The sequence below is a fragment of the Salvelinus alpinus genome, chromosome 15 (assembly GCF_045679555.1).
Source record: "Salvelinus alpinus chromosome 15, SLU_Salpinus.1, whole genome shotgun sequence".
Classification (NCBI taxonomy): domain Eukaryota; kingdom Metazoa; phylum Chordata; class Actinopteri; order Salmoniformes; family Salmonidae; genus Salvelinus; species Salvelinus alpinus.
This window is the reverse complement of record NC_092100.1, coordinates 18,764,496-18,908,674: the sequence shown is the minus strand read 5'-3', so window position 1 is coordinate 18,908,674 and position 144,179 is coordinate 18,764,496. Positions and strand designations below refer to the sequence as shown.

General features: G+C 42.3%; 5 protein-coding genes across 12 annotated transcripts in view; 2 read left to right on the top strand and 3 right to left on the bottom strand.

Annotated features, from left to right (window-relative positions):
- Positions 1-106, bottom strand: part of LOC139539627 (protein FAM43A-like) — a 1,974-nt gene extending 1,868 nt beyond the window's left edge. The window contains exon 1 of the mRNA XM_071342738.1: positions 1-106. This exon is cut by the window's left edge and continues 1,868 nt beyond it. The gene's annotated coding sequence lies outside the window, so the exon portion shown is untranslated.
- Positions 107-8,961: 8,855 nt separating this feature from the next.
- Positions 8,962-16,904, top strand: LOC139539626 (large subunit GTPase 1 homolog). Its single transcript, XM_071342737.1, has 14 exons — positions 8,962-9,193; positions 9,459-9,585; positions 10,004-10,124; positions 10,434-10,520; positions 10,668-10,754; positions 10,852-10,912; positions 11,128-11,304; positions 11,493-11,882; positions 12,274-12,375; positions 12,491-12,634; positions 12,921-13,044; positions 13,166-13,245; positions 14,070-14,240; positions 14,390-16,904. The coding sequence occupies exons 1-14, from the start codon at positions 9,101-9,103 to the stop codon at positions 14,555-14,557; spliced, it is 1,932 nt and encodes a 643-aa protein (XP_071198838.1). The 5' UTR covers positions 8,962-9,100; the 3' UTR covers positions 14,558-16,904.
- A 19,146-nt stretch (positions 16,905-36,050) lies between these two features.
- On the top strand, positions 36,051-106,632 carry LOC139539623 (polyamine-transporting ATPase 13A3-like). Of its 7 annotated transcripts, none has more exons than XR_011667971.1 (31): positions 36,051-36,279; positions 71,348-71,432; positions 71,701-71,874; positions 72,487-72,666; positions 72,862-72,932; positions 73,111-73,194; positions 73,800-73,869; positions 74,572-74,706; positions 75,233-75,305; positions 75,663-75,794; positions 75,944-76,120; positions 76,271-76,428; positions 76,621-76,809; positions 76,963-77,175; positions 77,481-77,600; positions 77,869-77,886; positions 77,989-78,142; positions 86,892-87,137; positions 89,863-90,035; positions 90,472-90,594; positions 90,688-90,767; positions 90,895-90,937; positions 91,049-91,158; positions 91,334-91,430; positions 91,574-91,646; positions 91,797-91,974; positions 92,285-92,469; positions 92,651-92,739; positions 92,908-92,988; positions 95,734-96,148; positions 96,678-96,770. XR_011667971.1 is itself a non-coding variant. In XM_071342733.1 (31 exons), exons 2-31 carry the CDS (start codon positions 71,382-71,384, stop codon positions 96,888-96,890), a joined length of 3,783 nt encoding a protein of 1,260 aa, XP_071198834.1. In that variant the 5' UTR covers positions 36,051-36,279; positions 71,348-71,381; the 3' UTR covers positions 96,891-103,135. The 7 variants fall into 7 exon arrangements, 6 of the variants coding, with proteins under 6 accessions (XP_071198834.1, XP_071198836.1, XP_071198831.1 ...); XM_071342733.1 differs by having other exon boundaries at positions 95,734-95,826; positions 96,678-103,135; XM_071342731.1 differs by lacking the exon at positions 96,678-96,770 and having other exon boundaries at positions 36,057-36,141; positions 36,224-36,279; positions 95,734-96,477.
- On the bottom strand, positions 106,399-116,091 carry kcnn1b (potassium intermediate/small conductance calcium-activated channel, subfamily N, member 1b). Its single transcript, XM_071342736.1, has 8 exons — positions 112,092-116,091; positions 111,890-111,985; positions 111,359-111,777; positions 110,717-110,858; positions 109,472-109,582; positions 108,232-108,359; positions 108,033-108,102; positions 106,399-107,946 (listed from the first exon to the last, which is right to left on the bottom strand). Exons 1-8 carry the CDS (start codon positions 113,733-113,735, stop codon positions 107,665-107,667), a joined length of 2,892 nt encoding a protein of 963 aa, XP_071198837.1. The 5' UTR covers positions 113,736-116,091; the 3' UTR covers positions 106,399-107,664.
- A 5,405-nt stretch (positions 116,092-121,496) lies between these two features.
- ccdc124 (coiled-coil domain containing 124) lies at positions 121,497-136,254 on the bottom strand. 2 transcript variants are annotated; one of them, XM_071342729.1, is made up of 5 exons: positions 136,151-136,254; positions 123,583-123,766; positions 123,194-123,395; positions 122,986-123,091; positions 121,748-122,710 (listed from the first exon to the last, which is right to left on the bottom strand). In XM_071342729.1, the coding sequence occupies exons 2-5, from the start codon at positions 123,739-123,741 to the stop codon at positions 122,509-122,511; spliced, it is 669 nt and encodes a 222-aa protein (XP_071198830.1). In that variant the 5' UTR covers positions 123,742-123,766; positions 136,151-136,254; the 3' UTR covers positions 121,748-122,508. The 2 variants fall into 2 exon arrangements, with proteins under 2 accessions (XP_071198828.1, XP_071198830.1); XM_071342727.1 differs by having other exon boundaries at positions 121,497-122,710; positions 122,986-123,395.
- Positions 136,255-144,179: the final 7,925 nt, after the last annotated feature.

Sequence of the window (144,179 nt, the reverse complement as noted above, 5' to 3'; positions counted from 1 at the left end):
CCTGTACTTAATTTGTTTATCCTCTCAAGACTTCTCCATAACCACAATTGCGCTCTCCCATTCTATGATCGCTGTCTGTCTGACAGAGGTTGGGTCTGCTGAGAATTGGATGGTCTACATTGGCTATATACTGGGTTGAACCATTACAGTGTCTCTGTAGGGGAACATAGAGGGAGAGATGGATGGAACCATTATGAGAGAGACCAAAGTTAAACAGCTCTACCTTGAGGATGCAATTGGCACTCAGGGTGCTCTTGCCGAGGTTCATTAACTGAACTGAAATAAGAAGAATTTGGAAATAATAGGCTAATATACAAACTGATATAACCGCTTATATACATCGACCTGTAAATTCCAACAATACTTCCATTGTACATATACTCACTCAGAGCAGAACTGATAGATTTTTTAAATCATTGGCAACTTTAATAAATAAATCACTAGTCACTTCAATAATGCCACTTTAATAATTCCAACAATACTTCCATTGTACATATACTCACTCAGAGCAGAACTGATAGATTTTTAAAATCATTGGCAACTTTAATAAATAAATCACTAGTCACTTCAATAATGCCACTTTAATAATGTTTACATATCTCGCATTACTCATCCCATATGTATATACTGTATTTTTATACCATCTATTGCATCTTGTCTATGCCGCTCAGTCATCGCTCATCCATATATTTATATGTATATATTCTTATTCCATCCCTTTACTTAGATTTGTGTGTATTAGGCAGTTGTTGTGGAATTGTTAGATTACTTGTTAGCTATTACTGCACTGTTGGAACTAGAAGCACAAGCATTTCGCTACACTCGCAATAACATCTGCTAACCATGTGTATGTGACCAATAACATTTGATTTGATTTGATATAACGAGTCTGCATATAGTTAGTATGAAAACAAAATGAAATACAAAATGGATAACAGTAGAACCTATAAATACCTATAGTTTCCGTATATCAAGCGAATAATACAAAGAAAAGCTGGTTTGCTGTCAATCTTTCTATGCATGGCAATGCACCAAAAATAAATGTCTTGCAGACCATCCTTCGGTTTATGCTGCCATCTATTGGTAAGAAAGAGTTGCCTCCTTTACTAATAACATGCTCCAAGCCTCTTAGTCTGTAGCCCAACCCACCATCAGATGGTAGTATTATTCCTTTTACAAACGACTTAAAAGCAATAATAGTGCCATCTGGCGGCTGGTTGGGCTACTTAGTCTGTAACAAGCTTAAAATCCAATAATAACATTAATAATATTCATATTGTTAATAATAACAATAAGTAGGCTATGCATATAATTAGGCTATAGTATAATTTTCTCTTCATGAAACACCCCAAACATTAGTAAAAATGGATAACGGGTTGTTTCGATTTCGGTTTCTGAATTTGAAAAACGAACATTTGAAATCGACTTGTTTTGTCATTTATTGTGTCAAAATTGGACATGGAATAACGGAAAACAAATAACAACAAACTGTATTACATTTTCCGACTTGAATGTTAGTCTGTGTGAGTGTAACAGAAGAGAAAAAAACGTCCATGTGCCGGTCGCATCAAATCCATTGTACTGAAACACTGTTTTCGCCGTGCGAGAAAATTTGCCGTTCCGTTACGCACAGCATGCAGCTGCTCAAGAAGCGTGACACTTGGCCCCCAGGAGCACCCAATGGCAATTACAAGTGTGGCCACAGTGTACATTGTGACAGTACGACCAATACTAAAGTTTTTTACCACCCGAGAACAGATAAAGAATACAAAATCCAAAGCTTCATTAATTGTAGCACCACAAATGTCATACACAGTACCAGTCAAAAGTTTGGGCACACCTACTCATTCCAGGGTTTTTCTTTATTAGTACTATTTTCTACATTGTAGAATAATAGTGAAGACATCAAAACTATGAAATAAGACATGTGGAATCATGTACAGTGGTTGCTCCACTAAAAGTTTTGCAATTATGCTGCAGGATTTAGAGGTAATTTGTGGTTTAGTACAGTACCCTGCGTCACTACTTCATTGCTCCAGACCAGCGCAAGGGGGAGTTAGAGCACTGATTATGCTTTTGGGTCCCAAGGCACTACTGTGTCTCTGTAGTACTGTAGCCTACTCCCAACCAGTCATGTTGTATAGTGCCTGAGTGGTGCAGTGGTCTAAGACACTGAATCGCAGTGCAAGCAGTATTGCTACAGATGCTGGTTCAATACCCATGCCGGCCTTGACTGGGAGACTCATGAGATGACTGTAGGTTTCTTATTTAGAAATAAATCATTCTAAATAACAAACTAGCTTTATTTACAAATTAGGAACAATGTCTCACCCCATGTTCAATAATGGCCTTTTTCCTCACTCATTTTGTTATTTGAAAACGAAATAATCTCCAAAATGTTGTTATTTTTAAAAAAAAGCGATTATTATTATTAATTTAGAAATATATAAAAGCCCCATGGATATTCTCACAGATATGTTATTAACCCAGTTATTAGCAGTTATTAACCCTGTTATTAGTAGGACCTGCCTTGTTGATAGTGTTGTTAAGAAGGCAGAGCAGCGCTTTATTGTGGACAGACTTCTCCCCATCTTAGCTACTGTTGTATCAATATGTTTTGACCATGACAGTTTGCAATCCAGGATTACTCCAAGCAGTTTAGTCTCCTCAACCTGCTCAATTTCCACATTATTCATTACGAGACGTAGTTGAGGTTTAGGGTTTAGTGAACGATTTGTCCCAAATACAATGCTTTTAGTTTTGGAAATATTTAGGACTAGGTTATTCTTTGCTACCCATTCCGAAACTAACTGCAGCTCTTTGTTAAGTGTTGCAGTCATGAATGATACGGAGCCAGTGAGACATTACTTGATTACTGAGCTGGACCAATGCAAGAAATACCCAAGTATCGCCCCTTTCTTGCATGATATCTATGCAAGAAATAGATATCATCAAAATATGTTACAGTAAAATATTTGCATAAAATACTCAAATCCATGGAAATCAATGACATTCATGTTGTCTTGTATGAGAAATTGAGAAGTGATAGGAGAGTGGGCTGACAGCTGCTGTCAGTTGTAGAAAGTGATGTATGTATGAAAGTGAGGAGAAGGAGGAGGGGGGGGGGGGGGGTTCCTAAGAGAAGGAGGAGGGGGGGGGGGAGTTCCTAAGAGCCAGAGGACCTGATCTGTACAATGGGCAAATGTGTTGGAGGGAGACAGAGCGTGAGTAAAAATTGGAGAGAAAGGAAAGACGTGGGTCAACCTGTTCTTTCCCAGCAGTAATGGATGGTTGAACCAAGGGCCCAGCAGGATGGCTAGGTGGTAGGCAGAGTGGAATTGGATCATATACCCCCCCCCCCCCCCTCTCCCCAGGATACATTTAGAGAAGGTGCTTTGCTGTTGGCACACCCTCATCCAAAATGTAACTCACTCTTGTTCAACTTTTTTAAAAATTAAATTGGTTTACTTCAATGTTTAAATGTGCTTCAAGTGTGGTTTTTACTCAAATCTAACAGAGGGATGTCGGCTTGGGGGAGTGTGGGTTTGGGGAGGGAGATGGGATGGGATAGATGGGTTTGGTTAAAGAAACTCACTCTCACTCTACCTCCCCACCTAGTCTTGATGAGTCAAAAAAGTGAATGCAATTGCAGCATTTTACCTGTGATCCTAAATAAAATAAAATAAAAAGTAATATTTTATGAGTTAAAAGCTAAGACAAAATATGATTTCATGACATTTACTTTGTCTTTACACATCTACTGGCCAACTGCATTTGCCATCCACTTCAGCTAGCATTACCTGCTTTTAGTAAGTGTCAAAATGTGATACAAGCTGTATTATTATGCTTATGTACAGTGCCTTCAGAAAGTATACCACTTGACTTACTACACAATTTGTTGTGTTACAACCTGAATAAAAAAAATCTCACCCATTTACACACAATACCCCATAATGATAAAGTGATAAAAATAAAAAAATGTGCTAGTTTATTGAGAATTAAATACATAAATATCGAATTTACATAAGTATTAACAACCCTTAGTCAATACATTTTATAATCACCTTTGAAAGCGATTACAGCTGAGTCTTTCTGGTTAAGTCTCTAAGAGCTTTGTACCTGGATTGTACAATATCTGCACATTATTATTTTAAAAATTCTTCAGGTTCTGTCAAGTTGGTTGTTGATCATTGCTAGACAGCCATTTTCAAGTCTTGCCATTGATTTTCCAGCCAGTTTAAGTCAAAACTGTAACTAGGCCATTCAGGAACATTCAATGTCGGACTGGTAAACAACTTCAGTGTATATTTGGCCTTGTGTTTTAGGTTATTGTCCTGCTGAAAGGAGAATTTGTCTCTCAGTGTCTGTTGGCAAGCAGACTGAACCAGGTTTTCCTCTAGGATTTTGCCTGTGCTTAGTTGACCTCATGGTATCTATCTTTGTAGTGGCTGGGTGAATTGATACACCATCCAAAGTGTAATTAATAACTTCATCATGCTCCTTTTTTTTACCCATCTACCAATAGGTGCCCTTCTTTGCGAGGCATTGGAAAACCTCCATGGACTTAGTGGTTGAATCTATGTTTGAAATTCATTGTTTGACTGAGGGACCCTACAGATAATTGTATGCGTGGGATGCAGAGGTAGTCATTCAAAAATCATTTTAAACACTATTATTGCATACAGAGTGAGTCCATGAAACTTATTATTTGACTGGTTAAGCAAAAGTGTACTTCTGAACTTTTCTAGGCTTGCCATAAACAAGGGGTTGAACACTTATTGACTCAAGACATTTCAGCTTTTAATTTTTAATTAATTTGTTAAAAATAAAAAATAAAATAACAGCATTCCACTTTGACATTATGTGGTATTGTGTGTAGGCCTGTGACACAACATCTCCATTTAATCAATTTTAAATTCAGGCTGTAACACAACAAAAATATTACACTGAGTAGGTATAGGTAGGGGCAGAGCCATAGTGAGACAAACTATTCTCCAACTTGCCATGACATTGTCATTCATAATGTAATGACCTGACTAGATCATAAAGGAACAATTGTCCAGACAGAGAATTGAGTTTACGAATTTACGGTTTAATTAACCCAACTTCACACAGGCTACTGTTTGGCCGTAGCCCACGCCAAATAAATGAAGGATACTGTCACGTTCCTGACCTGTTTTCTCTTGTTTTGTATGTCTTTATTGGTCAGGGCGTGAGTGTTGGGTGGGTAGTCTATGTTTTGTATTTCTATGTTGGGTTTTGTGTTCGGCCTGGTATGATTCTCAATTAGAGACAGGTGTGTATCGTTTGTCTCTGATTGAGAGTCATACTAAGGCAGCCAGGGTTTCACTGGGGTTTTGTGGGTGTTTGTTCCTGTGTCAGTGTTTGGGCCACACAGGACGGTTGAAGGTTAGTCACGTTTGTTGTTTTGTAGTTTTGTAGTGTCTTGTTTGCTGTTTTCATTAAAAGTATGATTAATCACCAATCCGCATCTTGGTCCGATCCATGCTCCTCCTCGTCTGAGGAGGAGAACAACAATGACTGCCTTTACAGAACCACCCACCAAACCCGGACCAAGCAGCGTGGCAACAGGCAACGGCGGCAGCAGCAGCAGCAGCGGGAACTAGCAAGGCAGAGTGGCTGGAAGCCCGAGAGGCTCCCCCAAAAATTTCTTGGGGGGGGCACACGGGGAATATGGCTGGGTCAAGTGGGAGATTTGAGCCAGTTCCCCGTGCTTACCAGAAGGAGCAGTGGGCTAAATTGAGGTACGAGTCGGAGAATGTGGAGGAGTTATTGGACAGATTGGAGGAAAGTGAAAGGATGGGAGATTATGAGACATTTGATGAGTTGTTGGTGATATTGGGGGAGAGCGAAGAGAGAGAGATGTTGGTTTGGCGTAGCATACACGGTACTCGCCCTGAGGTGTGTGATTACCGTGGAGAGCGGGAGTACGGGCAGACACCGTGTTATGCGGTAAAGCGCACGGTGTCCCCAGTACGCGTGCTTAGCCCAGTGCGGGCTATTCCACCTTGCCGCACTGGGAGGGCTAGGTTGGGCATCGAGCCGAGTGCCATGAAGCCGGCCCAACGTATCTGGTCTCCAGTACGTCTCCTCGGGCCGGCGTACATGGCACCAGCCTTACAGGTGGTGTCCCCGGTTCGCCTGCATAGCCCAGTGCGGGCTATTCCACCTCGCCGCACTGGCAGGGCTACGGGGACCATTCAACCTGGTAAGGTTGGGGAGGCTCGGTGCTCAAGAGCACGTGTCCTCCTTCACGGTCCGGTATATCCGGCGCCACCTTCCCACCCCAGCTCAGTACCACCAGTGCCTACACCACGCACCAGGCTTCCAGTGCATCTCCAGAGCCCTGTTCCTCCTCCACGCACTCTCCCTATGGTGCGTGTCTCCAGCCCAGTGTCTCCAGTTCCGGTACCACGCACCAGGCCTACAGTGCGTCTCAGCCGGCCAGAGTCTGCCGTCTGCCCAGGGGCGCCTGAACTGCCCGTCTGCCCAGCGGCGCCTGAACTGCCCGTCTGCCCAGCGGCGCCTGAACTGCCCGTCTGCCCAGCGGCGCCTGAACTGCCCGTCTGCCCAGCGGCGTCTGAACTGCCCGTCTGCCCTACGCCGTCTGAACTGTCCGTCTGCCATGAGCCTGCAAAGCCGCCCGTCTGCCATGAGCCTGCAAAGCCGCCCGTCTGCCATGAGCCTACAGAGCCGTCCGCCTGACCAACCCCCCCCTCCGCCAACCACCAGGATGCCCGGCATCAGAACATTCCAGGCATTCCTGTGATTAGCAGATAGCAGGTTGATTGGCATGGGGGACCCCACGAACACTGGGTACTGGTAAGTACAACACAACCAACTAACAGCCTAACACGTAACACACAGCTGTCTGTGCGGGTTGCTACAATAATTTAGTTTTATTGTGGCCATGGAACCTTTCGGCCAGCATAACCCAACAAAATCATGTCAAACACCACACCGAAGTGTTCAATTGTTGTCAGGTTTGTTCAATTGGCATGCTTACTTAATGATAAGTTCTGCATCTTAGCTAACATAAGTATTGTTATCTTCATTATCACAGACAGAGTATAATTAAAGACCGTACAGTAGGAAGATAGGCAGAAACTGCTTCTAAATCAGGTCAAATCAAAGGCACGCCTTCGATATAAAGTTGTTTTTGACAAAAAATGTAAACGTGTCAGTTTGTCACTTTCACAAGGTTGGAGTAATAACATGTTCAACTAGTTAATTGGCTCGAATCTGGGTTGGGCCTTTAGATTTTGAAAAAATTAACAGCTAAGGAAGAACGTTTCACTTCTGTCATTAACTTCTCTAACCTCAAACACAGTCTTGGTCTGCTTCGTAAGCAGTGTTGCCAACTCCTCAGTAAGGAAAGTAGCTATTGGCTGTCCTAAAAGTCGCTAGAAGTCGCTAAATGACATCATCACCTAATATGCATAATTGGCCATGTGCATGTAATTGTGATGAACGCTGTAGGAGAGGGGAATAATGTCGTGGGAGACAAAAAGTGAGTAAAAAACACCCTAAATATGTTTAGAACTACAAATGAACTTTCTTCTGTTGATTCTTGTTTTTTTAATGTGACAATTCCAACCCTCCTCCTTTATCCGGGCTTGGGACCGGCAAAAGTGACCCAAAAGAGACACTCTGGCGGAGTTACTTAGTTTTTATTTTAAATTTTATTCACTTTTTGTTTTTTTTGTTTAGTTTTCTTAATTTGGTTTGATTTTTAACCTTATGGCCCACTTAGGAGCCTACAACAGTAAAACATGAACATTTTTAACCATAATATTTTTAACTTTTTTTTGTATACAATCTACATTAACAATCTAAATGGACCAAAAAGAGACAATAGAAAAAACTGTCAATGGCAATGTGAGAAAATTATGATAACTAGTCTGGCCCTAATTCATTTTTTTTTAATGTAAGCAAGGACGGGATCACCCAGCGGCGGCTTCCCGCATGCGCGATTCATTTTCAGTCTGGATGCGGAGGGGTGAACATCTCCTGCTCTGACTGCAGCTGGGAGGGACTGCTGCGCGAGGCCTGTAAATGCTTTGAGACGGGGGTGGGGCCCGGGTGGGGCCCACGGCAGCACCCGCTGCCCGTTGAGAAGAGTAAGAACGATACGTGCTTACAAGTCAGTCTCCAAAAGTCTCCAATAACATCAGAAAAAGTCACTAGATTTGTCGCTAGTCGCTTTTTTGAAAATGCGTCGCTAGAGGGGTATGAATACTTGCTAAATATAGCGGCTAAGTTGGCAACACTGTGTAAGCGTTCCCAAAAGTCTCGCGATGTTGCGCCTCTGGGTTTAGAAACTCTTTGGTAAAATTATTTATTTGTGCTGACAAACTAAGCTCTGGTCTAAACACACACCTAAGTATTATGAATATTCTATGAGGCGGCGTGTACTGCCGTATGAAAAGAAAAGCGAAAATCAAAAATGTTTATAACTTTTGTTGTTATTGTTTTCCGTTATTCCATGTCCAATTTTGACCAAATAAAAAGTACATTAACGATTTTCACCATCTTTTGAATCAAATAACCAATGAAGGGACGAGTTTATTGTTTTGCGCATTGCATTTCAGAAATATAATTATAAATATATTAAGTATTTAGAAATGTGTACAATTGAGTATCGACATTTAGATGATAACACCTGTCACAAAAAGTTTATATTTTCGAACGTGTTCTTGGTGGAAATGTTATTTGACGGAGTGTTTCTCCTTTAATGCGTATTTGAGTGTTGGACACATCTTTTGGAATGTACCACAAAACCAAGTCAATGCACAAATCATTACAGTAATTCATAATAAAATTACACTTTAAGCAGCAAACAAACATACTGAATCTGGTTCAGTTACTTCCAGCGATTTATACACTTGAGATCAATCTCGATAGTTAATATTATTAGTAATTATTCAGCTAAGTTGGTATGTTCCGTTTCACTTCCTCCTCATGCGACAACAATTCACTTCACATGGGGTCCTGTTTGCTGGGCTGTTCTACTCGATATACCAACGTAATCTAATGAAATTGACAAAAAGTAGTTTGTGGTAACAAGACTAAACCTAAAATGGGTAAGAAGAAGTCTGCCATGGTGCTCGGGAGATCGTTGATAAAGGAGAGACTCAACGCAGGCCGAGGCAACAAGAGGGGCGATACTTGGGTAACGTTCATTAACGCTACGTTATTTAACTATAGTTATTTAGCTAGCTAGCTTAACCTATAGCTAGACCTACCTCCAAGGGTCCTAGCCTGTTCTAACTTCTAGCTAGTTAGTTAGCAGAGTAAAGTAAAACATTTGGGAAAACCAGGATTTGGTGAATACTGCTCTCCTGAAAATAAATAAAGTAACACATCTTGTTTTAATGGTCGTCTGGCTTGTTAGCTAGCTACCTTGCTGATGATTTAACGTGATATCACATTGCCAGCTCCACACCAGTGAACTGAATGATGGCTACGATTGGGGTCGTCTCAACCTGCAGTCAGTGACTGAGCAGAGTTCTATGGATGACTTCCTTGCAACTGCAAAAATGGCAGGAACTGAGTTTGTTGCAGGTAAATACTCCATTGCATTGACCTGACAAGTGATCTTTTAAACTGTCCTCTACCAGGGGTGTGTTCATTCTGCCAATTCGTTTGCAAAACGTTTCTTAAACGGACGCTAAGGTAACGGGGAGGGTCCTACCATAATTTGTCCCCAGTGGTGTATTCATTAGTTGGATTCAGTTGCAAAGCGTTTGCAACGGAAAACCGTTTACTCTAAACGGAAAACATTTTGCAACGAAAACGAGTTTATTGGACAAATTCAGGTAGGTCCTTCCCTGTTTCGTTCCGTTTACTTCTGTTTGGTTCTTAGAGTTTTTGTAACATACCAAATGTTTTGCAATGGAATCAGACTAATGAATACACCCCAGTACCTGCCTCTTTGTACTGGATTGCCAGGATGCAACTGATGGATGAAATGTTTCCCCAGAAAAGCTCAACATCAAGTTTGTGCCAGCTGAAGCTCGGGCAGGATTACTGACAGCCGAGGAGATGGCAAAGTTGAAAAAGCTGCACGAAGAGAACAAACAACTCCTCAGAATTCCACGAAGGTGCAGTAAGGGTCCTTGATATCGGGGATCCTTGGAAGTCCCAATTCTGGGGGATCCTTGGGAAGTCCCAATTCCGACGTTATCCTATTGAGGTTGACATTTTAAATGATTAGGGTCAGGTCAGGGTAGGGACGTCCCAAGGATTACGGATAGCGCTAACCGTGCAGTAAGCACAGTGACTCCAAAGATATTACTTCCAAATGTTATTTCATGTCCTCTTTCTAGCTGTCTTAGTAGTAGGGATTGTGCTGATATTGCATTGCCTCTGATGTTCCATTACTGTCTCTTCTTTGTCTTGTCATGTTGCAGGCCTCACTGGGATGAGAGCACCAGTCCAGAGGTCCTCCAGCAGACCGAGAGAGACAGCTTCTTGGAGTGGAGACGAGAACTGGCACTGTATGAAACCCACTACAATCAAAACACTTACCCCCCCCCACATCAATTGAATAGGATCTCATTGTTTTGATGTTTATAGATTGTGCGCCTTTAGTAACATGGTTTTCTTTTAGCAGTGCCCTAAAGTTGATCTATTTTGTTTCATAGACTAGAAGAGGAGCAGAAAATGATTCTCACCCCTTTTGAAAGGAATTTGGATTTCTGGAGACAGCTCTGGCGAGTGATTGAGAGGAGGTAGGAATCAGAGCTGCTGTGTCTCATGACTAATTGTGTCCTGTTTCAGCCTTTCAGTGCCTTGTATGATGATGGAAATGTGAATTTTCCTACGCAGTGACATCGTTGTTCAGATCGTTGATGCCAGAAACCCGTTGCTGTTTCGTTGCCCTGACCTGGTAAGTACAGTGCCGAAGGGCGCAGCCAAACTAGCCCATTGATTTAATCCACCGTTCTAATGTAGTGTCCGTTCTCTAAGTATGTCATCAAATAATTGAGGCAAATTTTTCTTGGATGGGGGATGGCATTTCCAGGTGGGGGAATCCGCCAAACCAAACTGATAGGTGGGGAAACACTGTGGCATTTCACCCATTGACCTTCATGGTTCCTGTAGGAGTGCTATGTCAAGGAAGTGTCCCGGGACAAGGTGAACTTGCTGCTGGTGAACAAGGCTGACCTGCTTACCCGGGAGCAGCGGAGGATCTGGGCCAGATATTTCCAGAGAGAGGGCCTCCATGCTGTTTTCTGGTCTGCACTGGTGGAGAATGAGAGGCTGGAGGCAGAGGAGAAGGTGAGGAGTCATCATCCACATTTTAATTGCAAGGGCTGGTCTTAGATGGCCTGGTTAAACCAGACTGAATGCTATGCTCACCATTGTTTAACTTAGGTCTGGTATACTTTTTTGACTGATGAAAGATGAGTTGTTAGGTCTGAAGAGAAGAAGCCTCAGTGATACCTTCCCTTGTTCATTATCCAAAGGGAATGGAAGTGGAGGAGCAGGAAGATGAACAGAGTGACACAGAAAATGAAGACGAGGGAATGCCAGACAACGACAATGTGAGCCGAAGACAGGAGGTAGAGGATAACAAGGAGAAGAGTGAGGAGGAAGATGAGGAGAGTGATATGGACGAGGAGCAGCAGAGAGGGGAGCAGTTTGAAGACTGTGTAGCAGAGGGAGACTGGCAGACCTGCTCAGAGGCATCAGAGGGTGAGGAAGTAGATGACGAAGAGAGTATAGATGGCTCCACCCACAACTCCTCCTCCTTCCACAACTCCAGTCGCCTGCTGTCCAAAGACGAGCTGCTGGACATATTTAAGGCTGCTCACGATGGGCCAGCGTTGAAAGAGGGTGAGCTCACAGTGGGGCTGGTGAGTACAGATACACACACTGGATATCAGTCGGCTTAAATACTAGGTCATGTTTAAGCAATAAGGCACAAGGGGTTGTAGTATATGGCCAATATACCACGGCTAAGAGCTGTTCTTATGCACAACGCAACGTGGAGTGCATGGATACAGCCCTTACCCAAGGTGCCTTATTGCTATTATAAACTGGTTGCCAACGTAATTAGAACATTAATAAATGTTTTGTCATACCTGTGGTATGCTGTCTGATATACCACGGTTTTCAGCCAATCAGCATTCAGTGCTTGAACCACCCAGTTTATAATACACTTTATATTACTATAGGAAGTAATTTACGAAGTAGGAGAACAGGTCTTGTTTGGAGTGATCTCAATTCTCAATCTGCTCTAAACAGGTGGGGTATCCCAATGTGGGAAAAAGTTCCACCATCAACACTATTCTGAGAAATAAGAAGGTGTCCGTCTCAGTCACGCCTGGGCACACCAAGCACTTTCAGGTAAAGCACTGCTCTCTGATGTAGCCTACTTGACCTCTAAAACTGTGTGCCTTAGTTACAATAACTTTTTCTTGTAGAGTCAAATAAAGAATTCAAGTGTGTATGTGTGTTCCAGACGCTGTACGTGGAGCCAGGTCTGTGTCTGTGTGACTGCCCCGGCCTGGTCATGCCCTCCTTTGTGGCCACTAAAGCTGAGATGATCTGCTGTGGGATCCTGCCCATCGACCAGATAAGAGACCACGTGCCTGCCATCTCCCTCATATCCTTCACTTACCAACCCTACAAACTGCTTTTGTTAACTTATGGGTGTAGAAGTCATATTTATTGTCCCTATCAGTAGATACTGGAGTTTTTTTCTTTCTTCTAAAATCCATTTAAATTCTGTTTTTTTCAGTAGGACCAAAGTGGAGCTGCATACTATGTTATCATTTCACATTACAAACATACAGCTAAATTCAGAGGCCTAATCGTTTGACTCGAGTAAAGGATTTTTCAGATGTTTGATTGGGTGTTTAGTATGGTTAAGGCCTTAACAGACTGCCCACGTGTGTCAGACTATTCCTCGGGATGTGCTAGAGGGCACCTATGGCATAAACATCATCCGCCCGCGAGAGGACGAGGACCCCGACCGCATACCCAACTATGAGGAGCTACTGATGGCCTACGGATGTGAGACCATAAACCCTGTCCTTATATAGTACAGTGTAGAACAATAGACACAGCACAACATAAGCCATATGATAGTGATGGAGTCGGAGCAAGCCGTTGACACTGTCCTGTCCTCTGTCAGACATGAGGGGCTTCATGACAACACACGGACAGCCTGACCAGTCGAGATCAGCCCGCTACGTCCTCAAGGACTACGTTGTTGTAAGTTAACCCTCCTCTTTCCGCCACCATCCTCTTGATGTAAAAGTATGATTTATTAGGCAGAATAGTCTAAATATTGTTTAGTCTGTATACCTGCACTGAACAAAAATATAATTTCTCAAAACTGTTGTGCACAAATTTGTTTACATCCCTGTTAGTGAGCATTGTATCCTTTGTAAAGAATCCATCCACCTGACAGGTACAGCATATCAAGAAGCTGATTAAACGGCATGATCATTACACAGGTGTACCATGTCCTGGGGACAATAAAAGGCCACTCTAAAATGTGCAGTTTTGTCACACAACACAATGCCACAGATGTCAAGTTTTGAGCGAGTGTGCAATTTGCATGCTGACTGAAAGAATGTCCACCAGAGCTGTTGCTAGAGAATAGAAAGTTCATTTCTCTGCCAGATAATAGAAAGTTCATTGCTCTACCATAAGCTGCCTCCAATGTCATTTTAGAGAATTTGGTAGTACGTCCACCTCACAACCGCAGGCCACATGTAACCATGCCAGCCCAGGATCTCCACATCCAGCTTCTTCACATTTGGGATCGTTGGGGGTGGGGGGCTGACGCCCAAGTGGATGGGCCTATAGCCTCCCAGGCCCACCCCTGGCTGCACCCCTGCCCAGTCATGTGAAATCAGTAGATTAGGGCCTAATAAATGTATTTAAATTGACTGATTTCCTTATATGAACTGTAACTCAGCAAAGTCTTTGAAATTGTTGCATGTTGCGTTTTATATTTTTGCTCAGTAGAAATTCAGTAGTAGTAATGGCAGAGGAAGCACCACTAACAGGTTCTTTCTGACCGTCCCCAGGGGAAACTGCTTTACTGCCATCCTCCTCCCCACATCAGTGCAGCAGACTTCCAGCCCCAGCACAGCAAGTTCCAGTCTGGAGATGCAGACGGTAAAGGCTCCAAGACAGGCCACAAACAGATCAAAGTCAAGAGACATGAGAATCTGGTGGACAAGAACTTCTTCCATCAGGTACAATAGAAGGCAACTCCACAGAAATTACATTAAAATGACACTGGCAGAGATTTATGCCAGTTTAGGCACATTACCTCACAGCCATTGGTTGTAATGAAATGGGAGAATTACTATGCTAACCACATTGTTGTGCATTTCGTTTCCAGGAGAATGTTCGAGCACTCACCAAGGGGGTCCAGTCTTACATGGGCTACAAGCTAGGCAGCATAGGCCAGTGTGAACAGATAGGTCAAGGGCAACCTGGCACGGAACAGCCTGTGGTCAAACCCTGGAAGAAGCATGGCAATAGAAACAAGAAAGAGAAAGTGCGCTGACTCACCAAGCACCTGGATGCCTGAAGAACATCTATAAACTGTTAGAAATCGCTGATATTTTAGAGTGGAATGGAGTGTTAACCCACAAGGGACTTTTCAATGCAATTCCACAGGAATTGGTGCTTTGTTGTACGTAGATACTGGTCAACAACAGTAACCTCCATTGCATTTTGCAATATGGAGAACCAGGGATAGGTTGCCTTTTGATATAAAAACATTCTGAATATTGTGAATTATCACATGCATTGCAGTGACGATACATTCCACCATTTGATTATGATTGAGTTGTGCAACAAATCTCACAGAAGTTATGAGTGTAGCAACAAGAGCAGAGTAGGGGGTCAACTAAATTCCAGGATTTTCAGAAATTGAATGGAATTGAGCCTTACTCTGAACCAGAGAGAAGTAATTGCTAAGGAGATCAATCAATATTTATTTGGTTATATGCGTTTGTTACATATACAGAAAGGTCAGACTTGTACTTTACAGAGATAATGAACTACAGGTAACTGCCGAAATAAAGGAAACAACAAAGTGTCTTAATAGGGAGTGGGGCCACCACGAGCAAGAACAGCTTCAATGCATTTTGGCATAGATTTTACACGTGTCTGAAACTATTGGAAGGATGCGATACCATTCTTCCACGAGAAATTACATTATGTGGTGTTTGTTGATGGTGGTAGAAAACAGTGTCTCAGGTGCTGCTTCAGAATCTCCCATAACTGTTCAATTGGGTTGAGACCTGGTTATCAAACCATTCAGTGACCACTCGAGTCCTCTCTCATGTGTATGGTGGCATTGTCATCCTATGGGGCCATGGTAGCCAAAATAATAAATAGCCTGCCCAGCATTTCTATACTTTACCTTAAGCATGATGGGATGTTAATTGCTTAATTAACTCAGGAACCACACCTGTGTGGAAGCACCTGCTTTCAATATACTTTGTGTCCATTTACTCAAGTGTTTCCATTATTTTGGCAGTAGTTGGATTCCCTAAGATTTAGAACCAACTGCTAACTGCGATAAATGTCTGAAGCAATAACAATTGAGTAATATCCCTGATCAAATAATTATATATTTCAGATAGTTTTCAAATGTTACTTTGGTGTTTTTGGCTCTCTCATGAGTGTTTCTAATATTTGCCCTGATTATGTGCCCAATGTACCCTCAAACTGCCACCAGAGGCTTTAATGAGCTAGGCCTACTTGAAGCTGAACTACATTTTCTCTTAAAAATTCCCTTGATCCTTCAGTGTAGGGCTACAGCAGAAATTAGGAAAGGTGTTCTTTGGTTTGTTGCACATGACTGGTGCACTAAATCAGGGCATTATGTCCAAAGAAAAGTACATAAAATGGGACTATTATTAATACAAATTCAATTGGCCCAGCTCGAGTGTCTTTATAACTCAAATTTGGTCAAATAAATTAAGAATTGAGTAAGGGCATCACCATGGCCTGGCAAAATCATGTCAATCTCATTGTCATTCTCTAATCTACAGGGAAATGTGTTTACGTTTGAATAACCAGGCAGCGCTTTTGTGAACTAAATTTGCATACTATTGGGGCACAATTTCCCACACCTTTTTCATAGGTCCGTGCTATCCGCTACCTTTATCGGGATGACTCGATCCCCCATTTAAGGTCAAATTTGAAATGGTTAGGTAAGGATTTAGGGCAACAACAAAAAAAATAGAGTAGGGACGTCCCAAGTATCCCGAATAACACTGACCAGATGACATACCTGTGCTGTGCACTACTGACGCAGCTCCATCCCAATGGGCGTATTTGCCCATGCTATTCCAAATATTTTCTTTAGGACAATGTTGGCAGAGTTTAGCGACATGGGAGAGGACGCACAGTGTCACAAATGAACAGAGTAGAAAGCCTTTGGTTTGATGTCTTGGTAGTGCCCGACATATAAACCTGTTTTTCAAACCGACAAAGTCTGCATCCCGACCTGACTCATCTGTTTGGCGGTGCTTTTGATAATAGCATGTTTTATGTGAGTAGGCCTGTGGGTAATTACGCATTTAAACATGGAGGAATTGCATGTCTAGTGATTTACTTGGACTGAGATAGTAACTGCCGGTACTCATTTCGTGTGCCGGTAATGTTTATATTTAAGTGTTGCCAGAAGATTACGACCGTACCATTACGATTGTTTACACTGAGCTGCACTGGGATCGGAATGCAATCGTGGTTACAGATTACAGGCTACACATTCTTTCTTTTTTTTACACGCACACCTCTTTCAATAGTAACATTTTTTTTAAACATTTTTACAACACACATACCTGTCATGTTCTTTCCTGTACTTGAATACTTATTAAATTATGTTTTCATAGTCAGTTGTTTATTAATAATATCTCATTTAGACTTAATCTGCTTATTTCTTCCCTACATCTTTGCAGATCTAAGACAAGATGAAAGTAAAAAACACTCTTCCTAATTTGTTTTTTTTCCCACCTGTATTTTGTCAGGCCAGTGAACATGGTGGTAAACTGTACTATTTGTATGGACCCTGGGTTACCCTTTCCCATCATACTAACTATGTCATATAACCTTAATTAGTGCTCCCGCTCGCTCACCTGGTGTACCATGCCAGGTGTGCATAATACTGACGTTAATGGGAGAGGGAAGGGGTTTTAAGGTGTGGTCTTTACTCCCAAATGTCACTTAAATATAGCTTCCAAATGAAGAGAGACAATGATACATAAAGTAATCTGAGAAAAAAATGCAACTTTATGGACAACGGTGGATGGTTCTTAAAATAACCTTTGTGGTAGGGGGCTCTTAAAAGAGCAGTTTCACTCCACGGCATACTGCCATGGGACTTCACCTGCTGGCGATGAGAAGTAGGTGGTCAGCTTCTCCCTCACCTGGAGTGCCTGTCTGGGGGCGTTGTTGGCACCTGCCCTGGTGACATCAGGTAGGTGACCATTTGGCGTGCCCATCTCCATCCGGAGCGGCTCCTGGAATGACCTCCGCAGGTAGTTATAGAGAACACATGTGGCCTTCACGCAGGCATCAACATTTGAGGGGCTGAGACCAAGCACTCTCCAATACATTCTCCACCGGGCTGCCAGAATCCCAAAGGCGCATTCAACAACTAACCTTGCCCTGGACAATCGTTTGTTAAAGATCCTTACAGGCTTTGGCAATGGCAGCTGGCGTCCAGCATAGGGCCTCATGAGGTTGGGTCTTAAAGGGAAGGCCTCGTCGCCGACGAAGATGTGGGGAACAGGTCCCAGGTTTTCAGCTCCAGGGAGTGATGAAGGTGGTGGAATCTCCAGGGTGCCGTCCTGAAGTTCCTGGCCGAAGGCAGAGTCCTGGAGGGTCCCGCAATCACTTCCCTTGCCGTAAGCACCAACATCGACAACACGGAAACAGTAGATAGCATCTACTACAGCCAAGAGTACATCTGAATATGTACCCTTGTAGTTGTAGAATTGCGAACCTGAACACGGTGGAGCCTGGATTACTACATGTTTCCCGTCAATGGAGCCAAGACAGTTGGGGAAATTCCACCTCTCCAGGAACTCGGCAGCGATGGCCCTCCAGTCTTCCTCCTTGGGGACAGGCATGTATTCACCAACCAGACAGTCCCAAATGGCTTGTGCCTCAGAGGGGACAATGCCTGCCACCGTGGACCGTCCAACTCGGAAGCTGAATCCAAGGGTCCTGTAGGAGTCCCCTGTCGCCAAGAATCTAAAATATAATTCAAAATATTTATCAATATTGCGTATAACTTGAATTCCACCCACATATTATATCTACTCATATATCTACCTTATTACAGTTTATTATGCTCTACTAATTATATTGTAATACTCATCAACCATCATTAACAATGCCCTGAAACACTACAATTCAGTCTATGACTATATCAATAAACTGTAGCCCAGGCCAACTCTACTCTTAGAAAGAATGGTACTATCTACTTAAAAGGATTCTCCGGCTGTCCCCATAGGAGATCCTTTTTGGTTCCAGGTAGTACCCCGTTTGGTTCCATGTAGAACCCTATTGGGCTCCATGTATAACATTTTCCCCAAAGGGTTATACCTGGAACCAAAAAAGGTTATCCTATGGGGAAAGCAGAAGGACACTTTGGAACCTTTTTCTCTAAGAGTGTATGTGAGTCCAATAAGAATGTAATGAATGACTGTAACTGTCTTGAACAAAAATGGGTCCTGGAGAAGACTAGCCTACCTTCATCAGGGCAGAAGGCACCTCAACTTTATTTTCATTTGGTAACATTGCATAATTAAAAAAGGATTATAAACCAACTTTGGGAAAAGTTATAGTCCTAATGAACATTCTGTAAAAGTACATCTGATATCAAATAGGGACTATTAACTAGACAGCCCTTTAGCTAGCTAGTTGTAGCCACTGCAGCAATTTTGGAATGGCAGTGTCAGCCAATCAGCTCCTTTGTTGTTCAATGCTATGTGCCATTCTATTATATTATTTAGCATGAGGTCGAAAAGGAGTTTTCCAGGAAAACTAGAAGTATTTAAATACTGATGGAGCAGTGTAGATAAAGGTACAATTTGGAGTACAGTGGCCAACCGAGTCTCTAACTATGTAGTCTATGTACAAATAAGTACAATGTTTTTATGTACTAATAGCACAAACTCAATAGCATCGAACTCAATAACACCCAGTGGCATATTCCATCCCTGCATTGAGACATGTTTTCTAACCCATTTCTCACGCTGGTGTAACAGGGTTGAAATAGACATCATTTGTTGTATGAATTTGGCCATAATTAAGCAGCCAGGTCATGTATATATATATGTATAGTTGTAGAGCCACCTGCTGTATTATTTGTGTAACTGTATCTGTGCATATATGTGCGCATGATCACGCAGGATCCAGCAAAAGAGTTGTTAAACTTTGGAGGTATGTATCGTGATCGATGCTGCATCCGGTGTTTTCACTTTAAAAATTATATCTAATGTATGTTAGGCTGAAAATTATATTGTTTTATAATCACTTTCGATGTTGACATGTTATGTGATAGAGTTACAGAGTTGTGTCCTGTATTTGCAATTTTATGGACATTTACAAAGTTAGCATGTTGCTGTACGCTATAGGCTAGCTAGCATCCGTCCTGTACTTTCCTTGCTAATGAGGTTAGTCACCTTGTGAAGTGTACATTTATTTTTATTTAATGTCACTCAGATTTGGACTGATTTTCAGTTGCTCTGAAGTTTACACATTTTGTGTGTGTGTGTGTGTGTGTCTGCCTGAAGGTATGTGCTCCCAAACTGTTATGGAACAATGTTATGTTGCTCTACACGTGCTGTGTTATGGCCACCATATAGAGCCATTATAAGTTGAGTGCCTATCTGTAGTCATGTTGTTATAGATGTAATGATGGATATTGTAAATATGCATTTAGCTGTTCTACAATTATTATAAAAATTTGTTAAACTTTTATGGATTTTTTCTTTGATGATTTCATGATGGATTTTCAGTTGCTCTAAAGTTTACACGTGTGTGTGTGTGTGTGTGTCTGCAGAATAAACCGTGAAGGAGAACAGCACTGTCCTTTGTCATCCAAGCAAATGAGAACCGTTACACTGGCTCCACAGTGTCTTAATGTAACCATGATTGCGTTCTGACCCCAGTGCAGCTCGTAGGGTCAGTATCTTCTTGCAAATGTAGGTGCAGGAGCTCCATAATATTTTTGAACTAATATTCAATAAGAGGTGCAGGAGCTTAAGCAGAACAACATTTGAGGTGCCGGTATTCAGCTCCAGTGATTCAACTCCCAAGTCAAGCACTGTCATGTTTAGGCTACTTATAGTTGTTTTACTTAACTTTTACTTAACTTTTATTGGCAACACTTATTCTCGGCTGGTATGTCAGAAATGCAGAGTGTTGGGCAGGAATTCAGGGGAGGAGGCAACCTGTACCCTCTGTTTCCTTGGCCATTTGTGCCGCACCGTTGGGGCCTTTCTCTCCAGTCAGCTGGCTCTTCTGGTGACAAGACAACAATCTATGATGTACACAAATATATGCAACAATTTCAAATATTTTACTGAGTTACAGTTCATATAAGGAAATCAGTCAATTGAAATAAATTCATTAGGTCCTAATCTATAGATTTCACATGACTGGGAATATAGATATGTATCTGTTGGTCACATATGCCTTAAAAAAAAGGCAATGGCGTGGATTAGAAAACCAGTCAGTTTCTGGTGTGACCACCGTTTGCCTCATGCAGCATGACACATCTCCTTCGCATAGAGTTGATCAAGCTGTTGATTGTGGCCTGTGGAATGTTGTCCCACTCCTCTTCAATGGCTGTGCGAAGTTGCTGGATATGGGCGGGAACTGGAACACTGTCGTACACGTCAGTCCAGAGAATCCCAAACATGCTCAATGTGTGACATGTCTGGTGAGTATGCAGGCCATGGAAGAACTGGGACATTTTCAGCTTCCAGGAATTGTGTACAGATCCTTTTGACATGGGGCCGTGCATTATCATGCTGAAACATGAGGTGATGGCGGCAGATGAATGGCCTCAAGATCAATGGGCCTCAAGATCTTGTCACAGTATCTCTGTGCATTCAAATTGCCATAGATAAGATGCAATTGTGTTCATTGACTGTAGCTTATGCCTGCCCATACCATAACCCCACCGCCACCATGGGGCACTCTGTTCGCAACGTTGACATCAGCAAACCGCTCGCCCACACTACGCCATACACGTGGTCTGCGGTTGTGAGGCCAGTTGGACATAGTGCCAAATTCTCTAAAATGACTTTGGAGGCGGCTTCTGGTAGAGAAATTAACATTAAATTCTCTGGCAACAGCTCTGTTGGACATTCTTGCAGTCAGCATGCCAATTGCACACTCCCTCAAAACTTGAGACATTTGTAGCATTGTGTGACAACTGCACATTTTAGAGTGGCCTTTTATTGTCCCCAGCATAAGATGCACCTGTGTAGCGATCATGCTTTTTAATCAGCTTCTTGATATGCCACACCTGTCAGGTGGAGGAATTATCTTGGCAAATGAGAAATGCTTACTTTCCTTCTACACATTTCTCAATTATCCCTTTTTTGGCAGAGCTGCTCAACAGTCACCCTTTAGGCAGAGCATGTTCGTTGTATCCGGTCCTACAACCTGTTATCAACACAAACAATACGCTTGCACTGTGTGTATAGGAAAAACAATAAAGAAAAGTTTGATCTATAAAGCCAATAAATGCAAAATAAATGAGGCTGAAGAGAGGTCCTTGTGAAATACTTTGTTTCAATGGATAACATTCAGTTAGCAGAACTGCAATTCTCAACCCTCACCCCTTTACCTTCTCCAGATAATAGACTGAGGATGATGAAGAGGAAAAGGAGGCAGAACCTCATGGCTGTTTCTCTGCTGTTGGTGGAGGGAGCTACCTGACATCCAGGACCAGCCCAGGGCCTGTAGACAGGCCTCTAACTGGGAGGATAATGGGAGAAGAACTTCTCACAGACCTCCTCCATTTAAGTGGGAGATTCTCTTGTGAAATCACCTCCACACACTAGTACCCTGTTTTCAGTGGCTAACTGACTGCTATGCTGTGTCCTTGGGCAGGACAGCACTGATGTCCTGGGTTATGTTATTGGTTTGCACTGGACCTCCCAAGTTCTGTGCTTTCTCTAGAGCAGTAAGTGACATCCCATTGTAGTTCACTTCCGTTCATGTCTGAGTTGCCGTACTTGGATGTATTGTCACAACAGTCCCTCAAAGTCAAGTGTTATGTAGTGAAAACCTGCAATAGAACATGACATAATAATGCTCTTAGCACTTGAACCTCTTCATCTTTTAACGTATACGCCTCGACCATATTGCTGTACGACACTCAGTATGAGTTTGTACTGAGAGCCATGCCATGGCTACTGGCATCAACGTTCTGTGCAACCCTGGATCTTGCTGTATCCTTCTCCAGCTTATGAATATTTAGCCTTGTCCCCAGCCTCGAGAGAGCTAGCTGGTGGGCGAGATTGAATGAATATGTGAATATAGCTTCTAATTGAATTGAACACTAACCGTGTTGTCATTACTGTCTTGACTCTGTGGTCAGATTGTGTTCCTGTCCTGGTGCAGGAAGAGTACCACTCAGCAGCAGCCTGGAAGGGGTTCTCCAGACACAGTCTCCTGTGGGCTTCTCTCCCCCACTCAGCACAACCCCAGAGGGAAGACTAAGAAAAACACACAGTAAGCCCAGAGTCCTGCCTGGGTTAAGGAGATGGACTCAATGCCTGGCAGTGTTGTTTATGTCATTTTATAGAAAGTATTGTAATGAAAGAGCAAATAAAGATCTTTAAGATAGAGAATGAAAGACTAAATGGTAGATGTTTGAGAACTCCTTTTTAAGTTGCTCTTTCATTTCTGTCCTGGCTTTGCCTTATACAGTATTTGATAATCATCTTTAAACACAGCTCTCTTTCCTCATGTGCATTGGGCTTGGATGGCACTCCTCTCTGTGTTCCCTCCAATAACACAAATCTCAACAATATGGCTGATATGGGATATTACATGGATGTCAACATTCAACCAGTGTGAAATGTGAGGGTAAAAACATCTTTAGAATGTTTCAGGTGTGTCTGAAGGAGGTGACTCTGTCCAGGGAAGCAGGTGTGTCAGAGAGATCCCCCTCAGGAGGACCGTGAGAATGGACGAACCCTGCACCTTAGAAACGTTCTCTGACTCCTCATCCCTCAACTCTGATGTGGAGGTCAGGTCCCAGCGGATCCTTACATCTGCCTCACATTCTTTATTAACAACCTTACTATTGTGTAAAATCATCTTCTACAGTAAGATTTGGCCCAATATGGTTCAGTTATTCTGAGTTTAGTATGTGATGGTAAAAAAATGTGAACTGTTAAAGCATTTTCTGCCACAAGATGGTGATAGTTTGTGAAGGATGGTTGAAAACTTGTTGCTTTGGATTCATCTACACATCAGGGAAACCTATTATTTTCAGTCTTAACACATTGTAGGCCCTGCCTATTACCAAGTAAGGAAGGTCAAATCAAGACCTTTACCCATAAGGTATTCTGAAGTGCTTTGCTTGCTAACTAAGTATGTTTATTTAACGTTACTTCTTTATGCTCAGGCCTTTCCATGTCGACTGATTATTATAGTGCAGTGAAAGTCCACTCAAGGGCCGTTTCATATGAATTCGATCACTTTCTGACTGCACCCCTTTTGATTTGAACGAAACCTTCCATACATGTTTGCCCATGGTAGGAGTGGTCAGAAAAGTGACCTTTTGGACCTGAATGCCAAAACATTCAGGAGATAGAGGTGCTCAAAGTTGACGCATTTTGCATACCTACCATTAGACGTCTGTGTCTTCATCACTGAAAAATATAATTCAAATCGAACTTTATTTGTCACATGCACCGAATACAACAAGTGTAGACCTTACCGTGAAATTCTTACTTACAAGCCCTTAACCAACAGTGCAGTTCAAGAAGAGTTAAGAAAATATTTACCAAATAAACTAAAGTAAAAAATAACACAGTAACATAACGATAACGAGGCTATATACAAGGGGTACCGGTACCGAGTCAGTGTGCGGGGTTACAGGTTAGAGGTAATTTGTACATGTAGGTGGGGATGAAGTGACTATGCATGGATAATAAACAGCGAGTAGGTGCAGTGTACAAAACAAATGGGGGGGGTCAATGTAATAGTTAACGTTAAAGGTATAAAAAAAAAATGCTGATTCTTTTAGATCAAACTCAACCGTCTATCTAAACGTGTAAAGTCAGATTTATCTCATTTTCGCATAGGTTGTAACTTAGACAATGATTTATCTGAAGTTCCAGGCATAAGCGACATAAGCAGGTAGCTTAGGGCACCCGGCCCCAAACTCAGTCGGGGTCTCAACTAACTATTGAGAGTAAGAATAGTAGGATACACCAGATGCAATTTCTGGAATTGGTTGTGCATCAGCAGTTTTTCTCTAATATCAGTCATTGATAGTCACTCTAACAATTGATAGATGGGTAGTTATTGTAGCCAGCTATCTAAACTTGTAGTAATCATGGCCGAATACCGACAGAGCACACTGGGGCCCTGACCTCCGGGGGGCCCCGATTGATTATATTAGTCATTTTCACTCAGATATTGTATTAACATGGCGTACAGTGCCTTCAGAAAGTATTCACATCCCTTGACTTTTTCCAAATTTAGTTGTGTTACAGCCTGAATTTAATTAAATTAATTTAGATGTTGTGTCACTGGCCTATACACAATACCCCATAATGTTGTTCAACATTTTTACAAATTAATACAAAATGAAAAGATGAAATGTCTTGAGTCAATAAGTAATCAACCCCTTTGTTATGGCAAGCCTAAATAAGTTCAGGGGTAAACATTTGCTTAACAAGTCACATAAGTTGCATGGACTCACTCTGTGTGCAATAATAGTGTTTAACACGATTTTTGAATGAATACCTCATCTCTGTACCCTTCACACACAATTATCTGTAAGGTCCCTCAGTCGAGCAGTGAAGTCCCTTGTCATCGGAAAGGACTAGGAAGTTCTTTAGGATGAAAATAAACTGAAAACAGCTAAGGACAGGCAAAATCCTAGAGCAAAACCTGGTTCAATCTGCTTTCCAACAGACACTGGGAGGAAAAATCACCTTCCAGCAGGACATTAACCTAAAACACAAGGTCAAATATACACTGGAATTGCTTACCAAGAGGACATTGAATGTTCTTGAGTGGCCTAGTTACAGTTTTGATTTAAATTGTGTCAGGACCCGGTGCGAGAAACAGTCACTAATAATCGTCAGAACCCGGAAGATGAGGCAGACACAGCAGTACTAGAGATGGTGGTTTAATTAAAGAACAAAATCTTCAGGCAAAGAAACTAAATCCACAATGTCCAAAAATAAAGCCAAGAGGCACAAAATGGAAATCCTCCAAAATACAAAAGAAACTCCACAAAGTGGTAAAAAACAAACCTCAAAAGACTACTCAAAATATACACAAGAACTAAACCAGAGAACCTCTGGAAAATCCAATAAAAGAAATATCTGTAAAGAACAAGGCTTGGGCTGAGGCTGGGTGCTAACTTACAAACACTGAGCAAGGAACTGAGGAACACACAGGGTTTAAATACTAACAAGGGAATGACCTACAGGTGCAAACAATAATTAGAGCAAGAAAAACAAAAGGTACAAAAAAGGTGCAATGGGGACATCTAGTGACCAAAACCCGAACAGTCTTGGCCAAAACCTGACAAATTGGCTTGAAAAGCTATAGCAAGACTTGAAAATGGCTGTCTGGCATTGATCAACAACCAACTTGACAGAGCTTGAAGAATTTTTAACGGAATAATGTGCAAATTTTGTACAATCCAGGTGTGCAACATACCCAGAAAGATTCACAGTTGTAATCGCTGCCGAAGGCGATACATCTCCTTCACATAGAGTTGATCAGGCTGTTGATTGTGGTCTGTGGAATGTTGTCCCACTCCTCTTCAATGGCTGTGCAAAGTTTCTGGATATTGGCGGGAACTGGAATACGCTGTCGTACAAGTTGATCCAGAGCATCCCAAAGCATGCTCAATGAGTGACATGTCTGGTGAGTATGCAGGCCGTGGAAGAACTGGGACATTTTCAACTTCCAGGAATTGTGTACAGATCCTTGCTACATGGGGCTGTGCATTTTCATGCTAAAACATGAGGTGATGGCGGCGGATGAATGGCACGACAATGGACCTCAGGATCTCGTCACGGTATCACTGTGCATTCAAATGGATTTCACATGACTGGGAATACAGATTGGTCACAGATACCTTAAAAAAAATGGGCCTCACAATGGGCCTCAGGATCTCATCACGGTATTTTTGTGCATTCAAATTGCTATAGATAAAATGCAATTGTGTTCGTTGTCCGTAGCTTATGCCTGCCCATACCATAACCCCACCGCCACCATGGGGCATTCTGTTCACAATGTTGACATCAGCAAAGATGTCATCAGCCCCATACACGTGGTCTGCGGTTAGACGTACTGCCAAATTCTCTAAAACAGTGTTGGAGGCTGCTTAGTTTCTCTACCATAAACTGCCTCCAATGTTGGTATAGAGAATTTGGCAGTGTGTCCAACCGGCCTCACAACCGCAGACCACGTGTAACCACGCCAGCCCAGGACCTCCACATCAGGCTTCTTCAGCTGCGGGATCATCTGAGAACAGCCACCCGAACAGCTGATGAAACTGGGTTTGCACAACCAAAGAAGTTCTGCACTGTCTCAGGGAAGCTCATGTGCTTATCATTCTCACCAGGGTCTTGACCTGACTGTAGTTTGGCGTTGTTACGTTCCCCAGTTTCTGTGTTGTGGGTTTGTATGAATGTGTATGTATTTCAGGAAATGGCTTCCAGGATTCCCCCAAGCAGCTGATTGGTCGGCCCCATTACAGATTGGAGCTGACCCCGTGAGAGAGAGAGAGAGCGTCTTTGATGTTCTGTGTTTGTTGTTGCTCAGACAGTTTTTGTAAAGTATTTTGTAGCCGGTCCTGCGGAGGTATGTTTATGTTAAAAGGACTGTTTTGATTATTGAAATTGTTTGTATTATTCTGTTTTTGTTCCCAGGGGGGAAGGGGAAGGCATCTTGGGAGTGCTTAGGCCTGCGGGCATACATATACCCGTAGTATGTGTCACGCCCTGACCTTAGTTCCTTGTTTATGTCTCTATTTTGGTTTGGTCAGGGCGTGAGTTGGGGTGGGCATTCTATGTTTTGTTCTATGTTTTGTATTTCTAGGTGTTTGGCCTGGTATGGTTCCCAATCAGAGGCAGCTGTCAATCGTTGTCTCTAATTGAGAACCATACTTAGGTAGCCTGTTCCCACCTGTGTTTGTGGGTAGTTGTTTCCTGTTGTGTGTCTGCACCAGCCAGAACTGTTTCGGTCGTTATTCTTTGTTATTTCAGTGTTCATTTAATAAATATGGACACGTACCACGCTGCACCTTGGTCCTCTCCTTCCAACAGCCGTTACAGTATGTACTCTGTCTATGCACACTAGGTAAGATCTGGGCGGATCATCCCCTGCATTTTGGTTAGTGCGCCAGGTGGTGCTAGTTAGGTAAGTTGTGGGTAGGTAGGTAAGGTAGGAGAGGGGGCTCTTTAACTTTAACTTTCTTTGCTTTGGTTCCGTCCAGACCCTTTTTCTCAAAATGACCGTGTGAAGGAATAAATTCCCTGTTAATGGTAAAATTCTCTGTCTCAGTCATCCTTACCCGCACCTACAGTCACATAACTCTTTCACTCCACAGGGAGTTGAGTGTAGCAGGGTGTTGTGTTCCCTCCAAGAGGTGTGCGTAACAGGCGTCATAACTGACTTCAGTGGGCAAATGATGGCCATTGACACACTGAGGAAGTGTGCTCTTCACGGCTGAATCCCGGTTTCAACTGTACCAGGCAGTTGTGTATGGCATTGTGTGGACGAGCAGTTTGCTGATGTCAATGTTGTTAACAGATTGCCCCATGTTGGCAGTGGGGTTATGGTATGGGCAGGCATAAGCTACGGACAATGAACACAATTGCATTTTATCTATGGCAATTTGAATGTACAGAGATACATGATATTGCACGACCCCATATTGCAAGGATCTGTACACAATTGCTGGGAGCTGAAAATGTCCCAGTTCTACCATGGCCTGCAAATAAATGCTCTGAATGACTATTTTTATTTGGAATTTAGGATAAATGTTGTCAGTAGTTCATAGAATAAAACTCAATTTTTAATTTTACCCAAGCACATACCTATAAACAGTAAAACCATAGAAACTGATAATTTTGCAGTGGTCTCTTAATTTTTCCCAGAGTTGTTTATATATATTTTAAACGTCAAGAGGAGGGCCTTTAAATGTTTTGCCGCAAGGTGGGAGGGTCCCACAACCATATATCGCTTAGGAACCACAAAATGCTGGAGCCGGCCCTGGGAGTTTGTTTTGTGCCAGACACAGCATACTCTTCAATACAGGGTGTCATTTCAATCATAGAAACATAATTCATAGAATGGACTTGCAATTTAGCTGGTACACCATTGACATTTTTAAAATTGAATTTACATTTTTACTTCCAATTAAACCAGAAATATGGCTGCTGGTCCACCCACAGTCGAATGTCAACTTTAATGGGAATGTCTATTCTAGTATCTATATTTCTAAGATTTCAATAGGTTTCCTATTAAACATTTTCTGATGTGTGAATCTTTAACCATCTTTATGGTACCATTTGAAAGTTGAAGTTGAATTGGATTCACATTTTAGTACATTTATCAGCCAAAACATGACGTCCACCCTGTATTCAAGAGCATGCGTAGTGTCAACCGATGGTGGGCACAACAAACATCTCTGTAAAATAGGTTCTAAGCTTCAACATACTGTATATGAACATGAAAAAAAGTGTATGCGTTTTTAGATATTGACATTAAAGGTAAAAATCTGTTTTTAAGAAATGTATGAAATAGTTTAATCAACCCTAGTTTGACAAAGCTTTCAAATTATATCAAACTCAACCGTTTCTCTTTTTCAGTGATGAAGACGGATGTCTAATGGTATGGTATGCAAAGTGGATCAATTTTGAGCACCTCTATCTTGTGAATGTTTTGGCATTCAGGTCAAAAAAGTCACTTTCTGATCACCTACCACATTCAAAAGTCACTTACCACATTCAAACATGTATGAAAGGGGTGCTGTCAGAAAGGGATTGAAATCATGTGGAACGACTCATAAGCAACCTGTCAACCTCATAATTAGGAGAAGAGTTTAGAATTGTTAGGGTGGTGATTGTGCGATGTCTTTAGTGCCTTGTGGGAAATACATTTTCTATTGGCACCCTTTTGTCCCTCACATCTTTAGAATAATGGAGCTCTCTGTGGCTCCGCTGAAAGCAGAGTCATGGAGGATGTAATTTAATCTGAAACAATTGCAAATGGTGTGAGTGAAAACAATTGGAACTTTATACTATTCACCAAACAGGAAAAAGCTAATGATGTGAACCTCCCCTGGCTAAGTGTGTCAAAGAGCAGTAGGGCCCAAACAGGGGTTCAGAACATATTGTAGTTAACATGGCTTTTAATTGAGTCATTGTCATTTTGTCAGCAGTGGCATGAAAGAATTTGAGTTTTTTTCATCCAATTACTTAACATTTCAAATGTTATTCTTTCCCTCTGGTTAGAATTTACCAAGGTCTGACAAAGGTCAGACGTCCAATTACTTAGTAATATGGCATAATCTTCAATCACTAACACTGACAAATCAACTATAAATGGGGATGGGCTGGCAGCCTGCCAAATGTGTTCCTATAGGTCTGAAGTGCTATTCTTATTGCAGTGCCTCTGCCTACACTACCGTTCAACAGTTTAGGGTCACTTAGAAATGTCCTTGTTTTCCTTGAAAACATACATGAAATGAGTTGCAAAATGAAGAGGAAATATAGTCAAGAAGTTGACAAGGTTATAAATAATGATTTTTAATTGAAATAATAATTGTCCTTCAAACTTTTCTTCTGTCAAAGAATCCTCCATTTGCAGCAATTACAGCCTTGCAGACTTTTGGCATTCTAGTTGTCAATTTGTTGAGGTAATCTGAAGATATTTCACCCCATGCTTCCTGAAGCACCTCCCACAAGTTGGATTGGCTTGATGGGCACTTCTTACGTACCATACGGTCAAGCTGCTCCCACAACAGCTCAATAGGGTTGAGATCCAGTGACTGTGCTGGCCACTCCATTATAGACAGAATACCAGTTGACTGCTTCTTCCCTAAATAGTTATTGCATAGTTTGGAGCTGTGCTGTGGGTCATTGTCCTGTTGTAGGAACGCCGTCCACAAGGTATGGCATGGTGTTGCAAAATGGAGTGATAGGCTTCCTTCTTCATTATCCCTTTTACCCTGTATAAATCTCCCACTTAACCGACACCAAAGCACCCCCAGACCATCACATTGTCTCCACAATGCTTGACAGATGGCGTCAAGCACTCCTCCAGCATCTTTAAATTTTTTCTGCATCTCATGAATGACGTTCTTTGTGATCTGAACACCTCAAACTTAGATTAGTCTGTCCATAACACTTTTCTCCAATCTTCCTCTGTCCAGTGTCTGTGTTCTTTTGCCCATCTTAATCTTTTATTTTTATTGGACAGTCTGAGATAGGGCTTTTTCTATGCAACTCTGCCTAGAAGGCCAGCATCCCGGAGTCGCCTCTTCACTGTTGACAAATAGTACCCGCAAAACTGATGTTTTGCGGGTACTATTTAATGAAGTTGCCAGTTGAGGACTTGTGAGACGTCTGTTTCTCAAACTAGACACTCTAATGCACTTGTCCTCTTGCTCAGTTGTGCACTGGGGCCTCCCACTCCTCTTTCTATTCAGGTTAGAGACAGTTTGCGCTGTTCTGTGAAGGGAGTGGTACACAGCGTTGTACGAGATCTTCAGTTTCTTGGCAATTTATCGCATGGAATAGCCTTCATTTCTCAGAACAAGAATAGACTGACAAGTTTCAGAAGAAACTTATTTGTTTCTGGACATTTTGAGCCTGTAATCGAACCCACAAATGCTGATGCTCCAGATACTCAACTAGTAAATAAGGCCAGTTTTATTGCTTCTTTAATCAGAACAACAGTGTTCAGCTGTGCTAACATAATTGCAAAAGGGTTTTCTAATCATCAATTAGCCTTTTAAAATTATGAATCTGGATTAGCTAACACAATGTGCCATTGGAACACAGGAGTGATGGTTCCTGATAATGGGCCTCTGTACGCCTATGTAGATATTCCATAAAAAATCTGCAGTCTCCAATAGTCTTTTACAACATTAACAATGTCTACACTGTATTTCTGATCAATTTTAATGGACAAAATTTTGGCTTTTCTTTCAAAAACAAGAAAATGTACAGTTTAATTTACAGATGTCGGAAGTTTACATACACCTTAGCCAAATACATTTAAACTCAGTTTTTCACAATTCCTGTAATTTAACACTAGTAAAAATTCCCTGTCTTAGGTCAGTTAGGATCACCACTTAATTTTAATAATGAGTAATGCCAGAATAATAGTAGAGTGAATTATTTATTTCAGCTCTTATTTCTTTCATCACATTCCCAGTGGGTCAGAAATGTACAAACACTCAATTAGTATTTGGTAGCATTGCCTTTAAATTGTTTAACTTGGGTCAAACATTTCGGGTAGCCTTCCACAAGCTTCCCACAATAAGTTGGGTGAATTTTGGCTCATTCCTCCTGACAGAGCTTGTGTAAATGAGTCAGGTTGTAGGCCTCCTTGCTCGCACACACTTTTTCAGTTCTGCCCACACATTTTCTATAGGATTGAGGTCAGGGCTTTGTGATGGCCACTCCAATACCTTGACTTTGTTGTCCTTAAGCCATTTTGCCACAATTCTGGAAGTATGCTTGGGGTCATTGTCCATTTGGAAGACCCATTTGCAACCAAGCTTTAACTTCCTGACTGATGTCTTGAGATGTTGATTCAATATAGCCACATCATTTTCTCCTCATGATGTCATCTATTTTGTGAAGTGCACCAGTCTCTCCTGCAGCAAAGCACCCCCACAACATGATGCTGCCACCCCCGTGCTTCACGGTTGGGATGGTGTTCTTCGGCTTGCAAGCCTCCCCCTTTTTCCTCCAAACATAACGATGGTCATTATGGCCAAACAGTTCTATTTTTGTTTCATCAGACCAGAGGACATTTCTCCAAAAAGTACGATCTTTGTCCCCATGTGCAGTTGCAAACCGTAGTCTGTTTTTTTTATGGTGGTTTTGGAGCATTGGCTTCTTCCTTGCTGAGCGGCCTTTCAGGTTAAGTCGATATAGGACTCGTTTTACTGTGGATATAGATACTTTTGTACCTGTTTCCTCCAGCATCTTCACAAGGTCCTTTGCTGTTGTTCTGGGATTGATTTGCTCTTTTCGCACCAAAGTATGTTCATCTCTAGGAGACAGAACGCGTATCCTTCCTGAGCAGTATGACGGCTGCATGGTCCCATGGTGTTTATACTTGCGTACTATTGTTTGTACAGATGAACATGGTACTTTCAGGCGTTTGGAAAATGCTCCCAAGGATGAACCATACTTGTGGAGGTATACCATTTATTTTCTGAGGTCTTGGCTGATTTCTTTAGATTATCCCATGATGTCAAGCAAAGAAACACTAAGTTTGAAGTTTGGCTTTGAAATACATCCACAGGTACACCTCCAATTGACTCAAATTATGTCAATTAGTCTAGCTTATAAAGCCATGACATAATTTTCTGGAATTTCCCAAGCTGTATAAAGGCACAGTCAACTTAGTGTATGTAAACTTCTGACCCACTGGAATTGTAATACAGTAAATTATAAGTGAAATAATCTGTCTGTAAACAATTGTTGGACAAATTACTTGTGTCATGCACAAAGTAGATGTCCTAACTGACTTGCCAAAACTGTAGTTTGTTAACAAGAAATTTGTGGAGTGGTTGAAAAACGAGTTTTAATGAGTCCAACCTAAATGTATGTAAACTTCCGACTTCAACTGTAAGTGACCCCAAACTTTGGAACGGTAGTGTACCTTTATATTTTATAATACTAAATTCTAGGCTAGGCCATAGAGCTGTAAAGTTGTTTGATCTTATTTGGAGAACAAATGGGCTAAGGATTTAAAGTATTTTGTTTTACAACTGAATGATATTGAAATAATTTGCATAAATCATGAAGTTAACTGAAATAATTTAGGTCGTTTTGCATTTCACTAATTGCTCTTGCATTGAAATCCCATGAGGAAATAAGGCCTTTTGCAATTTGCCGGCTGCATAATCTCACCACAGGACTCTGGCTCTGTTTCTTCGTACTCTAAAAACAACCCCAGCCACAAGAAAGCTGTTTGGAATTTGCTTTGTATTGTGTTTCTCGCTCATTTCTGCTGAGTGCTCGTTCTAGCGGGGTAGGGGTGAGGCGGAGGGGTTGAATTGTTCAAGATTTGCATTGTGGCCCGATTTGTTCTGCTGTTAAAGATCTTTGATTAAAGACTGAGGCAGGGCCAGTCTGCCTCGGAAGCAAGCAAAATGGTTGCCTAGTCTATAGGGGATTCGTCACTTGGCTCTGATATTTTGGGAGCTGTTTACAGTCTCCTGTGTGATGCCTGCTGGTCAGGGGCTTGGCTCAACATTTTGTACACTGCTCTCCAAGGGCTGAGGAGTTGATTGGTTGAACATGTGACATCATTGAGTATCACAGTTTGCAGGTTGAAGTGAAAAAATTAACATTGTTGTGTTTTTATTGCAGTGTAGAATATTTCCCTAGAGAACAAGAACACAATCATGTGATTAAGATGTAGACATAAACAACATGTCATTCATAGTGAATATGCATAATTGATAAACAGTATCTCTGCCCTATAACAAAACAACAGTCTTCTTTCCAGTGGGATTTTGAAAAAGCAAATGCAGTGGAAAAAACTGCCAAAAGAGCAAGAGAAAGTGTATCAGTTTCCCCTGCAAGAATGACCAAAGAACCGAAGCCCAAAACCCACTGGTGTCTTTTTCTGTGGCATCATTGGACAGACTATAAAGAGCATATCAAGCAGAGTGGTGACTGGAGTGGTATGATCATTTCAAACACTGGTGAATGACCTGGTAATAGTTCCTCATTATATCACAGTGTCAGATCTGTGTTTTGGATTGTGACTATATAAGGTAATAAAAGTGCAAAAAATGTATCTGTCATCAAACTTTGTGTTTTTATTGTCATGTCTCATGCTTTCATTGGGTGTCATTTAAGTTATTGGTTTGCCATCATAAGTGTCCTGTGGAGTTTACATAACAATTTAGACACTGATCCAGCAGTTTGTTGTTTAATGAAATATTGAATGACTTGGTTAAATGGCTCATAGACACATTATATGGCCGTGTATCTGTCTTGTTATTCTCTTTGTCAGTGTGTCGACTACAAATGTTGTTAACGCTCCTCAGATGCTCAGGTGGCCTTGCAGACAGCTTGCCTGTTATGGGTTTGCACCGCTCATTAAACGGATGACACCCAAACTCCTTATCAGCCTGGCTTTTGCATGGGCTGCACTAACTAACAAGACCCATTAGGGATGTGTCACCGTAGACCTCCCCTTATAAAACAGTGTCACTCCCTGGCCGCCTCGCAAGGTCAAGGGTTCACTTCCTGTATTTTACTAGTAAGGCCGGGTTATCAGGGCTGAACTGGAAAAGGCCCAGCAAACCTGATAAGGGCCAGACTAGACGGAATGGCCTCCTCCGTCCTTCCCAGTAGCTCCCACTCCCCTGCCTGTCTGGTCCGTTTCTCGAACTGGCGGCTGGGTAGTACAGTGCCAGAGTCACAGACTTGTTTTAACTGATGGGCATTCAAGTGACTTTCCTGGGTTCTGATAATAGGACAATACATAGATTAGAGCAAAGTTGTGAAGCACATTTTTCTCCACTCCATTACATTTCCTTTGGTGAAATGTCTGCTGAAGACATTGGTCTGTGATAAGAACGAGGGCTAGCCAAGCAATTGCTGATAAACAGTAGGCATTTGCCATTAATTTAAAACCTCTCGACTACATCAACATGAATTCTCGTGACAATGAATGGCAGTGTCCTCATGACATTTTCTTTTATATTGCACATCTATAAAGGCTTATTACCATATTTGTCTCAAGCTCCTTTGACATGCTGATAACAGAGACAGCACAGCACACATACAGAGTACATGCAGGTCCTGAAGCCCTGTCACTGCCAGTGCCTTGTGTTCTGATATGTGTGTGTTCTGATGTAGTCTGAATGCTGAGCTGGCATTGCCCAGCCTCTGGGCTGTGAGGTGCCAGGGCCTGAGGTTGATCATTTTCCCTTCTGAGACTAGGGAAAATTAAAACAAACTGTCCTTCCATATAAATAGTTGGAATTCTGTTTGCACAACTGACTGGGAGCAAGGATTAGAACATCTGAAGCAGCAGTCCTGAATGGGCTTTCTTGTTTTTCTTTAGGATTGGTGAGTACGTCATTGGTCGCTCGCTCTGAGGGAAGAGAGATATTATAGCCGGTCTAAACTGTATGAGTTTTTGCTCGTCATATGCTATGACAGACTGTTCTCGGTAGTTTCAATAGATCTCATAATGTTCTGCCATCCAAAGTAAAATACAAGAAATTGCCTTGTTCAAGCAATTAAGCTATATTGTCTGGTCTTGAATGTATCCATGTTATTTATACAATAATATTTCATGCAAGAGGAACACACCTAGTCAGATGGAATCATGAATGGAAAACACCCTTCCATGCTGTGGGTATGCATGCCGACGTACAAGCATGTATGACATGTAGATTGTAATGTTTAAATACAACAAATGTGACCCCAGCGAGGTGAATGAAGATATTGTGATGATAATATAAGGCAAAAATATGTGCGCTATTTGACCACGGAGTTTATAATCGCGTATGTTCTTTCGTGATCTCATATCCTGTGCCTCACGCCCTCACTTCCTCTTAGTAAGTGAGGAAGTTTCAGGCAGTTAATTCGACGCCTCATTCGTTGTTTCACTGAGCTGTCAACATTTAATTGTGAGGTGACTACATTCGATATAAAATATATATAGCCAGCTAGCTAGCTATACTTCTCTGCAACAACGTTTTTCTTTTTGAAAACAGCTGCTCTCGTCTTACTATGACTCTCAGGTGATCGTCAAAGAGTCCAGGTGGTTCTGGTAAGTGTCTTTATTTAATTTGAGCTCTCCACATTACCCCATCCATGTGTTGGAGATTGCTTGCTTGCTTGCTTGCTAGCGAGCTAAAAGGCTGCGTTTAAACAGGCAGTCCAATTCTGATATTTTTCCACTAATTGTTCTTTTGACCAATTACATTCACATCAGCTCTTTTTCAGAACTGATCTGTTTAGTCTAAAGACAAATTAGTGAGATAAAAATTCTGAATTGGGCTGCTTGTCTAAACGCAGCCTAAGAAAGCTAACGTTAGCAACTAGCCACAGTGTCAGTCATGCTCAGCCATACCATAGTAGTGTAGCCAGTTCTTGTGTATCACGAAATGGGGATTCCTCCAGTCCGTTTGGTGTGTCTCCTGTGTTTCACATTGACAGCTAAACTAGAACGAGCGTCTTAAGCTAGTTATTCATCGAGCTCATTTAATTTCTATGAGCGAGCTAGCTTTGTTACTCTGTCATGTTGGTCCCCCTCTCCCTATTATCTGAGAACATTAGCTAGTTAAGGTTACTTGGTTAGCTAGCGAAAAAATGTTTTAGCTGCTATTGTATGCAGTTCATCACTGCTTTGTCTGTCTAAAGTCACTAAGATGACTAACATTAAATAACACAAGCATTTGCTTTTGTTACTTACTAGGTAGGTAGTGCATGGGTGCCTAACTTTGTCTGAAAGTGGGGGTGCAAAAGCTTGGGAGAGTGTGTCCCCCCCAGAAAATTTGAGTGTAAACATTTCAACACAGTTTCTTAATAACAGGGGGAATCCATATTTATGAACGGAACACAACTATTTTTCTTAGGTTTAGCCACAAATTATACTGGAAAATAGCCTTTTTTGGTAAACATTATATACTGTATACAGAGATATTTGCAAAAAGCCACAGGATGTTTTTTCAATACAATTTTTTTTTTTTATACATTTGAATACTTATATGTACTTTAAGTAAATACCTGCAGTCAACTTGCACAATACGTTAGGAGATAAAGAACATTGCGTTCTAAATTTCACTTGTCACAATATTATGAAGCTTACGGTAGTCCCCAGTCTCATGTCACGTGGTGTTTGTCCGGAGCCTTGTGAGTCACTCACTGTTGTGCAGCATGCGCCAGGTGATCTAATTACTGTAAGGAATTCACAGCTACATTTTTGCCAGCTAGATATCTTATAACTATTAAGTTAACTGTCTAAAATGTGCTAAATGCTCTGCAGATGTGCATTTTGGTTTGCTAATTTAGTAGGTAGTTAGCTATCTAGTTATGTGGTTAGTTATGTCCTAAATCAAACATTTGCTTGGTAACAGCATAGAATCCCCTCGTAGATCAAGAGCCTTGCTGCCTATTATTTGTTTTGCGTGTGCAGCAAACTGTGAGTAGCATTTTTGAGTAACTTATTATAATTTTTTTAATTTAAATTTCGGCAAAACAGTTAAGAACATTATTATTTACATATACTTGTATAGTTTAGGTCAGAAGCTCTACAAAATGTTTGCAAAGTGCACATTAGCATTTAGTTAGCATTCTCTATGGAATTGTACATGTACACTGAACAAAAATATAAACGCAACATGGACAATGTGTGGGAGCACTGGTTGGTCGGGCCAATTGAGGTAGTATGTACATGAATGTATGAATGAAAGTGACTATGCATATAAGATCAACAGAGAATAGCAGCAGCGTAAAAGAGGGGTTGGGGGGGGGGAACACAATGCAAATAGTCCGGGTAACCTTCTGGTTACCTATTCAGGAGTCTTATGGCTTGGGGGTAAAAACTGTTGAGAAGCCTTTTTGTCCTAGACTTGGCACTCCGGTACCGCTTGCCATGCATTAGTAGAGAGAACAGTCTATGACTGGGGTGGCTGGGTTCTTTGACAATTTTCAGGGCCTTCCTCTGACACCGCCTGGTGTAGCGGTTCTGGATGGCAGGCAGCTTTGCCCCAGTGATGTACTGGGCCGTACGCACTACCCTCGGAAGTGCCTTGCGGTCGGAGGCCGAGCAGATGCCGTACCAGGCAGTGATGCAACCAGTCAGGATGCTCTCGATGTTGCAGCTGTAGAACCTTTTGAGGATCTCAGGACCCATGCCAAATCTTTTTAGTTTCCTGAGGGGGAATAGGCTTTGTCGTGCCCTCTTCACGACTGTCTTGGTGTGTTTGGACCATTCTAGTTTGTTGTTGATGTGGACACCAAGGAATTTGAAGCTCTCAACCTGCTCCACTACAGCCCCGTCAATGGGAATGGGGACGTGCTCGGTGCTCCTTTTCCTGTAGTCCATAATCATCTCCTTAGTCTTGGTTACGTTGAGGGATTGGTTGTTATTCTGGCAACACCCGGACAGGTCTCTGACCTCCTCCCTATAGGCTGTCTCGTCGTTGTCGGTGATCAGTCCTACCACTGTTGTGTCATCTGCAAACTTAATGATGGTGTTGGAGTCGTGCCTGGCCATGCAGTCGTGGGTGAACAGGGAGTACAGGAGGGGACTGAGCACGCACCCCTGGGGAGCTCCAGTGTTGAGGATCAGCGTGGCAGATGTGTTGCTACCTACCCTCACCACCTGGGGGCGGCCCGTCAGGAAGTCCAGGATCCAGTTGCAGAGGAAGGTGTTTAGTCCCAGGTTCCTTAGCTTAGTGATGAGCTTTGAGGGTACTATGGTGTTGAACGCTGAGCTGTAGTCAATGAATAGCATTCTCACATAGGTGTTCCTTTTGTCCAGGTGGGAAAGGGCAGTGTGGAGTGCAATTGAGATTGCATCATCTGTGGATCTGCATCCCTGTTAATGAGCATTACTCCTTTGCTAAGATAATCCATCTACCTGACAGGTGTGGCATATCAAGGAGCTGATTAAACAGCATGATCATTACACAGGTGCACCTAAAAGGCCACTCTAAAATGTGCAGTTTTGTCACACAACACAATGCCACAGGTGTCTCAAGTTTTGAGGGAGCGTGCAATTGGCATGCTGACTCCTGGAATGTCCAGCAGAGCTGTTGCCAGAGAATTCAATGTTTATTTCTCTACCATAAGCTGCCTCAAATGTTGTTTTAGAGAATTTGTCAGTACATCCAACTGGCCTCACAACCGCAGACCATGTGTATGGCGTTTTGTGGGCGAGAGGTTTGCTGATGTCAATGTTGTGAACAGAGTGCCCCATGGTGGCTGTGAGGTTATGGTATGGGCAGGCATGAGCTTCGGACAACAAACAAAATTGCATTTTATCGGTGGCAATTTGAATGCACAAAAATAGCGTGACGTGATCCTGAGGCCCATTTTGATCAGATCTGTATTCCCAATCATGTGAAATCCGTAGATTAGGGACTAATGAATTTATTTCAATTGACTGATTTCCTCATAGGAACTGTAACTCAGTAAAATCTTTTAAATTGTTTCGTGTTTGTTTTTGTTCAGTATACTTGTTAGCATTGCTAACCTTCGGATTACAGAATATTAGTGGGGTTTGATAACAGCGCCCCTTGTGTTCAGTGCCAATATTACCAAACATCCCGGTATGACAGTCTCGTTACCGCACAAGCCTATTGGGGAGAAAGTGTTTAAATGACTAGACTACTAACCTATTTCCCTTCCCCTGAAAATCCCACCCCCAATAATTAAATAACAGGTCTGAAACCCTAACAAACCTGTGACTCTCAAACATCCCGTCCCCTTCCCTGAAAATCCCACCCATAGTGATCGATTGATAGGTCTGAAATGGAGGTCGGCCGATTAATCGGGATGGCAGATTAATTAGGGCCGATTTCAAGTTTTCCTAACAATCGGTAATCAGCATTTTTGGACACCGATTGTGGACGATTACATTGCACTCCACGAGGAGACTGCGTGGCAGGCTGACTTCCTGTTACGCGAGTGCAGAAAGGAGCCAAGCTAAGTTGCTAGCTAGCATTAAACTTATCTTATAAAAAAACAATCAATCTTAACATAATCACTAGTTAACTACACATGGTTGATGATATTACTAGTTTATCTAGCTTGTCCTGCGTTGCATATTATTGATGCGGTGCCTGTTAATTTCTATTTGAATCATAGGCTACTTCCCCAAATTGGTGATGATTTAACAAGCGCATTCGTGAAAAAAGCACTGTTGTTGCACCAATGTGTACTTAACCATAAACATCAATGCCTTTCTTTTAAAATCAATACACAAGTATATATAAACCTGCCTATTTAGTTAATGACCTAAGGCTCGTATTTCTGTGTGTTATTATGTTATAATTAAGTCTATGATTTGATAGAGCAGTGTGACTGAGCGGTGGTAGGCAGCAGCAGGCTCGTAAACATTCATTCAAACAGCACTTTACTGTGTTTGCCAGCAGCTCTTCGCTGTGCTTCAAGCATTGAGCTGTTTATGACTTCAAGCCTATCAACTCCCGAGATTATTAGGCTGGTGTAACCGATGTAAAATGGCTAGCTAGTTATTCGGGGTGCGCGCTAATAGCGTTTCAATCGGTGACGTCACTCGCTCTGATACCTTGAAGTAGTTGTTCCCATTGCTCTGCAAGGGCCGCGACTTTTGTGGAGCGATGGGTAACGATGCTGGCTGTTGTCGATGTGTCCCTGGTTCAAGCCCAGGTAGGGGCGAGGAGAGGGACGGAAGCTATACTGTTACACTGGCAATACTATAGTGCCTATAAGAACATCCAATAGTCAAAGGTATATGAAATACAAATGGTATAGAGAAATAGTCCTATAATTCCTATAATAACTACAACCTGAAACTTCTTACCTGGGAATATTGAAGACTCATGTTAAAAGAAACCACCAGCTTTCATATGTTCTCATGTTCTGAGCAAGGAACTTAAACGTTAGCTTTTTTACATGGCACACTTTACTTTCTTCTCCAACACTTTGTTTTTGCATTACTTAATCCAAATTGAACATGTTTCATTATTTGAGGCTAAATTTATTTTATTTATGTATTATATTAAGTTAAAATAAGTGTTCCTTCAGTATTGTTGTAATTGTCATTATTACAAATAAAAATATATATAAATCGTCCGATTTAATCGGAATCGGCTTTTTTTGGTTCTCCAATAATCAGTATCGGCGTTTAGAAATCATAATCGGTCGACCTCTAGTCTGAAACCCTACCAACTCTGTGACTCTCTCAAATAGCCTGCTACACCCTGACAATCCAACCGACAGGGATGGATTGACAGGCCAAACTGTTAAGAATGTGTCCAGAATAAATCAAATAAAATGTTATTGGTCGCATACACATAAACTCAGCCAAAAAAGAAACGTCCTCTGTCAACTGTGTTTATTTTCAGCAAACTTAACATGTGTAAATATTTATATGAACATAAGATTTAACAACTGAGACATAAGCTGAACAAGTTCCACAGACATGTGACTAACAGAAATGGAATGATGTGTCCCTGAACAAAGGGGGGGTCAAAAGTAACAGTCAGTATCTGGTGTGGCCACCAGCTGCATTAAGTACTGCAGTGCATCTCCTCATGGACTGCACCAGATTTGCCAGTTCTTGCTGTGAGATGTTACCCCACTCTTCCACCAAGGCACCTGCAAGTTCCCGGACATTTCTGGGGGGAATGGCCCTTGCCTTCACCCTCCGATCCAACAGCTCCCAGACGTGCTCAATGAGGTCCGGGCTCTTCACTGGCCATGGCAGAACAAGGACATTCCTGTCTTGCAGGAAATCATGCACAGAACGAGCAGTATGGCTGGTGGGATTATCATGCTGGAGGGTCATGTCAGGATGAGCCTGCAGGAAGGGTACCACATGAGAGAGAAGGTTGTCTTCCTTGTAACGCACAGCGTTGAGATTGCCTGCAGTGACAACAAGCTCAGTCCGATGATGCTGTGACACACCGCCCCAGACCATGACGAACCCTCCACCTCCAAATCGATCCCGCTCCAGAGTACATGTGTAACGCTCATTTCTTTGACGATAAACGCGAATCAGACAATCGCCCCTGGTGAGACAACTGCATCTTGTCAGTGAAGAGCACTTTTTGCCAGTCCTGTCTCGTCCAGCGACGGTGGGTTTGTGCCCATAGGTGACTTTGTTGCCGGTGATGTCTGGTGAGTACCTGCCTTACAACATGCCTACAAGCTCTGTCCAGCCTCTCTCAGCCTATTGCGGACAGCCTGAGCACTGATTGAGGGATTGTACATTCCTGGTGTAACTCGGGCAGTTGTTGTTGCCATAATGTACCTGTCCCGCAGGTGTGATGTTCGGATGTACCGATCCTGTGCATGTGTTGTTACACGTGGTCTACCACTGCGAGGACGATCAGCTGTCCGTCCAGGGAGACAGTATCGCTGTCTTAGTTGTCTCACAGTACGAACATTGCAATTTATTGCCCTGGCCACATCTGCAGTCCTCATGCCTCCTTGCAGCATGCCAAAGGCATGTTCACGCAGGTTAGCAGGGACACTGGGCATCTTTCTTTTGGTGATTTTCAGAGTCAGTAGGAAAGGCCTCTTTAGTGTCCTAAGTTTTCATAACTGTGACCTTAATTGCCTACCGTCTGTAAGCCGTTAGTGTCTTAACGACTGTTTCACAGGTGCATGTTCATTGTTTATGGTTCATTGAACAAGCATGGGAAACAGTGTTTTAAACCCTTCACAATGAAGATCTGTGAAGTTATTTGGATTTTTACAAATTATCTTGGAAAGACAGGGTCCTGAATATGGGACATTTTCTTTTTTTGCTGAGTTTATTTGGTAGATTTTATTGCGGGTGTAGCGAAATACTTGTGTTCCTAGCTGCAACAGTGCAGTAATATCTAACAATACACACATCTAAAAGTAAAATAAGGGATTAAGAAATGTATAAATATTAGGACGAGCAGTGTGTGTGTTTGTAGATATACAGTGCATTTGGAAAGTGTTCAGAACCCCTTTTCCCGTCAATCTACACACTATCCCATAATGACAGAGGAAAAAACAGGTAAAACATTTTTTTTTATAATAAATGAAATTTTACATTTACATAATTATTTAGACCCTTTTGTAATGAGACTTGAATTTGAGCTCGGGTGTTTCCTGTTTCCATTGATCGTCCATGAGACGTTTCTACAACTTGGAGTCCACCTGTGGTAATTTCAATTGATTGGACATGATTTGGGAAGGCACACACCTGTCTACATAAGGTCCGACAGTTGACAGTATATGTCAAGAGTGAAAACCAAGCCACGAGGTTGAAGGAATTGTCCGTAGAGCTCTGTGACAGAATTGTGTTAAGGAACAGTTCCGAGGAAGGGTAGCAAAACATTTCAGCAGCATTGAAGGACTCTAAGAACACAGTGGCCTCCATCATTCTTAAATGGATGAAGTTTGGAACCACCAAGACTCTTCCTAAAGCTGGCCGCCAGGCCAAACTGAGCAATCGGGAGAAGGACCTTGGGAGGTGACCAAGAACCCGAGTTCCTCTGTGGAGATGGGAGAACCTTCCAGAAGGAAGAACAATCATCTCTGCAGGCCTTTTATTGTAGAGTGCCAGATGAAGCCACTCGGTAAAAGCTGCTTTGGAGTTTGCCAACAGGCACCGAAAGGACTCTGACCATGAGAAACAAGACTCTCTGATCTGATGAAACCAAGATTGAACTCTTTGGCCTGAATGCCAAGTGTCACATCTGGAGAAAACCAGGAACCGCTCATCATCTGGCCAATACCTTCCCTACGGTGAAGCGTGGTGGCAGCATCATGCTGTGGGGATGTTTATCTGCGGCAGGGACTGGGTGACTGGTCAGGATCGAGGGGAAAGCTGAACGGCGCAAAGTACAGAGAGATCCTTGATGAAAACCTGCTCCAGAGCGCTCAGGACCTCAGACTAGGGTGAAGGTTCACCTTCCAACAGGACAACGACCCTAAACACACAGCCAAGACAATGCAGGAGTGGCTTCGGGACAAGTCTCTGAAGTGTCCCAACCAGAGCCCGGACTTGAACCTGATCGAACATATCTAGAGAGACCGGAAAATAGCTGTGCAACAACGCTCCTCATCCAACCTGACAGAGCTTGAGGATCTCAAAATCAAATTTTATTTGTCACACTCGCCGAATACAACAGGTGTAGATCTTACAGTGAAATGCTTACTTACAAGCCCTTAACCAGCAATGCAGTTGTTAGAAATATAAGCAATAAAAGTAAGAAATACTTAGAGCAGCAGTAAAATAACACTAGCGAGGCTATATACAGGGGGTACCGGTACAGAGTCGATGTGCGGGGAAACCGGTTAATCAAGGTAATTGCGGTAATATGTACATGTAGGTGGAGTTATTCAAGTGACTATGCATTGATAATAACAGTAACAAGTAAAATGGGGTGCAAAGCAAATAGTCTGGAAGCCCTTTGGACCTAGACTTTGCGCTCCGGTACCGCTTGCCATGCGGTACCAGAGAGAACAGTCTGTGACTAGGGTGGGTGGAGTCTGACAATTATTAGAGCCTTCCTCTGACACCCCCTGGTATAGTGGTCCTGGATTGCAGGAAGCTTGGCCCCGGTGATGTGCTGGGCCGTACGCACTACCCTCTGTAGTGCCTTGCGGTCGGAGGCCGAGCAGTTGCCATACCAGGCACTCATGCAACCCGTCAGGATGCCCTCGATGGTGCAGCTGTAGAACCTTTTGTTCTGCAGAGAAGAATGGGATTATCTCCCCAAATACTGGTGTACCAAGCTTGTAGCTTCATACGCAAGAAGAATCGAGGCTGTAATTGCTGCCAAAGGTGCTTCAACCAATTACTGATTAATGGTTCTGTGTACTTATATAAATGTGATTTCATAAAATAAAAAATACATTTGCAAAACTTTCTAAACTTGTTTTTGCTTTGTCATTATGGGGTGTTGTGTGTAGATTGAGGGGGGAGAAAATACATTTTTAATCCATTTTAGAATAAGGCTGTAACGTGACAAAATATAAGGAGTCGGAATACTTTCCAAATGTATCGTCGCTGTCTGGCTCACTGGCCGGTCTACATGTGCATTCCATCATCGCAGAATGATTAGGATTTGCCACAAGATGGGTCATACACAGACAGCGCAACATCACACGGCCCAGGATGTGAATAAGCGATTTTAAATAATGATTATAAGTAAGTGTGACCAACGTTATTCTCTTTTCCATGTACTGACTGACTCAGTGGGAGCACTAGAAATCATTCAACAATGTAACTCGAGAGTTGTCAGCTGGAGAATGGGGAGGTAAACTTGATTGTTAGATGTCTTCTGGCAGTTTTCTCTCAGCTGTAAACAAGTGAACTTGCCAGCTCAGCTACCTGTCAAGTCAGTCAGCTAGCTATAGCTTTCACAACTGATGGCCAGCTTTTTGAATGACAGTTGACACTACCCAAACACTGAACCCCAATGTTCATTATAGTTTTTTGTTTTTGATTGGATGATAGTCAGTGCCAGTTAGTCATATCAATGTTTCTTCTGTAGTGTATACTATGCTTTCTCCGTTTTTGTTACAGCGATAGTTACTCTGTACTACACACTGGTTTGATGCAGGTTAGACATCATTGGTAAATCATTTCTTCCCATGATTTTAAGCTTGATGGTTGAATTGTATTTAGATTTTTAAGACTGATACAGCTTGGTTTGGAAATTATCTGCATTTTTCTGTCAAATACATTACTCTCTTTTAAATTAGTTCACATTTTGTGGGACATTCTTTCATTGTTGAATCTGGATTCTTATTCAAATTGAATGATAATGAAAAATCAATTAAAGCCAACAGTTGTTTCTAGTTAAGTAGGCTAGCTTATTGTTCCTGTTGGCTAAACCACATTCTACTTCTGTGGAAGTGACGTAGTGGTCATGTTTTGTGACATAGCATATTTTCTTTTGTCCATTGAAATGCTCTTCAGGGCTTGAGAATAAACATTATCCATGAGTGTATAGAAATTTGTGGGTGTTTTTCTAGTAGATATGATCAATGTAAAAGCAATGAATGAAGGTTGAATAGAAGGAATTGGAGAACTATATGGAACTCTGCAAAAATATAATATGCGCAACTTTCTTTCCGGTTCCTTACATTTTTTTTGCTCTTTGTATTAGTAGGCATACAGTATCAATATCCTTTGATACTGTATGCCTACATGGTATAATCTTATTTTGGAACCGGGCTGCCTCCCGGGCGTGAGCCAGGTGGCCTGTTTTAGCCGATTGTGATGTCTACTCAAAACAAATGCATTCAGAGTAATGAGTAGGATTCTGTGTTTTCAAATTCAAAAATGATTGCTTTTGATAGTTTTTATTGGGAAGGCAGATAAAGACTAATTTGACATTTCAAACATGTTTTATCGAAAAGATATGTTCTATGTTTCTGAAAATGTATCCTGCTCTGTTGTTGACAACATGACTGAGCAGCGCATATTTAATGTTAGCTTTAAGAAGGGTGCTCCTCCCTCACTGCTTTTGCCTGCCTAGTTTGTCATTTTAGAAATATGGTCAAGTCTAGCCTAACTAAGGCAGATATTGTTAATGGTATTTCTCCTCTAACTGTCCAGAGGTGCTGTCATACCAATGATTAACCCATTGTTTGTGTGGCTTTAAGTATGAGTCTGACCTTTCCTGTGGTGGTTCACCGGTCATGGCTAAGACTGGCCAAACTAAATATGATGCTGTAGGTTCTGTTGACCCATAGCGGGTTTTTACTACTGACTGATTCACTATTCCCTTTCAGGGATATGATACTATGATTATGAGGATTATATTGTCACAATCATCCTTCAATTGGGAAGGATGAGTCACTCTTTGAAATGACAAATCATCATGAGACCTCTCTCCCTGGAGCATTTACTCCTTGAGTCATTTCTGGCCTTCACTTGGTGCAGCCAACTGGCTGCAGGGGCAGTATTGAGTAGCTTGGATGAAAGGTGCCCAGAGTAAACGGCCTGCCCCTCAGTCCCAGTTACTAATATATGCATATTATTATTAGTATTGGATAGAAAACACTCTGAAGTTTCTAAAACTGTTTGAATTATGTCTGTGAGTATAACAGAACTCATATGGCTGGCAAAAACCTGAGAAAAAATCCAAACAGGAAGTGAGAATTCTGAGGCTGGTCGATGTTAAACTCATCGCCTATTCAATTCCCTGTAATATATGGATCTGTTTGCACTTCCTACGCCTTCCACTAGATGTCAACAGTCGGTAGAACGTTGAATGAAGTTTATACTGTGTTGTGGGGCCGGATGTGAGGGGAATGAGTCAGTGGTCTGGCAGATTGCCAGTTCCTGGTCACGCGCATTTCTCATGATATCGCCTTGCGTTCCATAACTTCTACAGACAGAAGGAATGCTCTGGTTGGAACGTTATTGGATATATATGATAACAACATCCTGAAGATTGATTCTCTACTTAGTTTGACCAGTTTATTCGACTTGTAATACAACTTTTTGAAGTTTTCGTTCGATGTTTGCCTGCATTTGCGCGAGCGTTTGGACATGTGTACTACACATGGTAGCTACTTGGACATAAGTAATGGACATTATCGAACAAAACAACGATTTATTGTGGAACTAGGATTCCTGGGAGTGCATTCTGATGAAGATGATCAAAGGTAAGGGAATATTTCGGATGTAATTTCGTATTTCTGTTGACTCCAACATGGCGGAGAAATGTTGTTAAATCTGAGCGCTGTCTCAGATTATTGCATGGTGTGCTTTTTACGTAAAGTTTTTTTTAAATCCGACAGCGGTTGCATTAAGAACAAGTGTATCTTTAATTCTGTGTAAAACATGTATCTTTCATCAAAGTTTATGATGAGTATTTCTGTTATTTGACATGGCTCTCTGCAATTTCTCCGGATATTTTGGAGGCATTTCTGAACATGGCGCCAATGTAAACCGAGATTTGTGGATATAAATATGCACATTATCGAACAAAACATAATATATTGTGTAACATGATGTCCTATGAGTGTCATCTGATGAAGATCATCAAAGGTTAGTGATTCATTTTATCTCTTTCTGCTTTTTGTGACTATCTTTCGCTGGAAAAATGGCTGTGCTTATTGTGGTTTGGTGTGACCTAACATAATCGTTTGTAGTGCTTTCGCTGAAAAGCATATTTGAAATCGGACACTTTGGTGGGATTAATAACAAGATTACCTTTAAAATGGTATAAGACACATGTATGTCTGAGGAATTTTAATTATGAGATTTCTGTTTTGAATTTGGCGCCCTGCACTTTCACTGGATGTTGTCAAATCATCCCGTTACCGGGATTGCAGCCATAAGAAGTTAAGGAAATTAGGGTTTACCCCAAATCAAGGAACTCGAGTAAACCTTAGGATAAAAGTGAACAGGAAATGCGTTTATTTGAAAAAATAGCTAAACTGCTTGGGAGGAATAAAATTATTTCTACTAGCCTATATTTATTTTTATTTTCTGTGATGAGGCATCTTGGAGGTAGGCTAAATCTTTGATAATAGGAGATTAGCCTGGCTGTATCAGCTTTAGTTTAAGTTAAGACTTGACAGTCTCCTCTTGGCCTTCTAAGTTTTCACCTTAGTTTCCTCATGAATGCTCCAACTGCAGAGAATCTTGATGCAAGGCTCTTCAGCATCATTTTTCGCCTTGATTTGTATCCCATTGATAATGTCTATTTCATTCTCAGGATGTAAAGACCAGTACCTTGTTGTTTTTCTGCGTCTGGCTGCAGGGTTCAGGATCACGGTTAGAAATGCCTCTTATTGACCTTGCCCAGTTGACCCCTGAACTCCCTGCTTTCTGGCATTTTCAAATGCATACAGGATGTCCTGGCCAAACTGGAGATTTGTAGGTGGTTAGTGAAGGCTTGGGAAGCGCGGCGCCAATCTCCCCTAGGCCTTTGAGCCGAGGCCTGTGTACGTTTCACAGGTGAGGTGAAATACAGCAGCCTATGACAGAAGGTCTGCCAATGTTGGTCTGGAGTTGGGACGATAAATATTCTTACATGCTGCAAGTCCCTTCAGCAGCCCGGCACTGTTTGCACTCCGAGCCACCGGGCCACGTTGCAGATAGGGAGGCCTTTCTAGTCCCGGCCCTGCGGTTTACCTCCAAGCCCAAGACAAACCAGCAACCCCCATCACTTAGAGCGTGATTAAGAGCTTTCGATTTAAAATAGAAACAACCGTGAAATTTTGCACAGCGGCGTGAACCAGAGAGACAAGCTTTTCTGCCAAAACGAGGAGTCCAAACTTGTGCCCTCAAGGACTGAACATTGAAGTGAGATGTTATGGCACGCTGAAACGATATCCCTAGGGTTGAGTCCTCACATGTATACTCACTAAACCCAGTGGGTTTTATAGCCTCACTGTTGCATGTGGACATAGACTTGTGATATGTGGACCTCCTTCCACTTTGAAGTGCTTATCAAGCATGTCTCTCCTTGAAAGGCACTTACCTAGAGATCTAGCTAGCTAGTTCAGGATCAGAGGGAAGTCATTACCTCGTGTTTTTTGTATTACAAAATTAATTCATAAAGAGTTCCTCGGTTTGTTCCGAGGACCTACACTTGCCGTTCCGAGGGATATTCCGTGCCAAGAAGCGTGTGTCTCTTATGTAAAAATATTGCTTAATCTCTGAGGGTGTTATCAGCAGTTTTTCCCAGGCTGTAGGGCCATGCCACGGCCAATCCAGGAGCATGTGGCCTGATTTAGGGCTCCACGGCCGTTTTGATGTCTACATTTTGTTTTTGTCTTCTCCTCTATGGGTTCCTCTCTCCTGCCCTACACACACCTCCTGGCCTACACACACCTCTAACCAGGGTGTCATCTCAGGATTCTCCTTTAGGGCCCAGTGCAGTCAAACTATTTTTCTGTGTTTTATATATTTCCACACTTCCCTGTTTTGAAGACTGCCTAAAATTTCTGCCTGGTAGGATGGAGTTTTGGCCTGCCTGGTGACACCAGGTGTTAAATTAGTTAATAGACCAATAAGAAAGAGTTCCGAACCTCTGCCAATAACATCTAGTTTTCATTTTTCTCACCTCCACTCATACCACTCCCAGGAAAATTCTTGCTTGAGAAATTGCTTTATTTTTGACCATTTTAATTGGAAACAGAGTAAGGTACTTGTTACCCAGAAATGATTTGATATTGAGATAATGGCTGCATTGGACCTTTTTAACCTCACCCCCTGATCTCATCTCTTATTTTTTTATTTATTATATATTGTACTTTCCCCCCCCCCCCGTCCTGGTTGGTGTATGAATGCCATCTCTAACATTAGCTCCATGGTCTTGTCTGTTCTGAGATATAGAGTTTGAGCGGTCTCCACTTAGGATTACTTGAGTCCCTCATCTTGACACTAATAAGATTGAGTGAGACCTGACTACGACTTTGGGCTATGGCTTAGAGTTAGGGAGTCCTACTGCATCTTAAGGTGAGTTTGACTAGGTGAGTCATGTTGTTTTGACAGGTTGGGATTGAGTTCAGCACTATATATACATTTGCAAAAGGCCGGTGCTCTTTATTTTCTGTTAAAACGTTAAGCTTTTTAACATTTATTTTCTACTTCACCTCTAGACAACTAAGATACATTTTAAACTTGTATACAATCAATTCAACTTTAATTGCACCTGTTTAACAGAAATGATTGCTCTTTTTTAATTAAACTCATACCACAAAATGTACAGTCGAGAGAGGGACACATGAATTGCAACCATGGATTTCACAGTACCTTGTCTGGTATTTGGCTCAGTAGAGGCTCTATCAAGAGGGGGGTTCACACTAGAACAAAAGCCAAGGCAGAGCTGACCTGCGAGTCGAGGCAGGGGGTCCAGGGTCCTGGCCAGAGCTGATCTGAGAGCAGGTGACCAAGCCCAAGGCCACTGGCGGGGGGTGATCTACCACTGAATGTTAGCATGGCCGGGAACAAAGCCCTGTGATTAGGAGGGGAAGTGATAAAGAAAGCATATTGAGTTGAGAGCATGACTGCAACAAAACACTTTTCCTCCAAATGCTTCCATGAATTATGACCGCCGTCATTAGGTCAGGGCTTATTGTTAGCTATTCTCTCCCAGTGTCCAAGAACAGGAGAGGGAAGAGAAGGACTGGCGTCTGTCTCGTCTGAGCCATCCAAATAGCTGAGTTACTGGTTTTTGAAGGCTTGGTTTCCCTGAAGTCAAGCCTTTCATTCAGGTTGTTTTGAAATGTATGCAGCCGGTGTGGGCTGGCTGAATTGTTGCTGCTGCTGCCTAAGAAAAGCCTCCTTGATGACAGAGAGTGCTCAACCATAGAGTGGCGTGTACAAATCTGCCCGGCTGCCATCACAACTGTTTTCATCCTGAGAACAAACTTGCTCGTGACATTTAAGACAAAAATGTTAAAGAATACAAAACAAACCTGCTGGGTAAAGACTGAACAGAGTCCCAGTCTGTGGATGAATCACATGAAGGTGACTAATCAGGTTGGAGGGGCCGGATGGTTGTGATATATCAGCCACGTAGGCTATACATATGAATATATACATCTGATGCTGTTGGTAAACAAGTATCTCAGTACACCTCAGCACATTTGAAAGTAGGGCAATATGGCCAAAATCTCATATTCCGATATGTATCGTTATATGAAATTAATATATCACAATATAGCACATTTTCTGTAAATTCAGTGAATAAATCGTTTATATAAAATGACCACATTTAAAGGCCTATTTCTTATTATATTTTGAATATAACAATTAAAAGGTACTTACTCATATTTTAATTTAATTTTAACTTTATTTAACTAGGCAAGTCAGTTAAGAACAAATTCTTATTTTCAATGACGGCCTAGGAATAGTGGGTTAACTGCCTTGTTCAGGGGCAGAACGACAGATTTGTACCTTGTCAGTTCGGGGATTTGAACTTGCAACTAGTCCAACGGTTACTAGTCCAACGCTCTAACCACTAGGCTACGCTACCGCCCCCTCTGATTATTTCTCCTTTTATTTAGAACCTTTGTGCAAATTTTCATTTAAGCATGTAAAATATATTCATTATAAAATCTGAAAAGGTAAATATATATGTTTGGGGACTTGCCTGTTTTGCATGTTATTTTGTTACATATCAATTTGCATCTGGTACCTTGGGTCGAGTGTTCGCACCAACTCACGGAACCCCCGTTTCTCGACCGTGTAAATTTGGGGCCACGTTTTTGCAGATGTAAGTTGTAACGGCAGCTGTTATCTCCTTCCATCTTCTTGATTCTTTGCCATATGGTGTGCCGCGGGCAAAAGCCTCTTGCAACGTCTGAGTCGGGGGTTTGTTTTGAGCACTCTACTGTACTTTTTTGCATCTCATCCGTAGACTCTCTCCGTACTGTTTCACATGATTCTTGCGTGGGTGGTAAAAGAGGTTAGTGGTGTTTGAGCCTGTTGTTGGTACCGGCCTGCGGCATATTTTGCAGAGGACGGTTTTCTGGTCCGTGTCAGACTTTTCATACCCAAATCACGTCCATGCGACCGAAGTAGCCCCTCTTTTAGGTACGTGCTCTGTGTCATGTTCACTCTCCTCAATGTTTTTTTGTGTTGCAAATTTCCTTCCACACGGCACTTGTGTAAGAGCGCAAAGCGTCGTCCTATTGACAAAAAATATTGCCGTAAAGTGTGATTTGCAACACAAATAAATAAACGATGAGCATACTATGAAAGAATAGATGTTTTTCTATCGTCACACGATATATATATCGTCATATCGTCCAGCCCTATTTGAAAGTATTGAACTGATTTCACTCAGAACGTTGTTAGAAAACCAAGCTTTGTTTGAGTCACTTGTAGAAAAGGCTAAATGAAGTACAACTACAAACTGCCTGTGGAACTGTGTGTCCGTTAGCCTGTTGTAAAACGTGGTTCGGGTTTGTCCGTGATGTGCGGAAGTCCCTTTTAGGGTTGCAAAGGGTCGGAAACTTTCCCGGTACATTTCTGGATATTTTCCATTGGAAGCTAAGCCCGGGAATTTGGGGAATTTTGCTTAAATTCAGCAAAAAAGTTAGCTTATAACAGTGAACCTTTTTTGTGGGATACACATAAGGCAATTCTAGGTCTTGTTGGATATTGTTTTGTGAAACTATCCCAAATTCAATGGAATTGCAACCCTCTGCATGCACAGTGCATTCTTCCATCACATGCACAGCTGATTCTCAAGATCTTGCACACTAGTAAGATGCTATTGAGCCCACACTACTACACTGTCTGAGCCAAGGACAACATGCTTTCTGGTAAGTTTTGATTACAATACTGGGTGGGGTGAATATATTTTCTGTGACATACATTATTTTTTGTTAACTAGTAAATAGTAGCCTACAGCAAAGTGTGTTTAAATAATTTCTAATCTTTTAACAATTTCTACTGGTTAGTTTTTGCTACCATGTGGGTTTTAGCTTGCTTGAGCCTGCTAACTGAGGAGTGTTAATTCACCTGTTTCCATACATGTTTAATTTTAAAACATTTATCTTACAATGAAGTTGTTTAATCTAACTGCTTAACTATTTATCTGTACATGGAGTAGTATTTCTTTATTTTTTAAATAATCTTTACAGGAAAATGCCACGGGCACTATCTGATGTGTGGAGACAGTTCACTGCAGCTAATGTAGAAGGAAAACCTGTGTACATTTGCAAATACTGTGCCAAATCATATGTGAAGAATGCAACAAAGATGCAGAATCATCTGGCCAAGTGCATAAAGTTCCCTCAGCGCTCACAACAAGCAACCTCTGACAAAAGTCCCTGTACTTCTATTCGAGGTGAAAATGATGAATCAGATACCTTATCGATAGCAACAGCTCATGGTCCTCCTGGAATCAAGTGTTTTTGACTCAATGGAGGAACGTAGACAGAGAAATGCTGATGAATGTCTTGCTCGAGCTGTGTATGCAACTGGTTCACCTCTGATGCTAATGTGTATTGGAAGGGATTTCTGAATGTTCTTCACCCAGCATACACCCCTCCAACCAGACATGCTTTATCTACTCATTTCCTGGATGCAGAGTTCAAGTGAAGGTCAAGCAAATCAGAGATAGCAGACTGTATTGCAATCATCTCTGATGGGTGGTCGAATGTTCGTGGGCAAGAAATAATTAACATCATCTGCACCCCTCAACCAGTATTCTAAAAGAGCACAGACACGAGACAACAGACGCACCGGTCTCTACATTGCAGATGAGCTGAAGGCAGTCATCAATGACCTTAAACCACAGAAGGTATTTGCACAGATGACAGACAATGCTGTGAAAATAAAAACTGCTTGGTCTAAAGTGGAGGAGTCCTAACCCTCACATCACACCCATTGGCTGTGCTGCTCATGCATTGAATCTGCTCCTCAAGGACGACATGGCACTGAAAACAATGGATACACTCTACAAGAGAGCCAAGGAAATGGTTAGGTATGTGAAGGGTCATCAAGTTATAGCAGCAATGTACCTCACCAAGCAAAGTGAGAAGAATAAGAGCACCACATTGAAGCTGCCCAGCAACACCCGTTGGGGTGGTGTTATCATGTTTGACAGTCTCCTGGAGGGGAAGTAGTCTCCAAGAAATGGCCAGATCAGTCTGCCAATATCAAGAGGATCCTCCTGGATGATGTATTTTGGGAGAGAGTGGTAAGCAGCCTGAAACTCCTGAAACCTGTAGCCATTGCACAGATTGAGGGAGACCATGCCATCTTGTCTGATGTTCAGACTCTGCTTGCAGAAATCCGTACTGCCCTGCCCACTTCACTGTTGCTCCAAGCAGAGGAAACTGCAGTTCTGAAGACTTCTGCCTGAAGCCCATACACGCTGCTATGTACATGTTGGACCCCAAGTAGGCTGGCAAGAGCATCCTGTCTGGCGCAGAGATCAACAAGGCCTATGGTGTCATCACTACCGTGTCTTGCCACCTTGGCCTGGATGAGGGCAAGGTTCTTGGCAGTCTTGCAAAGTACACTTCCAAGCAAGGGCTTTGGAATGGAGATACAATATGGCAGTCGTGCCAACATATCTCATCAGCCAGCTGTTGGAAGGGACTTTGTGGATCTGAGGCTCTTTCCCCTGTTGCCTCAATCATCCTCCAAATCCCACCAACATCAGCCGCCTCAGAGCGCATCTGGTCCTTGTTTGGGAACACACACACACACCAAAGCACGCAACAGGCTGACCAATACAAGGGTTGACAATGAAGATGAGGCGTCAAGAGTCTGATATTCAAGAGGTGGACATTGAGGAGGTCCAGGGAGAAGACATGGAAGCCTGAGAGGAAGACAACCAAAGCTTTAGTTTCTAGACTATAATTTTACAGATATATGTTGAAAATGTTTTGGGGAGATGCAATGGATCATTGAGGATCATTCAATATTCGTTTTCTTTTGTTGTTCAGTGAAATCATCTCATGTGAAGAGTTAACTCATTTAATTAAAGTTAAATTCATAACTAAATATATTTTTTAATTTAAATCTATTGGAAGGATTTAATCATTTGGAATTATGTCTACTTTTACCTTTATGTTTCTGTCTCTATATGATATGGTAAATATGTCCAATGCAAAAAACATCTACATTTTAAAAGGTATTAATATTAATTTGCATATATTCCTGTTAAATCCCACGGAAAGTGTCCACCTCTGAATATTCCCCAAAATGTGCAACCCTACTTGCAGTCAAAGTATCTGTATAATATAATTCAAAATAACATAACCCCACCCCCCCCCAATCACACTCTCCTACTCGAGTTTGCCAAACGAAATAAAATAAAATGTTATTGGTCACATACACGTGTTTAGCAGATGTTGTTGCGGGTGTAGCAAAATGCTTGTGTTTCTAGCTCTGACAGTCTATGTATCCCTACTGTATGACAGTGGTCTTGCGTATGACTGGGCTTGCCTATGCGGGGTCCTACAGGCACAGACAGCCGGTTGACTTGAGAGCACCTGAGTGGCACAGCTGTGACACCCAGTATGGAACACTCCCACAGACAATGACAAGCTCCTTTCCCAACAGCTGGCCAGCCCTGTAGGACAGCTGAGAGGGAGAGAGAAGAGGCATGGGGTGCATTGAGTAACACCCATCTGATGACTCAGGAGTCTGTGTGTGTGGATGTGTTCTGCAATGATCTTGAAGGCTCCCGCCACCTGTATGAGTTGAACCTGACCTAGGCCTCTGTACCAGAGAGGATGGTGTTGAAGTGGAACGTCAGGGACAAAAAGGTCAATGGGCAGTTGGAATAAACCAGGACAGCCAACGATAAAAGGAGAATCAAAGATGCAGCAAGAGATGCTACAGAACGTGCAGCTGGCTAAATAAACATCTATTCAATCAACAATATGTGTAGTGTCTGCAGCAACAGTCTGTTTCAAAACAATTAGCTAACCTCCCAAGGGCCTGATTGCTCCATTCTAAAACTTCCCCAGTGTTTTGGTCATGAAGTGACTGCATTCCCTTACATCAACTTCTTTCAATCAAAGCTTCCAACATCAGCAACATATCAGCCCCAAACTGAAATCCAACCGAATAACCCATGGAATGTTTTAACATATATCCTGACAACATGATGGGAACGATGCCCAAAGCAAGGGAGCAGGAAGTCACTACAGAAGGCTTCCCGATGGATGACCGCATCAGACTTCAAGATGCCCACCAGAGTATGGTGGCAGAAGGTTGAAATTCCCCACATTTAAAAAGGCATTGTGCACTGGGTAGCAATGAACATATAAAAATAAACACTTAATTAAAATATACACTGCTCAAAAAAATAAAGGGAACACTAAAATAACACATCCTAGATTTGAATGAATGAAATATTCTTAAATACTTTTTTCTTTACATAGTTGAATGTGCTGACAACAAAATCACACAAAATTTATCAATGGAAATCAAATTTATCAACCCATGGAGGTCTGGATTTGGAGTCACACTCAAAATTAAAGTGGAAAACCACACTACAGGCTGATCCAACTTTGATGTAATGTCCTTAAAACAAGTCAAAATGAGGCTCAGTAGTGTGTGTGTGGCCTCCACGTGCCTGTATGACCTCCCTACAACGCCTGGGCATGCTCCTGATGAGGTGGCGGATGGTCTCCTGAGGGATCTCCTCCCAGACCTGGACTAAAGCATCCGCCAACTCCTGGACAGTCTGTTGGTGGATGGAGCGAGACATGATGTCCCAGATGTGCTCAATTGGATTCAGGTCTGGGGAACGGGCGGGCCAGTCCATAGCATCAATGCCTTCCTCTTGCAGGAACTGCTGACACACTCCAGCCACATGAGGTCTAGCATTGTCTTGCATTAGGAGGAACCCAGGGCCAACCGCACCAGCATATGGTCTCACAAGGGGTCTGAGGATCTCATCTCGGTACCTAATGGCAGTCAGGCTACCTCTGGCGAGCACATGGAGGGCTGTGCGGCCCCCCAAAGAAATGGCACCCCACACCATGACTGACCCACCGCCAAACCGGTCATGCTGGAGGATGTTGCAGGCAGCAGAACATTCTCCATGGCGTCTCCAGACTCTGTCACGTGCTCAGTGTGAACCTGCTTTCATCTGTGAAGAGCACAGGGCGCCAGTGGCGAATTTGCCAATCTTGGTGTTCTCTGGGAAATGCCAAACGTCCTGCACGGTGTTGGGCTGTAAGCACAACCCCCACCTGTGGACGTCGGGCCCTCATACCACCCTCATGGAGTCTGTTTCTTACCGTTTGAGCAGACACATGCACATTTGTGGCCTGCTGGAGGTCATTTTGCAGGGCTCTGGCAGTGCTCCTCCTGCTCCTCCTTGCACAAAGGCGGAGGTAGCGGTCCTGCTGCTGGGTTGTTGCCCTCCTACGGCCTCCTCCACGTCTCCTGATGTACTGGTCTGTCTCCTGGTAGCGCCTCCATGCTCTGGACACTACGCTGACAGACACAGCAAACCTTCTTGCCACAGCTCGCATTGATGTGCCATCCTGGATGAGCTGCACTACCTGAGCCACTTGTATGGGTTGTAGACTCCGTCTCATGCTACCACTAGAGTGAAAGCACCGCCAGCATTCAAAAGTGACCAAAACATCAGCCAGGAAGCATAGGAACTGAGAAGTGTTCTGTGGTCACCACCTGCAGAACCACTCCTTTATTGGGGGTGTCTTGCTAATTGCCTATAATTTCCACCTGTTGTCTATTCCATTTGCACAACAGCATGTGAAATTTATTGTCAGTCAGTGTTGCTTCCTAAGTGGACAGTTTGATTTCACAGAAGTGTGATTGACTTGGAGTCACATTGTGTTGTTTAAGTGTTCCCTTTATTTTTTTGAGCAGTGTATATAGTTTTTACAATAGCAAGCCTGGTTAACCCAGAGGGAGGTCCATCCTCTCCTTGTACATGTGCTGGTAGTGTGGTGCTGGAAGGCCAGATTATTTATCTGGGCTAATTGCTGAGAGGGGGGCTAAGGGAGAAAACAGGCTTAGCTGCAGCAAGGGAGATGCACGTTTAAACACATCCCCAACATAAACAGGGTGGGTTTTTACCATCGCTGGGCTGGTGTCATATCATGCTGGACAGAATCCCGATGAGTTCATGTATATCTGGAGCGGGGGCTGTGCACACACACAGCACTCATAAGGACAAAAGGCTCCAACTCTGTCGCTCTTACAGGATTAAGCTTGCCAGATAACATTGGAAACCGACAAGCTTTTTATTGCCAGTGGTTATTATAATCATCACTGTGTCCACTAAAAACACATTAAACAGATTCCGTAGTTGTGCAGCAACATATAGGTCAAGCCCCATTGAAGCATTGCACACAGCAGGTGCCTCCTGCTTCCACATACACAGTGTAGGTCACTCTATGGTACAGACTACAGAGACTATTCCTACCCCAACAAGGCCTCTGAGCAGACACTTTGCCTGTGCTCTCAAGGGACTGTCTTTTCTCAAGGCCCAAAGGGAGGCCGGCCGGCAGCGTTTTGAAAGACTTTTGGCAGAACATGCCATCGTATAAACAATGGAGCGACGCAAGGGAAAAGAGATGAGGAGAGAGGGAGCAAAGAAGGGGGGCCCAGCAGAGGGACTTACCCTGGCTGACTGTCAGGGCCGGCGCTGGAGCAGTGGGTTGGGCGTTGGGCCGTCCCTCTGCAACGTGCCACTGGCCCCCGGCCCTGATCTTATCTGCCCCCAGCTCTCTGGCCCTTTCTTCCCCTGGCACACAGCGGGATATTTTTCTTGGGAACAAGCCCTTCCTACTATTTAACAGCAGGTCAGGATCCCGTGGCAGGCGACGGGGAGCTGGGCAGGTCACCCTCTAGTGTGTGGAAATGACATGGGTGGTGTATTAAAGACAAGTAGACATTTCATAACAGTTTATACCAGGGGTGTCAAACATATGACCCGAGTGCCGGATCCAGCCCGAGAGAGGGTCCAAGCCGGCCCGCTGGTAGTTTGGGGGACGGGGACGAACTCAAGATACTTTAAAATGACTTAGTTTCTTGACTGTGTCCTGCTCGCTAATAATCATCTCAATTCAAGCTAAATAGTTAGTGAGCATCGGAAATTCAAAAAATGATGAATAGAGCACAATTTCTTTGCTAATTTTGACCGCAAAGAAATATAACCAATTTCCAGTGCGGCCTTCCGGACCTCATTGAAGACCAAATGCAGCCCACAGGGCAAAGTTAGTTGGACACCCCAAGTGTCGACAGTATACCAGTATCGGGGTGTTGTCTGTGTCACACTGCTTTGCTTTATCTTGGCCAGGTCGCAGTTGTAAATGAGAACTTGTTCTCAACTAGCCTACCTGGTTAAATAAAGGTGAAATAAAAAAATGTACAATTTTAAAGTATGGGACTTTTGAGGCCATTCATTGTTAAACATTGCTGGATGGTTGGCACTGAAGTCAATGCACAAAGCAGAGCACTGGGGTAATTTGAGGCAGCATCATCCATTGGATTTGTCACATATATATATATATATGTATGTATGCGTGTGTGTGTGTGTGTGTGTGTGTGTGTGTATATATGGTGGGGAGAACAAGTATTTGATACATAATCCAGAAAATCACATTGTATGATTTTTAAGTAATTAATTTGCATTTTATTGCATGACATAAGTATTTGAAAACCTACCAACCAGTAAGAATTCCGGCTCTCACAGACCTGTTAGTTTTTCTTTAAGAAGCCCTCCTGTTCTCCACTCATTACCTGTATTAACTGCACCTGTTTGAACTCGTTACCTGTATAAAAGACACCTGTCCACACACTCAAACAGACTCCAACCTCTCCACAATGGCCAAGACCAGAGAGCTGTGTAAGGACATCAGGGATAAAATTGTAGACCTGCACAAGGCTGGGATGGGCTACAGGACAATAGGCAAGCAGCTTGGTGAGAAGGCAACAACTGTTGGCGCAATTATTAGAAAATGGAAGAAGTTCAAGATGACGGTCAATCACCATCGGTCTGGGGCTCCATGCGAGATCTCACCTCGTGGGGCATCAATGATCATGAGGAAGGTGAGGGATCAGCCCAGAACTACACGGCAGGACCTGGTCAGTGACCTGAAGAGAGCTGGGACCACAGTCTCAAAGAAAACCATCAGTAACACACTACGCCGTCATGGATTAAAATCCTGCAGCGCACGCAAGGTCCCCCTGCTCAAGCCAGCGCATGTCCAGGCCCGTCTGAAGTTTGCCAATGACCATCTGGATGATCCAGAGGAGGATTGGGAGAAGGTCATGTGGTTTGATGAGACAAAAATAGAGCTTTTTGGTCTAAACTCCACTCGCCGTGTTTGGAGGAAGAAGAAGGATGAGTACAACCCCAAGAACACCATCCCAACCGTGAAGCATGGAGGTGGAAACATCATTCTTTGGGGATGCTTTTCTGCAAAGGGGACAGGACGACTGCACCGTATTGAGTTGAAGTGACCGGCTGATCTATTGGGCCCACACGTCACCCTCTGGTCATCCTGGTATCGGTCAGATGATGTCTTAGTGGGAAGTACTGGTGGCCCACTTTGGCTATGGACGTGAGAGTTTCCTCCTGCTCGGTGTGCGCCCAGTGCAAGGCTCCTAGGCACCTGCCCAGAGGTAAGTTACAACCCTTACCCGTTCTACAACGGCCTTGGTAGCACCTGTCGGTAGATTTCCTGACCGATCTTCCTCCCTCACAGGGTAACACCATGATCCTGGTAGTTGTGGATCATTTTTCGAAGTCCTGTCGTCTCCTCCCTTGGCCCGGTCTCCCTACGGCCCTACAGACTGCGGAGGCCTTGTTTACACACGTCTTCCGGCACTACGGGGTGCCTGAGGATATAGTGTCTGATTGAGGTCCCCAGTTCACGTCGAGGGTCTGGAGGGCGTTCATGGAACGTCTGGGGGTCTCGGTCAGCCTTACCTCAGGTTTTCACCCCGAGAGTAACGGGCAGGTGGAGAGAGTAAACCAGGATGTGGGTAGGTTCCTGAGGTCCTATTGCCAGGACCGGCCGAGGAGTGGGCAGCATTCGTGCCCTGGGCAGGGGTGGCCCAGAACTCGCTCCTCCACTTACCTCACCCCCTTCCCTGTGCATTGGGTTATCAGCTGGTTCTGTCTCCTTGGCATCAGAGTCAGACCGAGGCTCCTGCGGTGGACGACTGGTTCCAGCGTGCGGAGGAAACATGGGACGCAGCCCATGTTCACCTTCAGCGCGCCGTGCTGCGCCAGAAAGTTGGCGCAGACTGTCACTGCAGTGAGGACCCGGGTCTGGCTCTCGACCCGAAACCTGCCCTTCCGCCTGCCCTGCCGGAAGCTGGGCCCGCGGTTTGTGGGGTCATTCAAAGTCCTGAGGAGAGTGAATGAGGTGTGTTACAGGTTCCCCCCCGATTACCGTATTAACCCCTCGTTCCATGTGTCTCTCCTCAGGCCGGTGGTGGTTGGTCCGCTCCAGGAGTCTGAGGTGCGGGAGGTTCCTCCGCCCCCTCGATGGGGCCCCGGCGTACTCTGTGCGTTCCATCCTGGATTCGAGGCGTCGGGCGAGGGGTCTTCAGTACCTCGGAGTGGGAGGGGTACGGTCCGGAGGAGAGGTGCTGGGTTCCGTTGGCGGACGTGTTGGACCCTGAACTGCTGCTGGAGTTCCACCGTCTCCGGCCGGATCGCCCTGCGCCTTGCCCTCCGGGTCGTGGCCGGTGTCGGCGCGCTGCTGGAGCCACACATCGAGGGGTGTACTGTCAGACTTCCACCGAAGTCGACTCCTCTCCTTGTTCGGGCGGCGTTTGGCGGTCGACGTCACCGGCCTTCTAGCCATCGCCGCTCCATTTTTCATTTTTCCATTGGTTTTGTCTTGTTACCCGCACACCTGGTTTACATTCCTAATCACATTGTGTATATATATATATATTCCTCTGTTCCCCCATGTCCTTGTGTGGAATTGTTTTTGTTTGTTTTGTGACGCTATTTTGCGCATTTCTCTTTTGCTTATGACTGGAGGTTTGACGCTGTTGCGTCCGTTTGTTGTGCTTCTGCCCAAATAAAGAGTGCGCCTGATCACAACTATCTGCTCTCCTGCACCTGACTTCAACACCAGTAGCGCATATGCTGACAGAATGAGAGTATGTATATGGATGAGAGATGGCTGAGCGGCGTAGGCAAGGTGCAGTAGATGGTATAAAATACAGTATATACATTTGATGAGCAATGTAAGATATGTAAACATTATTGAAGTGGCATAGTTTAAAGTGACTAGTGATCCATTTATTAAAGTGTCCAGTGATTGGGTCTCAATGTAGGCAGCAGCCTCTTGGAGTTAGTGATTGCTGTTTAGCAGTCTAATGGCCTTGAGATTGAAAAACAGCTTCTCTCTCTCGGTCCCAGCTTTGATGCACCTGTACTGACCTCGCCTTCTGGATGATAGCTGTGTGAACAGGCATGCCCAAATCCGTAATTTCTTTTTTACGCTGCAATGGCTTGGGAACGAAAGCTCTTACAGCTAATCTTAAGTAACCAAGCTTCACGTGTAAGTAAATCTGTTAAAACAGAGTTTCCTGAGGTTGAAGAGGCGCTGTTGTGCCTTCTTCACCACACTCTGTGGGTGGACCATTTCAGTTTGTCTGAAATGTACTCCCAGGAACATAAAACTTTCCACCTTCTCCACTGCTGTACCTTGATTCATCTCTCTCTGCTCTCCCTCTCTCCATGCTGCTTTCCACACAGACTTAGACCCACCCCGTCACTCAAGGAACGCATTTTGTTCCTCTACCACGAGATACTTGCGTTCAGTGTCTGCATGGTAAATGCAGCACACGCAACAATGTTGATGACAACGATGCTGTTTTCACTTTGCTTATTAATATAAATCCACTAGCGTTCTGTAATTACACTACTAGTTTCTTTTTCTTAATTTGCAAACAGCTAATTTGACTTTTCTTAGCAATTTGGGCCTGACTCTTGATAGCCACTAGCTAGCTAAAGAAATTACTGAGTCAGATCAAAAGTAACTAGCTATACAGCCTGTTAATACCAGTGATGTTGTAGGCCTACAGTACCAGTCAAAAGTTTGGACACACCTACTCATTCAATGGTTTTTCTTTATTTTTTACTATTTTCTACATTGTAGAATAATAGTGAAGATATCTATGAAATAACACATATGGAATCATGTAGTAACCAAAAAAGTGTTCAACAAATCAAAATATATTTTAGATTCTTCAAAGTAGCCACCCTTTGTCTTGACAGCTTTGCACTCTCAACCAGCTTCATGAGGTAGTCACCTGGAATGCATTTCAATTAACAGGTGTGCTTTGTTAAAAGTTAATTTATGGAATTTCTTTCCTTAATGTGTTTGAGCCAATCAGTTGTGTTGTGACTAGGTAGGGGTGGTATACAAAGACTAAGTCCATATTATGGCAAGAACAGCCCAAATATGCAAAGAGAAATGACAGTCCATCATTACTTTAAGACATGAAGGTCAGACAATACGGAAAATGTCAAAGTTTCTTCAAGTGCAGTCGCAAAAACCATCAAGCGTTATAATGAAACTGGCTGTCATGAAGACCGCCACAGGAAAGGTAGATCCAGAGTTACATCTCCTGTAGATGATACGTTCATTAGATTTACCAGCCTCAGAAATTGCAGCCCAAATAAATGCTTCAGAGTTCAAGTAACAGACACATCAACTGTTCAGAGGAGACTGCGTGAATCAGGCCTGCGTTGTCGAATTTCTGCAAAGAAACGACTACTAAACGAGACCGATAAGAAGAAGATACTTGCTTGGGCCAAGAAATATGAGCAATGGACATTCGACTGGTGGAAATTTGTCACTTGGTCTGATGAGCCCAAATTTGAGATTTATGGTTCCAACCGCCATGTCTTTGTGAGATGCAGAGTAGGTGAACGGATGATCTCTGCATGTGTGGTTCCCACAGTGAAGCGTGGTGTGGGGGGTGCTTTGTTGGTGATACTGTCCGTGATCTATTTAAAATTCAAGGCACACTTAAGCAGCATGGCTACCACAGCATTCTGCAGCGATACGCCATCCCATCTGGTTTGTGCTTAGTGGGACGATCATTTGTTTTTCAACAGGACAAGGACCCAACACACCTCCAGGTTGGAGTGCTGCTTCAGATGACCTGGCCTCCACAATCCCCCGACCTCAACCCAATTGAGATGGTTTGGGATGAGTTGGACCGCAGAGTGAAAGAAACACTGTCAAAAAGTGTTCAGTATATGTGGGAACTCCTTCAACACTGTTGGAAAAGCATTCCAGGTGAAGCTGGTTGAGAGAATGTCAAGAGGGGAAAGCTGTCATCAAGGCAAAGGGTAGCTACTTGGAAGAATTCCAAATATATTTAGATTTGTTTAACACTTTTTGGTTACTACATGATTCCATGTGTGTTATTTCATAGTTTTGATGTCTTCACTATTATTGTACAATGTAGAAAATAGTAAAAAATAAAGAAAAACCCTTGAATGAGTAGGTGTGTCCAAACTTTTGACTGGTACTGTACATCAATGTCTTTTGAGCAATAGTATCTTCTAAATCAGAGGCATAAGTGAAGCAAGAATATGTTAGCTACATGAAGTAGCCAAGAGAAAACATTCAATGTAGCCAAAGATTATAGGGTCCCCTAGGAAACACTTGTCAACACTTTGGTTCCTGCCTTGTCACAAAAACTCCTCCCTGGCATTTATTTGCTTTCATGTCAAACACTGTATTCAAACTGCCCACTACTGTATTCTAACTATAAAATTAGAATAATCATTATATTTCCATGATTCCAGGAGTTCATCAATGTGTTTTGCTCTAAATCAGATGTCAAATTGCAATTGCAACATTTGTTAAAAATAAGGCTTAGATTGTTTGCCCATATCGTGCCGCCCTACGTGGCAGTGTGGAAATGACCTCAAATGAGTGCAGGAAATGCTGAAAATTATTTTAGGTTGAATTGAACAGTATAAAACAATCAGAATGGAGAAAGACCCATTGAAATCACTTAGAATGTATGTACAGTTGAAGTCGGAAGTTTACATACACCTTAGCCAAATACATTTAAACTCAGTTTTTCACAACTCCTGACATTTAATCCTACTAAAAATTCCCTGTCTTAGGTCAGTTAGGATCACCACTTTATTTTTAGAATGTGAAATGTCAGAATAATAGTAGAGTGATTTATTTCAGCTTTTATTTATTTCATCACATTCCCAGTGGGTCAGAAGTTTACATACACTCAATTAGTATTTGGTAGCATTGCCTTTAAATTGATTTCTTAGGGCTAGGCCCCTTCAACATTTTTGTCTGAATGACGTGCCCAAAGTAAACTGCCTGTTGCTCAGGCCCTGAAGCCAAGATATGCATATAATTGGTGCCATTGGAAAGAAAACACTTTGATATTTGTAGAAATGTTAAAATAATGTAGGAGAAAAAACAACTGGATTTCTTTTTGAGAGAATACTCTTAGAAAGGCAAGTAAAAGGTCATATTAAAAATTTGCTCCCTGGATGCAATTCCTACGGGTTCCACAGGGTGTCAGCAGTCTATGTTCAAGGTTTCAGGCTTGTAACTTAAGAAAGAAAGAAAGAAATCAGTTTTAGTACAGGGACACAGTCTTGGAAATTCGTGTTTGCGCGCGCCATGAAGACAGGACGCACCTGCTAAAATCGGTGTCCTTTTGAACATACTACTTTCCATATGAAATATTATAGTTTGATTACATTTTAGGTTATCTGAGGAGTAAATAGAAACGTATTTTGACTTGTTGAAACAAAGTTTAGGGGTAGATTTTCGGATTCCTTTCTCTGCATGTTGATCGAGTGGATTACTCAAATCGATGGCGCCAACTTAGACTTTTTGGGATATAAAGAAGGATTTTATCTAATATAACAACACGACGTGTTATAGCAGGGACCCTTTGGATGACAAATCGGTGAAAGATTTTCAAAAAGTAAGTGAATATTTAATCGTTATTTGTGAATGTATGGAACCTGTGCTGGTGTAAAAATATTTTGATGTGGAGCGCCGTCCTCAAACAATCGCATAGCATGTTTTCGCTGTAATAGCTACTGTAAATCGGACAGTGCAGTTAGATTAACAAGAATTTAAGCTTTCAGCCGATATTACACTTATGTACCTAAAATGTTTAATATCAATAATTTTTATGATTATTTATTTGAATTGCGAGCCCTCCAATTTCACTGGAAGTTGTCCCGCTAGGGGGACACCTATCCCGAAATTGTTTAACGTGGGTCCAATGTTTTAGGTAGCCTTCCACAAGCTTCCCACAATAAGTTGGGTGAATTTTAGCTCTTTCCTCCTGACAGAGCTTGTGTAACTGAGTCAGGTTTGTAGGCCTCCTTGCTCGCACATTCCTTTTCAGTTCTGCCCACAAATTGTCCATGGGATTGAGGTCAGGGCTTTGTGATGGCCACTCCAATACCTTGACTTTGTTGTCCTTAAGCCGTTTTGCCACAACTTTGGAAGTATGCTTTGGGTCATTGTCCATTTGGAAGACCCATTTGCGACCAAGCTTTAACTTCCTGACTGATGTCTTGCTTCAATATATCCACATAATTGTCCTGCCTCATGATGCCATCTATTTTGTGAAGTGCACCAGTCCCTCCTGCAGCAAAGCACCCCCACAACATGATGCTGCCACCCCCGTGCTTCACGGTTGGGATGGTGTTCTTCGGCTTGCAAACTTCCCCCTTTTTCCTCCAAACATAATGATGGTCATTATGATCAAACAGTTCTATTTTTGTTTCATCAAACCAGAGGACATTTCTCCAAAAAGTATGATCTTTGTTCCCGTGTGCAGTTGCAAACGTAGTCTGGCTTTTTTTTATGGTGGTTTTGGAGCATTGGCTTCTTCCTTGCTGAGCGGCCTTTCAGGTTATGTCGATTTATAGGACTCGTTTCACTGTGGATATAGATACTTTTGTACCCGTTTCCTCCAGTATCATCACAAGGTCCTTTGCTGTTCTAGGATTGATTTGCACCAAAGTATATTAATCTCTAGGAGACAGAACGCCTCTCCTTCCTGAGCGGTGTGATGGCTACGTGGTCCCATGGTGTTTATACTTGCGTACTATTGTTTGTACAGATGAACATGGTACCTTCAGGCGTTTGGAAATTGCTCCCAAGGATGAACCAGACTTGTGGAGGTCTACAATCTTTTCTTTTGATCTTCCCATGATGTCAAGTAAAAAGGCACTGAGTTTGAAGGTAGGCCTTGAAATACATCCACAGGTACACCTCTAATTGACTCAAATGATGTCAATTAGCCTATCAGAAGCTTCTAAAGCCATGACATCATTTTATGGCATTTTCCAAGCTGTTTAAAGGCACAGTCAACTTAGTGTATGTAAACCTCTGACCCACTGGAATGATACAGTGAATTATAAGTGAAATCTGTCTATAAACAATTGTTGGAAAAATTACTTGTGTCATGCACAAAGTAGATGTCCTAACCAACTTGTCAAAACTATAGTTTGTTAACAAGAAATTTGTGGAGTGGTTGAAAATGTAGTTTTAATGACTCCAACCTAATTGTATGTAAACTTCCGACTTCAACTGTATGTTTTTCCACCCTAGGGTCATGCCCTACTCATAAAAGGAAATTCTGAACTTGTATTATTCAAAAACATAAAATACCGTCAAATACTGTCATAACTTCTCTACAAAAAAAAGGTTTACCGTGATAACATATTTTGGTCATACGTGCGACTAGTAGGTAGCCAGGGTTAGGGTAAAGGACTAGGGTTAGGGAATATTCAGAGGTGGAATCTTTGTGGGAATTAACAGGAATATATGCAAGTTAATATTAATACCATTTAAATGTAGATGTTTTTTTGCATTGATATAATTACCATATCATTTGGAAACGTGAACCTTTTACCTTATCATAAGTAGACATAATTGCAAGTTATTAAATCCTTCCAATAGACATTTTAAAAACGTTTTAGTTACGAATAGAACTTTAATTAAATGAGTTGACTCTTCACATGGAATGATTTCACTGAACAACAAAAGAAAGGGAATATTGAATGATCCCCACTGATCCATTGCATCTCCCAAAAACGGTTTCAACATACATCTGTAAAATTATAGTCTAGAAACTAAAGCTTTGGTTGTCTTCCTCTCAGGCTTCCATGGACCTCCTCAATGAACACCTCTTGAACATCAGACTCTTGACGCCTCATCTTCATTGTCACTTTCCAACCTTGTTGAGGATGGCTCGTTGTCAGGCTCAAAAAGCCTAATTTGCCCAGATAGCCACCAATTTTTCAACCCTTGTATTGGTCAGCCTGTTGCATGCTTTGGTGTGTGTGTTCCCAAACAAGGATCAGTTGCACTCTGAGGTAGCTGATGTAGGTGGGATTTGGAGGATGATTGAGGCAACAGGGGAAAGAGCCTCAGATCCACGAAGTCCCTTCCAACAGCTGGCTGATGAGATATGCTGGCACGACTGCCATATTGTATCTCCATCCCAAAGCCCTTGCTTGGAAGTGTACTTTGCCAGACTGCCAAGAACCTTGCCCTCATCCAGGCCAAGGTGGCGGGACACATTAGTGATGACACCATAGGCCTTGTTGATCTCTGCGCCAGACAGGATGCTCTTGCCAGCATACTTGGGGTCCAACATGTACGCTGCGGCTTGTATGGGCTTCAGGCAGAAGTCTTCACACTTTTTGATGCATTTCAGAACTGCAGTTTCCTCTGCTTGGAGCAACAGTGAAGTGGGCAGGGCAGTACATATTTCTTCTCCTACATCTGCAAGCAGAGTCTGAACATCAGACAGGATGGCATGGTCTCCCTCAATCTGTGCAATGGCTACTGCTATAGGTTTCAGGAGTTTCAGGCTGCTTACCACTCTCTCCCAAAATACATCATCCAGGAGGATCCTCTTGATATTGGCACTGTGATATGGCTATTTCTTGGAGAGACTCCTTCCCCTCCAGGAGACTGTCAAACATGATGATAACACCACCCCAACGGGTGTTGCTGGGCAGCTTCAATGTTGTGCTCTTATTCTTCACACTTTGCTTGGTGAGGTAGATTGCTGCTATAACTTGATGACCCTTCACATACCTAACCATTTCCTTGGCTCTCTTGTAGAGAGCCATTGTTCAGTGCCATGATGTCCTTGAGGAGCAGATTCAATGCATGAGCAGCACAGTCAATGGGTGTGATGTGAGGGTAGGACTCCTCCACTTTAGACCAAGCAGCCTTCATGTTCACAGCATTGTCTGTCACCAGTGCAAATACCTTCTGTGGTCCAAGGTCATTGATGACATCTGCATTGTAGAGACCGGTGTGTCTGTTGTCCCTTGTATCTATGCTCTTGTAGAATGCTGGTTGAGGGGTGGAGATGATGTAGTTAATTATTCCTTGCTCACGAACATTCGACCACCCATCAGAGATGATTGCAATACAGTCTGCTATCTCTATGATTTGCTTGACCTTCACTTGAACTCTGTTGAACTCTGCATCCAGCAAATGAGTAGATAAAGCATGTCTGGTTGGAGGGGTGTATGCTGGGTGAAGAACATTCAGAAATCCCTTCCAATACACATTAGCATCAGAGGTGAACCAGTTGCATACACAGCTCGAGCAAGACATTCATCAGCATTTCTGACTACGTTCCTCCATTGAGTCAAAAACACTTCTGATTCCATGAGGACCATGAGCTGTTGTTATCGATAAGGTATCTGATTCATAATTTTCACCTCAAATAGAAGTACAGGGACTTTTGTCAGATGTTGCTTGTTGTGAGATGCTGAGGGAACTTTATGCACTTGGCCAGATGATTCTGCATCTTTGTTGCATTCTTCACATATGATTTAGCACAGTATTTGCTAAATGTACACAGCTTTTCCTTCTACATTAGCTGCAGTGAAATGTCTCCACAAATCAGATAGTGCCCGTGGCATTTTCCTGTAAAGATTAGGGGGAAAAAATGTTTCCCCAAATACAATTCCATCTACGATAAATAGTTAAGGAATTTTACAGATGTATGTTGAAAACATTTTTGGGAGATGCGATGGATCATTGGGGATCATTCAATATTCCCTTTTGTTGTTCAGTGAAATCATCCCATGTGAAGAGTCCACTCAATCAATTAAAGTTATTTTCGTAACTATGTTGTTTTTTATTTTTATTGGAAGGATTTAATAATTTGCAATTGTCTACTTATGATACGGTAAAAGGTTTATGTTTGTCTCCATATGATATGGTAAATATATCCAATGCAAATAAACATCTATATTTGAAATGGTATTAATATTAATTCCCATATTCCCGTTAATTCCCACGGAAAGTTTCCACCTCTGAATATTCCCCAAAATGTGAAACCCTAATAGTGAATAATATGTTTTGAACATCAAATCACAATAATATTTCAGTATCAAATACATATTGTATTGGCACCTAAGAATCGTGATAATATCGTATCGTGAGGTCCCTGGCAATTCCCAGCCCTAATGTTTGCTCCCAAATATTCCAGCCCTGTCCGGTCTGTTCTAGTTCATCATTCATTCATTCAGATGTCTGTGTGTATATGGTTCTGGTTTCAGTCGCTACACTAGTGGTGTGGTTGATTCATGTTCTGGTATGCACTGGGTTGGACACATACTCTGGGATATACTTTTCCTCTCGTACTGGGGAAGACTCACATTCTCATGTAGTGGTGTCATTGTGTTCTTGTTTCAATGAAGCTGTGCTCTGTGGGCTTGGTGACTTATCTGCAGAATGGAGAAGGAAGAACTGAAGATCGTGAATAAGGATGAGGAGGATGAGATGGTGTGTTTCCTTATTTTACCTCCTTGAGTTCTTTCCCTCCCGCTCTCTTTTCCCTCCCGCTCTCTTTTCCCTCCCGCTCTTCCTACCCCTCCTGCTCTCTCTCGCTCTTTCTTTCTCGCTCTCTCTCTCTTTCTGAATTGCACATATGCCAACGCCTAATAGTTTATTCAAATCAAATGGTATACAAACTCATGTTAAACTTGACTCAAACTCCCCTGATGACCCCATATGAACTGCCGTTTTAACCGTCCCCTCTGGCCCCCGCTAGGAGCTCCAGGGGTACCGTGTGTGTCGGTGGCGTGTGGCAGTGGTGAGCCTGGGGGTGCTGTGTACAGGGGGTTTCCTCCTGCTGCTGCTCTACTGGATGCCAGAGTGGTGTGTGAAGGCCACCTGCACCCGGACCACCGTCAGAGAGGCCGAAGTGGTGCTGCTCCAATCAACCGTAGGCCAATGTCCTCTTCACCACGGCGGCAACCAATCTGAATATTTTCATAACACTTCATTTTAAAGTAGATGTATCAGCCACCAATTTGTAGTTTGTTAGCGTATTTATAAGTATCTTATAAGCCATTTATTAGTTCTTAATTAAGTGTTGTCTTATTCAAACATAAGTCATGTGTTACTGGACAATCCTTAATAACCACACCTCTCCACACCATTGAGCAAAAGTTTATAAGGATTTCCTGACACTGGATTTGTGTAGGTTCATGAAATACAGCCAACATTCAACAAAAAATGTGACGTAAACAATTAGCATCGAAACTTCCATGGTAATCACAATGGCCACTTTCAGGACACACTTAACCCTTAAATACTTATTGGGAATCTTATCAATCATATCAATGTTCCTTCCTACTGTAGGATATGAGAGAAGTTGACTTAAGGTGTCAATCTGACTTTTTGCACCACCTGTACAAACACGTATAATGCATCAAATTCTAACTGTCCTTCACTGAATCATAGGCTCTTCACATACGAAGGAAATTTAGCTTCACTGTCCAAATACGTGAATACCAGAGAACCTGTCACCGCTGATGGTATATGTGTGTCTCAGGATGACTTTAAGCGCTGGTTCCTGGCCAAGGTGCGTGTGATGCTGGCCCCTGGAAAGAACCCCTTTGACAGCCTGGAGACTCAGACCACTCCCCCCATGGCCAATGGACACTCCCCCCACCCCTCGGACGGCTTCACCCAGGAGTTAATCAGGAAGTACGCAGAGTACCAACCCACTCAGGTAATACCACGCGATGGCACACACAATAACACACGTCTGTTTTTTTTGCTTTCTTTACCGGTTTCTTTCTCACATACACTCACGCTCAAGAACATACACCTTTATGGTCAATGAAATGGGGAGGGAAAAGCACAAATCAAAAAAGTTTCTGCCTTAGTTATTTTTGATAACATTTTTATTTCTTTCTCCCTTCAGATTCGCTATTTTACACTCCATAGCACCAAGTACTACTGGAACGACGAGGTCCAAAATTTTGAAGTATTAACGTAAGAAATTTAACAGACCATTATTATAGCCAGTGACCTGGATACTTTCCAAATGGTTTGTGTAATGCGTGTCCAAGTAAATGTTCTAATGGAGGCCTCGTTTCCCTTCTTTCACTCACTCACTCACTCACTCACTCACTCACACACACACACACACACACACACACACACACCACAGGGGCCTGGAGGACCGAGAGGTGACCTGTTCCACCGTCCACTCAGAGCACAGCACGGGGCTCACCAGCAACCAGCAGGAGTACAGGTAAGTTATACCAAACACCTTGTACAGAGTGAAAGGTCATGATGGTTTGAGCAATGTGATGTGTTGAGGTTAAATTCACCCCATAGGAATGCTTGGTTTTGGTGCATTAGCTAAGTCACTCAAAGGTGGTACTGATACCAGCAAAATGTATATTGTTACTCTATTACACTTAACCCTGACCTTCCTACGGTAGATTCATTACCCCCATCCCCCAGTGCCAGACTTCACGGTTGAAAGCAGATACTGTTATACCACTGCAGGCTACAGCAGCCTCTCTGTCACCTTAGACGCCCAGACTTCCAATGCCCAGTCACCTTACAAAGCCCTGACAACACCTTCTAATAGCCCTGTTGGATGTCAGTCTGCTCAGAGCTGGCCTCCTGTTCCCCATGTGTCACTCACCCAGCATCTAGAGGGAGGTAGGGTGTGTTCATGTGTGTGACTCTGACCTACTTAATGTAGCACTGTCAGTGTCACACCTTATCAATGGTTTTATTAGACACATTGTGACTGTGTGTGTGAGAGACAAACATTTGTTATAAAGTTGAATGTTGTTAGTTTGAACTGTAAATGTTCAACCTTTCTTCTCTCGTGCTTTCCCACAGGAGACTGTTTTTCGGAGTGAATGAAATTGCAGTGAAAGTGCCTTCCGTTTTCAAGCTGCTAATCAAAGAGGTAGGAGAGGTTTTGAGTGTAAATGGGAATAACGTGTTCATACCCACTACTTAAAGGATGCTTGATTTTCTTACCAGAGCTCAATTTCTCTGACACCTAATTGATAACATAAGTCTATATGAATTATTTACATCCAAAGGTGCCTATCGAAATCAATAGCTAATTTAGCTGAGATAATGATCAAGATAATGAGCTTCTGTGCCTGGCATTCTAATGGGAAAGTTCTGTTGAATGGAAGCCAACTTGGCTTTAAGCTTTTTTTCTGACCGGACAGATTTAGATTCTGAGTTGTTGCAGGGAGGTTGTCTTTAGTCTAATGAGTGAACACTGTGAACAGGGCCACCAATGGCAGTAAAAACAGCATTTTCCACCTCCGCAGTTCCTCTCAGCTCCTTATTGTCTTTCTATCTCTCTGACGTCTCTCTCGCTCTCTTTGACCCCACGGTCTCTGCGACAGTCTCCATGTCTCTGTTTGTCTCCCTCTCTCTCTGTCTGCTGCACTCTCTGTATAAAGAAACAAATTGAACCATATGTGTCAAGAGATATTTCACATTTATACCCTTTTCACACTATTGAGCCAAACATGACATATTATGGTTAGTCTGCTATAGGGCTTAATCAGGCATTATTCTAGTGAATGTCAAAGCTTGTTGTTTTGAAGAAGTTGTTTGACATGCCTCTTTCTTTCTTTCCCTCCTGCAGGTTCTCAACCCTTTCTACATCTTCCAGCTCTTCAGTGTGATCCTGTGGAGTGCTGATGAGTACTACTACTATGCCGCAGCCATCGTCTTTATGTCGGTCATTTCCATAGCTACCTCGCTGTACACCATCAAAAAGGTACGTCTGTCCTCGCCTCTTGGTCTCCTCTATCCCTTTTTGTCTGTCTTCCCTTTCTAACTCTTTCTCAACCCCTCTCATCCCCAATCTTATTATTCCTTCCACAATTTGGAAAAATGTATTCAATAATCAAAAGGTGAGTCTGGGGCCTTTCTGAACTGGCTGGAACCAGGCTGAACTAGGCACATCTGGACTAAAACAGACTTTAGCCCCCTCCCCACTCTAGGGCCCTGGGTTCACCCCCTTACAATCACACTGTATAAGTAGAGAGATGGAGGGAGGTGAAGGGGTGGAGGCTTCTCCTGGGGCCCTAGGTTTACACAAAGAGAAGGAGAAATCCCCCTTAGAATCACACAGCATATGGAAGAGGGAGATCAAGAGAGAGGTTGGATGGATGATAGATGGATGGGGAGGGGGCAGCAAAGTCTTGTCTGGAAATTAAGGGACATTGAGAATCTATTAACTAGAGGCCTGTTTTTGTAGCACCTGATGTGGTTATGCTTATTGGCTGTTCTCTCCTTTTCAGCAATACGTCACGCTTCATGACATGGTGTCAGCACACAGTATTGTCCGAGTTTCAGTCTGCAGAGCCAGCAATGGTTTGTCTAATATACCTCACTAAGATTTCATGCACTTTGACTAGTGTTCAATTCACCAGTAGAACGGCACACTTATCCGTGTGTGTGTGTGTGTGCGCTCCCACGGCGGGCTCAGGCTGTGCATGTGATGCCTCAGCATTTTCCCCCTGCTGCCCAGATGGGTGTGAGTAATGAGAGATGTTCTGAACAAGACTGGGGCTCTGACGCACAGAATACCTCTCTTTTATCCTCCCTTCCTTCCACTCCTCTCTCCCTCTGTACTGTCCCTGCATTCCCCTCCTCTCTCTCCCTCTCCCCTCTCTCCACACCTGCTCTCCCCTCTCTCCACACCTGCTCTCCCCTCTGTTGAATCCTAAGACATCGAGGAGGCCCTGTCCACTGACCTGGTGCCTGGCGACGTCATGGTCATCCCTAGCAACGGGACCATTATGCCCTGCGACGCGGTGCTGGTCAGCGGCACCTGCATCGTCAACGAGAGCATGCTGACAGGTGAGACTTGGAGATTCTGCCTTCTCGCTCTCTGTCACTGCTGGTCACTTGCCAAATACAAAATTCAAAAATATATTTATTTGACATTTGTGCAAAGCCTCACACAACACTACACTCTGTAAATACCTGGCTCTTCCTCCTCCCCCAAGGCGAGAGTGTGCCAGTCACCAAGACCAACCTCCCCAACCCGGGCGAAGGGGACAAGGAGGGTGACGCAGCTTACAGCATGGAGGAGCACAAGAGACACACCCTCTTCTGTGGCACGCACGTCATACAGACCCGCTTCTACTCAGGGGAGCTGGTCAAGGCAGTGGTGGTCCGCACAGGTTAGCCGTCTGTGTGTCCGTTCGTGTCCTCAGTCACAACACACACAGTATACCTTTTCAAATTGTTGTACGATCATGATCTGATTTTGGATAATAAAATAAGGAGCGTTTACCATATTCTTAATGTAGCTCCTCCTCCATCCCCCCCAGGTTTCAGCACGGCTAAGGGCCAGCTGGTGCGCTCCATCCTGTACCCCAAGCCCACCGACTTCAAGCTGTACCGCGACGCCTACCTCTTCCTGCTGTGCCTGGTGGCTATAGCTGGCATCGGCTTTGTCTACTCCATCGTCCTCAGCATCATGAACAATGTACTGGGCCACACAGTACACTATACTCTGGCTGGGCTACTGCGGGGCTGGGGAGGGAGTGGGAGGGAGAGTGACAAGGTTTCTAGGTCACAGTGGACTATTATGGCTGGTTAGCTTCACAACCAATTCAATCCCTACATTAACCCCTGCTGTATTGTCATTATTTTCCTTACCTTCTCTACTGTACCCCAGGTGCCAGCCAAGACCATCATCATTGAGTCCCTGGACATCATCACCATCACCGTGCCCCCCGCGCTGCCCGCTGCCATGACGGCGGGCATCGTTTACGCCCAGCGCCGCCTCAAACGCATCGGCATCTTCTGCATCAGCCCCCAGAGGATCAACATCTGTGGCCAGCTCAACCTGGTCTGCTTCGACAAGGTGGACACACACACACATACACACACACACATTGGTAGAGGAGAGGCTGTGCTGGGGAAACTAGTCGTGGTGTGGTGATCCGGTATGGTAATTGCCCTGCTCAACAGTTAGTGCTATTTATCTCCCCTATTCACTTTGTGCCTCTGTCCTCAGACAGGTACACTCACAGAGGATGGATTAGACCTGTGGGGAGTCCAGAGAGTGGAGAAGGGGACTTTCCACCTGTCAGAGGAGAATGCCTATAAGGACACTCTGGTTAAGTCCCAGTTTGTAGCCTGCATGGCCACCTGCCACTCTCTTACCAATATCGATGGAAAGCTGTCCGGAGACCCTCTGGATCTGAAGATGTTCGAGGCCACAGGCTGGGTGAGTGACTGAAACTTTACCCTTAATCTCTAACCTGTGTGTCCTTCACTCTTTCTTTACCCAAACAATGTCTTTCATGCTCAGAAATGTTGACTCAAAATATGTTGCTTTGAGAGATTCTCCGGCCTTCTATTTTCAGACATACATTTGCTTCTCCCTGACTTTCAATGTTGTTCCGATCACACTTATGGTATCCATTTTGAGATGCTGGTCAGCTGAAATCTTGACTTTCGATGCCGCTTAGATTTTCTAATGTTGACTCCTCTCCTGACAGTGTCCTCTCTCCTACCTCCTCTCCCTGTCAGATCCTGGAGGAGGCCACTGAGGAGGAGACCTCCCTCCACAACCGTATCATGCCCACCGTGGTGCGGCCCCCCAAGCAACTGATGCCCCCCGAGCCTGTCGTGTCACCTGAACAGGACATGGTACGAACAGGTTACCCCTCCTGAGAGCAAGGCTCAGTGCTGCCCCCAATGGACACCCACCCTCAGCATTGATCATGTCTCCCTCATCATGTTGATTTGGTCTGTTGCTGTTAGCTCTTGGTCATGTGTAAACGTTTAAGTTCATGTTAATCATAGTTCTGAATGGTATCTGGGTTTTCTATGTTCACATTCTATGTTCCTCTCGCATTCGTTGAAATGCACTGTTTGATTGTACATTCACTCTATTTTCTTCTCTTTCACATTGTAGGAGCTGTATGAGTTGTCGGTAAGTAGTGCAATCTCAAGTTTTGAATATTTATTGTACCTTTACATAGAGGTGAAAGATCTGGAGGTTAAAGGTCATTCTGTGTGTTGTGTCCTCATGCAGTCGGCCTATGAGATTGGTATCGTGCGTCAGTTCCCCTTCTCCTCGGCGCTGCAGAGGATGTGTGTGGTGGCCCGTCTGCTGGGGGAGAAGCGCATGGACGCCTACCTCAAGGGGGCGCCAGAGGTCGTGGCCAGCCTCTGCAAGAAAGACACTGGTTGGTCTCTTAACTGTTTACTCTGAATGTGCCTATATACTTTGCAGACGCTCCTATTGAGAAGAAGTTACGGTCAGTATAGTAACGAACGAATGCTCTGCTACTGAATTGTTAGTCCCTTGGTCTAACCAAGTGAGATAATCGACCGCTTTGATGTCAACGGTGTAGGGGCATGATCACAAAGACCAGCAGTTTCAAAGGTTTACTGCCTGGAATCTTGTCTTTTCCTTCATTTCCAAGAAGTTTCTGAACCCATCTCTCACTCACTCTCACACACACACAAAAAGTCTATTTAAGGGCTTTATTGGCATGGGAAACCAATGTTTACTTTGCCAAAGCAAGTGAAATGGATAATAAACTATAAAACATTTGCTGTGAACATTACACTTACAAAAGCACCAAAAGAATAGACATTTCAATGTCATATGTCTAAACTCAGCAAAAAAAGAAATGTCCTCTGTCAACTGGGTTTATTTTCAGCAAACTTAACATGTGTAAATATTTGTATGAACATAACAAGATTCAACAACTGAGACAAACTGAACAAGTTCCACAGACATGTGACTAACATAAATGGAATAATGTGTCCCTGAACATAAGGTGGGGTCAAAATCAGAAGTAACAGTCAGTATCTGGTGTGGCCACCAGCTGCATTAAGTACTGCAGTGCATCTCCTCCTCATGTACTGCACCAGATTTTCCCGTTCTTGCTGTGAGATGTTACCCCACTCTTCCACCAAGGCACCTGCGAGTTCCCGGACATTTCTGGGAGGAATGGCCCTAGCCCTCACCCTCCGATCCAACAGGTCCCAGACGTACTCAATGGGATTGAGAGCCGGGCTCTTCGCTGGCCATGGCAGAACACTGACATTCCTGTCTTGCAGGAAATCATGCACAGAATGAGCAGTATGGCTGGTGGCATTGTCATGCTGGAGGGTCATGTCAGGATGAGCCTGCAGGAAGGGTACCACATGAGGGAGGAGGATGTCTTCCCTGTAACGCATAGCGTTGAGATTGCCTGCAATGACAAGCTCAGTCCGATGATGCTGTGACACACCGCTCCAGACCATGACGAACGCTCGACCTCCAAATCGATCCCGCTCCAGAGTACAGGCCTCGGTGTTACGCTCATTCCTTCGACGATAAACGTGAATCCGACCATCACCCCTGGTGAGACAAAACCGCAACTCGTCAGTGAAGAGCACTTTTTGCCAGTCTTGTATAGGTCCAGCAACAGTGGGTTTGTGCCCATAGGCGACGTTGTTGCCAGTGATGTCTGGTGAGGACCTGCCTTACAATAGGCCTACAAGCCCTCAGTTGAGCCTCTCTCAGCCAATTGCGAACAGTCTGAGCACTGATGGAGGGATTGTGCGTTCCTGGTGTAACTCGGGCAGTTGTTGTTGCCATCCTGTACCTGTCCCGCAGGTGTGATGTTCTGATGTACCGATCCTGTGCATGTGTTGTTACACGTGGTCTGCCACTGCGAGGACGATCAGCTGTCCGTCTTGTCTCCCTGTAGCGCTGTCTGTCTTGTCTCCCTGTAGCGCTGTCTTAGGCATCTCACAGTACGAACATTGCAATTTATTGCCCTGGCCACATCTGCAGTCCTCATGCCTCCTTGCAGCATGCCTAAGGCACGTTCATGCAGATGAGCAGGGACCTTGGGCATCTTTCTTTTGGTGTTTTTCAGAGTCAGTAGAAAGGCCTCTTTCGTGTCCTAAGTTTTCATAACTGACATAATTGCCTGCCGTCTGTAAGCTTTTAGTGTCTTAACCTCTCTTGGGTACGTGAGACGTTAGCGTCCCACCTCTTAGAAAGCCAGTGAAACTACTGTGCGCCAAATTCAAATACAGAAATACTCATTGTAAAAATTCAGAAAACAAAACATATTTTACGTAGGTTTAAAGATTAACTTCTTGTGAATCCAACCACGGCGTCAGATTTTTAAAATGCTTTACTGCGAAAGCATACCGTACGACTATTTGAGTTCATAGCCCAGCAGACAAATCATTACAAACAGTAACCAGCCAAGTAGAAGAGTTACACAAGTCAGAAATAGAGATAAAATGAATCCCTTACCTTTGATGATCTTCATATGGTTGCACTCAGCAGACATTGATGTTCCTTTTGTTCGATAAACTCTCTTTATATCCAAAAACCTCAGTTTTGTTCCCGCGTTTTCTTCAGTAATCCACAGGCTCAAACGCAGTCAAAACAGGCAGACAAAAAATCCAAATTGTATCCGTAAAGTTCATAGAAACATGTCAAACGATGTTTATATTCAATCCTCAGGTTGTTTTTAGCCTAAATAATCGATAATATTTCAACCGGACAATAATGTCGTCAATATAAAATGTAAACAAGAAAGGCACTCTCTCGGTCTCGCGCATGAAAAAGCTCTGACACTTTAGGGTCCACTCATTCAGACTGCTCTTACTTCCTATTTTTTCAGAATACAAGCCTGAAACAATTTCTAAAGACTGTTGACATCTAGTGGAAGGCATAGGAACTGCAATTTGAGTCCTGTCAATGGATACTGTAATGGCATTGAATAGAAAACTACAAAACAAAAAAAAGAACTACTTCCCGAATGGATTTTTCTCAGGTTTTTGCCAGCCAAATCAGTTCTGTTATACTCATAGACACTATTTTAACAGTTTGGAAACTTTAGAGTGTTTTCTATCCAAATCTACCAGTTATATGCATATCATATCTTCTGGGCCCGAGAAGCAGGCAGTTTAATTTGGGCATGCTTTTCATCCAAAATTCCGAATGCTACCCTAGAGAAGTTAACGACCGGTCCACATGTGCATGTTCATTAATTGTTTATGGTTCATTGAACAAGCTTGGGAAACAGTGTTTAAAACCTGTTATGGCTGCAGCCCGACACCGGTACACCTATGACAACATCCAGCTCAAGTGCAGGGCGCGAAATTCAAAATCTATTTTTTTTAAATATTTAACTTTCACACATTAACAAGTCCAATACAGCATTTGAAAGATAAACATCTTGTCAATCCAGCCAACATGTCCGATTTTTTTAATGTTTTACAGAGAAAACACCACATATATTTATGTTAGCTCACCACCAAATAAAAAAGAGGACAGACATTTTTCACAGCACAAGTAGGATGCAAGTAGCATGCACAAGCCAACCTAACTAACCTAGAACCAACCTAAATAACCTAGAAAAAACTACCTCAGATGACAGTCCTATAACATGTTACACAATAAATCTATGTTTTGTTCAAAAAATGTGCATATTTTAGCTATAAATCAGTTTTACATTACTGCTACCATCATAGCTACAGTCAGAAATCGCACGGGAGTAGCCAGAGAAAATACAGACACCAACGTCAACTACTAATTACACATCATAAAACATTTCAGAAAAATATATGGTGGATAGCTAATGAAAGACAAAGATCTTGTGAATAGAGCCAATATTTCCGATTTTTGAAGTGTTTTACAGCGAAAACACAATATATCGTTATATTAGCTTACTACAATAGCTAGCACACAGCAGCATTGATTCTAGTCAAACGGTAGCGATAGCACAGTTCGACAGATATATGAAAAAGCATCCCAAATTGGGTCCTTATCTTTGTTGATCTTCCATCAGAATGTTCTCCAAGGGGTCCTTTGTTCAGAACTGTCTTTATTTGGATCCAGAACGAACGATTTCCCTCTTGAATTAGCAAGCATACTGGCCGTGCGGCGCTAACCTCTCCGTCTTGACAAAATTCTTGCGTCGCATCACGTCTAAAGTCCAGAATAAATTTCAATAATATAATTAAACTATATTGAAAAAACATACTTTAGGATGATATTGTGACATGTATCAAATAAAATCGAAGCCGGAGATCATATTCACCTTTAACGAGGGTTTTCCAGGAGCCGAGTCCAGGTCCTACTTCGCGCCCAGAAAAAAAAATTAAGTGCGCTCCAAGAGGTTGTGTTCAATCCCAGGACGAGATAATCAAGTCATTTCTGCTCTCACTTCCGCATGACACCCAGGGGAAGGCGTATGACGTGTTTCTACAGTCTTAAGTGACATGCCCTTTTATAGACAAGCTCTTGAAGAGAGACATCGATTTTGGAAATCTCACTTCCGGATAGGAAATGGGCTGTAAAAAGAGTTCTGTTCCACTTAGAGAAATAATTCAAACGGTTTTAGAAACTAGAGACTGTTTTCTATCCAATAGTAATAATAATATGCATATTGTACGAGCAAAAATTGAGTAAGAGGCCGTTTGAAAATGGGCACATATTTTCCAGTTTTTCAATACATTGCAGCCATAACAAGTTAAACCCTTTACAATGAAGATCTGTGAAGTTATTTAGATTTTTCGAATTATCTTTGAAAGACAAGGTCCTGGAAAAAGGGACGTTTCTTTTTTTTGCTGAGTTTATACAGTGTTGTAATGATGTGCAAATAGTTAAAGTACAAAAGGGAAAATGAATAAACTTAAATATAGGTTGTATTTACAATGTTTTTTGTTCTTCACTGGTTACCCTTTTTCTTGTGGCAAAAGGTCACAAATCTGCTGTGATGCACACTGTGGTGTTTCACCCAGTAGATATGGGACTTTATCAACATTGGATTTGTTCTTTAACTCTTTGTGGGTCTGTGTAATCTGAGGGAAATATGTGGCTCTAAAAAGGTCATACATTGGCAGGAGATTAGGAAGTGTAGCTCAGTTTGCACCTCATTTTGTGGGCAGTGTGCACATAAACCTGGCTCTCAAGAGAATAGCAAGGCTATGCTCACTGACTCTGTACATAGTCAAAGCTTTTTTTAAATTATTTTTTATTTCATCTTTATTTAACCAGGTAGGCTAGTTGAGAACAAGTTCTCATTTGCAACTGCGACCTGGCCAAGATAAAGCATAGCAATTCGACACATACAACAACACAGAGTTACACATGGGTTAACCTTTCATTGCTACTAACCCCGGATCCGGGAGCACCCCCCACCCCCCACACACTGATTAGCATAGATAGCATAGCTTCAGAAGTAGATAGTAGCATCTAAATATCATTAAATCACAAGTCCAAGACACCAGATGAAAGATACAGATCTTGTGAATAAAGCCACCATTTCAGATTTTTAAAATGTTTTACAGGGAAGACAAAATATGTAAATCTATTAGCTAAACACGTTAGCAAAATACACCACTATTCTAACTCCATCAGTTTCTTACTCCTTCAGGTGCTATCACCAATTCGGCTCAACTAAGATATTGATAGCCAATAACCTATAAAAAAAACCATCAGATGACAGTCTGATAACATATTCATGGTATAGGATAGTTTTTGTTAGAAAAAAGTGCATATTTCAGGTAGAAATCACAGTTTACAATTGCACCGACCATCACAAATCCACTAGAATTACTAGATAGAGCAACGTGTATGACCAATTTACTCATCATAAAACATTTCATAAAAATAGACAAAGCATAGCAATGGAAAGACCCAGTTCTTGTGATTTCAGACCATATTTCAGATTTTCTAAGCGTTTTTCAGCGAAAACACAATAAATCGATAAGTTAGCATACTACATGTTCCAACGTTACCAGAGCATCGATTCCAGCCAAAGAGCGCTATAACGTAACCACCGCCAAAAGATATTAATTTTTTCACTAACCTTCTCAGAATTCTTCCGATGACACTCCTGTAACATCATTTTACAACATACATATACAGTTTGTTCGAAAAGGTGCATATTTAGCCATACAAAACCGTGGTTACACAATGAAAATACTAGGAAATCAAGCCTCAATATGTCTGACGTCATCTATCAGAGTGATCTAGTTTAATTAAAAGCTAATCATATACTTGACTAAAAAATACAGGGTTGACAGGAATCGAAAGACAAATTAGTTCTTAATGCAACCGCTGATTTACATTTTTAAAATTATCCTTACTTTTCAATACAGGGTTGGCCAAGTGAAGCTATACCAAACAAAATGGCGATGTATGCGTTTAAAATATTTCGACAGAAACACGGTTTATCATATTAAATATTGCTTACTTTGAGCTGATCTTCCATCATATTCTTGGGCAATGTATCCTTTCTATGTTATAAACGTCTTTTGGTCGATAGATGTCCTCTGTCCTTCGAAATGTCCATCACCAACGACCGACACCCTAAAGCGTGTCCAAACTTTCAGAGTGCACGACAAAGAAATTCCTCAAAATCGCACTAAACGGATATAAATTGATATAAAACGGTTAAAATTCACTACATTATGATGTTTTTAACAACTATAACGACTGAAAACATGACCGGAGAAATACTGCTGGTTAGAAAACGATTTGGAACGAGGCAGGTCCGATGTCCTTTACGCTTCAGGCGCACGTTGAGAAAGGGTGGTCTCTGTACATTTTCGTCTTTTATAATGGCTGTGAACGTCCCATCGATTCCATTGAAAACGTGATGACGTACAGACACCCAGAGGAAGACGTAGGCAGTGTCGGTTTCTTCATAGCATTCACTGTCGCCTTAAAAACAGACCCCAGATCAGAGGTAAAAATTTCTGAAATCTGAACCCTGTCATGAAAAGTGCTGTAGAAATTGTTCTGTACCACTCAGAGACAAAATTTCAACTCCTATAGAAACTATAGACTGTTTTCTATCCAATAATAACAATAATATGCATATTGTACGATCAAGAATTTAGCACGAGGCAGTTTAATTTGGAGACACAAATATGCTAATGCGGAACAGCACCCCCTATAGTTGCAAGAAGTTAAACAAAACATACAGTCAATAATACAGTAGAAAAATAAGTCTATATACAATGTGAGCAAATGAGGTGAGATAAGGGAGGTAAAGGCAAAAAAAGGCCATGGTTGCGAGGTAAATACAATATAGCAAGTAAAACACTGGAATGGTAGATTTGCAGTGGAAGAATGTGCAAAGTAGAACTAGAAATAATGGGGTGCAAAGGAGCCAAATAAATAAATACAGTAGGGGAAGAGGTAGTTGTTTGGGCTAAATTATAGATGGGCTATGTATGGGTGCAGTAATCTGTGAGCTGCTCTGACAGCTGGTGCTTAAAGCTAGTGAGGGAGATAAGTGTTTCCAGCTTCAGAGATTTTTGCAGTTCGTTCCTGTCATTGGCAGCAGAGAACTGGAAGGAAAGACGACCAAAGGAGGAATTGGCTTTGGGGGTGACCGGTGAGATATACCTGCTGGAGCGTGTGCTACGAGTGGGTGCTGCTAAGGTGACCAGTGAGCTGAGATAAGGCGGGGCTTTACCTAGCAGAGACTTGTAGATAACCTGTAGCCAGTGGGTTTGGCGACGAGTATGACGCAAGGGCCAACCAACGAGAGCGTACAGGTTGCAATGGTGGGTAGTGTATGGGGCTTTGGTGACAAAACGGATGGCACTGATAGACTGCATCCAGTTTGTTGAGTAGAGTGTTGGAGGCTATTTGATAGATGACATCACCGAAGTCGAGGATCGGTAGGATGGTCAGTTTTACGAGGGTATGTTTGGCAGCATGCTTTGTTGCGATATAGGAAGCCGATTCTAGATTTAATTTTGGATTGGAGATGCTTAATGTGAGTCTGGAAGGAGAGTTTACAGTCTAACCAGACACCTAGGTATTTGTAGTGTCCACGTTTTCTAAGTCAGAGCCGTCCAGAGTAGTGATGCTGGACGGGCGAGCAGGTGCGGACAGTGATCGGTTGAATAGCATGCATTTAGTTTTACTTGCGTTTAAGAGCAGTTGGAGGCCACGGAAGGAGAGTTGTATGGCATTGAAGCTCGTCTGGAGGTTTGTTAACACAATGTCCAAAGAGGGGCCAGAAGTATACAGAATGGTGTCGTCTGCGTAGAGGTGTATCAGAGACTCACCAGCAGCAAGAGCGACATCATTGATGTATACAGAGAAGAGTGTCGGCCCGAGAATTGAACCCTGTGGCACCCCCATAGACTGCCAGAGGTCCGGACAACAGGCCCTCCGATTTGACACACTGAAGTCTATCAGAGAAGTAGTTGGTAAACCAGCCGAGGCAATCATTTGAGAAACCAAGGCTGTCGAGTCTGCCAATAAGAATGTGGTGATTGACAGAGTTGAAAGCCTTGGCCAGGTCGATGAATACGGCTGCGCAGTAATGTGTCTTATCGATGGCGGTTATGATGTCGTTTAGGACCTTGAGCATGGCTGAGGTGCACCCATGACCAGCTCTGAAAGCAGATTGCATAGCGGAGAAGGTACGGTGGGATTCGAAATGGTCGGTAATCTGTTTGTTAACTTGGCTTTCGAAGACCTTAGAAAGACAGGGTAGGATAGATATAGGTCTGTAGCAGTTTGGGTCTAGAGTGTCACCCCCTTTCCTTAAGTTTGGGTCAGTCACAGTGGTCAGGTATTCTGCCACTGTGTACTCTCTGTTTAGGGCCAAATAGCATTGTAGTTTGCTCTGTTTTTTGGTAAATTCTTTCCCATGTGTCAAGTAATTATCTTTTTGTTTTCTCATGATTTGGTTGGGTCTAATTCTCCTGTCTGTGTGTCTGTCTGTGTCTCGCTCGCTCTCTCTTTGTCTGTTTCTCTCTCTGTCTGTGTGTCTGTCTCTGTCTCACTCTCTCTTTGTCTGTTTCTCTCCCTCTGTGTCTGTTTCTCTCCCTCTCTGTTTGTGTCTCTCTCTCGCTGTCTGTGTCTCTCTCTCTCTCTCTTTCTGTCTGTATCTCTCTCTCTGTCTGTGTGTGTTTCTCTGTCTGTTTGTGTCTCTGTGTGTATAGTTCCAGAAGACTTTGCAGAGGTTCTGGAGGACTACACCAAGCAGGGCTTCCGGGTCATCGCCTTGGCCCACCGCCGCCTCGAGTCCAAACTCACCTGGCACAAAGTACAGAACGTCAACAGGGATCAGATGGAGGCCAACATGGAGTTCCTGGGGCTGATCATCATGCAGAACAAGCTGAAGGCTGAGACCTCTGGGGTACTGCAGGACCTCCACAGGGCACACATCCGCACCGTCATGGTCACTGGTGAGAAAGCTGGCACACCAACATGTTTAACATATAAACAGACATTCAGTAACACACTAAATCTATCCTTCCTCCCTGCAGTAGACTTAACTTTTTGATTTCGTTTTCAAAGTTTGATGGAGTTATTCCTGGAATCCTGACGAATAAAGTTCTGGGTCTTGCAGCTTAACTTCTTGCGGATTAGTGGGACGCTAGCGTCCCATTTTGACAACTTCCGGTGAAATTGCAGAGCTCCAAATTCAAATTAAATTATTATAAATATTAAACTTTCATGAAATCACAAGTCCAATACATCACAATAAAGCTTCACTTGTTGTTAATCCAGTCGACGTGTCAGATTTCAAAAATGCTTTACGGCGAAAGCAAACCATGCGATTATCTGAGGACAGCGCCCAGCACACAAATGCATAACAAATCATTTTCAACCAGGGAGTTGCGACACGAAAGTCAGAAATAGCGATATAATATGTGCCTTACCTTTGAAGATCTTCTTCTGTTGGCACTCCACCCCTGAGGGGGTTGTCCTCAGGGTTTCGCCTGCCATTTCAGTTCTGTTATACTCACAGACATTATTTTAACAGTTTTAGGAACTTTAGAGTGTTTTCTATCCAAATCTTCCAATTATATGCATATCCTAGCTTCTCAGCCTGAGTAGCAGGCAGTGTACTTTGGGCACACTTTTCATCCGGATGTCAAAATACCGCCCCCTAACCCAAAGAAGTTAACCTCTAACGAGTCACAAACCCGGATCCGGGATCCCCCCCATCGAAAAAGCTGACTAGCATAGCCTAGCCTAACGCCACAGGGATATCATATAACATAATTTTCATGAAATCACAAGTCCAATACAGCAAATGAAAGATAAACATCTTGTGAATCCAGCCATCATTTCCGATTTTTAAAATGTTTTACAGCGAAAACACAATGTATTTCTATTAGCTAACCACAATAGCAAAAGACTCAACCGCATATTTTCACAATTTTTCTACCGCATAGGTAGCTATCACAAAACCGACCAAATAGAGATATAATTAGTCACTAACCAAGAAACAACTTCATCAGATGACAGTCTTATAACATGTTATACAATAAATCTATGTTTTGTTCGAAAATTTGCATATTTGAGGTATAAATCATAGTTTTACATTGCAGCTACCATCAAAAATATCACCAAAGCAGCCAGAATAATTACAACGTGAAATACCTAAATACTCATCATAAAACATTTATGAAAAATACATGGTGTACAGCAAATGAAAGATAAACATCTTGTGAATCCAGCCAATATTTCCGATTTTTTAAGTGTTTTACAGCGAAAACACAATATAGCATTATATTAGCTTACCACAATAGCCAAACACACAACCACATTCATTCACCGCAAAGATAGCATTCGCAAAAACCAGCAAAAGATATAAAATTAATCACTAACCTTGACCAACTTCATCAGATGACAGTCTTATAACATCATGTTACACAATACATATATGTTTTGTTCGAAAATTTGCATATTTAGAGGTACAAATCTTGGTTTTACATTGTGAATACGTAGCCAAAATGCACAAAATTCTCCGGAGATATTTTGGACAGTCACCTAATCTAATCAAAGAACTCATCAATAACTTTACTAAAAAATACATGTTGGACAGCAAATGAAAGATACACTAGTTCTTAATGCAATCGGCGTGTTAGATTTTTAAAAATAACTTTACCATAACAAACAGCTTACGTTATAGCGAGACAGCGCCCGCAAAAAGGAAGGAAAATAGGACTAAACATTTTCCACAGAAATACGAAATAACATCATAAATGGTTCTTACTTTTGCTGAGCTTCCATCAGAATCTTGTACAAGGAGTCCTTTGTCCAGAATAAATCGTTGTTTGGTTTTAGAATGTCCTCTTCTCCTGTCGAATTAGCAACATTAGCTAGCCATGTGGCGCGAACATGCCCAAATTCTCCTGACGCAAAGAAAGGAAAATTCCAAAACTCGCAATAAACGTTGAATAAACTGATACAACTCGGTTGAAAAAAACTACTTTATGATGTTTTTATCACATCTATCAAATAAAATCAGAGCCGGAGACATCCACCGTCTATACCGAACGCTTTTCAGAAGCTAATGCTGATGTCCTTCCCGCGCCTAGGTAGAGAAAGGAAATTGTGGTCACGTCATTCCAAGAGCTCTTCTTCGACCTCAGATCAAGCTAGACACCCCATTCCACCTTCCACTGCCTGTTGACATCTAGTGGAAGGCGTATGCAGTGCATGCAAATCCATAGAAATTAGGCAATTGAATAGGCAGGCCCTGGAACAGAGCATCGTTTTCAGATTTTTCACTTCCTGTCTGGAAGTTTGCTGCCAAATGAGTTCTGTTTTACTCACAGATATAATTCAAACAGTTTTAGAAACTTGAGAGTGTTTTCTATCCAATAGTAATAATAATATGCATATTGTACGATCTAGAATAGAGTACGAGGCCGTTTAAATTGGGCACGATTTTTTCCAAAGTGGAAATAGCGCCCCCCTATTGACAAGAAGTTTTAAGGGCATCATACACTGAGTATACCAAACATTAGGAACACCTTCATAATATTGAGTTGCACCCCTCCCCCCCAGTGACATCAATAAGGGATCATAGTTTTCACCTGGATTAATCTGGTCAGTCTGTCATTGAAAGTGTGTTTTAATGTTTTGTATACTCAGTGTAAAACATCTCTCCTCAAGGTGACAACATGTTAACGGCCATCTCGGTGGCTAGGGACTGTGGCATGATTCCCCCTCAGGACCAGGTCATCATCGCCGACGCGCTGCCCCCTAAAGATGGCCAGGCAGCCAAGATCACTTGGCGCTACGCAGACAACCCCAGCAAACACGTGGGCAAAGCCCCACGCCTGGAGGTGAGGGACCCCTGGTGGTGGGTGTGGCTCATTACAGCTCCGACAGACACATACACACAAACGTACACACACACTGATCCCCCTCAGATCCATGCAGGAAAACATCAGAACTCAGAAATTGCCCAGTGAGCACACGCAGCAGGAATGGATGAATGAATGTGTGTGTTCTGTGTTCCAGACACTGGCACACACAGAGATCACACAGCCAGTCAGTCATTGTGTCAGATTGTGTCTAGATGCTATCAGGGATATGTATATTTAGTGGCATACCTCGAGGTCTCCACATCAGTTTATATGGAAAATGAAGTTATTCGTCTCTAGCTTGAACGATTGTTAATCTACATAAGCCATGTTGTACCATTCAATCATTTACAAGATGTCATTCTTCCCTTGCTCACCTGCACCTGCTTTTCCCCGCCCCTTCCTGTCCCAACAGGAAGTAGAGATCAATCTAGAGGATGTGCGTCACACTCACAAGCCTCAGGACCAGTATCACTTTGCTATGAGTGGCAAGTCCTTCGCTGTCATCACCGAGCACTTTCAGGACCTGCTGCAGAAGGTACACCACCCCTCCATTCCCCTATAAACGCATAGCTACGGCTGTTGTGATTTGGTTGTGTCTAATGCATTGTTGTTGACCTATCTGGTATAGTTGGTGCTGCATGGCACCGTGTTTGCCAGAATGGCCCCCGACCAGAAGACCGAGCTCATTGAGGCACTGCAGAGTGTGGAGTGAGTAGAAACACTGTTGACTCAGTACACACTCTCACCCTCTTCATAGATCTGTTCAAATATTTAAAAAACATTTCATTAATTACATTTACAACAGTCAAATGAACTTCTCTTTCCCCATCTGCAGTTATTTTGTGGGCATGTGTGGAGACGGCGCAAACGATTGTGGTGTAAGTACAGACTCTTTGAAAGCATGCAAATAGAAGTAAAGACACTGTCATTCCTTTAAATTTTCTTGTTTCTGACAACTTTCTACCGTCTCCTTCACCCTCGCTCTCCAGGCTTTGAAGAGGGCTCACGGTGGGATCTCTCTCTCTGAGCTGGAGGCCTCTGTAGCATCTCCCTTCACTTCCAGGACTCCCAACATCTCATGTGTGCCTAGCCTCATCAGGTAGGCCTGCCCTGGGCCTCGAGCACCACAATACTACCCTACACCAACAGCTGAACATGGCTAACAAACTAACACCATCCTACTGCCAAGCTTCCAGGCTAATCAGCCAGCCTTATGAACTTGCATGCTGACTCACTCGTTTGCGCCGCAATAAATATCGACTCTTTCTCCACAGAGAAGGGCGAGCGGCTCTCATCACCTCCTTCTGTGTGTTCAAGTTCATGGCCCTCTACAGCATCATCCAGTACATCAGTGTCACCCTGCTCTACTCTGTGAGTACAGTACCCCTCCTTTAGTCTCTGCACTCCTGTCAGGAGATTACCTCAGAGATCCTGTTAAATATGTCATTCTATGGATATTACTCTCTGGTGTATACAGTAGCTGACCTCTGACCACCTCTCTCTAACCCTGTTAGATCCTCAGTAACCTGGGAGACTTCCAGTTCCTCTTCATCGACATCGCAATCATCCTCCTCGTAGTCTTCACCAGTAAGTAAACAACACCAGTTAGATGGAGCGTTATGTTATATTGCAAGATTCCCTTTTTTGATGCTGCAGACATTACTTGTTTGATCTACTACCAACTTTCTATCTTCTGGTTCCTTACTTCTCTCTTTCTCTCCCACCTTCTCTGTGCAGTGTCTCTGAACCCAGCGTGGAAGGAGCTGGTGTCGAGGCGTCCCCCCTCAGGTCTGATCTCAGGCCCTCTGCTGTTTTCCGTGCTGACTCAGATCCTCATCTGTCTGGGCTTCCAGACCATTGCCTTCCTCTGGGTCCGACACCAGGCCTGGTACCACATCTGGACGCCACAGTCCGAGTGAGTCCAAGTTCAACCCCCACGATAACTACTGGACCTATTCAAAACACACTATTTGGAGGATAGCTGTATCAATCTAAAATCACCAATAAGACACCTGTAACAAAACACCAATGGACCAATGAGACGACTGTACCAGACCCAAAACAAACCAATAACCAACTGTAAACACAGTATCATTAGCCGTGAATGTCTTCCTGTATATCATTACCGCAAAGAGTAGGGACGTCGCCAGTAAGCTTTTGACTTGTAAAGCTGCTTCCTTCTAAACATCTGTGTGTGTGCGTGACCTGTGTGTCTCCACTCCCAGTGCCTGCAACTCGTCCCTCCGTGCCAACTTGGGGCCAGAACACAACTCCTCAGAGGAGAGGGACGACCACAACATCAAGAACTACGAGAACACCTCCCTGTTCTACGTCTCCTCCTTCCAGTACCTCATCGTGGCCATCGTCTTCTCCAAGGGGAAGCCCTTCAGACAGCCCAGCTACAAAAACTGTGAGGATCACTACTTACACCAATGTTCCCACATACCTACCTGAAAATCAGATGACGGTTTAAGTGTTGGTTCTAAAATCAGTTGACGGTTTGAGATTTGTTGAAAGTGCAACATTGGGGTGAGTATCTTTTGCTGTGTAACTGACATGTTGGTTTTATCGTCTCTCTTCTGTCTCTGCAGGGCCTTTTGTGGTGTCATGTATTGGCCTGTACATATTTCTGTTCTTCATCATGTTTTACCCTGTGTCTGCTATCGATGAATTCCTAGAGGTGAGTGGACGTCAACCATGAGAGACAAGCTTTATACAGATATTAGCCTCAACCTTCGGTTGAATTGAGTCCTACAATAGTAACATTGTGAATGAACATGGCACTGCTCCACTGTCTGTTAAATGTACTCGTGTGAATCTGTTTCTCTTTTTTATATTTTTTATTTAGATTGTGTGTGTTCCGTTTGAATGGAGAATCACTCTGTTCTTCATCATCATAGTCAATGCAGCCGTGTCTGTATTGGTGGAGGTAAGACACACACACGAACGCACGCACATCAAAGTGAGATGTGCGCTGTCCATTTTGCATTATTCTGAGCTCTCTTTACACCATGTTACATAGGTAATTTTTCTCATGTACAATTTTTGTTTTGTCATGCAATGTTTTCATTAGTGGCGCTTAGGTTCAGTCAGGTGGTGCTGGATTGTGTGTTGACTGTTTCCTACTGAACGACTGGAGAGTGACTGTGGCCTACTTGACCGACTGGAGAGTGACTGTGGCCTACTTGACCGACTGGAGAGTGACTGTGGCCTACTTGACCGACTGGAGAGTGACTGTCGCAGAATTTTAACAGATGAAGCTGATGGCTGAGCCAGTGTCTGTCTGACATACCATTTGACTACCTTTTCATTATGAAAAAGCCAGACATTCTTCCTTGTCTTTCATTGATGTAACCCAATGAAACTCTACCTTTAGCGGACACATACACACAATTCCTCCCAAAAAACATTCCTTACCCCAGAACTTCAACGGGTGACTATCCAGGAACATAAGGAAGAAGGAACACTCAAATCTTTCTGCCTAGATTTGACATTCATTGACGGGACATACAAAAACAAGCTTAACGTTTTGGCTTAATCGCCTTCATCACATAATTCCTACCTGTAAATACAACCTGCAATCACCACAGTGACTTCCATACTGTAGTCCACTCATTCAATCTAATTGGTGGTTGGTTACACACCTAGTTCCTTTTCTCTTTCAATCTCCAGGTGTCAGAAAATGATGACCTAAAGATTTGTGGCCCAATGATAATGACTCACCAGTGATTTACTATTAGAAAATTCCCCTGGCTTACCCTGCACAGTAGAGCAGTAGCACTACAGTGCCTTCAGGAAGTATTCACGCCCCTTGACTTTTTCCACGTTGTTACAGTCTGAATTTAAAATAGAAAAGAAAACATTTCACTGGCCGACACACAATACCCCATAACGTCAAAATGGCATTATGTTTATTTTTACTAATTAATACAAAATGAAAAGCTGAAATGTCTTGAGTCAATAAGTATTCAACCTCTTTGTTATGGCAAGCCTAAATAAGTTCAGGAATAAAAATGTGCTTAATAAGTGCATGGACTCACTGTGTGTAGTACTTGTGTTAATATGATTTGTGAATGACTACCTCACACATACAGAGTTATCTGTAAGGTCCCTCAGTCGAGCAGTGAATTTCAAACACTGATTTAACCACAGTTTTCCAATGCCTCGCTAAGAAGGGCACCTATTAGTTTATGGGTAAAAATACAAAAAGCAGATATTGAATATCCCTTTGAGCATGGTGAAGTTATTCATTACACTTTTGATGGTGTATCAATACAACGATACAGGTGTCCTTCCTAACTCAGTTACAGGGGGGGAAGAAAACTGCTCAGGGATTTCACCATTAGGTCAATGGTCACTTTAAAACAGTTTGCATTTAATGGCTTTGATAGGAGAAAATTGAGGATGGATCAACATTTTATTTACCCCACAATACTAACCTAATTGACAGAGTGAAAAGGAAGCTTGTACAGAATATTCCAAAACATGCATCCTGTTTGCAACAAAAGTAATCCTGCAAAAAATGAGGCAAAGCAATTCACTTTTGGTCCTGAATACAAAGTGTTATGTTTGGGGCAAACTAATACACTCTCCATATTTCCAATGCATCTTGTGGGTATACTTGTAATCGTTAAGGACTGGAGTAAAAGAAGAAAAAGTTTTTTTTTTTAAACGGAATGGAGCTAAGCACAGGCAAAAACCTGGTTGTCTGCTTTCCACCAGACACTGGGATATGAATTCCCCTTTCAGCAGAACAATAACCTAAAACACAAGGCAAAATCTACACTGGAGTTGCTTACCAAGAAGACAGTGAATGTTCCTGAGTGGCCGCGTTAGTTTTGACTTAAATTTGCTTGACAATCTATGGCAAGACTTGAAAATGGATGTCTAGCAATGATCAACAACAATTTGAGAACTTGAAGAATTTAGAAAATAATAATGGGCAAATATTGTACAATCCAGGTGTGCACAGCTCTTTAGACTTACCCAGAAATACTCAGATGTAATCACTGCCAAAGGGGATTCTAACATGTATTGACTCAAGGGTGTGAATACTTAAGTAAAATTGATATTTCTGTATGTCTTTTTCAATAAATGTGCAACATTTTCTAAAAACATGTTTTTACTTTGGTATTGTGTGTAGATGGGTGAGGGAAAAAACAATTTGTAACGCCAGCTGTAACGCGAAAAAATGTGGAATAAGTCCAGGGGTATGAATACTTTCAGAATACACTCTATATTACTGTGCTGCTCTTATCCCCCCTCTTGAGCCTCACAAGCCCAAGAACAGCTTAGCAGTGACAAGATGGTGCTCTCTCCAAAGCTGCCAACCTCTCACTCCCCAACCAATGACGCTCAATGGATAAACACCAGCAACGGATCTGTCACAAAACAAAATCATCACAACAAAATCCACTTTAAAAAGCACCGTTCTTCTGTTGTAGATGAAGTTAACACTCTCTCACGTTATTTGTCTTCATTTATTTTGAGAGTAACTCCTTTAGCCTATCATCACGACTAAGGCACAGCCCTGAAATCACCCTAAATGTCCTTTCAATAGTTTGACTATTCAAAAAAACGAATGTACAAAATCTTCTTGAGAGAAGCTGTGTGATCAAGTAGCCACGCTACTCTTTGTAATTCTTTCCTGCCCACTGCGCCTATTATTCCATAGACCCTCGTCCTTGACGTCGTCTTATGGAAGCTTGTCTTCAGCCGAGACAAGCAGGGCGGCTATGGCACCACCCATGCCGCTCCAACAACACAGGTTGGGAAATCTGACGCTCCTCCTCTCTTCCACCGTCGCTTTTCACCTCCCCCTATGCCCCCCTCTTCTTTCTTTCCTTCTTTCTGTATACCCTCCCCAGACCTTGCATGTGCAGACCTGATTGCGCTCTGGCCCCTCTTTCGCCCCCTGGTGGGTCTCCTGTGTTATTACTCTCCTCTGGGAACAAGATTGCCCCAGTCTTCCCTCCTATCTAAAGCTCCAGCAGTAGTACAGATATTGCTCCAGTAAGCTCCCCCCGTTGCATGTACCTCACAGCTTTCCTGTAAGCCGCTAAGAGTGGAAATAGCATGGCCTAGATCAGGTATGTATACACTGCAGGTTAGCTGGTATGTCCCACACATGGTCACTCTTGGCCTCCTTCCATATGTAGCAAGTAAAATGTGCTCCCATTTCCAATTGCCACAATTACCTTTTTTGCTGAACCGCAGCATCTTAGCTTGTCTGCTTGTTTTGAGGTAATTCTCTGGCAGAAAAACTTCAATCCCCAAAAGGTATTGCAATGCTGGATGTTAATTTGAATGGCCTAAGAACATTTTCTGTTGAGGGGAAAGTTCCCCAGGAAATTATTTGTCTCAATTATTAACCATTATAAAACAATGTGCATTCTGCAATAAAGTGAACCAATCTGAATCCCATCGCTACCTTCTTTTGGTTATATAGTGCATGTGGTGACATAAGCATGTGATGTCATTCTACTGTCTAGGGGCATGAAAATAAAAATATATAATTTTAAAGGGATCAATTGGAAAGAGAATGAATGGGGAATATTCATTGTTTTCTTTGCCGTTTCCTTTGCCCTTTTCTCGTTGTTGTTATCGTGCTGTTTCCAGGGGGGCATCGACCTCTGGGGAGCCAAGTGTCTGTCGTGGCTGTGCTGCCGCCGGAGGAAGGTACCCAAGGCGCGCTACATGCACCTGGCCCAGGAGCTGAGCGTGGACCCCGACTGGCCCCCCAAACCCACCACCACCACCGAGGCCAAGCCCCCACTGCCCGGCAACCCCCCTGAAAACGCCTCCTCTTACCAGATAATGGCCGACTCCTAGCACCCCCCCGCCCCACACTTGGCTAAAGCAAACGCACACACTCACGACCAAAAGGACAAAAAGAAACAGTGGTCTATGGAAAGAACAAGGTGAAAGATGGGGTGATGGTAGAAAGGGATTTTGGGGTGAAGAAATGGTAGTGTGGATCTCTTCATGCTCTTTGCTGCTCAGATCCAGCACACTTTTCAGAACCTGGCTGGTTACGTAACCCTCACCAACCAAACCCCTCAACCTGCCACCACCCCCTGGTATACAATGGTTGGTCTACTACACAAATACACCCCCAGTATGGTCTACTCTATATCCACCCCGCCTTCAGCTGGTCTACCTGCAGTCCATGTTGTACACAGGCTGGGTCCTGTGGCAGAGTCAGACCCCTGTGTCATTATTATGAGTTTAATCATTGCCTCACTGCTTTTTAACCCTTGCAGAACTATGCAGCAAACTGACAAACTCCAATCTTAGTCTTAAAACGGTAATGATTTCTACAATTGTAATTGGTGTTGCCGTGATTCCTCCAGGAGCTCCAGACCTTCTCGCATTTTTGCTTTTGTTTGTAAGCAGCCACCAGCCACTAACATGGATATCATACAGGGGACTTGAAGCATGGATGTGCATGAACCCAGCTCCGTATAGCCATTGTTATATGGTGGTTGGAATACTACTGCTTACCCAACAGTACTGTAGTATTAATATTGCTGAACAGGGACCAGAACCTTTTTGTATTATGAAACAAGGCATAACAAGAGGCAGCATGCAAACGGCTTGGAATCACGGGTAGCAGCAACCCCCCCCCCCCCCCCCCCCCCCATGGATGTAGAAACCATCCAAAGGCAAATAGACTTGCAAAATCATGTCAAACTGGCCTCACATGGGCTAGCGTTGCGCCGCATGGAGAAGGTCTGTCTTTAAAAAAGAAAGAAAAATGATCTTGTCTGTATTGGAAAAATAATTGAGGTATGATAATGGTGAAAGGCGAGGCATTGTGAAATTCATTACCTAGCCGTATGCGTGTGCTCTCTCTCTCCATACAGCCATGCAACTGGCAAGATACTGTACTACCAATGTATACTGCGCTAAAGCCATAGCAGCATGAATGTATTGTATTAGCATTGCTCACTGCACAGTCAAAAGAGAAATCAAAGGGCTTAAAACTCATTGTCCATCAGAGCAGGCTGCTGTGTAGAGATATAGGATGACGTGCTCATTGTAATGGATGAATTAATTTAATTCCAACCCTTACAACAAGTCCGTCCTCCTATATCTCCGCCCACCAGCCACCACTGTTATCCAAATTCTCAAAGATACAATACACACTCTGTCACTATATATTTTCTCAAGTTTATTTCATAACAAAAAATGTACATTGTGCATTGCTGTCCAGCCTCATGATGTGTTGACAGTGTTGTACATGTCATATTTTCTGCCAGTCAGTCATAAGCCAGTCTTTCTCCTCATAGTAGCAGGTCGTCAGAGATCCTAGTTTGTGTTCATCTGATGTAAATATTTTATTTGATGACATTCAAAATGTGTGTCAGAATTGCCGGAAACACAATACTGAGAGGTATCGCTAGAATGCCAGTTCAAATCTTTAAATATGATGTATTTACTTGGTGTTAAAGGTCCAATGCAGCTGTTTTTATCTCAATATCAAATAATTTCTGGGTAACAATTAAGTTCCTTACTAACCAGGTTTACATCCAACCTTTTTATGCGAGTAAAGTACATAAAAAATGTCATGACAGGCCTGATGGAAACCATTTTTTATTCTCGGTAAACTTTCCAAATGTCGATAAAACAAAATCCACTAGACAAGGTGGGATCTTTTTGTCTGTAAAATGAATTATACGGGGGGGAAAGTAATGCTTTTATGATATAGTAACCATCATATCGAAGTGAACTTGGAGTCACGCGATGAAGTGTGGTCCTCCCACTAATACTCATCAGGAAAGCATGCAGTTTATTAGGTTACAGATCTAAATAATTGATGATGAACTTCAAAGGGTGGTGAAAGTGCAAGTAGATGCGCTTAATTCTTTCCAGTAAATATCGAGGGTCTTATTTTGGTGACATAATAATTCATCCTTGGCTGCAGTTTGACAAATAAAAATAGTCTTGCTCTTTTGTCCATAATCATAATAATCTCATGTAGGCTATATGTGAGCTCTAAGCAAAAATGGCTTCTTAGCAAATAGCAATTTTGCTGGGACTGTTTGGGAGTGGTCCGAGTGGAGCGGGAAAAACTTAGAATTAGCTATTATTGGCAGAGGTTTTGACCTCTTTCTTATTGGTCTATTAACTAATTTACCACCTGGTGGAGTCACCAGGCAGGCCAAAACGCCACCCCAACAGCTCTTACACTAAGTGGTTATCATTTTCACAAGTTCACAGTATTATTCCAACCTCAGTGAAAATATAAACACAAAAATCACGTTTTTGACTTCACTGGGGCATTAAGTCAAAGTGTTAACTCATTTTTTTTATTTTTCAGATTCACAACAACAGATGTCCTAGTTATACATGATCAAACCTTCCAGATCTCTACTAGACATACACTACCGTTCAAAGGTGTGGAGTCACTTAGAAATGTCCTTGTTTTTGAAAGAAAAGCACGTTTTTTTGTACATTAAAATAACATATAATTGATCAGAAATGCAGTGTAGACATTGTTAATGTTGTAAATGACTATTGTTGCTGGAAACAGCGGATTTTTAAAATTGGAATATCTACAGAGGCCCATTTTCAGCAACCATCACTCCTGTTTTCCAATGGCACATTGTTAGCTAATCCAAGTTTTTATAATTTTAGAAGGCTAATTGATCATTATAAAACCATTTTACAATTATGTTAGCACAGTTGAAAACTTGTGCTGATTTTAAAGAAGCTTTTAAACTGGCCTTTAAAACTGATACTCGTCAGTCTATTCCATGCGAGAAATTGCCGATCCCGTACAACGCTGTGTACTACTCCCTTCACAGAACAGCGCAAACTGGCTCTAACCAGAATAGAAAGAGTGGGAGGCCCCGGTACACAACTGAGCAAGAGGACAGGTACATTCGTGTCTAGTTTGAGAAACAGTCCTCAACTGGCAACTTCATTAAATAGTACCCGCAAAACAACAGTCTTAACGTCAACAGTGAAGAAGCTACTCCGGGATGTTGGCCTTCTAGGCAGAGTTCCTCTGTGTCTGTGTTCTTTTGCCCATCTTAATCTTTTATTTTTATTGGCCAGTCTGAGATGGCTTTATCTTTGCAGCTCTGCCTAGAAGGCCAGCATCCCGGAGTCGCCACTTCGCTGTTGACGTTGAGACTGGTGTTTTTGCGGATACTATTTAATGAAGTTGCCAGTTGAGGACTGTTTCTCAAACTAGATACTCTAATGTACTTCTCCTTTTTCTCAGTTGTGACCTCCCACTTCTCTTTCTATTCTGGTTAGAGAGTTTGCGCTGTTCTGTGAAGGGAGTAGTACACAGCGTTGTATGGGATCTTCAGTTTCTTGGCAATTTCTCACATGGAAAAACCTTCATTTCTCAGAACAAGAATAGACTGATGAGTTTCAGAAGAAAGTTTTGTTTCTAGCCATTTTGAGCCTGTAATCGAACCCATAAATGCTGATGCTCCAAATACTCAACTAGTCTAAAGGCCAGTTTTATTGATTCTTTAATCAGAACAACAGTTTTCAGCTGTGCTAATATAATTGCAAAATGGTTTTCTAATGATCAATTAGCCTTTTATAATGATAAACTTGGATTAGCTAACACAACGTGCCATTGGAACACAGGACTGATAATGGGCTTCTGTACGCCTATGTAGATATTCCATTTAAAAAAATCTGCCGTTTCCAGCTCCAATAGTCATTTACAACATTATCAATGTCTACAATGTATTTCTGATCAATTTTATGTTATTTTAATGGACAAAAAATTTGCTTTTCTTTCAAAACAAGGACAAACAGTTTTTGAACGGTAGTGTATATTGTTCCTGATATTTGGAGTGTTGGTAATATGACACAGGTGATTTTGGAGCGTTGGTAATATGACACAGGTGACTTTGGAGCGTTGGTAATATGACACAGGTGACTTTGGAGCATTGGTAATATGACACAGGTGACTTTGGAGCGTTGGTAATATGACACAGGTGTATAAAGAATGCACAGTAGAGAGCACATTCTCCAGGAATATCCAGCAATATTGGTCATTGACAATATATGACCAGGAACAAGAGTACATCCTCCTGTGACAATTAACCTGTTTCTGCAAACCAACTCTAGATTGAATCCATGACAGTTCTGCTTTTAGTAAAGGTATATTTACTCAATGTTTCTGAAGAATGATTTACATTGGTGTTGGTATTTAATTATGTTGAGGGGATCTTTCCTAAATATCTGTACAAGATGCAGATTTTTATTTTCAGAACAAAATGTTCAATTTTACATTTAGTTATTTAAATAAAAAATGTTATTTTTGTTGAATGATTATAGAGTAAAAAACATTTTAAATGGTTGTAAACAAGTCATGTTTCCAGAAAGTTAAAAAAAAAGCCCACCTCCAAATCAGACTGGAACATTATGGACTTTTTAATGTTAATAATACAAAGAAGATTGGACTAGCTGTATTTTTTAAAATGTACATTTACAGTATGTGTTTTTAGATGTCCCTTCAAAAACATTGTTTAGAGCTGTAGTGGTGCTTTCTACTCTCGGTACTGTTTTGTCACAATCAGTTGTTTGTACACTTTTTTGTTGTAATGTTTGGATTTCGTTCCAGTGTTTTGTCACTATCAATGTTATGGAACAAGCGATGCTATGTTTTTATCTTCCTGAATCAGACATGAGTCCATTGGGCATTTCTATAATTATTTAAGTCAATGATGTGGAGGTGCAATTGTCTGATACTACTATGGCCCTCAAACTAAACTTTGGACCTCGAAGCCAGTTACCCTTTTTTTATTATTATTATTATTTTCTCTAATCAGGGACTGATTTTAGGTTTGTGCAATTAATTATCAGGTAGAATAGAACCAGTAGGCGCCGGACCTCGTAGGGAAGGGGTGTCAAACTCAGTCTGTGGAGGGTCTAGTGTCTGCAGGTTTTTGTTTTTTTCCATTCAATTAAGGCCTAGACAACCAGGTGATGGGGAGTTTTATTAGTTAGTGACCTTAATTCATAAATCGAGTACAAGGGAGGAGCGAAAACAATTAAGACCTAGGCAACCAGGTGAGGGAAGTTCCCAACTAATCAATAACTTTAATTTAGCAATCAAGTACAAGGAAGGAGTGAAAATATGCACTCAGCCCTCCATGAAATTCGTTTTGACGCCTGTGCTCTACGACCAATATCTAGTCGTGAGAAATATCTTCTCAGTACTCTGTAAAAGGTTACCATGATTCTATTAATATATTGGCACCTCAGCTCGACAAACACTGTTTCTGGGCAGAAATATTCTGACCTTTTAGCTCAATGTTCGTTTTCACTAGCACCTGTCACCTAAAGCGTGTAAACCATGCTTTGAGTTTTATATACGCTGTGTTTTTTGTCAAATCTCAATGTTACAGGCTGAAGAATGTGCATTGCTGTGGATATTGCAACCGGTATTGTCTCTCTCGTCTAGAAGGGATCATTTTGCTGCTAGGGGAATGATTCAGATTAACCTTAATGCTTCAACTTTCAATCAATAATGATAACCCTAAAACCTGCAAATAGTTATTATGCTTCCTCATTTTCCCCTCCACTTACAAAGAATCGGCTCAATCAAAGCGATTAAGTGTATGCTGAAATTCTTTATTTTTTTTGTTAAGGTACATTATACCACCTGTTGACATCTCTAATCACCTGCTTTTTATTTAAGTGTTTGAAACAAACCATTAAGAGGCATTTAGAACATATCAGACACTGAGTCTGTTGAACTTCCAGTGGAATTGTTTCCTCAGGGAAATGTGTATTTGTAACGAATCAAGAAATATAATGAAGTTAATTACCTAACTGAATTAAAAACAATCCTGTTGGTAAACATTTTATTACAGTTCTATTGTATGTAGATAGCTTGTTGTGCTACCAAATCCAATCTCCCAACCCCTAAGAGGCTTCTCTGAGAGAGAAAAAAAACAAAAAACTTTTGTAAACGTAGATTACTTAGCAAATTTTTGTACTTGTAATTTATTTGTATTTATTTGTATTTCTTTACTTAGGATTGTGTTTCTAATTTCTTTCGTTTTCTTTTCAATAAATGTGGTTGTCAAATAAACATCTATTTTTTGACTACTTTTTCAGGTTAAAGTATACTGAACAAAAATATAAAGTAAAGTGTTGGTCCCATGTTTCATGAGCTTAAATAAATGATCCCATACATTTTTGCAAACACACAAAAAGCTTATTTCTCTCATTGTGTTAACAAATTTGTTTACATCCCTGTTAGTGAGCATTTCTCCTACGCCAAGATAATCCATCCACCTGACAGGTGTGGCATATTAAACAGCATGATCATTACACAGATGCACCTTGTGCTGGGGACAGTAAAAGGCCACACTAAAATGTGCAGTTTTGTCACACAACACAGTACCACAGATGTCGCATGCAATTGGCATGCTGACTGCAGGAATGGCCACCAGAGCTGTTACAACAGAATTGAATGTACATTTCTCTGTCGTTTTAGAGAATTTGGCAGTACGTCCCACCGGCCTCACAACCACAGACCATGTGTAGCCACGCCAGCCCAGGACCTCCAAATCCGGCTTCATCACCTGCGGGATCATCTGAGACACGTCACCCAGACAGCTGATGAAATTGTGGGTTTGCACGAAGAATTTCTGCACAAACTGTCAGAAACCGTCTCAGGGTGCTGCGTGCTCGTCATCCTCACCAGGGTCTTGACCCGACTGCAGTTTGGCTTCGTAACCGACTTCAGTGGACAAATGGCCACTGGCATGCCGGAGAAGTGTGCTCTTCATGGATAAATCCTGGTTTCAACAGACCGCGTGTATGGCATCCTATGGACGAGCGGTTTGCTGTTCACAATGTTGACATCAGAGTGCCCTGTGGTATTGGGGTTATGGTATGGGCAGGTATAAGCTACGAACACAATTACATTTTATCGATGGCAATTTGAATGCACAGAGATACTGTGATGAGATCCTGAGGCCCATTATCGTGCCGTTCATCCGCCGCCATCACCTCATGGTTCAACATGATAATGCATGGCCCCGTGTCGCCCGGACCTGTACATAATTCCTGGAAGCTGAAAATGTCCCAGTTCTTCCATGGCCTGCATACTCACCAGACATATCACCCATTGAGCATGTTTGGGATGCTCTGGATCAACATGTACGACAGTGTGTTCCAGTTCCCGCCAATATCCAGCAACTTCGCACAGCCATTGAAGAGGAGTGGGACAAAATTCCATTGAAGAGGTCACAATCAACAGCCTGGTGGTCACACCAGACTGACTGGTTTTCTGACCCATGCCCCTACTTAAAAAATAAAACATTGTGACCAACAGATGCATATCTGTATTCCCAGTCGTGAAATCCATAGATTAGTGCCTAATGAATTTATTTCCTTCTTAACTGTGTAACTCGGTGTAACCGCTGTGAAATGGCTAGCTAGTTAGCGGGTCAATCTGTGATGCCACTCGCTCCAAGACCTTGAAGTAGTTGTTTCCCTTGCTCTGCAAGGGCTGAGGATTTTGTGGAGCGATAGGTAACGATGCTTAGTGGTAGGCAGTTGTGTTCAGAGGGACCCTGGTTCGAGCCCATGTTGGGGCGAGGAGAGGGACGGAAGCAACACTGTTTCATCAGAAAAATCTTTGAAATTGTTGCATTTATATTTTTGTACAGTCTAAAGCACCTTTCTCTATAGGTACTATATGATGAACTTGTCGAGGTGCCTGTTCAAGCCATTGTCCCAGATCCATTTTGGCAATTGCTACGCATACAGACAAAACTGTCGGGGTGGAGGCCAAAGTTGGGAACCTCTTTTCAGCATAGCATGTTGCACACGATAATGTTGGCACCCAGAACCATATCTCGCATGGATTTAACATTGATAAAACAAGCGGGATTATGGTATTAATATACATTTCCATAAATTCCCTGGTGCTATATTGTCTGATTTAGTAATAAAAAGTGAATAATTTAAGATATCAGGAGCTAAAAATATTTAAATGTTATCAATATTATTCATTTTAGCCTAGTTCCTGAGAACAGTAGGCTACATTATGTAGTCAAAAATCCCATAAAAACAGAGCAGAAATGTAGGGCTCTATTCAATCTGCATCATCGGTGACTGAAATTTAAATTTCAATGTTCCCGCTTTAGTGGAGACAGCATTCACGGTAAATGCTGCATATGTCGGCTTAATTGGAAATTACCTTTACATTTCTATCGTGGAATCTGTAACACTTCAACTTTAGGCCGGGATTCAATCCAATCACGCTTTGTTGACACAGTTAATTTCTGATTGAGAAGGCATGCTGCGTTAACATTGCCTTTTGGAGACAAAACGTGATTGGATTGAATCCCGGCCAACTTTCCTTTCCAATTTGCAAGAGGCTTAATCCAGAGATCTATATGTAATGACGAGATGCTCATGTCTGCCCTAACAATGGGAGTCTTTGTCCTAAAGGCGGGAAGGCAGGTGACAAGTTTAGGGCTGCATTTTATTCCCATATAAATGCATTGGGCTTATTCTGGACAGATTTTGACGAGAGTTAGCCCTCTCCCTTCTTCTCTTCCTCTCTGCCAAAACTACAGTATATCGCTGGAGAAAGTATCTGAGCGAATGACATGCCATACTCTTTTGGTCTAGGCAGCATCAGATACATGGTCTACACATACTGAGACAGAGGGGCGCTGTTTTACTCGCTCAGATGCTTTAACTGAGATGTGTCTTTCTGTCGGCGTGCGTCTCGGCTCTTATCAATATTTTATTTGTATGGGCAACAAGGTAGGGCAGGCCCCCTAAGGCCCGCCCATAACGCCGGCCCTGGCACCCCCTTCCCGGGGATAATAGGTAGACCATAGTGGCGACCCGACCTGAAAAAATGAGGGAGTGGGGTGTCTCGCTTTCTTTACCGTCTCTGACGCAGTTACACCACCGGTATCATCTAAACAAAGGCAATGAAAAGCTATGCTAACACTGTTACCACTAATCTGATTGAATCCTGGCCTTAACCCATAAATCTAGGCCGGGGGAGGCGGTATTGTTTTAAGAAGGTCATACCAAGAATCATTTAGCTTTTTTAATTTGGAATTTTAAGACCCCTTGAAGTATAAAAAATATTTTGTCAAATGTTTTATTTGGGCTTACTGCTATAAGCCCATACAGACACGTTGAATAACAGATTCACTACATGAAACAACAGTCCCAAAAAATATATAAAGGAAGTTTGATCTGAAGTGTCTGTCCTATATCTGAGATATAAGATCAGGGAACACATATTTAACCCCTTATTTTTGGCAGTAAACAGTCTCCATATATATATATATATAGCACCAGTCAAGTTTGGACACACCTACTCATTCCAGGGTTTTTATTTGTTTTTCAACAGGACAATGACCCAACACACCTCCAGCCTGTATAAGGGCTATTTGACCAAGAAGGAGAGTGATGGAGTGCTGCTTCAGATGACCTGGCCTCCACAATCACCTGACCTAAACCCAATTGAGATTATTTGCACTGCGGTGTGAAGGAAAAGCAGCCAACAAGTGCTGAGTATATGTGGGAACTCCGACTGTTGGAAAAGCATTCCAGGTGAAGCTAGTTGAAAGAATAAAGCTGTCATCAAGGCAAAAGGTGGCTACTTTGAAGAATATAAAATATGTTTTGATTTGTTTACATGATTCCATATGTTATTTCATAGTTTTGATGTTTTCACTATTATTCAACAATGTAGAAAATAGTAAAAATAAAGAAAAACCCTTGAATGAGTAGGTGTGTACAAACACTACTTCCATTCATTATTTCAACTGGTACCGGGGGATCTTCAGACAAGTCTTGTGAGGCCTGTGGGTGTCCTAGAGCAAAATGTGTTTGTTTCCACAGAGGAGTCATATAAGTGTGTAGCCCAAACTGTTTGGACGCTACAGACAGAAGTTGGCAGAACGGCTGTATATCGACTTCAGACAAGTCCCAAGACGCTTGTAGAGGAAAAACGGAGAACACAGATTTTGTGAGAAGACCAATTTTTGGGACGTCTCATGGTCTGACAAACACCGCCCTAGCTGTCACCTTTCACCGCAGATGCGGAATTGCCACATAGGCGGATGCGGTGGATTGAGCCGCATCCAATGCAAAAACATATCTCTAGCTTAAACGGACAGATTTTTTTATTGGGATGTTTTTACTATACTAATTAGACTTTAGGGGGTTAAAGACAATTATTAGCTAATCACACTTTAGTATGACATAGCCTATGTTTGAGATTTCCACTGATCATTTGGTGTCATTGGTGTTACAAAAGATATAACACCAATGACACCCAAATAAATTTAAAATAAAAAATAACCTAAAATTAAGTAAATTGTTTTCCGAAATGCCATGCCCAAATTCCACCGCAATTCAAGAATGACCAAGGTACACAGCCAGGAATTTGGGATTCTGAAAACCTTTAAATCGGCCACCCTGTTACTTGTTTTGGTAAACAACTGCGGGATGGTGCTGGAGAGATCTAACCAGTCTCAAATTCATACAGAGGCTAGAATGTCCCTGGCTAGTATCAAATACAATATTAAATAAATGCATAATTTGAGGTCACAACAGTGGAGATGGCACTGGCAGGCTGTCAGCTGTAAGGTATGGTCTGTGGTGCAGTGTCGGGGAACCGTTTGCACCTGGCGGGAACCCAATTGTCCTCGGAGCCCTTCGAGGATGTCTGAACACGGGGGGCCAAGCCATCCAGAAAGTCCCTGTGCTGTTGTGTGACGGCCTGGGAGACCAGGCTGGGCAGGGTCTGCAGACTGACTAGGATGGAGTCCAGTTTGTCGTCCAGACTACCGATCCTCCTATCCAGCTCCTTGCTGCGCCGCTGCAGATCAGACACCAGGTCGTACATCATGTTCTGAGTCTGTGGAGCAAAAACGGTGTCAAACTTTCATAATCAGTGTTTAGAAAAAAATCTATCAATTAGAGATGATGAAGGTGCTTAGTCACCTTGGCTAGATCCACAAGTGTATTAGCCTGGTCGATGAGTTTCCTCTGTTCCATTTTGACTCTGCGCAATCTAGATGAAGTGGGAGAGGGAGAGAGTTATGGAGGGAAAAGGAAAGGGTTAACTTAGGGTAACATACACCGATACACACAAATAAACTAATCTTTATTTAACAACGGTTTGAAAAGGCACACTACTTACTGGTGAATGGCTTGCAGGAATTTCCGCTGATGTTTGCGTACCCTGGCGTGATCGATCTTCTTGACTAATTTCGTGTGTTTGTAGATCAGCCATGTCTCCCTGAGTACATTGGCAGCTGTGTTTTTCACCTTTGGGAACATTCCAGAAAACAGAGATGTGACAGACTGGCTGACATGGCAGACTGTCACAATGGACTGCCCTAGCAGTGGAGTCTGTCTTGCTCATAGAGATAGATAGACTCTAATGCCCAAAAACCTGTTAGCATGGGCAGTGCCATTGAGGACTTTCACCATTTTGAAGTAGGCAACTGAGTGGGGCTTCCCTATGGGTTAATGGATGACTAAATAACGTGGATAGTAACTTAAATTTAATAGAATGATTATTATTATATATTTAGACCAAAACAGACTGAAATCTCAGGCGTTCTTTTCAAACAGCTCTTACACTAAAAGGGCATTATCATTTTCACAATTTCCCAGTATTATTCCAACCTCATAGTGTGAAAATATATATAAAACACAGGAAAATCATATTGTTGACTGCACTGGGCCTTTAAACTTGCCCTTAGAACTGAAAATAAACATGCTTTCAACATCAGACAAATACACCTTTTCAACAACATTTTGCTTATTGGGTTGCTGATTGGGGGCATTATCTTTTTTTATAATGTCTATTTATTTAAAAAAAAATATCAGGTATGTATCAGGTTTGGGTAGTAAATCCACGGGTCCGCCTCCCGAGTGGCGCAGTGGTCTAAGACACTGCATCGCAGTGTTGCCGCGTCACTACAGTCTGGGGTTCGATCCCAGGCTGTGTCACAACCGGCCATGACTGGGAGTCCCATAGGGCGATGCACAATTGGCCCAGCGCTGTCCGGGTTAAGGGAGGGTTTGGCCGGGGGTGCTTTACTTGGCTCATCGCGCTCTAGCGACTTCTTGTGGCGGGCCGGGCGCCTGCAATCTGACTTCGGTCATCAGTTGAACAGTGTTTCCTCCGACACATTGGTGCAGCTGGCTTCTGGGTTAAGCGAGCGGGTGTTAAGAAGCGTGGCTTGGCGGGTCATGTTTTGCATGACGATCTTGTCGAGCCCATTGAGGAGTTGCAGCGATGAGACAAGATCGCAATTGGATATCATGAAATTGGGGAGAAAAAGGGGGTAAAATTACTCAAATAAAATAATCCACGGGTTCAGTTCAGGCACAACTTTTTATAGCCATGAAGACCTCTAATGTCCACTTACTCGTTTGTAGAGCTGAGAGTCCATCATGAAGTTGTGAACGTGCTTCTCAGCTCTAGTCAACTCTGACTTCCTGGCAACTACAGCAACCACCAGGGCAGTGCAGCCGGCCCCCTGGAGAGAAAGACACAGGCACTAATACTTTCAAGAGTCGTTATATATGATTTATTTAATATCATAAACTGGGTGGTTTGAGCCCTGAAAGCAGATTAGCTGACAGCCATGGTATATCAGACCGTATACCATGGGTCTGACAAAATATTTATTTTTACATTTCTTTTAGTTAACAAAACTAAGGAGCTGATCGTGGACTTCAGGAAATAGCAGAGGGAGCACCCCCCCCCCCCCCCCCCCCTATCTATATTGATGGGACAGCAGTGGAGAAGGTGGAAACACACCACAACACTGACAAACTGAAATGGTCCACCCACACAGACAGTGTGGTGAAGAAGGTGCAACAGCGGCTCTTCAACCGCAGGAGACTGAAGAAATTTGTTTTGGCACCTAAAACCCTCACAAACTTTTACAGATGCAAAATTGAGAGCATCCTGTCGGGCTGCATCACCCACAACCGCAGGGCTCTCCAGAGGGTGATGCGGTCCGCCCAATGCATCACCGGGGGCAAGCTACCTGCCCTCCAGGACACCTACAGCACCCGATGTCATAGGAAGGCCAAAAAGATCATCAAGGACAACAACCAGGCGAGGTCAGTACAGGTGCATCAAAGCTGGGACCGAGAGACTGAAAAACAGCTTCTATCTCAGACTGTTAAATTGCCATCACTAGCACATTAGAGGCTGCTGGCCTATATGCATAGACTTGAAATCACTGGCCACTGTAATAATGGAACACTCGCCACTTTAACAATGTTTACATATTTTGCATTACTCATCTCATATGTATACTGTATCCTACTCTACTGTATCTTAGTCTATGCCGCTCTGACATTGCTCGTCCAAATATTGATATATTCGTAATTCCATTCCTTTACTTTAGATTGTGTGTATTTTTAGATATTACTGCACTGTTGGAGCTAAACACGTGTATATGACATTTTTTTTATTTGATTTGGATTACTTTGGAACAGACTTCCAAAATGAAAGTCAATTGATGGTGTTTTTAGTCTTTTGTCCAACAATAAAAATAAAATTAAAATAACCCTGCCCTAGAGCTAGCTCATCATGAATGTCAAATCTCATCATGAATCTCTTTTGGCACTTGTCAATGGGGAATGTGTTGGAAACATACCATGATTCCAGTCAGCAGACACACACCCTTTCCACAGTAAGTGTGAGGGACCATGTCTCCATAACCAATGGAGAGAAAGGTGACAGAGATGAGCCACATGGCCCCAAGGAAGTTACTGGTCACTTCCTGTGTGTCATGATATCTGGAGGAACAAGAAACATACCTGTTGTAATACTGGGCAAAAACTGGTTGAATCAATGTTGCTTCCATCTCATTTCCCCCCCCCAAAAAAACTCTGTGTGATGACGTAAAATAAACATGGAAAACTGATTGGACTTGCAAAAAGTCACTGATGTAATGGAATTTTGTATTTTTTCCAACCAACTTTAACCGAAATCCAATGACCGGGTGAAGTTTTTTGTTGTTGATTTCATGATGAATTCCTGCTTAATTGATAACAACCAAATGTCAATCCAAACTAGACATTGAATTGATGTCTGTGCTCAGTGGGTTTTTCCTACAGTGTATTAACATCTTATATAATTAAACATAAAAGAAATGTATGAACTATATCAAGCAGAGAGGCAAAGTAGAGCCATAATCAAACTTAAGGCTGTAATCTCTCATGATCTCAAATACGAATCTTCTTCGGTGTGAAATGTACTGGGTACGAATGATGCACGATGGGGGCGGGGCCTGTACCTCTCACAGACACGCACTGTCCATGACGCAATGATCCAACAGGAGACACTGAAGACCAGCAGCACGGTGCCGGGGCAGATGGTCATGAGAGTCTTCATGACGAAGCGCGTGTTGAAGTTGATCTTGTTGATTGCGCCGATGCTGCGCGACGAGGCGTCTGTGAAGAGCTTGCTGTGCAGCAGCATGACGCGACTGATCAGGTAGAGCCTGAGGAACATGGGGATGGAGAGGACGATGTCCACGTCGGCATCAGTTACTGAGGGCATGTAGGTGAAGGCCAGCCGGGCCGTCCAGGTGAAGACATACTGGCCCGGGATGGGGTGGATAGCACAGACCAGCAGCTCCAGCAGAACTAGGAAGATCCGCTCATACGTCATGGCAATCCTCCAGTCATCAGCTGCATTATCCACCATGAAGAGCTGTGTGTGTAGGTGAAAGGAGAGTAGGGCGAACAAGGGGATTTATTCAATGGGGAAATAAGAGCAAGGGGGAAAACTATAGTATTATTGTAGAGATGGGGATGCATATCACCTGTATTTCCCGTGCATGGTACATCACGATTAGTCCGAGCAATATAGCAGTTGAGAGGCTGATAAGGCATTTCAGAGAGAATGAGTATGAGGATTCCTGCAGAGAAGACAGACAATTAAGATATCTTTTGAATCAGTCTTGTCTTACCAATGCTAGCTTACATTATTTGAGGTCAATCCACTACAATAGAAACATTTCTTACCTTCGTGTAAACCCCCCAGGACAATTCCGTCTCCATCACCATGATGACGATCCCAAGCATCCCAAAGATCAAGGCATAGTCGCTCAACTGTTTGCGCTTTCCAAAGAGTGCCCTACGTTGGCTTAATCTATAGCCAATGTCCTTGGTCCTCTTCTGTGGCGTGTCTCTTCCTCCTTCGCTGTTGGCCTTACTGTTGTTCTCGCTGAAGCCTTTCGAGAACACCTCCTCCAAGACAGACCTTTGGAGTGTCTGATGGGGCTCTTGTCTCTCTGAGTCCAGCTCTGAAAGGTTTGGTGGCGAAGCTCCAAGGCTGCTCAGGGGTCTCCCAACATCCCCACTGTATTTAGCGCTGGTCACAACTGTGTCAGGAAGGAGTGGGCTACTGCTCTTGGACAGGGAAGGCATCGATCCAACATAGCCAACCTTTTTGGTATGAGGATGTACCTGCTGCTCTCTTTGTCGTTGCCTTTTCCCCACTAGATTATGGTTCTCAGGCCACCGATGGCAACTGGAAGAGGAGTGAACACTGCTTTTGTTGCTAGTAGCCACGGATGAATTCCTCACTCGTGGGCTGCTGCTGCTGGATGGGTAAAGAGAAAACTGATGGCATTTTAGGGTGCTAAAATGGTCACAACAATGCTCCCATTCAGAGTCTTGATGTAGATGCTGGTGTAAGGAATGTTGTTGGCTCCCACAATGTACTCCACCCTCATTCGCACAGCAGCTAGGTAAACCATTCCTTAACATCCATTGGTGTTGCGTTTCTATGGGAGGTTGCTGCTGGTTCTGAGGTTGAGACAAAACCAAGAGCTGCCTAACTTCACTTAACTCATTGCCATTCATAGGTATATTGAGTGAAGGTTCTGGTTTTTCAGTAGTCAATACTGGTGGTAGATTATGCTCTTTAAGCTTGAAATGATTATGGGTCTGCTGCCATTGACTATACTCCTTCAGCCAGTCTTTTCCTCTGCATCGGGATTTGAAATTGTCCTGCTGGTGATCGATGGGCTCTGTTGAAGGATCCGCTTGATTTGGTTTCTGCCTGAAAAACTGGGATGACGATGAGGCCAGGGTGTTCTGAGGATAGGAGTGAGTATACTGCAGAGAAGGAGGAGTTCCCTTCTTAGAAAATGTGGAGAGGTAGTCCTTCAGGAAGCCCTGCTTTGATCGTGGCTGGAAACCTGCCACCCCTGAACCATGTTTTGTACTAGGAGAATAGCAAACAGAGCCACAGTCGTCATCAGGACGTTCCACCGTGGTCCCATGCCACTCGGCCATGAGTGGGCTTCCGCACTGCAGTTCAAGAGTACCACCCACCTGGCTACAAAAGCGGAGGAGATCTTGATTGCTCAGATGTGAAAGTGTAGTTTTTAATGGTGGAGATTTCCTTGGTGGAGCGACTCCATTCGGAGTAGCCAGTGGCAGAGAAGTGGAAGGGGACATGCAGTTAGTGCTCTGCTCTGGTACTAACGTTTGGTGGTGGAGGGCAGTTCCAGAGTAGCAATCCTGCATGACCTCAGGGGCTTTGTCTGGTAGGGACTGCCCTCTTGAGTTGCAGTGATCGGGGTCTCGGTCATTGCAAGCGTCTCCTGTTGAATCAAGCCGACGTGTTGCATTGGTGGGTTTGACTAGAACCAGCCTCATAATTAATGTATGATGATGATGGTTTATTTAATTTCATGTGTATTATGGCAGCTAAAAGCTAAATTGCAGTAATACATACAATGAACCACATTTCAATTAATAAAATGTGATTCAAGAAAATGTAAAAGTCAGGGTGTTGATGCAAGAATGGAAGTAGAACGATCCAAACGGTGGTGGGAGGGGGGAGCCTCTTGGTTACAGCGAGGGAAGTCAGTGGTCATATCAGAGTCAGTCAGAGTCAGGTCCGGAACATTTAGCACACCTCATTGTCCTCAGCCTCTCCTTATGGACTCCATAGCTAGCTGGCTAACTACTCCTCTACACTACTAATGTGTAGCACCCAGTTGGATGATGCCCCAGATCCGCTGGAAGCTTAACTTAATGGCTCCTGTACGTTTTGAAAATGTTATGCATATTTAGTTGTTTTTAATTGTCTTTTTATTAAACCTTTTGTTTTTGTTAGTTAACTAAGAATTTATTAATAATCCGATGATTTTGTCCAGGTTTTTCAATACTGTGATGCTGGGAAGGCAGTTGGGAAAATATCGTCACTTTTAACACTGTTTACATTGATGAACTGCAAAGAGTTTGCTAGGAAGGAATCCAGATTCTAATAAAAATGTTTCCCAAAGCAACCTCTTATATTGGTGTAACCATGTGCACTTGCCAATGCATGGTGTATTACAGTCATCCAGCTAAAAGGGTGTTGCGTTAACACAAGAATAATCTGCAAGAAAGTAGAGAAAACATGAACAAATACAATACAAAGACATTGACTCAACTCCCTCAAAGTTGTAAAGTGTCATATCTGATCATAAAGACAATTTTCTGAAGGCTTTTTAAGTGAATTAAAGCAGTGTGCACTACAGTTGAGGGCAAAAGCTAACAAAGATATAAAGCAAACATAGGACTTCTAACAGAGACATTTTGTGAGACTGGAGAGCCCCTGTCAAAACCAGATGAGAGCCCCTCTGATATGAATCCTCCTCCAACAGGGATATCACCATTGCTACTGAAAGGATGTAGGGCTGGCTTGAATAAAATAAAACTTGTCAACAATAACTGCCGCATCAGTGTTGAATACACTATTTAGACATTTTTACATTGCTTTTTGTTTTTGTTTGTACTCAAATCTTTTTTGTCGTTATGTAGCCTTGTGTATTTGCCAACTGTGCTAAAACATCCACAGTACTATTTATTTAAGAAAATGATTAGAATCAATATCACAGATTAGTCATGATTCATAATTTCCGTCTCCTGACTTAGTGAGTTTTCCATTATTTTAACAACTGCACCACAAATACTTGCCCTCCACATATAACTGATAACCTTTGAAAGCATTTCAGGACAAGAAACCTAGTCTAATTTATCAAGCAACTACACAATATTCAAGAAACTCCACAAGGAACTGGTTAAATGCATTTTAAGTTATTGCCTTTAAACTGAACTGCTATCGACCCTCTCTTTGCTAGCTCAAAAAAAATGTACCCAATCGTGTGACTTTTAAGGAAAAAGAAAAACTATTGCATGTATTATTGTCATTTTCTCTGCTCTATCGACCCAAAGCATGAGACAACTGACCAGACCAGTAGTCATAGCCTGGACTCTTACCTTATTCCTTCAGATACATTTCTCTCCCTGTCCTTGTAGAAATCCAGACACAACTTGGAGGTGATCTTGGCCAGTGCCGGGGAAAGGCATCTGAAGTGGGAGCCAGACAACAGGCTCTTCTTAGACAGGCTCTTCCTACACTTGAGATAGGGCCGCTTTCCTTTGAAAGTGATCATTAGGATTCAAATTGAAGAAAGGGCAGCTGCTGGGCTTATTAAAGGCTTGGCATGCAAATAGAATGGAGGACAAAGCAACAGGATACAGAAAAGGGTGTGACATTGGATCTAAGCAATAAGGACCACATCACAGATCACACATACATGGACTCAAAGCAGGCCCATAAATAGCTAAAAGAACTGTTGGTTCTTCAAAGCAGAATTGTCAATTAGCGGTCAGAGAAATTTGTCATTGATGCTTTGTAGTTCAAAGGCCAACACAGAGCCTCTTATCTCCTCCCTCAAGGACAGACCATACAAAGCCTTTTTCTTATTCATCTTTCCTCGATTCCTCACATTCTCTCTCATACACACAAAAAGCTTATTTCTCTCAAATTTTGATCACACATTTGTTTACATCCATCTTAGTGAGCATTTCTCCTTTGCCAAGAGAATCCATCCACATGACAGGTGTGACATATCAAGAAGTTGATTATTAAACAGCATGATCATTACACATGTGCACCTTGTGCTGGGGACAATAAAAGATCACACTAAAATGTACATTTTTGACACACAACACAATGCCACAGATGTGTCAAGTTTTGAGGGAGCGTGCAATTGGCATGCTGACTGCAGGAATGTCCACCAAAGCTGTTCCCAGAGAATTGAATGTTAATTTCTCTACCATAAGCTGCCTCCAACGTCATTTTAGAGAATTTGGCAATGCGTCCAACCGGCCTCACAAACGCAGAAGAAGTGTAACCACGCCAGCCTCGGACCTCCATATGACTGGGCCAGGGAGGGCATAGGCCCACCCACTTGGGAGCTAGGCCCACCCATGGCTGCGCCCCTGCCAAGTCATGTGAAATCCATAGATTAGGGCCTAATGAATTAATTTCAATTGACTGATTTCCTTATAAAAACTGTAACTCAGTAAAATCGTTGAAATAGCTGCATGTTGCGTTTAGATTTTTGTTCAGTGTAATAAAGCATTTGATAACATGCACACTGCTTAATGCAGTCATTGACTAATGTATACATTATTAAACCTATAGGCTTAATATAAGTGTTATATTATGCTTAATGTAGCTATGGAGTTAAGGGCTTTAACACAATGGATACCAGTGATAGTCTCTCAAAAACCAAAAGAGACTCTGGAGGTTCAAAATCATGCATGGAGTTATGACATTTGAATGAACACTCATATTCACTATTATAATTAAACGATCATAATAAATTCTACTTTCAAGAAGCCAGTGAGATGAAGCTACAAACATTTCCTTTAAGTAATACGTTGTGGTCACACACTTTCAAACTGGTGGCAGGCAACGCTACAAAGACTGTGGTGTGTTTGGTCAGCAGGCTAACATTTGAATGTAGCTGTGCTGTAAAAAAAAAACACAAAAAAACGTTATAGATTAAGGCAGCACAGGACACTGTCATAAGCCAAATATATAATTGCCACGCTTCATCAAAGCTCAATGTCTATTGTGTTCCAAGTGAATTGTAATATTGTGACACAAATTAATATCAAAAGGCAGTTGATTTCACAGCAAATGTATTGGTCAGCCTCAGTTACAACGTTCATTGAAACTAAGAAGGAACACTACCTATGCATAATTATTTGGATCAGAGGGTTTTGACTATTATATTCTACAGTAACAGTATTTTCTTACACCTGTATGGTATTGGTATGTATAACAGTATTGTAGCAGAGTAAAAGGCATGGCTACAACAACAGTGTATTCCTCTGTAAACGCAAACAGCCGATACAACCTTATATTTATAACATTGATGTCTTCTAGATAAGCAATTCATTAACTATGCTGAATAAAAATATAAAAACAACATACAACAATTTCACTGAGTTACAGTTCATATAAGAAAATCAGTCAATTGAAATAAATTAATTAGGCTCTAATCTATGGATTTCACATGACTGGGAAGGGGCGCAGCCATGGGTGGGCCTGGGAGGGCATAGGCCCACCCACTGGGGATCCAGACCCAGCCAATCAGAATGAGTTTTTTCTGACAAAAGGGCTTTATCACAGACAGAAATAATCCTCAGTTTCATCAGCTGTCCAGGTGGCTTGTCTAAGAAGATCCTGCAGGTGAAGAAGCCAGATGTGGAGGTCCTGGGCTGGCGTGGTTACACAGTCTGTGGTTGTACTGCCAAATTATCTAAAATTACATTGGAGGCGGCTTAGGGTAAAGAAATTAATATTCAACTCTGTTGCAACAGCTCTGGTGGACTTTCCTGCAGTTAGCATGCCAATTGCACACTCCCTCAAAACTTGATACATCTGTGGCATTGTGTTGTGTTGTGCCAAAACTGCACTGTTAATCATCATGCTGCTTAATCAGCTTCTTGATATGCCACACCTGTCAGGTGAGGTGGATGGATTATCTTGGCTAGGAGAAATGGTCACTAACATGGATGAAAACACATTTGTGCACAAAACTCAAAAGGAATACGCTTTTTGTGTATATGGAACATTTCTGAGATCTTTTATTTCAGCTCATGAAACATGGGACCAACACTTTATTTTTGCTCAGTATAAATGGAGAGGATGTGAATGTAGTCAGATGACTGTCATCCAGTGTTAGAGCATGAGTGTCCCATTCAGGAGCCACTGGGAAACAAAGATGAGTTCCAATTCTCCTTTCCCATAAATTGACTCCGTCATGCATTTAAAAGCACTAGATTGGTCCATTTTAAATACCCATTTGTGCTAAATTAATAATGGTTTTGATACATAACAGTGGTGGGTTTGAAAGACACTTACCAGCAGCTACTAAAACAACTGACAAGAGATGTGGAGCTTTAAGCCTCCATAAATGAAATAGGAACTCCATACAGGAGTCTCTTGAAAACAAAGGTGAGAAAATGGTACGTAAACCTGCATTTAAAATGTTTCTGGTATTTGGAGTTAGACAGATCACTGGAGTTGAAAGATCTTTTTTCATAGTCTTTTCAAATCTCACTTAGGAAAAGCAATCTCCATACAATTCAGTCTATATTAAAGTCTTTACTTGCTGTAACCTGCAAGCAGATGCAGAATTCAGACCAAATTTAGCATGCTAACAGGATTAGGAACAACAGTATTGATCAGGTACACCTAGGATTGCACATTTTGGGGAAAATTCAGAGGTGGAAACTTTCCGTGGGAATTAATACCATTTAAAATGTGGATTTTTTTTGCATTGGATATATTTACCATATCATATGGAGACAGGGTAAAAAGTTTATGTTTCTGTCATAAGTAGACAATTGCAAATGATTAAATCCTTCCAATAGAAATTGTAAAAAACAATTGAACTTGAAATTAATTGACTTCACTGAACAAGAGGGAATATTGAATGAACCAATGATCCATCGCATCTCCCAAAAACATTTTCAACATACATCTGTAAAATGATAGTTTCTAGACTAAAGCTTTGGTTGTCTTCCTCTCAGGGTTCCATGTCTTCTCCCCGGACCTCCTCAATGTCCACCTCTTGAACATCAGACTGACGCTTCATCTTCACTGTCACTTTAAAACATTGTTGATGATGGCTCATTGTCAGGCTCAAAAAGCCCAAAATTTGCCCAGATGGCCATCAATTTTCCAACCCTTGTATTGGTCAGCCTGTTGTGTGCTTTGGTGTGTGTGTGTTCCCAAACAAGGACTAGTTGCGCTCTGAGGTGGCTGATGATGGTGGGATTTGGAAGATGGAGGCAACAGAGCCTCAGATCCACAAAGTCCCTTCCACCAGGTGGCTGATGAGATATGCTGGCACGACTGCCATATTGCATCTCCATCCCAAAGCCTTTGCTTGGAAGTGTACTTTGCCAGACTGCCGAGAACCTTGCCCTCATCCAGGCCCAAGGTGGTGAGACACGGTAGTGATGACACCATAGGCCTTGTTGATCTCTGCACCAGACAGGATGCACTTGCCAGCATACTTGGAGTCCAACATGTACGCTGCAGCTTGTATGGGCTTCAGGCAGAAGTCTTCACGCTTTTTGATGCATTTCAGAACTGCAGTTTCCTCTGCTTGGAGCAACAGTGAAGTGGGCAGGGCAGTATGGATTTCTCCTCCTACATCTGCAAGCAAAGTCTGAACATCAGACAGGATGACATTGTCTCCCTCAATCTGTGCAATGGCTACTGCTATAGGTTTCAGGAGTTTCAGGCTGCTTACCACTCTCTCCCAAAATACATCATCCAGAAGGATCCTCTTGATATTGGCACTGTGATATGGCCATTTCTTGGAGAGACTCCTTCCCCTCCAGGAGACTGTCAAACATGATGATAACACCACCCCAACGGGTGTTGCTGGGCAGCTTCAATGTGGTGCTCTTATTCTTCACACTTTGCTTGGTGAGTTAGATTGCTGCTATAACTTGATGACCCTTCACATACCTAACCATTTCCTTGGCTCTCTTGTAGAGTGTATCCATTGTTCAGTGCCATGTCGTCCTTGAGGAACAGATTCAATGCATGAGCAGCACAGCCAATGGGTGTGATGTGAGGGTAGGACTCCTCCACTTTAGACCAAGCAGCCTTCATGTTCACAGCATTGCCTGTCACCAGTGCAAATACCTTCTGTGGTTCAAGGTCATTGATGACTGCCTTCAGCTCATCTGCAATGTAGAGACCGGTGTGTCTGTTGTCCCTTGTGTCTGTTCTCTTGTAGAATACTGGTTGAGGGGTGGAAATGTAGTTAATTATTCCTTGCCCACGAACATTCGATCACCCATCAGAGATGATTTCAATACAGTCTGCTTTCTCTATGATTTGCTTGACCGTCACTTGAACTCTGTATCCATCAAATTAGTAGATAAAGCATGTCTGGATGGAGGGGTGTATGCTGGGCGAAGAACATTCAGAAATCTCTTCAAATACACATTGCCTGTGAGCATCAGAGGTGAACCAGTTGCAATACACAGCTCGAGCAAGACATTCATCAGCATTTCTCTGTCTACGTTCCTCCATTGAGTCAAAAACACTTCTGATTCCAGGAGGACCATGACCTGTTGTTATCGATAAGATGTCCAATTCATCATTTTCACCTCGAATAGAAGTACAGGGACTTTTGTCAGAGGTTGCTTGTTGTGAGCGCTGAGGGAACTTTATGCACTTGATCAGATTCTGCATCTTTCTTGCATTCGTCACATATGATTTGGCACAGTATTTGCAAATGTACACAGCTTTTCCTTCTACATTAGCTGCAGTGAACTGTCTCCACACATCAGATAGTACCCGTGGCATTTTCCTGTAAAGGATAGAATTTTTTGGGGGAAAACCCTAATAAAATTCCATGTACAGATAAATAGTTAAGCAGTTAGATTAAACAACTCCTTTGTTAAATAAATGTGTTAAAATGAAATGTATGGAAACAGGTGAATTAACACTCAGTTAACACGCTCAAGCAAGCTAAAACCATATGGTAGCAAAAACTATCAGAAATGGTTAAGTTAGAAATGATTTAAACACACTTTGCTGTAGGCTACTATTTACTAGTTAACAAAAAATGGTCAAAATATATTCCCCCCACCCAGTATTGTAATCAAAACTTACCAGAAAGCATACAGTCCTTGGCTCAGACAGTGTAGTAATGTGGGCTCAATAGCATCTCATTAGTGTGCAAGAGCTAGAGAATCAGCTGTACATGTGATGAAGAGTGCACTGCACATTTGATGGAAGAATTCATTGTGCATGCAGAGGGTTGCAATTCCATTGAATTGGAGATAGTTCAACCAAAATATGCCACAAGACCTAGAATTGCCTTGTGTATCCCACAAAAAAAGGTTCACTGTTATAAGCTAACTTTTTTGATGAATTTAAGCAAAATTCCCAAATTTCCCAGGCTTACTGTAACTTCCCATGGAAATTTACAAGAAAGCTTCCGACCCTTTGCAACCCTAGGTACACCTAATAAGGCCCTGTTAGGATGGGAAACAGGTGCAACAAGACACTATCATAGGTAAAGGGGTAGTCATTTCCAATGGTGCTGAAAATATCAGTTTATAACAGGGCAGTGCTCTTATAAGTCCACAGCTGGCTCTGGTCATGATATTTTCTTTTGTGGGTCATTATTATCATTAAGGGTTAAAGGCCCAGTGCAGACAACTCAGTTTGTATGCTTCGTATCATATTGTACAACAGCTGATGAAACTAACACTGTAAAAGTATAAAACATTTCATAAGTAATTTCCTGATAATTGCTGGTTGAAAATACAATATACACAAGACCATCTAAAATCAGCAGGTTTTAAAATGAAATGTATGGAAACAGGTGATTTTCAGCTTGCCTGGGTCATCACCAGGTGGTAAATTAGACCAATAACAAAGAGTTCCAAACAGCTAGTTTTGAGTTTTCCCCTCCCCACTCAGACCACTCCCAGACAGTCCTAGGAAAAGTCTGAGAAAGTTTTGCTAAAAATAATTTACAATTTTAATGGAAAACTAGTACAGTAAGGTACTTAATTGTAACCCAGAAATGTCATAATTGTATAAAACAGCTCCATCGGGCCTTTAAAAGGAGGCGGTTACTATAGCAAGAGTGCAGACCACATTTGAGTCATTTAGCAGACGCTCTTATACAGAGCGACATACCTGTAGTCTCACGCTCAGAAACAATTAGATGCTAGTATTGTGAACTGTAATAAATTACTTTTAATCTCAAACTTCTGTCACACCCCCCGCCCGTTTTCAACTTAAGTGCCAAAAACTGATAATGGGAATAAAATCCATAAACCGCTGAGATGCTTCACAAGTGGGAATTCACAGTAACAGAAAAATCATCAGGAACATGGGGGGAATTTGCTTTTCCTCTAAATGAAACAAGCTGAAGTCCCAAGGTGAATCCTTGCATCAGAGGTCCTTCCTAGGGAGTGAGTGCAGCTTTTCCAGCAACGTATTCATAATGGGGGAATAATTCTAGGTTGGAGGCATCTTCCATTGTAAGGTCCAATATGCATAGGTAACAGTTTTGTGTTAGCTGCTGCTGGAGTTGGTTCACTTGGCATTGTAGTTGGCAAAGCGCTGGTTCAGGGGGTTCTCTGGCGACTTCATCCACTCCTTTTTCAGTTGCTGCTTGAGCTGCGACAGCCGCATGTTGGGGTTCTCTTTTTTAAGGAGGGGCATGTTCAGTTCCTCGTACGAGGCGAACGCTGCCTTCACCCTGCGCTCGGGGTGGCGGTCGAGCTCTTCAGCCGTGCTGGGAAAGAAACAAACAAACACGAGGAGAGGGCTGAAACTTGGTTCTCTATGGAACCCCATACTTGTTATGATACCTGTCATGTCTGCTTTATATAGCCTGGAGTATGAAAAGTAACTTGTTATACGTCTACATTGTAGGTCACACCAAACCCACTTTATGTTGATAACGTATGGTAAACTGATGGAAAGGCTCCCCTAGTTCTATACAGTAATTTCAATATTGCTTTTGTAGGGGGTAACATTGAGAGGTTATGCCTCTTTAGTATTCTGTACCTGAGCACAGCAATGGCATCCTCTATGGATCTAGCATCCACTGCACCTTCCTCAGGGATGATGCGATTCACATTCTCCTCCAGGGGTGACTCCAGTTGACTCTTCTCTGGACACGAACATAGGAGAGGGGGAACATAAAAATACAACAGAACCCTGAGAGGAAAAAGAGCCTGGTTAATGCTTAAAGGAATAATGGTGAGGTCGTTGCCTTTCTCTTTGGGTTGCTCCTGCTGTTGTAGCGCCTGCTCAATACGCAGCGTCTCCTCAATCTGGGCCCGGGTCACTTTGCACGCCGCCACAGCAGCCGCCTCCTTGGCCTTCCCCTTAATCTTTGCAGCCTCCTCATCCAAGAGCCGCTGGTTCTCTTTCTTTCTCTCCAGGGCCTCAAGGCGCTTCTTCTCCTTGTCGTCCTGCAGGTTCAGAGAGGAGACATTTAAAGCCTAAATGATCAGACCCACTTCAACATATCAGGGAATTACAGATTCGTCTGGTCTGTACATACATAGCCAGATATTGGATTGTGATATAGCCCAATTGAATAGTGCTGCAGACTATTTGACCCAGTGTGGGAATAAGAAACAGAGCAAGAAAAGTCACCTTCCTCTGTTCTTTCTTCAGGACATGTTTATCGTTCTCCTGCCATAAAGCATCCTCCAGCTCCTTCTTCTTGCGGGAGTCTTCCACAGCTTTGGCCTCTGCCTTGCGGGCCTTGGCAGTCATCGCCTTGGAGTTCTCGCCCTGGAACTTCTTCGGCATTCCTAAGACTAGGCCTACTCTTCAGCTGACACAAACAAAGTATTATTTAGACATTCTATCATAAACCAAACCAGGTGGCAAGCTAACTTACCAAGTCACCATCTAATTGAGCCATGGGCCAAAGATAAGACTAAACAAACCAAAAGCATCTTAAGGCTAAGATCATCATTAGAACCATAGAACCGTACAATTCTAACGATGAACTTAGCCTTTAAGGCCTTTGCAGACTATGTTAGTCTTTTACAATTATCAGGTCACACTGTGTAATGTTACCTAATCAAAATCTTGATATCAACCTGGCCAGATTGTACGATTTGCTTCAGTTCTGTCATCACATTCTGCGATTGGCTTACGAGTAGTGATGATCAGTTCGAACAATTGTTTTTTCCCCAACTACTCTTTATATTGACTAGAATCATGATTAGCTTTTCTGAAAAGACTTAATGTTAATCGTTCGTTTGACCTGCTAGTGCTAGCTGCAATGAGTCCTACAGCAGGACTAATACACGCTCCTCCAGCTCAGCATCTCCAGAGATGTGCTCAGACTACCAACTCTGTCATATGAGTGCAGGGAAATAGATCATGAGTATAAAGAAAAAGACATGTTTAGAACTCATAATTGATCGCATGGTGCAAGAATTAACGCAATTAATTGATTACTGAATGTTATGGACACAGCTCTGTAGAACCAAAACGTACACAGCCTCTGCTCAACAAACTCGAACTTGAGAACAAATCGCCTGGGGGGGGGGGGGGGGGCTGCAGTTCGCAAACGACATTGTGCTCATCACCCTCACGGCAGTCAAGCAATGCATTCCGCAGAGAGTCAATCACAATCTAGTCCGGTTGCGGCCACAACTAAACAGTTTCAAATGTATCAAGAAATAATCTTATTTGTATGCCTAGCAATCAACAAATGTACATTGTTTTAAAGCACACGTTTGCAAGTCTCAGTCACAAATGACAGCTCCAATATGACCCTTATGGTGAACGAGAGTCTTGTAGAATCATGACTCGAATTTCCAGTTCATCGTTCACCGGTAGGGGGTTTTGCGTGTTCTGGGCATTACTTAAATGAACAAAATTAGTAGAAAGATCAGTTATTTTGACTGAACAAGTTTAAAAGATCTGAGTCAGTACTACTTGCGATGCTACGTAAGTCGACGTAGGCTACGTCAACTGCAGCGGTGTATTTGATCTGCGCATGTGACAGCAGCGCAAGCCTCACTCTGCTCATGGGGTGTCTCTCTTTGTCAACAAAGACTGGTATGCGATCCAAAATATTAAGGAAGTCTCAAGGTTCTGCTTGCCTGAGTTAGAATACCTAACAATAATAAACTGTAGACCCTACTATTTACCAAGAGTTTTCATCTATATTTTCGTAGCTGTCTATTTACCACCTCAAACTGATGTTGGCACTAAGACCGCACTCAAGAAGCTGTTTAGGGCCATAAGCCAACAAGAAAATGCTCATCCAGAGGGTGCCCCTAGCGGCCGGTGATTTTAATGCAGGGGGGGATGCCTCATTTCTACCAGCATGTCACCTGTGCAACTAGAGTAAAATAAACTCTAGATCACCTTTACTCCACAGAGACGCATACAAAGCTCTCCCTCACCCTCCATTTGGCAAATCTTACATTAATCTATCTTCCGGATTCTTTCTAACAAGCAAAAACTCAAAACAGGAAGTATCAATGACGCACTCAATACGGAAGTGGTCCGATGAAGCGGATGCTAAACTACACGACTGTTTTGCTAGCACAGACTGGAATATGTTCCGGAATTCATCAGATGGCATTGAGGAGTTTACCACATCAGTCACCGGCTTCATTAATAAGAGCATTGACAAAGTCATCCCCACAGTGACAGTAGGTACATATCCCAACCAGAAGCCATGGATTACAGGCAACATCCGCACTGAGCTAAAGGCTAGAGCTGCCACTTTCATGGAGCGGGACACTAATCCAGATGCTTATAAAGAAATCCCGCTACGCCCTCAGGCAAACCATTAAACAGGCAAAGCCATTAGCTTATGGCCCTAAACGCACTCAGGCAAACCATTAAACAATACAGGATGCTCGTCAGTTTACAAGCCCTGCCACATCCATCACAGATTACAAAGGGAAACCCAACTGAGAGCTTCACTGACAAGCAACATTCCTTCTATGCTCACGTTGAGGCAAGCAACACTGAACCATTCGTGAGAGCACCAGCCGTTCCGGACGACTGTGATCACGCTCTCCGTAGCCGATGTGATGTCACCTTTGAACAGGTTCACATTCACAAGGACGCAGGACCAGACAGATTACCAGGACGAGTACTCAGTGTCTTCACTGACATTTTCAACCTCTCTCTGACACAGTCTGTAATACCTACATGTTTCAAGCAGACCACCATATTCCCTGTGCCCAAGAACGCCAAGGTAACTTGTCTAAACAACTACCACACCGTAGCACTCCCATCTGTAGTCATGAAATGCTTTAAAGACTGGCCATGGCTCACATCAACACCATCATCCCAGAAACGCTCGACTCACTCCAATTCCATACAGTCCTAACAGATGACAATCTCTACTGCACTCCACACTGCCCTTTCCCACCTGGACAAAAGGAACACCTAGGTGAGAATGCTGTTCATAGACTACATCTCAACGTTCAACACCATAATGCCCTCCAATCTAAGCTCCCTGGTAATGAATGAACATCTTCCTCAACTGATTCCTGGACTTCCTGATGGGCCGGGTAGTGAGGGTAGGCGCTTATCGTGGACTACAAGAAACAGAGAGACGAATATGCCCTCATTCACATCAACGGGGCTGTAATGGAACGGGTCGAGAGCTTCAAGCTCCTGTGTCCACATCGCTAAGGACTTATCATGGTCCAAACACACCAACACAGTCGTGATGAGGTCATGACAATGCCTCTTCCCCCTCAGGAGGCTGAAAAGATATGGCATGGTCCCTTAGATCCTCAAAAAGTTATACAGCTGCACCATTGAGAGCATCTTGACTGGCTGAATCACCGCTTGGTATGGCAACTGCTCGGCATCCGACTGTAAGGCGCTACAGAGGGTAGTGCCTACAGCACAGTACATCACTGGAGTCAAACTCCCTGCCACCCAGGACCTTTATACCAGGCGGTGTCAGAGGAAGGCCCTAAAAATTGTGAAAGACTCCAGCCACCAAAGTCATAGACTTCTCTCTGCTACCGCACGGCAAACCGTACCGGAGCGCTAAGTCTGGGACCAAAAGGCTCCTGAACAGGTTCTACACCCAAGCTATAATACTGCTAAATAGTTAGTCCGAGTAGCTATTGGGTTATCTGCATCGGCCCTTTTTGCACCAACTCTTTTTAACTATGCACACACACTGGACACTACCCAAACACATACACACAATCGCCACACACTGCTGCTACTGTCTTATCTATCCTGTTGCCTAGTCACTTTATCCCTACCTATATGTACATATCTGCCTCAATTTCCTTGTTCCCCTGCACATCGACTCAGCACTGGTACCCCATGTATATAGCCAAGCTATCATTGAGTATTTATTCCTTGTGTTACAATTTTTTGGAGGGAGTATAGTGCATTGTTGGGAAGGGCCTGTAAGTAAGCTTTTCACTGTTAGTCTACACCTGTTGTTTATGAAGCGTGTGACAATTAAAATTATAAAGTGAGTAATTATGCATCTTAGAATTAGTTCACACATACAAACTTCATATGTCTGAACTCAGAATCAAATAGGCTTCCCCGAAATAACATGGTCGCAGTGGTAGAACGTTTATTTTGATTGGGATTTTGATAAATGCGCAAAATCACCATCAGGTAGCCTGATTTCAGATGTGTCATTATTATGGAAATCGTTCTTCTTGACAGCATGTAGACTAAACGTTTAAATCTTGGTGCCGGCCATGTTTCTATTGGTCAGTCACTGGGATCGGCTCATAACACCAGCCAGACTACACGATAAAGGCAACAACAACAAAAAAATCGTACACTGCTAGAACTTTGTCAGAGCCTATGACCGCAGGTTGCGGTACTTAAAAAAAAAAAAAGATTGGCAGACCTAGACCCTGTCACACTGAACGAGCCAAGATGTCCGACCTAAGAATTTGACCACCTTCTTGGAAATGTTGTCTGGGATGGCAAAATCGTGGCATAAAACAGCCAAAATCGTACTGTCTGCAAATCCCTTTAGAATCCCTTTACGGCTGCAAATATTGACGCTGCTTATTCTAATTCTTTAGGCAGAACCAATAAAAATGCACTTAACAAAAAAAATCATCCACGACACCCGCTAGTTCGACGAGTGGCTGACATGCTGACCACACTGCATCGCATGCGCTGCTAAATAAATGTACACGTTATTCAATCATTGCGCGCATCAATGAGCGTCTGCGTAGCCAGGCGCTAAACTAGAACTTGGTTCTATTTGTGACACGCTGCAAGTCCCACCTCTCCCCATTGGTTTTTAGGAGCATATACCCACGTGGGTGATTGAAAGATGAACTGAGGTCCACACTCCAGGCCAGTTGGTAGTGGTAATGCACCTTAAAGTTGGTTGCCAACAGGCATATAAAGTCCAAAGAAGAAGCCTGAAGGATGAGAGATTACTAGAAACGAACTCGGTTTACCCTTTAATCTGTGGATGGTCGGAGTAGAGGACCTTGTGCATTTCAGATAAAATAACAGCACAATGTTTATATCCCAGGATGTTTAATGCTTTTCGACCTGTCCCCAAATTAATATAGTTGGTTCAGAGTTTGTTTTGACATTTCAACCTGCGTGTCCTGATCGTTTGGTGTGGGTGGACAAAATCAACATGCGCACGCGCGGTCTGGTCAGCATGTGACACCATGCCCAAACCGGACAACCGCGTGCACAAAGAGATTTTGTCCCCCCACACCAGACGCGATCACAACACACAGGTTGAAATATCATAACAAAGTCTGAACCAATTATATTAGTTTGGGGACAGGTCGACAAGCATTAAACATTTATGCCAATTTAGCTAGCTTGCAGTTGCTAGCTAATTTGTCCTGGGATATAGACATTGATTTGTTATTTTACCTGAAATACACAAGGTCCTCTACTCCGACAATTAATCCACACAAAACGGTCAACCGAATCGTATCTAGTCATCTCTCCTCCTTCCAGGCCTTTTCTTCTTTGGACTTTATATGGCGATTGGCAACTAACTATCATAATAAGGTGTATTACCATAACTGAGCTCAGTTCATTTTTCAGTCACCTACGTGGGTATATGCTTCTAAAAGCCAATGAGGATATGGGGAGGCAGAACTTGCAGCACGTTCTGTACCACAAATATAATCAACTTCTATTTTAGCACCTGGCAACGCAGACCCTCGCGAGCAGTGTGGATGCAATGATTTAATAACATGTGTAAATGTATTTTGCAGCGCACGCGACATGTCCGGTTTGGGCAGCGTGTAACATGCTAACCACACCACTCGCGTTGCAAAATAAATGTACACATACATGTTATTCAATCATTGCACCCATACTGCTCATGCGCTGCCAAGTGCTAAAATAGAAGTCAGTTCTATTTGTGACGCTGAATGCGGTGCAAGTCCTGCCTCTCCCATCTCATCTTTGGTTTATAGAAGCATTGGTTAATAGAAGCATTGGTTATACCCACGTGGGTGATTGAATGATGAAATGAGGCCGGTCAGTTGTGGTAATACACCTTATGAAAGTTAGATGCCAATCGCCATATAAAGTCCAAACAACAAAAAGCCTGGAAGGAGGAGAGATGACTAGAAACAATTCAGTTGACCGTTTTGTGTGTGTATTAATTGTCAGAGTAGAGGACCTTGTGCATTTCAGGTAAGATAACAACTCAACCTTTATATCCCATGACAAATTAGCCAGCAACAGCAAGCTAGCAAAATAGGACAAATTAGCTAGCAACTGCAAGCTAGCTAGCTAAATTACCATAAAATGTTTAATGCTTTTTGACCTGTCCCCAAATTAATATAATAACTGGTTCAGAGTTTATTTTAATATTTCAACCTGCGTGTCGTGATCGCGTTTGGTGTGGGGGGACAAAATCAATTTGCGCACGATGAAGTCCGCGGTTTGGGCATGGTGTTATTAGGCTGGACACATTACATTTTTAACAACGTTCTTTTCTGAGAAAAACTAGTTGCATCCGCCGTGGAACCCAGTTTCATAATATGACCATATTTCCCAGTTGCTTGCCGTCGTTTTGAAGACCGAGGTAAAGACAGTTTCAGGTTGGATATTAGACACATATTTGCCTGTAGTTTTCCTTATGTCCACCAACAGCAGTTAGGGACAGTCAACATAGTGACAAATCAAAATGTTCACGTTTCAATAGCTCTTTAACCATTACTCCTAAAACTGGTTGTAGCTAACCCACTGGCATAGACACACATTGCACACACTTTTTTTCTTCGATTTACATCTCGCACTATTTTAAATTATTTATTTACATTTTTGAATTTCAATAGCTCATTGGTCATATGACCTACTGACTTCAAACAAGGTTCAGAATGTCCACCACTGACTACCCTTCTATATTGCACACCCTTTAGTTTGTCCATTTTCATCTCACATGAATTTTTCTAAATGTAAAATTTCAATAGCTCCTTGGTCATGTGACCTAATGACTTCAAACAAGGTTCAGAATGTCCACTGACTATACCTTCATATCGTACACTTTGATGTTTGTCTACTTTCATCTCATGCTATTAGACTTAAATCTGTAAGCTTGCAGGCCTTCATTTTACATGGGTGTTAAAAAAAAATTGAAGTCAACAAATGTTCCATCCTCGCAATAACTATCTTTCACATGGACACTGAAAAGATCCGCAAAAATGTCTGTATGTGGAATGGATCAAGGACAGGTGTTCAAACAGAAGTGCTTAAAGGAAGGTGCACAGGTAGGCCTCATGAAAAACAATGTTTCATATGCTCTTTTTAATCACAGTAATAGGCAGGGATTTGTCAGTCAGAGTGAGATTGATGACGTGAAATAATAATTTTCTAAGCATCACTTTCATATACTGTACATTAACACAAATCCTTCTACTCTGAGTATTAGCACACAGTTTACATAACCTGATAATGACTTGATATTTGAGTGCATTCACAAGCCACCTGCAGACAACTTAAGATGTCCTAACTGACTTGCCAAAACTATAGTTTGTCAACAAGACACTTGTGGAGTGGTTGAAAATACGAGTTTTAATAATTCCAACCTAAGAGTATGTAAACTTCGACTTCAATTGTATGTGACAATTACCCATTAAATTGCATGTAGCCAGAATATATTAGACAAATAAAAAGGCACATGTAATTACGTTTGTTTTAAATCTCGATAAACAATCCTTCTAACTAACCAATATTCTCTGAAATGTCTATGCATTTTAGTTTATGCTTAATTATTTGTATAATGTTCTTCACATTCAAAGCATTTGTAGTTTTACTTTCTCTCCTTATACAGACAATCGAATGGTACTTTCAAGCAACCCCAAAAATCTGTGGTCACGGGACAAAGATTTACATCCTAAATCACTACTCAGCCCAAGTCATTCTAAATGGAGAAATAAGTTTAGTGTGCAAGCAAAGTCTGCCCAAGGTACTAATACAATCTGTTAGTGGAATTGGCTTAGTGGCAAGCATGTGAAATTATTTATTTCAGGTGAACTTCAGTAACTACAATGCTGTCATGAGTTTCTTGAATGTGAACCAGAACCACTGGAAGTTCATTGTGAGTAAAATCCTTTTTCCAAAATACATTTTTTGTGATATGGGTCATTTAATAGTTAAATAATTTAATTGATCAATACATTTCTATATTGCTCCCCCAGTATCTGCATGAACCATCAGGCCAAGTATTTTTGTTTGAATCTGCTGGACAGAAAGAGAAGGAGGAATCGCAACACGCTGCATTCAAATTCAGGTCTTAGTTATTCCATTGTACTGGATCTAATACATATTAGCATTTTACATACATTCATAAGTGTAATACTTTTTTATGACATACTGTGAAAAACGCTTGGATGCTGGCTCTGTCACTTTCAGACTTGCACAGAGCAGACTGAAAGGGGAAGGGTAGCTCTTGACTTGAACCACAGGGGTTCTCTGTAAAGCGAGAGTAATCCAAAAAGGCACAGACACACCCCTTGACTTTCAATTGGCACCCTTGACCTGTGCATTCTCTCCTGATTGGCTCTGTGGTGCTTAGTCAATGGGAACTCCGTTGCCGGCCCCATCATAAAGTTTACACAGTCTGGCAGTCTGACCAAAGTGCCAGAGGTATGAGGAGAGACAACCTCCTTTGTATTTATGGGAACAAATATGTCCTAACACTTTGGATCCAATTCTTGGACAGTTAGAAGACACAATGCATCAATGCAACAACAAAACAAAAAAGAGTAACCTCAACCTTGTGGGTCAATAAAGTGCCAACTCAATTCTACCACTGACTAGTCTCTCATGCCCCTATGAACGGGGACACAGGGCAATAATTTTTAATCTAAACCAGCCCTTTTTTACTAGAGTACACTAACCTCTAATTGGGGCTCTTTTCTTGACACATAGTAGCAGTTTACCAGATAAGAAGTCAAGAAGATCAAAAAGTAGATTGTTGTAAGGGTGTATTACGTCCTGTGCTGGCCCCATTGTCATATCCATTCTGGATTCTGAGTGGTAAAATCATAGCTGAAAAATGCATGTGTATACTGTATGTGGGAATGTCTTATGTCCATCCTACATGTAGTTTTGATACATGGAATATTCCTCAACTGCATTTGTCATAAATTACTATTGCAAATAGAAGTATTATGTTCAACAACTGACATTTCCAGAACACACTTTAACACCCTTTGTGCTTACAAGTCAGATTTGGTGGGCACTGTCATCTGTGATCTTTGTGATATGACTTTCTTTAAGCACGTACTGATGAAACTGTCACTTAATATTTTTTTCTTAAAGTCTTCAAACGCTCTACATTTATTCACTCTGTGATAGGGTTGGATCCTATATGCTACTTTTATTATTGTCCTGTAAATGGTTCAGTGCCTATCATTTAGGCTGAGTGTAGAATGGGGCATAAAGGAAATTACCTCTACTAATAAATTACTAGATTATAGTGATAAGGAAAACAGCATACAAATGTGGCTTGTGTATTCATTTGCCTATAATTAATCAGAATTCCATTATGTTTACATAAAAAAAAGAGAATACTTCAAAATGAGAAGATCCTGCCATGGAAAAGACAACTGGGCGGACATAAAGTGGAAAGGAGGGGTAATAACTCACACCATGCAGCAGGACACCTTCAGCTGCGGGGTCTTTGTAATGCATAAAAATAGTTATATTTTCAATAATGAATGGTTAGCTGTTATGTGACAATTAGGTCAAAAACTATTTTATTTTTTTGGTGTAGATGGCCAAGGAATTTGCACAGAACTTCCCCAACATCCCTTTCCAAATTGATATAGAACCTTCAAAAACACATGGAGCAACTGCAAAAAGAAATGGCTGAGGATATACTAAAACTTTCTGGTATGTAATGACATTTAATTCAAAGTAAATGTAAATTCTATATTTGTATGTAGTTGTGTGGGACAGCCATATGTTCAGTTCATGCCCATGATTTCAGAGTTCAACAAAGCCAACAACTGCTTCATGTAAGACAATTTAAGATATAACCCAATGGATGGCTAATTTGTCATACTGCATTGATATTATTTATAACGTGTTACGCTTTGTTTTGTTTTAGATTGAATGTTTTGCATGCCAACGGTGGTTCCATGTCCTGTGCCTAGGAATGAAGACAAAATAGTTCAACAGAGTAAAGAACACAAACTGGAAGTGCAGTCTTTGTTGTTGAAAATGTATGCTATACCCCATCCACACTGAAGAGGCTCTGAAATGTACATCAACCAGGGATAAAGAGAAAGACCTATTTGAAGTGTCTGTTGACATGTTGGAAAAGATTAAAGGTCTACAATTTATGTTTCATTTGTCAATATTACATTTTTACTCATTGATTTACTGGCCACCATTACTATGGTTACATGTTCATTATATGTATTGATCAGCAAACCCACTGCAGCCTACCTCACTAGCTCACTCTCCATCCCTGTTTTGGACAATTAATAACATGACACTTGTACTTTTTGCCCTTTTCCTTTATGGTTGATATTAACGATGAAAAGAGATTATCTGTCTCTCTCCTATTGTGTACCGCTGTTAAATACTGTGGGAAAATATTTTAAAAACTGGGAAAATAACTACTTAGAACTACCAATTATTATTAGATAAATATGAAAGAAAAGGGTAAACACAACACTGGACTGACCCCCTAATTGTCAAACTAATATTAATGTACAACAATATAGAAGATACATGACTAGAGGTTATGCAATATGGGTGTATATCCACTGCACGCTTCTTAGGTGTGTAATTGACATGACCAAGGGGCTATTGCAATTTAAAATTATGAAAAATGTACGTTACACCACGTGATTTTACACTACACAAACACAAGTGTGCAATATAGAAGGGTACATTCTGCACCTTGTTTGAAGTCAGTAGGTCAAATGACAAAGGAGCTATTGAAATTTTAAATTTTGAAAAATGTATGTAAAAACGTGAGATGAAAATTGACAAACTAAAGGTGTGCAATATAGAAGGGCAGTCAGTGGACATTCTGAACCTTGTTTGAGTCAAGTAGGTCACATGACCAAGGAGCTATTGAAGTTCGAATGTAAACAAAAGTTTGTACTTTGTTTACCTCCCTAACTAATTCAACTAGAAATACAAAATGCTGGACACATTTCCACGTGTATTAGTTTTGGAAAGCGAATTAATGTCCAAATCGTGAAAATAAGACCTGTGCAATGTTGTGCGCAATTGTTCCAACATCGTGAAACTTTTTTGGAGTATGTGGGTCAAGTTGTTTGAAAACTATTGAGGTTTGAAAGAGCGAATATCCGTCGAATATCCAACTTGAAACTGTGTTTACCTCGGTGTTTTGAAGTAATCGCGAAAAAACAGGCCTTATTTTAGTGCATTGTTCACCCTGCCAGCCCCTATTAGTTCTATTGAGCACTGTGGCACCACCAACTTGCCTTCAGAACGTTCTATTCCCAGTTTATTGTTCAACGTCACAATACCTGCTTGGCTATTGTTGGCAATGATACCTGCTCACGTTGTTAATAGTTAAAATTTAAACAAAAATTATATTGGAATTCTGCGGTCTTCCCATCGTTTCCTATGGGGGAAATATAGGCATGTCTGTCCATTTCGCCAAATATCTCGCAATGTGTGTATTTTTATTTTTTTCAAGTCGGACGCCATTTTAATCATGTGAACCTCCTCTTTCTAATTACGTAAGCCTGGGCAGCTAGCTCGGTTGTCATCAAATGCTAGCCCCCAAAATACTTTTTGCCATGGAAAGCTGAGCTCCCACCATTGTTTTCCTATGGAGAGGCATGCCGGTCTATTTAGCCAAATATCTCAGTGTATATTTAGATTTTCTTCAAGTCGGACACCATTTTAAAATCGGGAGAATCTCCTCTGTAATTATATAAGTCTTGGGCGGCGATCGCTAAACCAGAAATATACCTTTTTATTTTTTCCTTACTATCTCATTACGCAGACATAAGCACAGTTGACACCATTGAGGTGCGGATGTTTACTTTCTACACAAGTTTTTTTCCCCCCAGTTTCGTCCGAAGAACAGATTGTAGTGGTAAAATGAAAAGGGATACATTGTGCCATTTAGGCGAAATTTAGTTCTAAACATCACCCCAGTCAAAACAGGATCTGCGAACGTTCGATTCCATTAATTTGCTATGGGATCGCGCTAGTGTTCCAGTTTAGCCAACGTTCTTAAGCGTTAGGTGAATTTTAACTCGTTCTATTGTCCAGCCTAGTGTTATAAGGCAGGCAACGTTAACGATGGTTTTGGTTAACAGCTCGGACATTTAATGATGCACCTTCGAAGGATGAACTTTGCCTTCAGATGTTTTTGGGAAACCGGGCAAACGCATGTTAGAAGTTATACATATCAACCATGTAGCCTAACTCTAGCAATCCTGCAAGGTAACGTTAGTAACAAGCTTACAAAACATTCGACAAACGTTAACTACCTAGCAAGATACTTTAGTCATACGAGTTATGTATTTACCCAACATATTACCAGTAACCACACATAAAACGTCTTGCAACCTAGCTAGTTTCCAGCTTCCATAGCGATGGCTGTATAAATGAGCAAGTTACTGCTAGCTAGCTAACCAGCCTGTTATGAGCAAGTTAGCTAGCCAAGACCAATATTTCAGTGTCTCCGTGCCAATTGAATCTCTTAACAAATGTAAAAATAAATAAAAGTGTGAAAGGAGAAGGGCTATACCTGAGCGACAGATGTTGTTTCGAAAAAGGCATCTGAGTGTCAGACCATTGAGCTATGAAATAACCCTTTCGTGACGACGCACCGTGATGACGTGCTGAACGAAATGGCTTGTTTAAGAGATAAATGTCATAATTTCTGAAATAAATCATTATATCAAAACCATTAAATAGTACAACCGGTCCTATTTTTTTGTAACATAATTCTGTATGTCAATCCAAAAATGTATACTATAAATACAGACAAAAAACAAATGCAAAATGTTCTCCTTCTCCATTCCACAGAAATCACATTTATAGTCAATATTCAGCTTGAATCTTTCCAAAACATGTTTCAAAGGATAAATTCGATGTAACATTTTAAATGAAACTTCCTTTACTTTGTTACTGATACAATATTTGTTAGCAATTTTCCATGCTTTCCCCCATTTGTATATCACCATAGATATTTGACGAAAAGAATATTGCTGAGGGAATTGTAGTATCACAAACAATATTCCTATTTCTGTTTATTACTACATAAATATGTAGTATATTTAATTCAACTGCTAATAATACTAGGTAAATTTCATATTCACAAATGAAAATGGTCTAATTCAAAACCTAACTTTTTTCACTTTATAAATGAATTTAAACAATATGGCACTACTTTAACTAAAATGAAAAACAAAAAGGCAATTAAAACTTGTATTATTAATGAATATGATATGTTTGTTTAGGATTCCTGGCAATGTAAATAGTTTGTATGTATGCTTGTACGTGACTAATCCTCTTTTGTTTGTTGATATTTGTTAATAAAACATTTTTTTAAATGGCTCGTTTAAGTGACGTCCCAAACTAACCCAATCTGTTTGATTGACTTGTTTTTTAGATTTACACTTTGTGTCTAATAAATTCTAGTTATATATTTAGTATTGTTATGGTTTCCAAGCAAAGGTTTTGAAATTTCAAAAGTAAAAGGACTTGCTTTTTCCACCAGTTTCATACCAGCTTGTTGATATTATTAGAATGAATCTAAAAAATAAACCCAATTTATTTTCAACACAAACAAACAAGCCTTCTCACTACTCAGAGAAATAGAACATTTAAACAGTCAAAATTGGAGGAGCAGACGTATCTATTTTCATGACGTCACATGAAGCATTATGGAGCCAGCTGAAGAAGCTCTCGACAACGAAGTTGAGTTGTCTGGAAATGAAGCTAGTCATGCATGCTCTAACGCAGGCACTACACACAGCAAAAGATTAAAAGAGTTGGAAAATGCTGCGTTGCAAACGAGCTTGAATTCTCTACGAATGGAGTCGGAATCAGCCACAGATACCGGGAGTAAGAGAGGCCAAGAGTCCGGGGAGGAGGAATATTCGAACGGCTTGTCGTCCAATGAGTCGGGGGCCTTACCACCACAAACCCCAAGGCCTGAGGCAGTAGAAGAATCCGATACAAATGTTGAAGAAGAAAGGACCCTTACAGACCACTTAAATAAACGTCTCCTCTCATCATTTCTTGATAAATTGAATCAAAGAGACTTGGCTCTTCCCGGTATTCAACGCCTGGACTGCGCTGTCGCAGACGAGGATTCTAACCGGGCCGCGGAAGAATGGTGATGGAGTTGGGAGATATCTGGCACGAGAAAGGAACACGGACCTCCAATAGCTGATGCTATCAATGTGGACAGGCAGCAACATTAATTTCACAACAACTTGGGGTTTATTTCATTCATAATTACAAGCCTCGTGTCGTTTAAGATTGAGCGTCTTGGTCGCTGTTTGTCCCAAATGTATTTGTCGTCAATTTAGCTAAAAGCGGGCCAAGGACGGTGGTGACGGCAAGAAAACAAAGACGTGTAACCTATGTTGAATCCTCAACAATATTCGTCAGCATTATATTTGCTAGTCCATGTTTTGATCTCGGTGATTGAAATAAACTACACATTCTGTCCAGAATTTAAGCATACATGTGTTTTTCCCTATCAATATATAGCCTATGGCCATGGCAACATTACACAGCTAATGCATGCACAAGTTTGTCTATTAGACACAAAATCTGGTAAATAAATTACATAATTTTGAGATAGGTGTTGCAACATTTCATCAGTAGCCCACTCATCCTATAAAAATGACCTACCTTTAAAATAGTTGATATTGATACATCTGATCTATTGCATAGGTAGCACGTTCAGTTGGATTTATCAAGCTATAAAGTTGTCCTACCTCTTAAGGTTTTTCAATTAGTAAAATTGTGTAACCATAGGCAAACAAAGCAGAAGGTGTAATAGTATTTAAATTTGTTAAAAAAAAAAAATGTAAAAGCAGAAGGTGTACGTTTGCCTCAATCAGCCCATTAGGATAATTGATCTCAAATCCAAATTGCTGGAATAGAGCAAAAATTCAAATTTTGACTTCACTGTCCAAGGCTGTTATATATTACAAATGCTTGCACATAGTATTCATTACATCAATTCCATGAACTAAAATATTTTGAAAGCATTCTTTGTCAATGGCTTATTCTATTAGAAGTTGTGGAAATTGTCACTTAAGAGCATCTTGTCAGAAATAAGTTACTCTTTAATTTGTATTGTATTTATTAAGTATTCCCATTAGCTGATGCCAAGGCAGCAGCTACTCTTCCTGGGGTCCAAACAAATTAAGCCAAAAATCAAATAACTACATATTACACCATGACATATCTACAATACAACATTTATAATACCACCATACATACATGTGTGTAGTGTGTGTGCTAGAATTTGTGTGCCTGTGTGTGTGTCTCTTCAGTCTGCATTATTCCATAAGGTGTACTTATGTTTTCTAAATCTGATTTTACTGCTTGTATGAGTTACTTGATGTTGAATAGAGTTCCATGTAGTCATGGCTCTGTGTAATACTGTGCATTTTCCAAATCAGTTTTGTACTTGGGGACTGTGAAGAAACCCCTGGTGGCATGTCTTGTGGAGTATGCATGGGTGTCTGAGCTGTATGCCAGTCATTTGAACAGACAGCTAGGTGCTTTCAACATGTCAATACTTCTCACAGACAAGTAGTGATGCAGTCAATCTCTCCTCTATGTTGAGCCAGGAGAGATTGACATGCATGTCATTGATGTTAGCTCTCTGTGTACATTTAAGAGCCAGCTTGTGGCACTTGACCATAATATAGAAAGGGAAACATTATTCAAGTGGCTAGTGATCCATTTCTAAAAGTGGCCAGTGATTCCTAATCTATGTCTATAGGCAGTCGCCTCTGATGTGCTAGTGTTGGCTGTTTAGCAGTCTGATGGCCTTGAGATAGAAGCTGTTTTTCAGTCTTTCGGCCCCAGCTTTGATGCACCTGTACTGGCCTCGCCTTCTGGATGATAGCGGGGTGAACAGGCAGTGGCTCGGGTGGTTGATGTCCTTGATGATCTTTTTGGCCTTCCTATGGCATCAGGTGCTGTAGGTGTCCAGGAGGGTGGTAAGTTTACCCCAGGTGATGCGTTTGGCAGACCGCATCATCCTCTGGAGAGCTTTGCGGTTGTGGGCGGTGCATTTGCTGTACCAGGCGTTGATACAGCCCGACAGGATGCTCTCAATTGTGCATCTGTAAAAGTTTGTGAGGGTTTTAGGTGTTACGCTAAATTTCTTTAGCCTCCTGAGGTTGAAGAGGCGCTGTTGCACCTTCTTCACCACACTGTCTGTGTGGGTGGACCATTTCAGTTTGTCAGTGATGTGTACATCGAGGAACTTGAAGCTTTCCACCTTCTCCACTGTGGTGTGGATATGGGGATGCTCCCTCTGCTGTTTCCTGAAGTCCACGATCATCTCCTTAGTTTTGTTGATGTTGAGTGAGAGGTTATTTTCCTGGCACCACACTCCCAGATATACTGTATATATTATATGTACAGTATATATTATATTGTTTATTTTTACTGCAATCGCCAACCACAGGAGGACTCAAGGTTGGTCCTTGTCGCGTAGAGTAGGCCAGAAGGCTAAACTGAAAAACCTAACCTCTATCAAATAAAAAGATGGCGGAGCCATCAAGGGTGTTTATTTACGTAGTGAATCTGGGAGTGAAAAACAACAGTACTGCCACCAAAAGTATACATTATGGGACAGCTAAAAACAATGCTTCCCCAGCAACAGCTCAATCCAAAATGGTACCCCCCCCCCTTTGAACTGAAAGAGAGGATCCTTTTGTAGGGGAAGCCCATCCCATTAGAACATACCAAACACTAATTCATTAAGCAATTACCATCATCAAAGCCTACATTTTCCACTCAGCTAAACATCATGAATTATATACATTGCACCTTTGCAGTCTATTTCTCATGATACAATATAACACATTTACAAAACCCCATCACTACTGACATGGTGACTTCCAATATGCCCATTCACATGAATGAGCCAGTCGGGACAGGCACTACAAAGCCAGCCCGATTGCCGTAGCTCTGGTCCTTATCCCAGCATACCCGGAAGCTACAGAGACGGAGAGAGAGGAACAGAACCAAACAAACAGCGGGTCCATCCATAATATTGATAAGTACAATAAACGTTGCTTAACTTAAACATGAATGCTTGTCTGAATATTCTTTAAACCATAACAAACTGTTAATGACGGGAGGTAAGAATAAAGTATCTAATGTATGTACTAAGATAGCGAAGTTAACTTGTGTGTCAACCCACATTGCTAACGTTGCTGATAACGGAGCAGGGAGGGGGCGATGAGTGTGTATGTGTGTTAGTGTACCAAACGCTGCCCGCGGCCAGTGATGGACTTCTCTGACGGACACAGAACCCGAAGGGCTGGAGCTCCAGATACCACCTGGTCACACAAGAATTACGGTCCTTCACGGTCTGGATCCAGGTCAGAGCTCTGTGGTCCGTGTGCAGGTCAAATTCCCTCCCAAGGAGGTAATACCGGAGGCTATCTAGTGCCCACTTTATAGCCAGGCACTCCTTCTCGATTGTCGAATACCTGGTTTCCCTGGGCAACACCTTCCGACTCAGGTACAGCACGGGAGATCTTCTCCTGGCTCCCCTTGGGTCAGTACAGCTCCAATTCCCATAGCTGAAGCGTCCACCTAAACGAGAAACCTCTTCTGAAAATCAGGGCTCTGGAGCTGTATGTGCAAGGTTGAGAACAAGTGGTCTACAACTAAACAGCACCACTAACTTCCTGCTATCTGCTTCGGACCCAACGTAGAGTATGTGGTTGTCTACTGTGTAAATCCCCCCCACATGAAGATTGACAAGGCCTTAGCAGGGAGGTACCCCCACATACTTCTCAAGACACCTCTGGCGTCGTGACTTTCTGGGACCTTTGGTCCCCCCCTCGCACAGACTGTCACACAAGTCAGGCAGAGGTTGTAAACCAGCTTTGGCCTGGGCACGAGTGACAACTGAGCATGGCACATGAACATCAGACTGGCAAACTGACTGCTCAAATAGCTGACCCCCTACACTTCCCAACAGATCAGAGAGTATAGGCACATTCCTCCCCAAAATCATCTCAAAAGGTAGCGTCTCCATTACCCCAACTTTGAGGAGGTATTTCTGACCCTGAATCTCAACTGTGAGCTCAGCTGTGGGCTGCTGCAACTGGTCACCGTGGACACATTGGATCAGTGTCTGGTGACCATAATCAATGCCATTAACAGGTACATTACATTTTCTGATCACACATTGACTCACCCGATGATGTCGATGCAGCTACCGTGGACGGTAGGTCTCCAGGGAGATGTCGAACTACACCAGCAGCGCTTCCTTCAAGTCCTTGTAGACGTTGGACAACGCCTCATCCATTGCTGTGTACGCCTCTAAGGCCTTGCCTGTGAGCAATGGGACAAGCCTGTAGGCCCACTCTACCTCCGGCCACCGCCACGTCTTGGCCATTCGTTCAAACCTCAGCAGGTAGTTTTCAATGTCCTCCCTCTTCTGGTAGGAAGGCATCTTCGGCTCCTTACTCAGGAATGTTGGGGGGTGGACGTCAGCACTGCTGGACTGGTCTCCTGGTGCTGGGGCTGGCCTCATCACTGCTTGAGGATCCTGCTCTGGAGTTGAAGTCCCTGCTGCGTCGAGCCTTTGTCGTCCTGGTGTTGGACGACAAGTTCTGACAAGTTCTGCTAGGTGAGGAGCTGTGAGGATAGATTGGCGTAGGCCTCAGACCTCCTGCTTGAAGTCTTTGTCCCTCCTCTCAAGGCAGGTGAGAAGTTGCTGTTTTCAAAGTAGCAAAAAAATAAAACAGCAGTTACAATTCCCTAAAAGTATTTTTTTATGTTCATTGGAGTGTCACTTATGGCCTTGTATTAGTTATATTCAAGAATAAAAGTTAATTCATTTTTTATTGTGATTCATATGAATGTACCCTAGTAAAATGTAATTCAGTATAACTAAGTGTTTAAAAAAAAATCATAAGGTTAGATTATCATGCTTAGAATGGCAGAAATATAACTACCCAGAATAAATGACACTTTTATTTTGAGTACCACATATTTGATGTGTCACGGGTCCAACTCTAAATCTGTTGAGGGTTTTTTACAAAAACTTCCTGCCTTACACTGAAAAAAATTCCAAAATCTATGAAAATATCTTTCACTTCACCCTTTGAGATTTGTTTATGTCTCTCAGTCAACAAAACAAAGTTATTGTATTTTAATATAAAATACTGGTGTTATACTGTATGAGAATATTTTGTTACCCTGAATGACACATCACTACAGCCCACAAATATTGATTAAATGTGATTCCTTCAGCATTAACAATAATGATCCTATGAACTATTATAAGTAGCAGCAATAGTATTTTTCTTTTAGCTATTTCTTAAGTTATAAAACTGTGTAAAAAAACAGGATACGATGTTTAAAATGTGCAGGCTAGCTGAACTTAGATCGCTTCCATACTAGAGAGAGCAAGAGAAATTACCCATACGCCACACACATAAAGAACATGGGTTTTACTATGCAACATAGTTTAACTGACACGAGGTACAATTTCATTTACGTAGGATTAAATCAGCATTGAACTGTTGCTGACAGTAGCATGAAAACAATAGTGTAACGACCCTTGGTTTATAAGCGCGGAAATCAGCTTACCAATCAGCTGCTTGGGGAGAATTTCAGGAAGCCATCTCCTGAAACACACACTCTCAAATACAAACTACAACACTGAAACTGGGGAACGTAACACATGATTAAATGTTGTAAACTAGTGAAAACATGGGATAACAAAGCTACTGTCCTTCCGCATAACAGGTGACATTGTGGTATAACATGAAACTTTTGTTGTGCTGAAGGACAAAAGCGTTATACTGAAGGATGGATTTCATACATAAATATATTTAACAGGCAGTTCCTTGGCCACCTATATAAATGAATGACCTTGACCTATAAAGTTTATCCGTACTTTTCGTATTTAATATAGCTGGGTAAGAGTTGGGTAGGAGTTGAGTGAATTTAATATTATATTTATACATTTATCTTTTTATGTTAAATGAATGGCCTTCGGACACCAAATTTACACGTCTCGTCTTTGACCCATATACAGTACCAGTCAAAAGTTTGGACACACCTACTCATTCAAGGGTTTTTCTTAATTTTTACTATTTTCTACATTGTAGAAGACATCAACAACTATGAAATAACACATATGGAATCATGTAGTATCCAAAAAAGTGTTAAACAAATCAAAATACATTTTCTTCTTCAAAGATTCTTCAAAGTAGCCACCCTTTGCCTTGATGACAGCTTTGCACACTCTTGGCATTCTCTCAAACAGCTTTACCTGGAATGGTTTTCCAACAGTCTTGAAGGAGTTCCCACATATGCTGAGCACTTGTTGGCTGCTTTTCCTTCACTCTGCGGTCCAACTATGTATTTCCTCCTAATACTGTACAATCTGTGTGTCGCTTCATTGGCCTGGGGTATACCGAGTGGCGCAGCGGTCTAAGGCACTGCATCTCAGTGCTTGAGGCGTCACTACAGACACCCTGGTTCGAATCCAGGCTGTTTCACAACCGGCTATGATTGGGAGTCCCATAGGGTGGCGCACAATTGGC

Excerpts from the sequence above, each read along its gene's own strand:
- LOC139539626 (XM_071342737.1), top strand. The coding sequence starts at position 9,101 with ATGGGTAAGAAGAAGTCTGCCATGGTGCTCGGGAGATCGTTGATAAAG. Across the intron at positions 10,755-10,851 it reads TGGCGAGTGATTGAGAGGAG|TGACATCGTTGTTCAGATCG; the intron begins GTAGGAATCAGA and ends TTTCCTACGCAG. Across the intron at positions 14,241-14,389 it reads ACAAGAACTTCTTCCATCAG|GAGAATGTTCGAGCACTCAC; the intron begins GTACAATAGAAG and ends TTTCGTTTCCAG.
- kcnn1b (XM_071342736.1), bottom strand. The coding sequence starts at position 113,735 with ATGAGGCTGGTTCTAGTCAAACCCACCAATGCAACACGTCGGCTTGAT. Across the intron at positions 109,583-110,716 it reads GTCTGCTGACTGGAATCATG|GGGGCCGGCTGCACTGCCCT; the intron begins GTATGTTTCCAA and ends CTTTCTCTCCAG. Across the intron at positions 107,947-108,032 it reads CACTTGTGGATCTAGCCAAG|ACTCAGAACATGATGTACGA; the intron begins GTGACTAAGCAC and ends TTTGCTCCACAG.
- ccdc124 (XM_071342727.1), bottom strand. The coding sequence starts at position 123,741 with ATGCCGAAGAAGTTCCAGGGCGAGAACTCCAAGGCGATGACTGCCAAG. Across the intron at positions 123,396-123,582 it reads TGAAGAAAGAACAGAGGAAG|GACGACAAGGAGAAGAAGCG; the intron begins GTGACTTTTCTT and ends CTGAACCTGCAG. Across the intron at positions 122,711-122,985 it reads GATGCCATTGCTGTGCTCAG|CACGGCTGAAGAGCTCGACC; the intron begins GTACAGAATACT and ends TTTCTTTCCCAG.
- LOC139539623 (XM_071342730.1), top strand. The coding sequence starts at position 71,382 with ATGGAGAAGGAAGAACTGAAGATCGTGAATAAGGATGAGGAGGATGAG. Across the intron at positions 72,667-72,861 it reads CAGAGTACCAACCCACTCAG|ATTCGCTATTTTACACTCCA; the intron begins GTAATACCACGC and ends TTCTCCCTTCAG. Across the intron at positions 91,975-92,284 it reads ATCTGGACGCCACAGTCCGA|TGCCTGCAACTCGTCCCTCC; the intron begins GTGAGTCCAAGT and ends CTCCACTCCCAG.